The sequence below is a fragment of the Perna viridis genome, chromosome 7, assembly GCF_037379345.1.
Source record: "Perna viridis isolate PV_CMFRI_1.1 ecotype Kerala chromosome 7, ASM3737934v1, whole genome shotgun sequence".
In the NCBI taxonomy this organism is placed as follows: Eukaryota; Metazoa; Mollusca; class Bivalvia; order Mytilida; family Mytilidae; genus Perna; species Perna viridis.
In genome coordinates this window covers 13,093,566-13,237,744 of record NC_142451.1, presented here as the reverse complement: position 1 = coordinate 13,237,744, position 144,179 = coordinate 13,093,566, and the positions used below count along the sequence as shown (strand labels likewise).

The following is a 144,179-nucleotide window of genomic DNA, read 5'->3' as shown; positions in this document are numbered from 1 at the left end:
TTGTAAGACCTAATTCCAGATCATCTTCCAAATATACAGAGATGTTTTCAAAAATGCTGGAATTTTTAATCGACAACATATCATATTTGTCCAGCGTAGTGGACGTTTTTTTCAACAAACGGTCGGCATTCCAATGGGAACAAATAATGCTCCTTTACTTGCTGACCTATTCCTTCACTCTTGTGAGGCTGACTTTATAGCTGATCTGATCAGAAAGAAAGAATATCGTTTGGCTAGATCTTTCAATCTCAGTTTCCGCTATATAGATGACGTATTATCTTTAAACAATGCTAATTTCGGGGATTTGATACATCGCATCTACCCAAAAGAACTTGAGATAAAGGATACTACAGACACTGTGAAGTCAGCCTCATATCTTGACCTACACATAGAAATCGATAGTAAAGGAAAACTATTGACCAGACTTTACGACAAACGTGATGACCTTTCATTCAGAATTGTCAACTTTCCTTTCATCTGTTGCAACATCCCTTAAGCACCTGCGTATGGAGTGTTCATATCACAACTCATACGTTATGCCAGAGCTTGCCGAAACTACGCAGACTTTTTGTATCGCGCTAGAACTCTAACAAATAGGCTTCTGGAACAGGGTTATGTTGCTACGAGATAGAAGTCATCACTACAGAAGTTTTATTGTCGTCATCATGAACTCGTGGATCGTTATGGTGTATCCATCTGCACCATGAAAACTGATTTATTCAATGGGTCATAGTTTTCCTTTCCTTGTTTGTCTACTCCGGACTTGACTTTTTATGAGCAACTCGACGGGTGTTTCTAGAAAAGCAGAGGACGCTTACCATACCGGTGCACCTGGTCCATGCTACCATTTTTAGTGCAGTCCGAGATGCTCATTTGCTTTTGTTACTTTGTATGTATGATTTTAGTTATTTTATGTTCTTTGTTGTGTATGTCTGTTTTCCATGTCTGGTCTTTGTCCCTGGATTACATTCTTTTGATTACCGTTATAATCTTGGTTCCCTTGATTATTCTTAGAATAAAGATATAGTAGGTTCAAAAGAAGGTACTACACGTAGGAATGTATAGAAACGAGTTGGATATCTAGTAATCTCGTGAGTGCAAGGCAAATAAATTTCCTTCTTGGTTTTCATGAATTTGATATCTATGGCAATGTTTCATTCATCTTTTACTAATATAAAACAGAGATTAATATGAAGTTTTTTATTTGAAAAAGGTCAATACCTAGGATGAAATGCTTTCCTCGTCATAGTTAAAAGTGTTGGCTTCCGACAAATTACTCATTTATGAAAGTTTCGAATACGAAAGCATCTCTCTTTTATTGACAAGTAATACTCAAATACATTGTAGATATATGTTTTTATCTTAAGAAATTAATTTTTAATCTTAATTATTCAATTATCTTAATCGTATTAAATGACACACATATATATAAACTTGTCGGAACTTTTTTCTTTCGAACTGAGGCGAAAATATGAACATTTGAAGAAAAAAAAAACATTGAATTCATGCAAACCTCGGCATTAAAACGATGCAGACAAATGTGTTTTTTTTTCAAATTGAATTTTCCTATCATTCCAATATTAATAGGGTAATTAGCTGGAGAAATATGATCACGTGGCCAAAGAACTCGCAGATTTAACTATTGTGCGTACGATTACTTTTATTTTGGTTATCCTACTTATGATATAGATTTCCTCCATGAAATTAGGTGCTAGTTAAACATTATTTTAAAGTTTTGTCATCGGCGGATTGATATTCGTTTTGTGAGATTGTGGTGGGAGAAAGTCTGAGAGTGGATTATCGAATTTGTTTCTCACGTGAATTATCGAAATTTGTTACACAGGGAAAATTAAATAAGTCACTGATATATATATATATCTTCCGAAGTAAATCTTTTTCATTAAAAGTTATTTTCTTAACATGACAAGATTGTCGGAAAACTTTAACTTTTCAAAATGCAGTAAATAGCCTCCAGTATATAGGAGAAGATGTTTACAAAATGCTGGAATTTTTAATCGACAACATATTTGTCCATTGTAGTGGACGTGTTTTTCAACAAACGACCGGCATTCAAATTGGAACTAATTGTGCCCCTCTACTTGCTGACCTATTCCTTCACTCTTATGAGGCTGACTTTACAGCTGGTCTGATTCGACAGAAAGAATATCATTTAGCTAGATCCTTTAATCTCAGTTTCTGCTATATAGATGACGTATTATCTTTAAACAATGCTAATTACGGGGATTTGATACATCGCATCTACCCCAAAAGAACTTGAGATAAAGGATGCTACAGACACTGTGAAGTCAGCCTCATATTTTGCCCTACACTTAGAAATCGATGGTAAAGGAAAACTATTGACCAAACTTTACGACAACCGTGATGACTTTTCATTGAGAATTGAGACTTTCCTTTCATCTGTTGCAACATCCCTTAAGCACCTGCGTATGGAGTGTTCATATCACAATTCACACGTTATGCCAGAGCTTGCCGAGACTATGAATAGGCTTATGGAACAGGGTTATGTTGCAAGATTGAAGTCATCACTACAAAAGTTTTATGGTCGTCATCATGAACTCGTGGATCGTTACGGTGTATCCATCTGCACCATGAAAACTGATTTGTTCAACGGGTCATAGTTTTTCTTTCCTCTTTCGTCTACCCCGGACTTGACTTTTTATGAGCAGGTCGGAGGGTGTTTTTAGAAAAGCAGAGGACGCTTACCCTACCGGTGCAGCTGGTCTATGCTCCCATTTTTTAGTGCAGTCGAGTTGCTCATTTGCTTTTGTTACTTTGTATGTATGATTTCAGTTACTTTGTATGTCTGTTTTCTATGCCTGGTCTTTGTCCCTGGATTATATTCTTTTGATTACCGTTATAACCTTGGTTCCCTTGGTTACTCCAACACAGCAGACCTTTTCATAACATGTTGATAAAGATAATAGCTTCCATAATGTAAAATGAGGTAGGTGTGACTTATACGAGAACAAAGCTGAATGCTAGAGAGGCCTCCTCGATACATATATCATTGATCCTAGTAATCTTTTAGTGACTTGTCCAAGTTGTCGCATGTTTTAAATTTCCGTATTTTAAGCGCGCGATTTGCTGGACATCACAAATCAGTCGCTCAGTGTATTAAAACCGTATAGATAATGACGCCCTTAATCATCCTTGTTTGTGATACTAATTGATGTGAAAATTGACGATTTGTTTTATTTATAAGTGATTGCTGTTAAAGTATCGAATAGGTAGGATTTTGTTTCCCACGTAGTGTGATACTAGTTCTACACGTTTCTTAATTCAAATTCCATGTATGTAGTATTTTTGTTGGCGATTTACTCCGTTTGCTAAAATATCACATTTTTAAGTTATGAATTTCCTTTATCTTTTATGTGAGTCGAGCAACGTTTTGAAACATTTGTTTTTTTGTTTTGTTTTATTTTTTGAAGAAAAAAATTCCTCGATTGCTTAATTTCTTTTTCAAACATAATCCAATATTTACAGTTGCGATCACTTCTAACATCTCTTTAATTCTATCAGAATCTGTCAGGAAAACTGTTCTACGACAGCAGATAGAACAGAAATCCTGTCAGATCCTGTCCTGGGTCAGGACATATTTTGCCCTATTCCCTGACAGATCCTGACAAAAACTGTCCTGGGTGGCGACAAAGAAAACACGAAAAGTTGTTCTAAACTGTCATTCCCCTGGATAGTTCCTGATACTAAATCTATTTATTCTGCGTGACGTAATTTAGAACAGGAAGTCCGCGATTAATAATGGAAACTGTGTGACGTAATGTAAATTAGCAAATCCGATTAGAAAAAAATCTTGATTTCAAAATTTTGATTGAATTTCAAGTTATATAGAGCTCATCGTGATCACTCCGTGGTTTACTATCCAACATTCATCGCACACGGCCCAGTCACTCATCGTTCAAAAATTATCATTTTTTACTTTTTACATTCCGTCAAAAACCTGTACTTAAACTAAATTTATTTATATATATTCAAACATCTATGACTCTGTTCTAAGTGATACCTGTTAACTTTCGGATGTTTTGGAATTTTTACAAAGTTCAAGATTGACAAAGTAATTTTGAGTGAAAGTACATATACAAGTTTGTTATGATCACATTGCACAATCCAGAAATATCTTTTTGCGGGGCAGAAATTACTTTTACAACATGACTTTTGTACTTGCTTTTGGGTTTTAAATTCGATCATAGCACCCCTCTCCTACTTATTATTTGTGAGTGGCTTCTTCAACAATATATTCAATATATCAAAATAACATTGAAAGTATAGAGACATACATATAGTGAATCGCAAAAGTGATCCCAGATAAAATCATTACACTTATGTCAGTGTTTGTTTTTCTCTCGATTATTTGCTGTACAATTTTCATTATACATTCATTCTACTAACACACGAAACAATAAAGTCAATGGTAGCGATGTCTCATTGGTGTCCAAAAATTATTATCACTTATAAATATTGAAAGTATCACTATACGTTAAATGCAATGCTTATTGTTGTCGAGAAAAAAAAATCATTGAATTTAGAAAATTCCTGTGAGTAAAATAACAGCCAAAGCTTCAATTAATGTGGCCGCTTTCAATGAAATAACCCATTTTTCTATTTCATTTTAACTGTCCGGCTTCCACTGGTTGTCACTCACTCGTGTGCTGCAAGCTAATTTAAGTAATAATAAATTGGTCTCACAAGGACTTCCGATGGTTAATCTACCAACTCTGGTAGGCCCCCTCCCAATAAAACATTCATGTACTTTTATACTTTTATGGTAGCTTGAAAAGTCTGATCTCTTGAAAGACAACTATTTACACTGAAACATCGGAAGTTTTGGGCTTCTTTATAAAATGGCTATCTTCCTGCACATCTACATTTTACGTACATGTATTCTAAGGGGTTCTAACACATATCATTTCCAATGTATTTTGAGAAGATCTTTCTTATGGTTTGGTATATTTGCTTTTGATATCTTTTAAGAATTTTTTGTCAAAAAGATTTTTTAAAAATCCGTCGATATATTCGCCTAAAGTATACAATGGGAATGGAGAACGTAGATTTGACAATTAAACATTAGTTCAAGTTACTATGACTAGTCTTACAATATACTCTATGTCTAAACAGTGACAGATGTACGTACAAACAGTTTTTATACATATATTTATTTTTATGTTTTATTTTGAGAAGTACTACACGTATGTTTATAGTTTTAATGACCTTTGTACCGAGGAAGGCATCTAATCCATTAGCCTTTACATGTTCTTATTAATCGGAACATGCAAAAAACACGATGTTAAGGATTTACTAAATAGCAAGGTCCTCAGCAGGTAAAAAACAATTAGTATTTATTTATGACGAACAAACGGGATTGGTTAATTTACTTTATCTACTGATAATAACAGGAGACCTACGGCTATACTGGTATTAAGCTGTCAAAAATATATTTTATCCTCCGCTTGTCAAATACTTGAGTATGGATTCGACACGGCAACGGAGAAGGTAGGTTGCTTCTTAGCACATCTAGATTTAGTGTCTTTGAAATCAACTTAGAGCGAAGTTACTTATTAAGATACTTTTATTAATTAATTCTATTGTTAACATAATAAACTTATTCTTATTGTAAAAAATAAGGGCATAAATACATATAAACATTCTCTACCTGCTTCTAAACAAAGAAAAAACAAAACAACTAGAAAGAAAAAGAGACAAATTCTCATTTAAGTTATTTCTTCGTAGTTATGTAAGTTATTTTAATGATTTAAAATTTTGAAGTTATAATCTGCTACTCTCCAATCAAACTGCTTTCCATATGGATATCATATATACCTAGCTATATTCTACTGACTTTAATACATAGATTCATTAACGAAAGTGCGAACTGAAATACATGTTAAAAATACTCAATACGAAAAAAAACTTTACATTTGGGAATGAGCAACCTTATAACTTACTACATGTCCAAACAGAGAAGATATCCTACCAAGATGGCAAAACTCGATCCACAGATGTCACATCTGACACAAGTTAGGGATTGGAAAATGGTCATGTTGTCCCTTTAAATTTTATCTTAGTTTCTTTTGTTTTTTCTTAATCGTGCATTCATGAACTAAGATGTCTAGGTTTCACTTTTTGCCCTATGTACTTACTGTGAACCATGTAGTTTTATGGGTATTACTGTATGCAGTCTTAAGACTATATTTTATTTGAAAAAAAAAACATGTAAACTTTGTGTTTTAACCTTATGGTATATCTAGAAGCCGTTGTTTTAAAAAAAAATCGAAAATATCATTTCATAGGTAAACTAAGCTATTAAAAACGCGTTTTAGTTATATACTATAAAGATATTTCAGATTTAATAGAATTTAAGGTTCACAAATATTTAGCTGATCAGAAATGAATATACTTTTATAAACTTTTAATGCCCTCTTCATGACACACATAGAAGTACTAAATAGATGATAAAAGTAGAGAGCAATCTGTGTAAAGAAATCAGAATGATAACAACGCATATTTTTTCTCCTAAAGGAGAACATAAAGGAGTTGTTTTTCTATTTCACATCAATTTAGTTTTCATATAAGGGATTCATATTGTCTCAATGCTCGGCATGACAATGACGGATACCTCACCCATTCTCCCCTGCGTGACAATAACGGGTTCCGCCCGCACGACAATAACGGACACAGCACACATTTCACCCACGTGACAATAACGGATACCTTACACATTCCGAACAACAAATAGATTGTTTTTTATTTATGTATCGCCAGCATGACCTCCTTCATCAACGAGTACAAAATGTCATAAAAAGCACTATTTAGAGGTGACAAATTGACATTTATCTTACCATGACTGTTTAAAAGAAGAACAAAATATATATTCGCACATAAAAGTTTCACAAGAAAGTGTATACAACATATACAAAGATCATGAATCATTAATAAATAAATAAATAGATATTAAACACATTGGCAAATAGGCTTGTCCCTTTCAGTTGCACGCCATAAAGTGATACAATTGAGTTATCTCAATGATATTAGTTTACATTTGTGTAACCAAATACTATTTGCCATTTGTATATGCACGGTTCTAAAAACTAATTTTATTTTTTTGAGAAATATAATGTAGGCCGTTGTCTTGCTCTAAATTGGTTATTAATAGAAACTAAAATAATTGTAAACAAAACTACTCAAAATATCATTACAAGTAAATATTTAAAGTTTCCACTGATGAGGTAAGGGGGGTCAAGGGAACCAGAATTCGAACGGCAATCAAAAGGACTTAATCCAATGATTACAATTAGATAGGAAAAATAGACGGACATAAGTAAAGTAAAGGAGTAATGTCAATTGGTCGGTCTCATAGCTTTTGAGGCTCCAAGGTTTCTTTATTATCCCTTCGTATTTTTTCCTTTAATTTGGTGTAAGTTACCGATCAATTCGTGGTACGGTTTTACTTTATACGATATTGTAAGTGACTTAGAAACAAAATGATTCAACGATCGACCTATCCTTAGGAATGATTAAGAGCTAAATATTATATTCCTGCCAAATACCGATTGCTTTTATTATCATATACTATTCCACAAATTAAGGCAAGCAGATACGTCTACATTTACGTAAGGTACTATATCACCTGGTACAAAACCGAGAACCAATCAAGTACCACGATAGATGATTATACGTTTTTCATTGGATTATCGGTTATTGAGAATCACAAATCTAATTCTAGCATCGCTTAAGTTCGGATTCAGTGGCAACTTTTTGAAGGAACAGGTAGGCAGTGTTTTGCTGATTGTTCATTACGATATTTTACCTATACACTTTAATTTGCGAAATTGTTCAACTGAAAGTGATTAGAATATGACAATATTACAGAATTTCATTCAAATCAGAAGACAGATTAAATGCTATTGTGCTTTAAATAAAACAGTTCAATGCAAAACTTAAAAGTCTAAAACAAATGATTATGCACATTCGTATAATTTATATGTTGTGCTTGCAAGCTGTTTATATTTATTTTTTTTCTTTTAGGATGATTGGGTATTTAGCTGCATTTCAAGTTATCCTTATTACAGAATGTAATGCTTTTCTGGGCCAAGGGATTATAGGTGGAGGTAGGGGAACAGGAGAAAGAATGGGTAAGTTTTTCCTGAAATTCACCCACAGAAAACGGATTTTAAAGCTTGTCTTAATAATGTTTTGTCATTAGGCACAAATTCAAAGGTGAAAGTATGGCATTGGACATAATATCCTTGTCGGTAATAAACTGATAGTCAAATGTTGGAAGTGATTATAGTAGGGCGTGATATTTAACATGACTAATTCAATAGAAGTCAACTAATCTTCCTATGTAAGTGGTAAATAATTATCAAGATATTGCTTGTTTGAATTAAGTATGAATGTTCGGAAGTAACAAGTGTAAATTAGATCGTTTGGATTATACTTTTACACCTTTTTTTTATATAAGATAAAACCGAAGATTAGTATATTCTTCCGAATAATTTCAGGATTTAAGTCAGTTCCCAGACACAGATGATAATATCTAGTGTAATTAATATATTTGTTGAATTAAATTGGCGGATAGATCCAATTTGTTTGAATTCATGTAAGGAACCCAATATGGAACCAATTTTCGTTTATGTATATATATAACATATATATCTAACAATCAACATGTTAAAAAAATATGTTCATTTATCATAGGTGGGTTTTTTGATTCATTCCTGGGTGGTATTGAAGGACCAACAGCCGCATCGCTCGCTGACCCTTTTTCTGGAGGTTTTGGAATGGGAAACTCAATGATGGGCATTCTACCTTATATGGCTGCTGATATTGATTTTGCCGATCAAATGTCGGCTCGAGCTGATGCTAGAGCAGCAAAACAAGAGGCGATGCAAGCGGCGAACGAAGGCGCTGGTACTTCGGGACGAGAAGGACAAATTAGAGGAAACAAAGGACAATTAAGACAAAGACAAGGCTGGAGAAACAACCAGAACAATAAGCTTGGTCAAAGAAGCCAATTTTCGCGCCAATGGGAAGCACCACCAACTCAAGACCCGTTCGTTCAGGGCGAATATCCTGAAACAACCCCGATTCCATACACAGGCAATCAGGGGGCTGAAACCTTTCAAACTCAACGACATCAAGGACAAACAAAATGGATTTTTCGACAAACCCCAATAATGCCAAGACCAGCAATTCAGACTTCTAACGAAACTTTAAAACATCCTAATACAACACCAAAAACTAAACGGAGCTTAGGGCCTCATAATCAACAAGAAATGAATAAACAAAGATTAGCTCAAATATTTTCTTCTTCAGGGACCCAGGTTTTCAAAGACAGTGCTAATAATGCTGCTGTTAACCAGGATTTTCCAATATCTAAAAAGAGTAAACATTACAACAACAACTTAGAATCCAGGTCGCGACTGGATAGGAGACGACCAAGAAAGCCCACGAGAATGGATCCTGATCTCATGTCTGATATGATGGATATGGCGGGAGATATGGGTTTAGCTGGCATGATGATGAATCCCATATCCCGTCGTGCAGGGCGTTGTGACTTATCTTCAATAAGGACATTGATGGAATATATGATAACAGGAAAAATGTGTGGTGGTTCTACTTTTAATATGCGATTTGGTCTAGGACGGAGATAGATCTTTGCTGGTTTTATAATCTGACTGATTCTAATATTCTACAATCTGTCTACAACTGGTGATATGAACAAGATAAAAATCACAAGAACAGTTAAATCAGAATACTTTTTTTTTTCGGAACATTCTTTTCACTTGGTGAAAAAACAATAATGTAAAGAATTATATCGAATTTCATTTTTAAATTTGACGAAAAAATGGCTTGCAGTAATAACATTAATCTCTTCCTTTCCTTCCCAAAAATAAAGGTAAAATTATCAAACCAAACACATGTATGTTGAGTTTTTAGATTTTAAATTTACACTTGTTTAACCATGCAGTGATCACAACTGATATACGAACTGTAGAAAGAGAAAAAAAATATTTACTACATCTTAGATCAATGTCTTTTTAAATTAAAAATCTTGCTTATGCGGTATTGTTGTTACATGCCAATTAGTACTTCATTGTGCTGTTTACGGTGGGTGTAATGCTTACCATCCAAACTAGGAGATAATTTGTGTTATCTTTGTCACATATACGATATTTATATACTGTTTCTTTGTTGTAAAGTAATGAGATGACAACATTGTATCAGAATCCTGCTAAACGTTGTTCTGTTGTATTCATTTTGCAGAAAAAAAATGTCTATTTTGCTAGCATGCTTATTCTGCTGATATTTTGGAAGTTGCAATAAATCAACTCTTTTTTACTTTGTCTACTTTTTCATTAATGAATTTTGACATGCAGAAAAAATATTTATTTTTTCTGAAAATAGCTCAAATCACTCAACTTCCACACTTAAACATATTTTTGGAACACGACATTGCATGATATACACTGATGTAAGTTCCTTTTTTTTTCTCTCGTATTTCTTTCAATTGGCAGTACAAAGGCTTTTTTTCTTAACCTATTTCAAATGCGGTAAGACAAGACATTTAGGCCTAAAGTTAAAGACAATAGTCATAATTGTTGTGAATGATTTATATTACATAAAATACACATGTACGTCATCTGTTATTCTCTCACGGCTCATCATTTACTTGAAATAATATAACGAGAACGGATATTGTTAAATATATGTCAAAGCGAACCCAACCGGGATGAAAAATATCAGCTCAAGGTCCCCATGGGTCTCAATGGGCCCTCGCACCACAGGGCAGGTGGTAGCTGGACCCAAAACAACATTATACACCGCGAAATAGTTGCCCTTATATACTCCTTAAAAGAAAAACTGAAAGTGAAAACGAAACAAGACATACAGAGCCAAGATATTCCTGGCGGGTAGGGCGCAAAACGTGGCAGGGCTGTAGGTACATTGGCGTGATCACAACCCTTCTTTTTTTAAAATCTGACCACCACAAAAAAAATATTGCACGATTAAACACAACTAAAAATCAGTTGAAAAAGGTCTGAATCCAATGTTTATACAAAAATAAAGAAATTGATAGGTCTAATTTTAATTAGATTTGGCTTCAGTTCTACTCATAAATTACCATACATGGAATACATTTCAAAGATGGTAATTTGCGATACTCATTGGAAGGATGAGCAAAGATTGATATTGCATACGATCAGGACTTAATTGTGATATGCAACAATTACCATTGGATTGGTTTTCTTTTAGACTAATGAGTCAATCAACTTCAAAAGTCACGGAAAGTGAATGTTTCAACATTACAATTCAATTCAATAGTTTATTAAAGTCTCACCACATACATTCATATAAAACATGATAACAATAGGAGATAAAACATACAAATTAAAATGCACAAGCCATTTTAAAAAGAATTATGAGAGACTATTGAGAACATAGTAATATATACATCTTAAATACAGTTAAAAAAAGGTACGATTTATTAAAAGTATCATAGATTAATGATATAAAATACTATTTCTTCTCAGTAAAATACTATGGCAGGTTTTGGCAACTAAGCTACATTCATTTTCATTGTTAAATAAAAATTTTGCAATTGCACTACGAAAACGTAAAGATATATTTTGCAACAAATATTGTTCAGTAAAATATGAAAATTTATATGTTCTTAATTTATCACCTTGGCCATATTGACTCATTCTGTTACACCAGTCAGTTTTATATTTATCAAACATTTTTTTTCCTCTAATTGACATATGGTACTCTTATTAAGTATATTTACTTCTATATTACAAAATTGCCCCTTATTATAAAATTTTAACATTTCCATAACTTGGTAACTCTAGTTTTTAATTCTATAACTGCCTTTTCTAATAGACCACTTAAAAACTTTATAATTTATTCCATCTACATCCATTTTACTACACCTAGACCAGTGTCTGAAAACGTTAACCATTGTCGAACGTATGAGGGTTTCCAACCCATATCATCAGCTACTGCATCATTAAGGGTGTATTTTCAAACCCCCATATAAAATCTCATGGCTCGGTTCTGAACTGCTGAAATACAGGAGAGCTCTTTCGTGTTCAAAATTGCTGAGCCATAATTAATTATTACTGACCCAACTTAAGTGTCAAATAGTTTAGTGAAAATATTGTTTTGGAAACCACCCAGCGTCTTTCCAGGTACTTGTTACGTGCTGATTACGAAATGATTAAAAGCACTAGCATTTGCTTGGAGAGAACTGTGGAAAATCACCGCCATATGATGGAATTCGCTTCGATCGGCGGCAAAAGGTACGTCATTTGAATTCACTTAAATTTCGAAGTTAAAATATTTTCGCATTATGATTTGTGTGAATTGACAATCCTATTCTGGTGACAACGAACTTCCAATAGTCTTTCAAATTGTCACAAACCACATTTGGTACAGGCACACATAACATATAGACGTGCTGTACAAAACTATTTACAGACATGTAAGACGCATAACAGTCATCATGTACTAAAGAGTCAGTTGGTCGTTAGTGTTTTTCCTAACATATAAGTGCAATAATTGTAAAACCATAGTTATGAAAATATAGATTCTCCTTCAGCCTCGAGGGGCTCGAAAGGATTTCTCAACTGGAGTAGTTAAAATCAAAAATTTAACTGTCGGGAGTGGAGAAATCCTTTAATCTCCGAAAGAAATGAGGGAGAATCTGTTTCTCCCATGAATAAAACCATAAAAAATGAATTAAACATCACCCTAAATTTTCAGTCATTAAGTCATTACGTCATCGATATCGCTACCATTATGATTAGTTGATACACTACCAACTAATCTTTTAAAATAAGAACAACATCAAAAGATCATTATTATAAAAATGTAATTAAAATTTAAAATAAGTTTACTGTTTTTTTTTTAAAGGTAAAAATCTTAAGTAAAACTATCATAAAATAAAGAAAATGAGTTAGAAATGAATCAAATACAATCTGCTGATATCCGGAGAACCCACTAGGCGAAAATTTGCACACTCTTAGTTACAAATTTCAGCCGTTGATGAAGTTTAATATTAAAAGTGATTGTGATATAATAATCAGAAATACTAGTGTTCATAGATACATAGATTATCCTTTTATCTTCATTAATTTATTGGCGCAATTTAATTAAAAAAGTCGAAAAGTAAACTGGCGCAAAAGAGTTGTGGCGCAAAAGGAAAACGCCCCGAATAATACACTGTATATATAACCTAATGAAAATGCCTTATGAAATACATTATTTATTGTTAATTCATATTTAACACCCCCTACCAATTAGTTTGTATTTTCATAATGATGCAAACTTAAAATAATTTACCACTACCCCTCGGCCTCCAATTACATTTTCAGGTAAATTTTCGGCAGATCAAACCATGAAAGCATTTGTGCCCCGGGAATATCTGGTCGTTCGTGTCCGAGTCGGTGAAATAAGCCGTAATGCAAAAATCTAATTCACAAAATAATTTCGATATGCAGGTAAAAAAAAAACAACCTGTTAGCGGTAACCTGTTCTAAAAGTACACTCAATTGGTATTATTCGTTTCTTTAATATAAGATTTATTTCATATTAAAAGATGTGTTTTTTAATTTTAAATTTCAGGAATACAAAAATATCAATAAACATATGTAATAGCAATGTACAAATTGTTTAAAAAAAGAACAAAATTAGATGCAAAAAAGTGCAAAAATATTTTCACGATAACAACAGATTTCGGCAACTTCGGTCCAATGTTGTTCAACTAATTATTCAGTCTTCAGACGTATGGAGTATTGGCGGGAGTTTTACAGGAGTTATCTCCCCCTGTCCCAGTGCTTGTGGCTAAGATCAATAAAATTCCGAAGTATTTGTTACAATCTGTCACTTATTGAGGAATTCAAAATTTTTGTTCAAAACGCTTAAACCGGCAGGTCGAACTATAAGCGTTACACCGAAAGGGAGAAACGATTGAACAATGCTGTAAGTCTAATGTATCGTTTTTTCTTTAGAAAAACATAGTATTTCTATTATTTCGAAAAAGATGAGACCTTAAACAATCTGAAGCTCCTTGCCAAGCTTTTATGAGAATAATAAAATACCTCTGTGGTTTCAATTAATTTTGGATTTTAATATTTGCCCCAAAGGTATATTTTTATATTTTTTACGAAAAAATGTTATTGAAGTAATTTGCATTCACCAAAAAATGTAAACAAAGTAATTTGCATTGGACAATGACAACTGGGATTCCACGTGGTAATTGATTCCTATAATTAGCATCGGAAATTTGATAAAAACAGATGGGTAACTTTAGTATTAAAGTCACACAATTTATTTGGCTCAAAGAATCATTTCCTCTTCATTCTTTCGTCACTAACTTTTGTATTTTTACCCTTACATGGCAAATTCATATCAACTATGCATGTACAAAAGTTTTTTTTAATATAACTTCTTACAATCTTCTCCATCTCCATTTTCAGTTCGCCTATTAAAAAGATAATTTTATCCTTTTATTATTCAAACAGCAAATAAATATAGTCTATCTCCTCTTGTCGGTATTTTTTTAGTTTCTTGTCGCTAATTCAAGCTTTTTGTCGCTAATTCAAAGTTTCTTGACGCTAATTCAAGTTTCTTGTCGCTTCATGTCGCTAAATCAATTTCTTGTCGCTTCTTGTCGGACCCGCAATTTGCAATATTTCTTATGCAAAAAAAAAAGAAAGAATAACTTTGGATAAATGACAAACAGTTTTACTAATAGATGAAAACACTTTTTATTCAATTATTAGCTTCATTAACCTCATCGCAAATCAGACAGCTTTAAGGGTACAGTAGGACAACCGGAAGCCCAGCGTAGGAAAATATCTAATCACAGGTGGTTGTTGAGGAAGCTGTTTGTTTGTTTGTTTGTTGGAGTTTAACGTCCGAGCAGCAATATTTCAGCTATATTCAGACGATGAACATGAAATGGATGATAAAATGAACATGAAATGAAAAAAAAGGATGGGACACAAGGATAATAGGATCGACAAATTTTGATTGCCACTGGAAAAAGGGGGGATGGGTAAGGTCGAGCAATTTAGCCTCCTGTGGCGGAGCGCAAAGGTTCCTACTCCTATCGAATACCACAGCAGGGTTCTTTAACGTGCGAGGAACGTGGCATCTTTCCCAACACGGTGCACCACTATGGTTTGCGGTCAGGTTTTCCGTATTATAGCCTGACAACCCCAGCATGTAACACGCCAGGGGTACCCCATTCCACCACCTGGGGCACACATCCCAGTTGCTCTGTGGGCAGAGCGCCTAGCCCCCGGCTAGGTTTCTGAGCACTATTTAGTCGCCTTATACGACAAGATTAGCGCTGCTGCAGGCCTATTCTTTTAACACCCGGACCTGCACGGGGCTGTTGAGGAAGCCAATATGGCGGCGTATTTTACGAAAATATTGGGACCCATCTTTTTCAAAATTCCAAGACTGTTACTGCTTAGATAGTAAATCGAATCTGCCTGTTAGAAGATCATAACATGGGACATCAGAGAGCCACGCCTAGGTCGGTATGAACTCAGCAGCATAATATCTGACTAAAATTACGTGCGAAAAATTAGCAGTTTTTTTATTTTGCAAAAATTGAAGCGACGATGTTTCGTGACGCTCGTAAGAAGTATTCGCAATGAAATCTTTTGACTTCTAAGATTTTAGTTAGCCCATACTCGCTTAAATCCTTGAGGTAACATTTTTTGTACTTAATTCGTGTAAATTATTTTCTGATTATGTGGGGAAGTGTCAAAAAAATTATGTTTTTTTTCCAAATCTAGATAAGAAAAGTACAAGATACATAACATTCTAGATCTTTATTTACAAGATATCTCACTCACACACACGAGGTAGAAGTTATCTGACAGATGTGCAAATCACTATGTTGTCAAGGTTCTGTTCACACAATGTATGTTTTTTTTTGTGTCTTTTGATCGCACACAAATCAGACTCTGAGTGTTTTGATAAATGTAGCAAGCTTTTGTTCATACAATGTATGTATGTTTTTTGTGTCTTTTGATCGCACATAAATCAGACTCTGTCTGAGTGTTTTGATAAATGTAGCAAGTGTGAAAGACATTGACCCATTCGTGTACTAATTCAAAGGTATTTGGAAATAGAGTACGCGTTATTTTTCCTATTTATAAGAATTCAATTCCTACATATCATTATTTGCTATTATCATGTAACTTGTAAAGTCAGTATACAATTCAATTCCGAATTCGGATGTTTCATACAGAAGTATATGGAAGTAATCATGTATCACCAAATGATTAAGAGTTATAATCTCCCCTCTTTGCTCATCAGTAAAGTGCAAGACCGTGAAACATCTTTGTACAAAGCATGATTAATCTGCTTTACATCATTCCGTATTTGATATAATCTAGCTTGTAACCCGATTTTTCTCCATATAAAAATGAATTAGGATAAATTTATGGATTTTTTATATCGGCTTCTCTATTTACATTTTCTTATTACCTTTTCCGACATGCACTGTCGTTCACTTCTTCCGAAAAGAATGAACACAAAGTTGGCATTTTACAAGAGTTGTCGTTCTTAGTTGAAAGATGGATGTATGGTGCCCACAAAGAAAAATTACAGATTGTAAGCAGAAAAGACTATATTCGTGTTAAGTATTACGTATTTTGACCGAAAAGCATAATTTGCTTCACCTTGAATCACCTCTACCATTGTCAATGTTTGAATTTCATGTAGATTAGGACTTGCACCAATTGAATTTAAACAAAGGGGTTGGTTCACTTTTCAAGATATTCGGCCCAACTATTTCTTGAAAATTCAATATTCCCCCAACAGTAAGATTTGTTACTTATAATAAACTTTGAATGTCGTCTTTCAACAAAATGATATTGTAGAAAAAGTTCTCTGTCACTTCAGTGAAAACATAGCTATGTCTTATCGATGGTATGATCGTTTGGTGAGTTTTTTCCCCGATTTCCCTACTTCAAACGAAAAATGTAGTATCAGCGCAGCTGTCGAACATCTTTGTATTTTTATGATAAAATCATCGCTTATATGGCTACGTCCACCTTCAATATCTAAGAGTTCGAGAAATGCGCTCTATTAAAATTTTCATGTTGTTTAACTTTTAAGAAGCGTGTTTCGTTTACGCAAATCGGAACATTCCGTTCGGACCGCGTTTTCGTTGTTTATTTTGCCATGGAAACCGAAGCGACATCATCGTGCCAGATTAAACCGCTTACAGATCATGTACAGAAATATAATATGTAATCTTTATTAGAAATATAAATATGCCATCTATAAAGTAGTAAACCGAATAGATGAAATATGTTTGGAAGCGGCAGCAGACGACCACATCGATTGTAAAGTCAGACATCAATACTGGCCAAATTTACTATGTATTTAGTATGTTTTAATTCATATACAATGAAAAATAAATGTAGGTTAAGATATATGACTGCAAGTTGTTGGCAGTGGCAGCAAAATTCAAGAATGAGAAAAAACATATTTTACTGTCGGATCTCGAAATTATCTTCCCGGGTTGATTTTGATATTTTAACATTTCCGTACAAACTTCTCTTTATGCAAATGTATTGCAAGCTAGTTATAATTCATTTATTAATATTGTTAAATCATTTATAAATATTTATAATTGAATTGCAAATATTTATAATTACTTATAAATATTCATAATTCATTCATTAATATTTATAATTCATTTATAAATATTTGTAATTGCCATATTCAAAAATATTTATAATTGAATTATAAATATTAATAAATGATTTATTAATATTAATAAATGATTTATTAATATTAATAAATGATTTATAAATTTTTATAATTGAATTATAAATATTGATAATTGAATTATATATATTCATAAATGAATTATAAATATTTATAATTTATTTATAAATATTAATAAATAGGCATTTTGTCCACTTTGCCTTGCAATACAAATCAAAGGTAAGTGGTTGACTAATACTAACACCCTAAACAGTTTCTATTTCCAAGATTTGTATACCAACAAAATATAGTATTATAGTACAGGACTTTGAAACTGCCTTTTACTTGGACATCTAAAATTTTAATCCTTGGGCAAAGTAAAATGTACAGCAGTTTGGCTGCACATTCTTATTTTCATTATGGTAACAAGCCCTGTAAATTTGTCAAAAGTATCAATTGTGACAGCACTAAATTGAAAATAAAAAATTAAGCCATTTTTTTTTACTGCAGCATTATACTCTGGGGTGTTTGACATGTAAAAAAAGATTTTGAAGGTATTTTTCAATGGAGTAAGTGTATATCAGCAAATATAGATCAGCATTATTTTTTCTTTGAAATTTAACATGGCATGCCTTAGTTATATTTATGCAATCAGAGCGAACAAGAGCAACTTAATTCAATGCAATAATGCATATAGATATGTAAGGCGACCGAGGAAATCACAACATCATACTTATGCATTCGCACTATTATTTTAATATGAATAACTCGTATATTGTTTATTGACAAGTAACTATTGTCTTCTGTTGTAACATAGATATGGTTTGTTTGTTTATTTGTACGGGTTTAACGTCCGAGCAGCAATATTTCAGCTATATTCAGACGATGAACATGAAATTGATGATAAAATGAACATGAAATGAAAAAGGGGTGGGACACAAGGACAATGGGGTCGACAAATTTTGATTGCCACTGGAAATGGGGAGAGGTGGGTAGGGTCGGGCAATTTAGCCTCCTGTGGCGGAGCCCTATGGTTTCTACTCCGGGAGAAAACCACAGTAGGGTTCTTTAACGTGCGAGGAACATGACATCTTTCCCTACACCCACTATGGGTTGCGGTCAGGTTTTCCGTATTATAGCCTGACAACCCCAGCATGTAACAAGCCAGGGGTACCCCATTCAACCACCTGGGGCACACATCCCAGTTGCTCTGAGGGCAGAGCGCTCTAGCCCCCGGCTAGGGTTCTGAGCACTATATAGTCGCCTTTTACGACAAGCTTAGCGCTGCTGCAGGCCTATTCTTTTAACACCCGGACCTGCACGGGGCAACATAGATATGGGATTTCCCTATGATTAAATAATTATATAACCAAGTTAATATTGAGATTAATATGATTTGATGTTATACCATAATTTTGACGTCACAGAAAATGAATCTTTCATTTTCTAATGAATAGGTCATGATTTAATATAAGGATTTTAACTTTATTCAATAGTTTAAACTCCGCCCACCACAAGACGTAATCTGAGGGAGTCAGAACCCCTTGATTTTTTAAATATGGATAATTTGTAAGTACAAAGTATTAGGCTGTTTTGTGAATGAAACTTTCACAAAAATCAATATTGGGTGCTTTCGTTGAGGTACGCGTTAGTGCTGCAACACGATGATAAAATAAAATAATTTCAAATAGTCAGAGGAACTACTTACGTACTTTTGAATTTATCTTCTGTGAGTCCATTACAGATTTAGTAGTCATGATAATTAATACTATAATGACGCTAAAATTGCACACCTACAACCTATTTCATGTTAAAAAAACCATATATACCACGGGTACAATCAACCTATGCCAACATTTCGAAAATAAGGTATGAAAGGGAACTTCAGATAATTGAGTTGGCATTCCTTGAATGTTGGATAAGCAATTCGTAATTAAATGGATTACTTATAAAACAAAATCGAATTAAATTTCACTTTTACCTATAATTTCAAAGTGACAGTAAAACTATCCTCCCAAAGCAGGACTCAAAACCCTGACTTGTGAGGATGCAGTAAAAGTTATCAAGGAAACCAAGGTTATAGCGGTAATCCAAATAATGTAATCCAGGGACAAAGACTAGACATGGAAAACAGACATACACAACGAAGAACATAAAGTAACTAAAATCATACATACAAAGTAACAAAAGCAAATGAGCAACTTGGACTCCACTGAAAGCTGGGAGCATGGAACAGGTGCATCGGTAGGGTAAGCGTCCTCTGCTTTTCTAGAACATGTATTTTAAATTCAATTAATTAAAATAATTTCACTAAGATAGTTTCTCATTTTATGGATATGATTATTTCTAAACAATTAATAATAATTCTTAGTTTACTGTATGAGATTCAGGACAAGTGCAGCAAAAATGTAAATTAGTATTAATTTACATTGTTTCTGCTGGGCTCAGAGTAAATTTAATGCTGAAAGTATTGTCGGTAAAAGGACATGATATCACATTAAAACATGTATAGTTTCACTTTGGCCCCTAATCTATGTGATGAAATTAATTGTCGAAGAAAAACTAAAAAAACAAGAGGTTGCAGCTGGAGTCATGCTAAAAATACCCCACTCAACTTGGGAAAGAAAGACAAGGAGTCGATCGGTAAACAGGAAGCAGATAAACGAGGAACCTGAAAAGGGGAGACACTGTACAAGTCATCATGCAAAAGCAATATTCCAAATATCTTAACATTGCAATCTCTTACGAAAATTTCATTATATATCACCTGAAAAATGACTAAGTGATCGGTAAACAGGAAGTAGATGAGAGTTGAACCAGAAAAGGGAAGATAAAAAATCTGTTACGAAAATTGTAACGAATGGACGAAAAAGATAGTTGCATAGAGTGGATGTACAATAAGTGTATTAATATATTTAAGAATTAGGTGATAAAATACCGAAGTAATAATGTAAATTTCGGTATGCACATAGGAAGATTAATAAAGAAGCCAAATCCGTCACTGTGAAATTCTGCCATGGGATATCACCACAAATATCTAAGAAGAACGGTGAATTTTGTCTATGTTTGTGTTACTTTAAATTTAGACATCAAATGTAGATACAACAATATTGCAATTTCCGATGTAAGATTTTACTGTGAATCTTTGATATCTACCTGTAATCAAGGAAATCATTAGTATCAAGAAGAACGGTGAATTTTGTCTATGTTTGTGTGACTTTAAATTTAGACATCAAATGTAGATGCAACAATATTGCAATTTCCAATGTAAGATTTTACTGTGAATCTTTGATATCTACCTGTAATCAAGGAAATCATTAGTATCAAACCATCTATTGTATTTTGTATGCTGGCATTCCTTGAACATGTATTTTCAAAACGTTGGCATTCCACGAAGACACCATACCACACAGTACATGTTTTGTTTGTTGTTTGTTGGGGTTTAACGTCCGAGCAGCAATATTTCAGCTATATTCAGACAATGAACATGAAATGGATGATAAAATGAACATGAAATGAAAAAAAAAAGGATGGGTCACAAGGATAGTAGGGTCGGCAAATTTTGATTGCCACTGGAAAAAGGGGGGATGGGTAAGGTCGGGCAATTTAGCCTCCTGTGGCGGAGCGCAAAGGTTCCTACTCCTATCGAATACCACAGCAAGGTTCTTTAACGTGCGAGGAACATGGCATCTTTCCCAACACGATGCACCACTATGGTTTGCGGTCAGGTTTTCCGTATCATAGCTTGACAACCCCAGCATGTAACACGCCAGGGGTACCCCATTCCACCACCTGGGGCACACATCCCAGTTGCTCTGTGGGCAGAGCGCCTAGCCCCCGGCTAGGTTTCTGAGCACTATTTAGTCGCCTTATACGACAAGCTTAGCGCTGCTGCAGGCCTATTCTTTTAACACCCGGACCTGCACGGGGTACCACACAGTACAAATTTATATATTTAAACAAATTCTGCGGATTCGTTGTTTAAAGATGTTAACTCGTAAAAAGCGTGGTTAATGTAATACTTATCAATGGCATTAATATAATAATTGTTGAAGACTAAATTCGTTAAGAACCATTTTCGTACATTTTAGCGACATTTCGTGGATTTGTGGAGTCTTAGATATTGATTGACAGTCGACCCTTTCATTACAGGAATTTAAAATGTAAAAAAAAGTACACTGAAAGAAGTATGGTGTATATTAATTTGGGGCAATCATAGCATATGCAAAGACAGGTCAAGACCCTGAGCACTTGGTGTGCACACTCCCGTTTTTTTTTCTCGGAAAAAAATCCCTGGAGTGTGCCAGTGCACCCCTCTTTGGTCAGTCAGCGCGTGTCCTGTATCCATTCCTGAATTAAGATTAATTTGCAAGTTAGATTGCTGCTAAACTCATCTAAGTTCGAATCAGTTCAGGAATAATAACCTGTTTATACACGAAGTGCAGGTTTTATATCATTCATAAAAGTCTACAATGCTTGAACAACAAATTGGTTGTCAACAAACTGTAGACTTTCCAATTAGAATAAACAACATTCTCGACATCTTTATAACTAATCTACCAATACTCACAAACAGAGGCTGCCCTGTCCCTGGATTAAGCAACCATGACATCGTATTAATAGACTCAAACATCATACCAACGAAAAGAAAACCTGCAAAGAGACTCATCTACCTCTGGAAACGTGCCAACATAACAGAGATAAAAAAGACCAATCGGAATATACTGACTTATTCTTAAAGGAACATACCTCTTCCACACCTATCAATACCCTCTGGCTAGCTTTCAAACACTAGTGTATTGAAACATCATCAAAACATGTTCCATCGAAGATGACAACAACACGATTCAACCAGCCATGGATCAACAGAGACATAAAACGTTTATCATGCAGGAAAAAATATGAAAAGTAAAAAAAAAAAATAATTGACAGCTTTATCTCTCAGTTGAAATGCATTTGTTCACTTTTCAATAATTCTTTAAGTTGATATAACGTATATATAATGCATTTTTTCAGATTGCACTCATCTTTGTTCACATTTCGATTCATTCTTTGAAAAAAGTATTTTTTTGGTAAATTAATAATATCGCCCAGATGTGAATAACACATACTCCATTGTTATTAGTGTGTCGGGAAACTTTATTTTTGTAGCTCTTTCGAATGAATCATTGGATTGTGAGAATATAAGACAACGGTAAGTAATGTAGGTTTTCACTGTGTAAATGAAATGATAAAAAAGAAAAGGTATGGTGAAGCGCAACAACCTAAAATAGTTGACAAACATCCAAAATTGATAAAATTAGTAACAAGCTACAAACAATACATACATCTATTGATAGTTACGGATTTCCTGACTAATTTTTTGAGCTGAATCTAAAAATCCTTTTACAGTAAATCTGCAATACTTGACAACCATTATCGATCTCTCGCTTGACAGTGTGACGGGATCGACTTTCGGAAGTACACTTTTTACGTTAAGTATAAAACGCAGAAATGATGTGTCCGTGTATTTACTTTGCAAGATCTTTTTTTCCTATGATTTTGTAATGAAGATCGTCGACCGCAATTTTCATGGAGAATTTACTTTATTTCACTTCCAGTCAGCTTTTAACACATATCTGTCACCTAATATATATCCAGATTTTGTAAAATATAAAAAAAAAAAAAAACAGGTTTAATATTTTTTTTCGTTAAGGTAAACAAAAAAGACCATAACTTATCTGGCATGCCTTCAAAGTTACTACTAAAAGATTCGCGGAATCATATATGTGCCTTGCTATCTGCAAAAAGAAATAATATTCTTTTCCATTCATTGTCCATTTCTTGCCAATTCAAGTTATTTCACAAGGAAGTGGTCTTTTTGGAACAATACATAATTTTGAAAATTTTGATATTTAAGCATTGATGTCGAAAGAGTAATCAAGGTTATAGCATCGTTTAAAAAAGTTAAAGGTTGGAGTCAATACAATTACTCGTTGTATAAAAAATTGTAATATACCTGACAAAAATTCATCGTAAGAAAAGGCTAAACATGCAGAATCTCCTAGAAGGTTATTAAATTATTAATAAATGAGTTTTACAACATCAATGACAAGCATTAATCAAATAAGATAAATGGGCCACAGTCCAGATACGTCAAGTGCTAAAGTATTTATAGGGCTGAATGTTTTCATTCGTAAGCATTATATAACCAACATAAACATGAGTCAGTTATATCGACTACTGATATTTAAGGCTTTTTAAACGCATGCATGATGTCAACAGTAGCTGGCATCTATATACAAATCAACCTCTTATAATCAAAGTATTAGTATGTGGCATGACTACAATTTATTGTGTTTCGTCGTGAAATATTGAAATTGTTACACGACTAAATGCTATACCATTATCTGTAATGAATACGTTAGAATTGTGTACCTTGATATAAAACAACGGACAAAAAAACATTATTAACTATTCTGTAAACATGTGTACAAATGAAATGATATATATTCATAATACTAAGAGGATTAACGAACTCGTATAGCCATACCATTATTAATCCAAAGGATTGCCTAAATATGGAAATCAATGGTCACAAAAACAGTGCTTTACAGTAATATCACAGAGGTACGTACTTGGGGTCGAGTTTTTTTTTTGTTAAGCCAGACAAATCGCGAAATAAGTGTTATTACAACAAATATTGCATTTTTTCTATCCATATTGGGTTTTCTGATATACGGGGTCGACTCGGTATATAGGACGAAAAGGTTCGCAACTCAGTCATTGATCTGTTTATTGATGGGAATACCCATCATTTATATAATATTAAAGCATTTTCGCTTGCAAATCCTTAGAAAATCCTTGTGATTAGAATACACTCTAATTATCCGAAACAATATTTATGTTATGTTCTTGTCCACCGTCGTTTCAGAAAATGTCAGATTAGATGTTTTTAGAAACAGAAAAAAACCGAGAAGACTTCCAAGTGTTAATTTTAAATGAAAATTTTGGACGAGGACCAAAATAGTGCTCTGAATTTAACTTTACTTCGCCCTAACTTAATCATTTTATACCAAACCGGCTCTTGTAAAAAAAATATTTGTTAAAAATGTTCATTAATTGATATCAATATGTGATTACAATAGTTTAACTTACAACTTACGCATGCATCTTTTGTTTGAATGGAGACAAGTAGGATAAATTGATAATAAATAAGTAACTGGAATAATAATTTAAATCTTTGTTGTTATATATATGCAAATTTGTGATTATGCAGATAAAGGAAAAGTAAAGAAATTAGCAAAGAAAAAAAGAAAAAAAGTTGGAAATGTCAAAGTAGTACCTTTCAGCTATTACAACGTATGTTTTTATTCTATTATTTATTTCTAAGACAAATTTTTTTTTGCTGGATAGTTGATTATTCATTTACCTCTTGGTACAAATGTAACTTTTTGGTTGAATAATAAACAAAAAAGAATAGTTAGCCATATGCAGCTTATTATGATATTTTGCTATGTAATATCCATTGTTCAGATGACTAGACGACCAAACGTAGTTTTCATTGTATGTTCAAAGACTACGGTACGTTTTGGTTAATAAAATACTATTATCATATTATTCCTAAGTTTCAATAACTGGTTTGTATTACTTTCCAAAGAACTATTTGTATTTCATTTTCAGTGTGATATCTTTTCTTCAAAAATCAGTTGGTCACATATTTACGGCTAATTGAAAAAAATACCAGCTCCAATTTCAATACTAAATTATGTAAGCTAATAAGTAAGTTAAATAGCTCTCTAAGTAGAAATCTTGGAAAATTGACCTTGATTCTTCTCCTGTGTATTTCATGATGTATAAAGTGATTTAATGTTAAGTTTTTGACGTGTACATTTTTCGCGCAAGTGTACAAAGTTATGGAGATATTGACTCGTTCTTCTAATAAAATCAACCAAAAAATAAAGTAAAGGAATGGCGTGACGAACAAGTGAAAGAGTAATTAAGGGAACCAAAATTAGAGCAGAATATATATTCAAAAGACAAAGACTGTGTTGGAAAAATAGACACGCAAAAAATATAGGCACTAAGTACAGAAGCGTCAGCAGTGGGATGATTCAAATACGTCAAAATAAAAAAGACATGGCCTAAACGTTAAAACATTAGACTGAAACGATCTACATGCACAATGTTGCGAACAATATAAAAAAAAGATTACGCATAAGAACTGAAGATAAGAAACTGCATAACTAAAATAATACATACAAAGAAACAAAAGTGTAAATAAGCTAAACCCAGGGATTTTTTTCATTTTCCATTAAAGAAATTCTATCATGTTGTTTTTTGTAACATGATATTTTGTAGTAATAAACCGTGTATCTTAAATACTCCCAGATGAGAAGCGTCAATGAAACCAAATTTTGAAAGCTGAATCTATTGCCATCGTATTTTAACAAAAACTAATACCGGTTTGAATTCTATATTTTGTTGACGTTATTTTACAGATCAGTTATGAAAGACATGGCATAGTGTTTAATATTTGAGGCAGTCAACATTGAATGGTGTTGTAAATACAAACAGGAAGTAATCGATCTGTTGTTATGATCTAGACCTGCTTGTTTTGTCAACAAAATTGTCGTAGACCTGAACTTGAACTAAATCTAAATTCATTGAAAAAGAAACCAGAATTGTTTGTAAAATTGAAATAACTAGTATTAATATTAACATATTTTTTTACTCTTAAGGTCATAACATAATTTTACACTCTCATGAAGAGGAAGCAGGGACCTTTTATACATTTGTTCTCTGCTAGAAAGTGTAAATCTTAACTTATATAGTCATCATCACAATTCTCTAATATGACCAAGTTTAAAAAAAAAAAAATTCCTAGCAACAAACATTTTAATTTCAATAGACTGCATACTTTTACCATTTGCTTATTTAGACATCAAACACCAAAAAAAAAAAAAAAAAGAATCCGCGTTTTTTAATTGTTAAAGTAAAGAGCGCCATTGAAAAAATGCAGATTTTGATTATTAGTACCTACAAAAGGGCACAATCAAACATTAAAATAAAGTAAAAATAATCTTCAAACTGTAAAATGAGGAAAGGTATAAAATTACAAAGTTGACAATTTTGTATTTGGGAAAGATGCAATACATTTTGTTTGTATCGAATGTCATTGTGTCAAAATCCTTAGTTTGAAGAAGGTTCATTAGTACGCTTGCTGATATACCTCGTGAAACCCTCCAACTAATCAACCCAAAATGAATTATACATGTTATACCTCCAATTTATGTATCAATTTTTCGCCAAACACTTGAACATGTGTTTATAGCATGGACTATGTGTAGTATGACTTTCACCACTTGTTTTTATCACATAAAATGCATTTGTATCATTCCTAGAAAAGGTGTGACATGGAACATCATGAAATATATATTATCGTAAGTCAAGATAAAAATATTTTCTTGTAATACACTGTACTAGAATAGGATTTCAAGAAATTATGAAAAAAATCACCTTAACAAGCATACAAGGAATAAACAGAAACAAAAGAAGACAAACAAACCTGTCTATCTCAGATTTATTAGATAACCAGAAAGGAATGTTTGCTGAAATGCAAGTCACAAATAAATTAATAAAACAACACACAAAACTAGACCGCTAAGTACTAAACGACACATGTCTTTAATTTACGGCAAGAAGATTTTCATGTTTGATGACACTATGCTCGTAGAAAGAAATTCTTAGTCTTTCAGAAGAAACAGAGTACGTTTATCTTCCAGGTCAACCAGATCTATGTCTTAATTCTAGGAGTGTCACCAGGTACCATCACTAGACCAATAAATTTTCAACTAGAAAATTGACTCTGTTCTAAGTAGGTTTCGGATCATTAAAGACACCACTTACTTTTTTCCAGGTTTCTCATATGATAAAGAAACCCAAGGGAGATGACCATTAATAAATTAGTTGTCTCTGTTTTCATTCTGACATCGTAGAATATCCTTGTTGACAATATTGACGACTATTTACTTAACTTTACTTGATTTTACTACACACTCAACAATACTTAGAGCTTGAAGTAAAACAATAGAAAGAGATCACCAACGAAGAGGTTATCGACATTTGAATGGTGTGTATATTTGATTAGGTCACTCGCATTGTCAGATTTTAATCCTTTATTTCCAAGTAAAGGAGGATAATATATACTACAAACAAGAAATAAAACTATGAAAGAATTGCTAAAAAAAATGAATTAATAATCAAATAACATTTAAAATTAAATAACACGTATGTTCCAAATGAATCGCGTTTTTACCGGGTGTGTTTGAAGTGAACACATGAAATATTCAAAACAACATTAAACAAGATATACCCCGATCGTTATCCCTGTAACTCTTTTTTGTAATGATGCATATATCAAGATGTCTTAGCCACGTGGATTGTTAGGGATATTAAATTAAATAGACGTTGTTCTGTAGATTAAAACAGAAAGTTTGGTTTATATTTTCTTAATAAATTAAAAAAAAGTTTTATCACGCTTTATCATGTATTTCACTGCACCAAGTTGACAGCTTATTTACTAATTTTGACTCTTGTTTGTAGAACACGAATACCGGAATTATTACAGCCACTATGGAAGCCGGAGCTTCAGATAGCCATAAAACCATTTTATCCATTATTTCACTTTGAAACGCATGTACTGATTCAGTTAATTTCACTGTCCTACTTTATCTTTGATTTTCTCACTTTGTATCATTTCATATATCCCTTGTCGGTTTGTGATTACAAGTTTGGTTATTTTGTGAAAACCTATTTTTGAATATACAAATGTACCTTATCTGCCAGTCAGAATGTATCAACATGCAATAATTGCCCAGTAGCAACTATACTTAACTTTTTCGATCTGTGATTCCTTGGAATCAACAACTAATGAATACTGAATTTATCTTGTCGATTATTCCTTCATTTTTTACATTTCTAATGCTGCTATTTGTGAAAACACTTCTTCACTTGACTATCCAGTCAAAATGACATCATTCCCACAATTTTAAGCTGAGTCGTGAAAGGTACACGACAATGTTTTGTGAATGACATATAGTACAAACACGTCACCATTACATAAATACGACAATAAGGAATAAACGTTTGATTTACGTGCTTTTATTATTATAGTTTTAATCATTTATGTTTTTACCACTTTAGTCATGTAACATAATATAATATTCAAAACACCTGTATTTTCAAAATAGACGGTTTATTGCAATTCAAGGAATATTTTTTTCTCTTATGGGAAAACAACTTTTAACAAATGTGTATCACGTTTTTTTATATTGTCTATAACATTATTTTAGTCTTTCAAAGAACAATCAAGGGTATCAAGATTCTAGCTGAAATCGAAAGCATGCAATCAAAGAACAAAGACCAGACATGAACAACAAACACAACAGAAAGCATAAAATAACCTTTTAAGTTAACAGAAGTAAACTCGGACTCCACTAAAATTTGGGAGCATGAACCAGGTGTATCGGTAGGGTAAGCGTCCTCTGCTTTAATAGAAACACCCGCCGTGATGCTCATAAAAAATTGACAAGACCTTTTGAAAAATCCGAAAATTCAAGATTTGGTGTTTCCTGCTTCACTTGATACTTGAATGTAAGTACTGATCATGTAATTCATACTAACAAAGTGATATACTACTATCTGATACAATTAAAGTTAAGAGGCGCGTAAATTTATGCCTCTGGCGATCACGGCGAAACATATACGTATATTGTTATGCGAATTATCTCCTTTACCCGTGTTTTTCTAGAAGTTAGTCGTAAACGTAGTATGTTTTGGAAATCTCCGTTTATCATTATTACCAAAGCCTCCCAAGTGACCAGTAAATTTTAATGTTATATTTACAGAAAGAGGTTTTAAGTTAAAAAAAATAGATTTTTGGAATATTTTTGTGGTATTTTTTACATTTTTTTTATATATTTATAACCCTTAGTATAAGTTTACTTTCAATTAAACTTTGTATTAGTAATTGTGAATTTATTTTTCAAACGTCTAAACATTTGATTAAGGTTCCGCTGAAGTAAAACAAACCAAAAACTGAAAGTTAAATATTTTATTATTGTATGTCATAATAACATCATATCATATACCAAAATGTTCCTCTCATTTAGCACAAGCTTTCTAAGCCATTTAAAAACATTTTTCCATTGGGAACAAATTGTGCTCCTTTACTTGCTGACCTATTCCTTCACTCTTATGAGGCTGACTTTATAGCTGATCTGATCAGAAAGAAAGAATATCGTTAGGCTAGATCCTTCAATCTCAGTTCCGCTATATATATGACGTATTATCTTTAAGCAATCTTAATTTCGGGGATTTGATACATCACCCCATACAACTACGCAAAAGAATTTGAGATAAAGGATACTACAGACACTGTGAAGTCAGCCTCATATCTTGACCTACACTTAGAAATCGATGGTAAAGGAAAACTATTGACCAAATTTACGACAAACCTGATGACTTTTCATTCAGAATTGTCAACTTTTCTTTCATCGGTGGCAACATCCCTTCGGCACCTGCGTATGGAGTGTTCATATCACAACTCATACGTTATGGCAGAGTTTGCGGAAACTACGCAGACTTTTTGTATCGCGCTAGAACTCTAACAAATAGGCTTCTGGAACAGGGTTATGTTGCTACAAGATTGAAGTCATCATTACAGAAGTTTTATGGTCGTCATCATGAACTCGTGGATCGTTATGGTGTATCCATCGGCACCATGAAAACTGATTTATTCAACGGGTCATAGTTTTCCTTTCCTCGTTTGTCTACTCCGGACTTGACTTTTTTATGAGCAACTCGGCGGGTGTTTCTAGAAAAGCAGATAACGCTTACCCTACCGGTGCACCTGGTCCATGCTCCCAGTTTTTAGTGGAGTCCGAGTTGCTCATTTGCTTTTGTTACTTTGTATGTATGATTTTAGTTACTTTATGTTCTTTGTTGTGTATGTCTGTTTTCCATGTCTGGTCTTTTTCCCTGGATTACATTCTTTTGATTACCGCTATAACCTTGGTTCCATTGATTACTCTTCCAGAAATAATAAAACAAAATAGCTCATTAGTGACCCTTTATTCTTACTTGGCTCAAGTCACAACCACAACGCACCTTCTAATAAAATTTATATGAGATCCGTTCACTTTTATTCAAGAAACTACTAAGACATAAGGAAAATGCTTGTTTCAGACTACTAATTTTTAGTCTAAACCCCAAAAATCAACCCCACTCTTCCTTTGGTGGTACACTGTACATGTATATGACCTTGAAATACAATTTCAAAGAGATTCATTCCCTAATAGTCAAGATATTGTTTGGACATCAAGAAAATACATGTTTCTAGCCCTTAATTTCTGATAAGTTCAAATCTTTACCCCAAAATCAATCCAAGTCTGACCATTTTATAGAATATTAAGGAACAATATCATAGACATTCCTACGCTTTTACTGGCGTTATGAAGTTGAATTCTAACAAATGCTTTTATGCCCTTTTTAGGTCCCTTATACTGAAACGGTTGGGCTATAAACCCAAAATCAATACCAACCTTCCTTTTGGAGTTTGTAACCTTGTAACGTTACAAAATTTTATAAATATCAACTAGTACTCCAATTATGGCATCAAAACCAAGCCCAATACCAATATATGACCTTAAATAAAAAGTAGCCCCTCCTGCCTTTACTGGTTTCTTTGAAAAAAATTAAATTAATCTTATTCAAGCTTTTTTGCTACTTGTCATTTACTAAAGAAATCGATCCAAAATACAGAGACCCATCCAGGCGACAAGCCTAAATTGTTAATTTTTTAACACTGAAGTCCCCCTCTCAAAACAGTTAACCCCTTAGACCATTTTCTAAGAAAATCCATCATATCTAAGATTAATTGGTACTTACAAATCATTAAAGTTTTAAAACAATGAGTCAGAAATGGAGGTGCTATCACAGTGACTTTGACACAATCAGATTTTCTGTAATGATGCAACACTGTAGAGGTTTTGAAAAGAGAGGGTTACAGTGGCGTTAAAAAGGTGGTTTCTAGGCTGTTATTTACTAATATTACAGTACATTAAGCACAAATGTAACAATTTTTTCCAATGAAAAGGAGTTTCCACCACCAGAACCCTCCCCTGGACAGGGGGTCCAACTAATTCATCTATTTTCTTGTTTGCCATTTTGCAGGTTGGGAACAAGACCTGAAATAAGGGTTAATCTCCCATTTGGGGTACTATCCGTCATATGGTGCTTTTTTAATCCATTATATAAATTTAAAAAAAATGGGAAATTATGATTTTCTATTTAAAAGTGGGAATATTTATTAGTCTTATTTATTATTTATTAATAACATTAATTATATTATTTAAGTTTTCCACATTTTGTCTAAACACTTTCAGATATTGAGCTGAGTTTAGTATCTGAGTCAACCTTTTTGAGTTACAGATCTAATTAACATTTCGTTTTGCTTGGCTGATTATTGTCCGAGTTATGGCCCTTGAACATTGAAAATTTACTGAAATTTAAGTTTTCTGCGCTCTTTTGCTATTAAATGCTTGCAGATATTGAGCTGATTTTTGGTATGTGAGTCTACCCTGATGAGTTACAGATCAAGTATGGATTTCGTTCTGCTTCACTTATTTCTGTCACAGTTATGGCCCTTGAATTTACAGAAATTGAAGTTTTCTACACTTTTTTTCTAAACGCTTTCAGATATTGAGCTGATTCTTGGTAAGTGAGTCTACCTTGATGAGTTTAAGATCGAGTTGTGTTTACATTTCGTTCCGCTTTGCTGATTTTTCCAAAGTTACCAACTATCAGTTTTACTCACTACCAAAATTTCAGTTTTACATGTTCTTTTCTAAAGAGAACCTGTTAATATTATCCTATTGTGACAAAATTTAATATAATAAAAGATTGGACAATTATTCATTGGTATGGAATTTGAAACCTAATCTGTCCAATTATCCGTGCATTAAATTTTGCAAATCTGCATCTCTTAAATGGATTTTAACATCTTTCTTGTCTTTGTCCATATCCCTTCATCTTTTCAAAATCAATGTCATTTCTTCAGTTTGTCATTTATACTTGATGGTTCAAGGTAGTATTTGGATCAGTAATATTAACAGCCAATCATAATTTAGTTTTAAATATTATTTATTTATTCATAACATTTACTCCATTATAATGGGTTTGAGTCGCTGTTACATTTATTTTTATGAATGGGCCCAGTTGGTCTTTGAAAATTCTTGAAGTATCAAGCATAATTCTTTTACATGTATATCTTCTTTATCATTATCATAGTACGAGTTGTCTCAACAACAGTTTGTTTGTCCATGGGACAAGATTTCCCATATTCTAAAATTAAGGAAAATAAAAATATACTTCCTTTACTGTTCCACTGTTTCTGTTGTAAAGAACCTAACCCGCCTTGGAAAAAAATGTAACTCCGATTTTTCCTCTTTGGAATTTACAGCTGTCATCTGAATTTTGTTTACGTCACATGATATGTGTAAGATATTCTCACCGTTCGTAGAGAATTGTAATATTTCCGATATCTGTGTAGATTGATCTGACAGGCCAAAACTTAAATGGATGTTGCTAGAGATGCCATTAAGGGATAAAACATGTAAATTATTGCGAAGTGCTATAACGTTATTGACCATTTTGAGAGCGAGGGGAAAGGGGTATGCTCATGGAGTTGGAATTTTGGGAAAAAATTGTTCCAAGTTATTCATTTATTGAAAGAAAAACTCCCCCCATTAATTAACAAGACAGATTTCCAAATAGAAATATTGCTTTTGCTTGCTGCTTAAAGATAAAATATCGCATTTGCGAAGCAAACAATTTCATCTGGGTTGACACCCCCTCTTAGTAATGTCATTATTTTTATGAGACTCGCACAGACAGTACATGTATGGTAAAGCTCAGGGCGCTCATTGATTTAGGCAATGCCTACCCGATATTATTCTATAATGGATAAAAAATACACTATTTAAGGGATCCCCTTAATAGGAGTTTTAGCCTAATTTGTGGTGTTTTGTATTAAAGACAGGACAACATGTGAGAAAATGCCCTCCATACAGTCATTATGTGTCCATACAGATAATCATAAAAATAGTTTTTTATCGTTTAATAGTAAAATTATATAAATATTTACGACTGAAACCTTGATAGTTCAAAATGTTTAAATAAAGGTTTAAAATCGGTGTACGGCAAACTCACGTCCTTTATTATTTCATTTAATGCCTTCTTGGCAACCCTATCTACAACTGAATTCCCCTGCATACCAACATGACTGGGTACCCAGAGAAAAACAATCTCTATATCAAATTCCCGAAGTCGATGAATAAAATATAAAATTTGTAAGATAAGAGGATTGGTATCGGACTTTTTATATTCACGCAGATCAAAAATGAAAGAAGGGTGTGGAAGCTCCCATGGAGGGCATTTCGAAGTATAACAGATTGGTTGATTGATTGTTATCTTTTAATGCCGTTTCGGCGACTAGGGCCATATCACGGCAAGAACATTGAATAAAATGGAAATATTAAAAGCAAGATCAAAGTCTCTTCATAAAATAATGAAATTAAAACAAGCAGCTATTTACATATAAAAAGGTACATAAAAGGTGAACCTAAGACATAAAATACATATAGAAACATAACTTCGATAAAACATTTCAAATACTGAAAAATCAAGGAAGGTATCTAATTTAGGTTTTATTAAATAAACCGATGTCCCGCAAGAAATCGAAAATGTTTTTAGATGAAACAGTCTTGAACAAATCAAATACATTGGCGCAGTCAAAATAATTTTGCCTGATGTTGGCAAAATCCACACAATCTAGAAGAACATGTTTGATAGAGAAAGGGCAATCACATGGGGTACACTCAGGTGGAGGATCACCAACAAGCAAATGGCCATGTGTAAATCTAGAATGTCCAATGCGGCATCTAGTCATGACCACTTGCTCTTTGCGATTGCCCGACCCGGATTGATGAACGCCTAGATCGGGTTTTATGGAATTGAGTTTGTTGTGTTCAAGACCGTCCCATCGGTCCTGCCACATCTTTAAAATATATTTCCTTATTAAAGGTTTAAAATCGGTGTATGGCAAACTAACGTCTTTTATTATTTCATTTAATGCCTTCTTGGCAACCCTATCTACAACTGAATTCCTCTGCATACCAACATGACTGGGTACCCAGAGAAAAACAATCTCTATATCAAATTCCCGAAGTCGATGAATAAAATATAAAATTTGTAAGATAAGAGTGTTTTTCAGTTTGTGATTCTTAGTTTCCAAAAGACAGCTCAAAGAGTCAGAACAAATAAAAAACTGTGACAGATTAGATTGAGTAATCAATTTAAGTGCTAACAAGATGGCTCGAGCTTCAGCTGTGAATATGGAAGCGCTATGGCAACCGTTCAGTTACAGTTCTGTCACCATGGACAGCAGCACATGCAACGCTATTGCCATCTTTTGAGCCATCTGTATACACCGTCGAAAAATCTGGATAATTTGCTTTAATTTCTGAAAATGTTTGTTGTAAAAATAAAGGATTGGTATCGGACTTTTTATATTCACGCAGATCAAAAATGAAAGAAGGGTGTGGAAGCTCCCATGGAGGGCATTTCGAAGTAACAACAGGTGTCACTGCATTGGTTTCCAGATGAATTGCTTCCAAATGAGGTTTTATTCGAATTCCAAAAGGAGGGGTTTTTCTTTCATGTTTTTGATAAATGTCGACATAAATAGGATTAATGACACAGTCGTAGGCAGGGCTATCTGGGTAGGCCATAAGTTTACTTACATATTGAAGACCTAATTTCAAACGTCTGTCTCGAAGGGATGGTTCATTTGCCTCGGCATAAAGGCTCTCAATAGGAGAGGTCTGAAGGCACCAAGGCAAAGTCGCAACCCCTGGTGGTGAACAGCGTCTAAAATTTTAAGGTAAGATTTTTTGGCGGAACCATAAACAATAGATCCATAATCAAGTTTAGACCTAACCAAAGATCTATATAAATTTAATAAAATTGAGGTATCAGCACCCCAATCGGTACTAGACACCATTTTTAAAATATCTAGTGCCTTAAGACACCTAGATTTAAGTAATTTGATATGGGGAAGAAAAGAAAGTTTATTATCAAAAAGTAATCCAAGGAATTTTGTTTCTTCTACTATTTTGATTTTATTACCATAAAGAAAGAGATCTGGGTCCGGATGCAGCTTTCGCTTTCGACAAAAGTGCATACCAACAGTTTTAGATGTAGAAAACTTAAACCCATTCTCCAAAGCCCATTTCTCAATTCTTTTGAGGCAAATTTGTAACTACCTTTCAATATTACTCATATTTTGTCCCCTGTAGCAGATCAAAAAGTCGTCTACATACAAGGAACCGTCAATATTGTCCTTCAAAACTTGGGCTAAACTATTAATTTTAATACTGAAGAGAGTGACAGAAAGAATACTTCCCTGAGGAACTCTCATTTCCTGTTCCTTCTCCTAAAAAAAAGTCGAATTTACCCTTACATTAAAATGACGATCTGACAAAAAATTAGACAAGAACAGAGGAAGTCTTCCTTTCAACCCCATATCAAATATATCTTTTAAAATACCATATTTCCACGTCGTGTCATAGGATTTTTCTAAATCGAAAAAGACCGACACAACATGTTCATTTTTAGAAAATGCATTTCTGATGAGCGTTTCAAACCGGACTAAATGGTCAAGAGTACTTCTACCTTGCCTAAAACCACACTGAATATTAGTGAGTAAGTTGTGCTTCTCAAGGAACCACACAAGGCGATCATCGACCATTCGTTCCATTGTCTTGCAGACGCAGCTTGTCAATGCGATTTTAATTTGAAGGATCCGTATGATCCTTTCCTGGGTTTGGGATAGGGACAACTGAAGCCGTTTTCCAGATGGACGGAACGTTACCAGAAGTCCATATCTCGTTCATTAACGCAAGAAGTGTATGTAGAGATGGATCAGAAAGATGTTTCAAAAGTTGATAGTGAATATTATCTAGCCCACTAGCTGTATCGTGGGCTTTAGCCAGTGACGATTTTAGTTCCTCTATAGAAAATTGAGAGTTGTAGGATTCAGCATTATTGGACTTGAAGTTTAATTTTGTCTTTTCTGCAGATGATTTAATTTTTTGAAAATCCGGTTTTTAGTTAGTTGAGGATGAATGTTTAGCGAAAGTTTCGGCTAGCTTATTGGCGATATCTTTTTCGGTGGTTAGAGTGGTATTACCAACTTTAAGGTGTTTCACTGAAGAATTCGAATTTTTTCCTTTTACTTTTCTAATAAAATTCCATACTTTATTGAGGGGAGTGTGAGATTTAATACTAGAAACAAAATTTTTCCAAGAGGTTCGTCTGGCTTGTTTACATGTACGTCGAGCTTTTGCTCGAAATATTCGGAAGTTTGACAGATTTGCTGGTACAGGAGTTTTGTCAAACCGGCGATGGGCCTTGTTGCGTTCTTCGATCGCTTTATCGCACTCATCAGTAAACCATGGTTTACTAGGCCTTTTTGGATTTGTCGAGGTTTTAGGTATTGTTTTATTAGCACTTGATGTCAGTCTTTCATTAAATAATAAAATGGGATCTTCAACATCCTTCATCGTTTCTAATCGCAATTCTTCAAGACAGTGGGTTTCAAATGAAGCCCAGTCTGCTTTCTCAAGTTTAAAACGAGGTTGACGTTCCTCTGTATTGGAGAATAAATGCTCCAAAATAATTGGAAAATGATCACTCCCGCACAAGTCATTATGAACTCGCCATGTAAACTCTGAAAGTACGAGAGGATCACAAATGCTCAAATCAATAGAAGAATACGATCCATTGCCTGAATGAAGGAACGTTGAAGATCCGTCATTAAATATGCACAAATCTTCTTGCTGAAGGAGCTCCTCAACTTTTTTACCTTTATCATTTTTATGATTACTTCCCCATAAAGGATTATGAGCATTAAAATCACCCAAAATAATAAATGGTTTGGGCAACTGTTTAACCAAATCAACTAATTTATTTCTGAACAAAATTGAATTTGGGGGAATGTAAATGGAACAAACGGTTATGGTTTTATCAAGGGATAACCGAACGGCCACTGCTTGTAGATCGGTAGTTAAAGGAACTGAACTATGTATTACTCTGTCCCTAATAAAATGGTAGATCCACCTGCAGCTCGTTCATTTGCCTCAGCAAATGTACTATACATTGTATATCCCTTTACGGAAGTTTGATCCGTTTCTTTTAAATGAGTCTCCTGGAGACATAATGCGACAGGTAAAATAGACTGAACAAGAGGAGTTGATTCCAAAATATTAGCCTTTAAACCTCGACAAGTCCATTGAAGTAATTTGGCCATTTTTTATGGGTGACGAAGGGGGGATATTTTCTCTGACTTGGATCCGCGACCACAACTCGATGACCTTCTAGTACGAGTGCCACCATTAAGGTCAATTCGAATTGACTGAGCACGCTGCTCCTTGTATTTTTTCATGGCAACATGATCTGTTTGGTCAATCTGATCAAGGTCCGGACCCAGCTAGTTTTCACCTGGACAAAGTCCATGATCTGTTGTTTCCATGTCAGACTCGGAATCCGAGTCCGACACCACAGGCGACACAATCTGGCGCCTAGACTTAGATTTCTCCAAGTCCTCCACATGGAAATTCCCCAACTTTTTGGGGGGTTGGACATTCTTCTGTTGAGATTTGGAAGACGATGACTGTTGTGATGATGGAGATGATTTTGAAGATGATCCAGAATTTTGGGTTGACTGAGTCTGGGAACATTGGTGAGATTTTTTAGCTCTGGCCTTTTTAATTTCCTCTAAACATTTTTTGGATGGTTTCATTATTTTGGTGGATACCTCAGTGGGCAGTTTGGCAAGACCATTGATATCCTCTTTCCAACTCATGATCGTGTGCACCTCAACAGTCGAGGACAGACAAGCACGCTTTGCAACACTAGCAAAAGATGTTTTGCCAGATGCAAGAAAATTGTTGGAAAGGGACCACTTCTGGCGAGCTTCACTATATGAAATTTTGTTTTCAGTTTTTATCTTTAAAATATCTTTTTCTTTCTTATAAAGAGGGCAATGTTTAGATGATGACATGTGAGCTTCCTCACAGTTTCTGCATTTCAGATCTTTTTTGCAGTCGATTCCCTCGTGTCCTTCAGAGCATCGGAAACAAAACAGTTTTCCTCTACACTGGCCCTTTCCATGCCCAAACTTCTTGCATTTAAAACACCGAAGTGGATTATGAATATACAGACTGACAGCTATCCTGTATGGACCAATGTAGACATGAGATGGCACTGAAGTGGAACTAAATGTTAACAGGATTGTTCTCATTGGTGTGGTTCTCATCTGCACGTCGAGAAGTAAACCTTTTCACTGACTTAACGCCTTGTGATTTCAGTTCCTCACAGATCTCTTCATCAGTCAAGGCGTCGAGGTCTCGACCTCGGTATTTAAGGACACCCTGTGACTGATTTAGTAACTTGTGTGCAGACGAAACCACATCAAGGTCACCAATCCTGGTTAATTTTAACAAATTTGATGATTGGCCAGGTCTGAGGCATTCAATTAAAATTCCTGATCTTATTTTCTTTTTATCTTTAACATCACTAGCTACATCCTTGTTTTAAAAAAGGAGAAAGGTCATTAACATTTTTGTCTTTATCTTTTGCAGAAATTACAATAAATCTTGGCCAGTTATTATCACTTTCGTCAGAAGAATTGCAGACATCACTTTTTCGTTTTTTTTTAATAAGAAACATTGGACTCCCCGTCCAACACGGGCGATGCTAGGACTCTACGGATTTCCAGCAGATAGCATCAGGGATTCCAGAGACGACATACTCGAACAGAGCGTATCTATTAATGGCGCATAGACAGCGTACTACTCGATTGACCCATGAGCCACCGCCTTCTTCATTTGCCATTTGTAAGCTTTTGAAAATCTTAGAAACATTGGATTAAACAAAATGCCATCAGTAAAGCTGGTGGACAAATGAAGGGCATGGCATGACCAGCCGATTGATCGAACCGGGTCCATCCGATCTCCCGTTAAGATGACCTAAGAGCCGAGTGGCATGTACAGCCGTATCCTCGATCATCCAGCCATCGATGACACGGGGGTTACGTCACGACTGGAGTCTAGATACGACCTTCATCCACTAGGACCTCCTCGCCCACCGATAACTCACGGGTTGCAACTCACGGCAAACAAGGAGGTGAACGCACTTTTTATTTTAAACACCGGGCCCACGGTCGATTTTCGGATCGCTTTAGTCTGGCCTCTAACCTTTGACCTTTCCAGCATGGGTAACCCTACCAGGAGAAAGAACTCCAGCTGGCATAGCTCTTAGGATCACTGAGGCACGCAAGCCCCCCTACCACGACAAGGATAGCGATCCACAGAGGGGTGCGGTAACGATAGATAAAATATCTGAATTTTTTTAATGCCTGTCAAAAATATTCATCATATTCCTAAAGCTTATACTTTTTTCTGCATTTTGATGTATAGATATTTGAAATTGAATTAGAGATAAATTAAAAATGTTGACAGTACGAACTTATTTTCAGAAAAATCTTCATTTAACGTCATAAATAGACCTAGAAAATTCTGAAATTCTATAATTTCCCATTATTCCGACTTTATATTAATTGTAACCCTAAAAGGAAAAACTACGCGCCTGAATTAATCAGATGTTTTATACATCTTTATCTTATTATAGAATGCTTAAAATATTAGTTCTACACTCTTGGTATGATGTGAATGAGAATTTTGTTTGATATTGTGACCAGTTTTCTAGGGGTAGGGCAATATTTTTACCATTTTTTGAAAAACCTTTCTTGAAAATTAGTTTTTTTGTGGTTTATTTATGTAGAAAATAAAATTATCTATCGAATGAAATTTGGGATGTTTCAGTCGAGCAATAACTTGTAGAGTAGAATTTATCTATCTTTTACGGAAAATTCGAAAATTCAATTTTATGCATATTTGGATAAATTCTGACAACGAAAATCGGCAAAATTTATCAAAAGAACCCCAGAAGTATAAATTGTGATAATAGTAAACAGAAAATACAAAATAAACCGTTTTTTTACAGACGTATAAATACCCTAGGAATATATCAATATATGTCAATTTAAGCAATTTTTCGGCGGGGTACGGGTACATTTTATTCATTTTACCCCTAAACGCTACGTGTTACTGCAACGGTATTGGTACCATTGTAAAGCTGAGACATTGGGCTACATGATGATATATACCTATGCAAGTTTACTTCGTTTTAAAGAAAGATGAAGTTCGTAGAATCAAAATACTCAAAAAATTGATTTTTGCCTCAATGAGGTGTAAAAAGTAGTCGAAAAATACAAAAATGCTTCAGTGAATTTTTGGCGACAAAAATATTCTGAAATGGGAGGTATAAGGGTACCTGAAAATTATAGTTTGGTTGATAAGTTGATAAAAGATTTACTGAGTAAACAGCGTCTGTTAATTGTGTGGTGTAATTGTTTAATGTATATTTAAGTAGGCTGTGTTTAGTACATAACATGCTTTCTCAGGTTCAGCATCTGCACAAGATTTGTGTTTCCAAACACTAAATTATAATATATCTCTTAATCCCCTTTTTATAGTCACAACCTAACATGTCCTCAATACCATCGACCTCACCACAATCTCAATTCATTTCTACAGTTGAAGGTTTTTTTAATTTTTATTTTACCTACTTGACCCATTAGTTAACTAGAAAACATCCTGGACTCTCCCTTTTCCAAATATGAAATCAAATGTTCTCTCATATATCATTTTCAGTACTGATTATGAAGATCCCCAGTAAAACCACTTGTACAGAATCGAACCGTGTTTGCAATCGCGTGTAAACCATAATCAATTGAATAAGAATGTTAATGAGTTTCTGGGATTTTGACGAGAAGTCGTTATTGCCATCACTTGGCGTCCGTCGTTGTCGTTGTCCGTCGTCGTTAACACTTTTTTTTCAAAATTCTTCTAGCTCCTCTGACACTACATGACCAATTGGAATCAAACTTGGTATAAATGTTCCCTTACGTATCCTGCATAAAAATGATTTGGGGATTTTTGATCCGTTGAAAAACATGGCCGCCGTTACTAAAGATAGGATGTAGGGAGCAGACAGTACTTTTTCGCAGATATATCCAAAACCGTGAGATTTGGCCAAATTATTTTAATTGCTGAACTGATGCTTATTATAAGGCCTGGAAACCGGGATAAAAGTTGTCAGACGACCCCTTGTAAGAGTTATTGCCCTTGAAAGTGGAAATGATGACATTTTGTATACAGTTTTCAGCCAATATCTTGAAAATTATGATAAATTGAAAGAAACTTTCAATTAGTGAAATAATCCTGATGATAAATCCTACCAAAGTCTTCTTGAGTTGAAATTTTTGGGCAACTTCTTGTTAAATTTATTGCCCTTGAAAGGCAAAATTCAACCAAGTGAGCCTGATTTGCCTGTCACTTTTTCAAATATTTTCTGTGCGATGACCACTGTTAGTTTTAATTGTTAAACACCGATGCCAGGAAAGTGTCTTGAAAACCCGATATATGTGGAAACTGCTTAGTTGAAATGAAATGTGTGTGTAATCATCTCTAAATTAGATTAACAAGGTGTGAAAGTTTTACAAACCAGTTAATGGTGATTAGAGATAATTCATCCAATTAAGATCTATGTATTATATTTCTACGGCTAGTTATGTTGATAACTGATTTATTCAACCGAAAAAAAGTTTTATCTTTATTTTATCATTTTATCTTTAAGTTTTATTTTTGGATTTATCTCTACATCTACATTAATTTCAAATATCTATACACCAAAATGTAGCACAAATGTATAACCTTTAAGAATATGATAAATATTTTTGATGAACATTAAATAAATTTCAGATATTTTATGTTTTGTTACCATATCCGAAATCACGTAACAGAAAGAGTCCGTCCTGTCAAGATTTTCTCCTTTTAACGTTCTCAAAATTAAATATTTAAATATACTGTTGAATATAGACATTAAGAATATGTAAATATGTTTTGACGGACATTTATAATTTAGAAAAAAAATACCTTTGTTTGTTCTCACATCCGATACCCAATTGTACATTTCATGTTGTATAAAGTTCGTCCTGTCAAAATTTTGAATTTATTTCTGGACATATTTCAAAAACATATATATCAAAATGTAGCAGTAATTTTCAAGTTTTTGGTGTTTTGGTACCGCACCCCCGTCAAAAACGACACAAATCACGTAACAGAATCAGTCCGTCCTGTCAAGATTTTCCCACCAAACTGACTCCAAATGAAATAATTTTCAATCAAAATGTGCCTATTACTATAAACTTTAAACATACTAAAAACATTTTATGACAAACGCGACACAATTCATCAATAATGAACTTTATTCATCGATATGTCCCCCTTTTTATCGCCATTTTCTTGTCAGATAAAGTTCGTATTGTTTTGCTATTAAAAAGTATATTAATCGTGTACAAACGAATTTTTTTTTCTCTCACAACTAGTTTTTGCAAATGCAGAAATTAAGTCATCTTTGTTCGTCATAATCACCAAGGAAACAAAGTCTTTTGCTATCGTTTTGAATAAGAGCTTCGCCAATTAAGACTAGAAATATTAAATATTTCCTTGCATTTATTAATTAGTATCATTCATCCCTTTACGTAGGTCCACTTACTCGCCATTCCTTTTAAAATTACGAAACTAATTTTTTTCATGAATTATTTATCAAATCATACTCATATTAAAATCGAATTATTTTAGTGTGACCATTTAACCAAAGACAAAAGGTGATAATAAAAGGTTATTAATGAAAAGGGATAGTTTCAAATAAACACGCACTTAACCTTCAGAAATATGAACAAATAGATGACACGTAGTATAACCACAGTAAATTGAAATCTATAAATCAGTATAAAAACTAGGTCTTATAGCTGTAAAGAGCTCTCACAGTGGAAGAACCATTGTTCTTGATTAAGTCAAAAGCAAATTCAAATTCCCATCAAAATATTTAACTTTAACTTTGAAATGAATGTTGTATTAAAATTGACGAAATTAAAAATCCACAAAAAATAATGAAAAAAAAACTTTGAGAAAACACAATGGAGTTCTAAGAATATTTATTTTACAGTATTAAAGTTCTTGATATGTACTCGGTTGATAGCAATGATTATAACTACATATGAACCATTACTGTCTGCCTTAATCAACAATCTATTTACCTACTTTCAGGCACTCTGGCTATATGGAAATTTGTAAGTCAGGGCCACTTGCTCTTCCCGGATTAACTTAATAGAAAATATGCTAATTATCTACATGTGAACATTATATTCCATGAGAACCGATATAACGATTATGCGTTATTATTGTGTTTTACATGCACAGGTCTTTGGGTTTTACTGCATTTGGTATGACCGTTTTATATTATATTCTGTTTTCATATAACATCTCATGTACTTAGAGGCCGAATCAATTTCTTGCTTGACGAATATGTAAATATATTTTTATCATATGGTAACTGGAAATTAATAAAGCATTTAATACAGCAACCTAATTGTTTCGAAAGACATTTAAACTTATATTTTAACTCTTCGTACACCAAATAATTTACAATGCTAGGTATTATAGCATCTTCTTGCATTCAATCGCACAATTGTGCTTTCGGTGATCTTTAACTCTTGCTTTCTTATTATGCTATTTAAGTACAATAATTGTAGCCGAACGAATCTACAGTGTTGCAGCTAGATTTTTTTCCGATCACGCCTTTCAATGCATAAGTCAACTCTCCTTAGCTTGTCAAACATTTTGATTTCAGCACAATGCAAGAATTATTAGGTCATTCGATGACATTCAGTGACGTGCTTTTTCCGTGTTGAAGCAAGGTATACACTAATGATTCCATGTCAAACGACGTCAGAACATCAGATAATAATTAATGTTAGTTTTTGAGTGTTGAACTTGGACCATTTGTATTTAGTTCTAATGCTGGTAATGAAAGGTTACTCCTTGAATCACGTGAGCAGCATACTAAATTTGTAATATCTTTCTTGGTAGTTATGAATTCGGAATATAGTTCTCCGATGTTTCAGATAATGAAAAGATATTAACTTATTGATGTGTTCTGATGAAAGTATGTTTTTATTCTAGTCTTTTTATGCAGTTTGCTATTTTTCTTTGCTGTCCTTTTCTTTTTATTTTGTTTCAACTTGGTCATCAGAAGTTTGAGTATTGTTACACTCTGTCTGTATTTGGACCTCTAGTAACATTTTTATCAGGTTTGGACAGCAAATCGCCGTCATCTTGACGTTCCATGACTAATAAAAATAAAATACCACGACTTTAAGAGTTTGAAAAGAGGTAGCGCAACGATTATGAAGTATAATTCGGAAGTATGCATAGAATGTTTCATTTAAATTATGACATGTTTGGGGTTTAACCGTTACTCTAATAACTGCATGGCTTATTCCCAACTTTATCTGACTACTTTCTTTCGGTATTTTCTGCATTTTTCTATATGTATGAAGATTTTTTAATTAGTTTTGACAGCTTTTAATAATTCGGATTCCAGACTGTGACTTCATATTATTTCTAATTAGTTCAATTTAATTCCTTTTGTAAGAAAATAATTTTGTTGAAAGCAATATTTTTACCATCTTATGTTGTCGTTACTTTTGAAAGTACGAGATTACTTTTATTCATGAAAAAATTTTAGACTACAATTATACAATAATAATAACTTTGATCAATTTTTGCTCCCACCACACATAAAAGGCCCAAAGGGAATAATAAAATATGTAAATAGATGAAAATGGATAGTTTGAGACAAAACCTTGACCTTCAGGCATGCATAAAGTGAATTTTACTGAATCACATATATGTTAATTGGATGACTACCCCATGTAGCTATAAAGAGCTTTCACTGTCGAGAAACGTTTTGACACGAGGAACCAATGTCCGTCCTAACATCCATTTGCTGTGGTTGTACATTTTAAAGGCACGTGACCTGAAGCTGTATATCATATTCAGAAAAGTCGGCATCTGTTTTACTAAACTTATGATTATCAGATACAGCAGTAGGTCATTCTTATATGTTATAATTCAAGTTTAATTCACATATCCCATCTGCATATTTAGCAAATGTAAACAACTAACCTAATATTTTATAAGAGGAACGATTATTGCTTGTACGTCAATACTTTCTGGGGAGGACTATTAAAGTTTTATTTTTGATACAGGATCAAATGATACCATTTAAAATGACATCTTGAGTTATTTACCGCCAAGTTCATTCCGTTCATTAACATGGGTCCACAACTAGCAAGGGAAAAACTTACAAGACAAAATAAAGTAAAACTAGATATCATCAGATTCCTATTGTTTTCTTCTCTTTTCTTTTCACTTTCAATTTCAAACCACTAAAATGTGGAAAGAAAGCAAATCATATACAATAACAAACTTCAAAAAGCTGTCTAGACTCTAAATTATCACGCAAAAGTTATTAAATTATCATGACGTAAAGACACAGAATTTTATGAGTTTCGTGCTAAAGTCACTGTTAGCGTGATCCGTTAAAATAAAATTTTATTGAGAATCTCGTTATCAGTACTCTGTGAGTCAATAATGAGTGTAATTAAAGGGAATCATTAGCTGCGATAGTGAAATATCCATTAACGTACTTTAACGAAACGGCAGAGCATTAACATACAGTGCAATGGGTCCAAGGTTCCATTCCCAATTGGTGTTTTTAAAAACTTTGACCTTTTTATACCGTGTTAGATTTACCATTAAGCTTCTAGTACAGTGTTATGTTGCTACAAAATTAATAAAAAATCTAGCGGAAATTAAAAGAATGTAATCCAGGGACAAAGACCAGACACAAAACACAGAGTAATCAAGGGAACCAAGTTTATAGCGGTAATCAAAAGAATGTAATCCAGGGACAAAGACCAGACATGGAAAACAGACATACAGAACGAAGACCATATAGTAAATAAAATTATACATACAAATTAACAAAAGCAAATGAGCGACTCGGACTCCAATAAACACACACAACAACGAACATACAATAACAAAATTAATACATACAAAGTAACAAAAGTAAATGGATAACTCGGACTCCACTAAAACAGGGAGCATGGACAAGGTGCATCGGTAGGGTAAGCGTCTTCGATTTTTCTAGAAACATCCGCCGAGTTGCCCATAAAAGGTCAAGTCCAGGGTGGACGAAAGAGGAAAACTGTCACACGTTGAACAAATCAGTTTTTATGGTACAGATGGATACACCGTTACGAGTTAAAGATGACGACCATAAAACTTCTGCAGTGATGACATCAATCTTGCAACATCTTGTAACATCAAAACCCTATTTCAGAAGCATGTTACTCCTAACTTTGGAAAATATATAGTGCTTTGGTAGCATTTAAAAGGCTCTCCATTTATTTTTGTATTTGTTACTTAAGTGGCCGTGACAAAGTAATAAATAGCAATAAAGGGATTGATTGATTGATTGATTGATTGTGGTTTAACGTCCTACGGCAGATGTTTTATTCAATCAGGACGAAAATGATAAATACATTGGAACAGACGACGCTTATTCTAGACCGACACACTGAGCGGGATCTTTATTGTGCTAACTCAATGAATCAACAGCACACAGATTGCATACCAACCCGCTCGGACATTATTCTGAATCCAGGCCAATTAGTTGTCACTCTTCCCCTTGTAACACAGCGAAGCAGTGACTTCCAGTTTTAAAGTCTTTGGTGTGGTTCGACCGATGTTCGAACCCACGACCTCCCGCATTCAAGATGACCACGCTGATACATGATATCAATTGCCGAAATTGAAGGTGGCGAAAATGGTTCCCCTAATTTATTGTAATCTTTACAAAAACAAATATTAGATACCGGTCAGATCAGCGGTAAGGCTTCTATAACATTTCATATTACCAAGGAGTGGTATTGACTTTTAGTAATTAATTTATTATTCACGATAATCTTTATCACAACTACTTAGATAACGAAATTTTGATAAATATATAATACTTCAAACAAATATTTCTAATTACCGAGTTATGACTATCCAATTTTAATATACGTTACTATAATGATCTCCTTTAGTTCGAGCCTATTTAGTGCGTGAACTAAACTAGTTTACAATATGGTCCTGCATATATATATAATTCCTCCTCGTAGGATTAATCTAGGGCTGCAACTTAGTACATGATGTATGGTAGTACGGGACAGTTCATCTAGGTGTTATTATGTATTATTAACTGATTACTTAAAATACAGTGGAAATTGCCCATTTAATATAAAAGGAAGTTGCATGGATTTATTACACCCGAATTTATAGAGGGCAATGCCCTGTATTAAAAATTTTAATACAGGGCAATGTCCTGTATTAAAGTCGGTCAAATTCGGCTATTTCCGGAAACGTACAAATACGAAATGAACTATAGTCAAGTGTAATTTTCTGTAACAGACTATAGTTTTGCAGACGATAAACAAACAATGAACATGGCCGCACCAGAAAGAATGTCAGATCGAAAAGAAAAGAGCGGCGAGGATATGCTGGAGGTATTAAACTTTACTGTACAATTGTTTTCATTTAGATAGTATTGCAGTACGACAAAGGTAACGGAAGCTGTATCCGTCATTCGTAACTCAAAATCCAAGGACACATACGACATCAGGAAAACAGACAAACAACAAACATCAAACACGAAGAACTGAAACCAAAAACACACAAGAAACTAAAAAATTAAATGAACGAATCGGACACCACTAAAAACTGGGAGTATGGAGCAGGTGCACCGGTAGGGTTTGCCATACAAATAAAAAGACGGGATATGGAATAAGTGCTACACGAATCAAAACCTGTACGAATGAATAAGAACTAATGGCAGTCATTTTAAGTTATCAGTTAATATAGGTGTCATGAAATGGGTATTTTCATACAAAACCTGTATTATGTCCTCTGTACGAATAAATACGAACTAATGGCAGTCATTTTAAGTAATCAGTTAATAAAGGTGTCATGAAATGGGTATTTTCATACGAAGCCTGTATTATGTCCTCGTACAGTCGTATTGGGTCTCGATCATCTATATAGACCCTCGGCGTTGCCTCGGGCCTATACAGCTGACCTCGACCCAATACAACTGCCTCGGACATAATACAGGCTTCGTATGAAAATACCCATTTAATAACACTATAGGATGGAGGATCAAATTAATGATGCATGTCACAACAAATCAATATTATACAACGTCTCGTGTACTAAGTTACAGCCCTAGATTAATCCTACGAGGAGGAATCACCCGGCCAGCGAAAGCTATATTTTTATATAGCCTAGCTGGCCGAATGGTCTAGGGCGCTGGACTTGGTGCAGGCGGTGTTGCCATAGATGTCACAGCGGTACGAGTTCGAGTCCCGCGGAGGGAACGAGAAAAATTAGCTTCGCAAACTTGACAGTTCTAACATCGTTGGGAATTTTTCAGACCCTTCTATAAGTTTACCTTATCTTCCCTGTATCAATTTGATCCGATGGAGCAGTGTAGAGAATAGAGTCGTCACATTCTGAGACGTTGTATAATATTGATTTGTTGTGACATGCATCATTAATTTGATCCTCTATCCTACCTAATAACACCTAGATGAACTGTCCCGTACTACCATACATCGTGTACTAAGTTACAGCCCTAGATTAATCCTACGAGGAGGAGTCACCCGGCCAGCGAAATCTATATTTTTATATAGCCTAGCTGGCCGAGTGGTCTAGGGCGCTGGACTTAGTGCAGGCGGTGTTGCCATAGATGTCACAGCGGTGCGAGTTCGAGTCCCGCGGAGGGAACGAGAAAAATTAGCTTCGCAAACTTGACAGTTCTAACATCGTTGGGAATTTTTCAGACCCTTCTATAAGTTTACGTTATCTTCCCTGTATCAATTTGATCCGATGGAGCAGTGTAGAGAATAGAGTCGTCACATTCTGAGACGTTGTATAATATTGATTTGTTGTGACATGCATCATTAATTTGATCCTCTATCCTACCTAATAACACCTAGATGAACTGTCCCGTACTACCATACATCGTGTACTAAGTTACAGCCCTAGATTAATCCTACGAGGAGGAGTCACCCGGCCAGCGAAATCTATATTTTTATATAGCCTAGCTGGCCGAGTGGTCTAGGGCGCTGGACTTAGTGCAGGCGGTGTTGCCATAGATGTCACAGCGGTACGAGTTCGAGTCCCGCGGAGGGAACAAGAAAAATTAGCTTCGCAAACTTGACAGTTCTAACATCGTTGGGAATTTTTCAGACCCTTCTATATATATATATATATATATATATATATATATATATATATGAGTCTAAAGGATTGTACAACGATACCGATAAAGATGTTAACACACTATAATAAATTATATAATGGGCAAAATTTTCAGTCAACAAATGACCTTCTTCAGTGCCTTAAATAAACTGAGTGCGTATGAAAGTAAATGGTCTGTGAACACAACTCACTACCTAATCAGGTGAATATTGTTTGTTTGTTTGTTGGGGTTTAACGTCCGAGCAGCATTATTTCAGCTATATTCAGACAATGAACATGAAATGGATGATATAATGAACATGAAATGAAAAAAAAGGATGGGTCACAAGGATAATAGGGTCGACAAATTTTGATTGCCACTGGAAAAAGGGGGATGGGTAAGGTCGGGCAATTTAGCCTCCTGTGGCGGAGCGCAAAGGTTCCTGCTCCTATCGAATACCACAGCAGGGTTCTTTAACGTGCGAGGAACGTGGCATCTTTCCCAACACGGTGCACCACTATGATTTGCGGTCAGGTTTTCCGTATTATAGCCTGACAACCCTAGCATGTAACACGCCAGGGGTACCCCATTCCACCACCTGGGGCACACATCCCAGTTGCTCTGTGGGCAGAGCGCCTACCCCCCGGCTAGGTTTCTGAGCACTATTTAGTCGCCTTTTACGACAAGCTTAGCGCAGCTGCAGGCCTATTCTTTTAACACCCGGACCTGCACGGGGCATCAGGTGAATGCCTGTGACGTATAAAATTTTACCGACAGTAACAAAGATCTTGAACATTGTGCTATAGACACACGTTGTGTGTTGATCTTGAATACTGAACTATAAAACTAAAAATATTTACAAGCACTGTTAAAAGAAACTATACAAAATAGGAAGAACTTAATGTTTTTTGTTAATTCCATGTGGGTGTAAAACACGGAGTTCTTTTATCCAAAATCCCTCCCGCTTCACTCTCTGTTGATCGCTCCAGATCGTGTTTTGTTCCACGATGAAGATTTTCATTTTGTTGAAATCATCGAGGCAGTGGTTAGGTAATCTGAAGTGTTGACTCACTGGGAGTAAAGGTTTTTTTGTTAGGTTGCTCCTGTGTCTGTTCAAGCGCTTGTGAAAAGGCTGTTTAGATTCACCAACATATTGAAGGCAACAGATGGGACAGTGGAGCAAATATATTACATTAGCACTCTTGCAGTGCATGTTGCAAAATATTTTGTAGCGTTTCCCCGTGACTGTGCTGGTGAATGATGACGAGTGGTGCATATGGTTGCAACATTTACACCTTTTGTCACCATAGGAGCGACTCTCGCCTAGAGTCAAGTTGGGCTTAGATATTTCTTTGGATATTGTGAATTTTTTGGAACCCTTCATTGATGGTCTTGTATCTATATCCCCTTCTTCTTAAATTGTTCTTCAGTTGACCTAGACGTTTCTTTAAGGATTCGTCATTTGAACAAATGCGTCTTAGCCTAAGAGCTTGACTGAATGGTATACTCTTAGTCAGGTGAGATGGATGACAGCTCTTAGGCATAAGATATTGATGTGTGTCAGTTGGTTTTGAGTATAGGTCCGTGGAAAGCTCTCCCCCCAATAAGGTGCTGGAGGTATCGAGGAACGAGATCTAGTAGCAGATGTTTCGTGAGTGAACTTAATTGGAAGATGTTGACTGTTGGCACGAGCGGTAAAATTGTTTAGTTCTTCTTCGTCATGTGTCCACTTCATATCCACGTCGTCAATAAACCTAAACCAGGACAGAGGCTTTTCTATAGAGGATTCAAGTAGTTCTTTTTTCAAATTTTCCCATGAAAATGTTGGCATAAGACGGAGCCATTTTGGTACCCATAGCTGTGCCATTTATTTGTAAGTAATGGTCTCCATTAAAAGTAAAATTGTTCTTTTTTCAAACCATTGTGAGTAAAGTGACTAGGCAGTCAGTAGGTGGAACTTTGACCTCCCGAGAGTCCCATACTTCTCTGCAAGCCTCGATACCATCAGAATGAGGAATGTTGGTATAGAGAGATGTAACATCCATAGTGACCAGAGTGGTGTTTGGTGGAAGGGGATTCAGAGCCTGCATCTTCCGTAAGTAATCAGTCGTATCTTTTATAAATGATGGAAGTTTTTCAACATGTGGACGTAGATGAAAGTCCACGAATTCCGAAATTTTCTCTATTGGATGGCCGTTAGCAGAGACTATAGGTCTACCTGGGTTGTTAACTTTGTGAATTTTATATACATATAAAGGTCTGTATATATACAACATAAAGAAATGCAATTAAAAGTAACACAATACAATGACAAAAAAAATCATTACACTTACAGTGACTTTCCTTCAACCATGACACTCTTTTGTTGCCAATCTGTTGAACAATACAATGAACTGACGTAGCTATTGGGACATTTAAACTGACCAGTTGCTATTGAAAGAGATGATGAATACTATGAATCTTTTCACAGCTAGCTCCTAGTTATTTAAATCTTGAGGCCCCGTGCAGGTCAGGGTGTTAAAAGAATAGGCCTGCAGCAGCGCTAAGCTTGTCGTAAAAGGCGACTAAATAGTGCTCAGAACCCTAGCCTGGGGGCTAGGCGCTCTACCCACAGAGCAACTGGGATATGTGCCCCAGGTGGTGGAATGGGGTACCCCTGGCGTGTTACATGCTGGGGTTGTCAGGCTATAATACGGAAAACCTGACCGCAAACCATAATGGTGCACCGTGTTGGGAAAGATGCCACGTTCCTCGCACGTTAAAGAACCCTACTGTGGTATTCTCCCGGAGTAGGAACCATAGGGCTCCGCCACAGGAGGCTAAATTTCCCGACCCTACCCACCTCTCCCTATTTCTAGTGGCAATCAAAATTTGTCGACCCCATTGTCCTTGTGTCCCATCCCTTTTTCAATTCATCATCATTTCATGTTCATTTTATCATCAATGTCATGTTCATCGTCTGAATATAGCTGAAATATTGCTGCTCGGACGTTAAACCCCAACAAACAAACAAATTAAATCTTGAGCAGCTACCTGGGCTATTCTATTTTTCATTGGTGAGGGGTGTTCAAATTTAATTAATTATAATTGTTTTGTATTTTGTTGACATGGTTGAAAACCATGATTTAGAATAGTATATAAACGTATTTATTTTATCTTAACTACATTGCACAGAAGTCTTATATATTATTATTAAAATAAGACCTCAATTACTATTTATTCTCTCCTTCATAAAACTGGAATAGGCTTACCAATATGCTCTTTTAGTGGAAAGTATGTGATTCATACTATAGTTAAGGAGCAGGTGTTATACAAAATGCACAGTTTGAGGTTCACGTGAATTACAACTTTTGAAATAGTGCTACGAGTTTATTTTGTTAAATTTTGAGTATGAGTAGGCTTAAAAGTGAATTAAGTGCTTTATTAACTGTGAAGGGTTTCCATTGGAATTATGATGTTCCGGATTAACTGCACTGGTTTTCATAGTTTGGGATTAAGTATCATGTTAATAATAATTTTCATTTGTGTTATAGTTTGGGATTGAGTTTGATAGAGATTATAATTTGGGATTATAAGTGCAATGATATTTAATGAAATCTAAGATTTGGAATAAGTGTTATTTACATTGAAACTTCTTTGGATTAAGTGCAGTTCATTGAATTTATAGCCTTGGATTTAAATGCTGTTTTCCTTGAAACCTTTGTGGATTATTAAAGGGCAATGAATTTAATTCAAATGTAATAGTTTGGGATTTAGTGCATTTTTTTTTTTAAAGTGCAATGATTTTCGTTACCATAAAATGTAGTTTGGGATCTTGTGAAATGGTTATTTTTTAATTAAAGATTTGTATTAATTGTTTTTTTTTCATTGGAAGTACAGCTTGGGATTACGTGCACTGATACATATATTTAATTGGAATTGAATGGAGAATATTTCTTAGTTTTATTTTCATTGTAATTGTTGTTCTGGATTTAGTGCTATGATTTACATCTCTGATTTGAGTTTTTTTTATGTGAAAAATGATTTTATTGAATTATATTTATGGCTGAAGTGCATTAAATTTAATCAGAACTATATATATTTTTGTACATGTATATTTTAAATAAAATTAAAACATGTGCAAGAAATTTATCAGAATCCGAACTATTGTTAAAGTAGATATTTTGAAGAAGTATATTTCAATGCATGAATTTAAAAAAAAACAGTATTCAATGGATTCAGCTATGAGATGGGACAATTCAAATAAATAGTAGCATAACATTGTAACTTATAGTTATTGTCCATTCCGTGAAAGGTCAAAGGTTAGAGGCCAGACTAAAGCGATCCGAACATCGACCGTGGGCCCGGTGTTTAAAATAAAAAGTGGGTTCACCTACTTGTTTGCCGTGAGTTGCAACCCGTGAGTTATTGGTGGGCGAGGAGGTCCTAGTGGATGAAGGTCGTATCTAGACTCCAGTCATCGATGGCTGGATGATCGAGGATACGGCTGTATATGCCACTCGGCTCTTAGGTCATCTAAACGGGAGATCGGATGGACCCGGTTCGATCAATCGGTTGGTCACGCCATGCCCTTCATTTGTCCACCTGCTTTACTGATGGCATTTTGTTTAATCCAATGTTTCCAAGATATTCAAAAGCTTACAAATGGCAAATGAAGAAGGCGGTGGCTCATGGGTCAATCGAGTAGTACGCTGTCTATGCGCCATTGATAGATACGCTCTGTTCGAGTATGTCGTCTCTGGAATCCCTGATGCTATCTGCTGGAAATCCGTAGAGTCCTAGCATCGCCCGTGTTGGCACTCGGTGGCGGGTGGGGAACAGAGACGATGAAACTTATAAAAACTTAACATGGCGACAAAAAACAACGGGGAGTCCAATGTTTCTTATTCAAAAAAACGAAAAAGTGATGTCTGCAATTCTTCTGACGAAAGTGATAAAAACTGGCCAAGATTTATTGTAATTTCTGCAAAAGATAAAGACAAAAATGTTAATGACCTTTCTCTTGTTTTAATACAGAAAACTATCAAGGGTGTAGCTGGTGATGTTAAAGATACAAAGAAAATAAGATCAGGAATTTTAATTGAATGCCTCAGACCTGGACAATCATCAAATTTGTTAAAATTAACCAGGATTGGTGACCTTGATGTGGTTTCATCTGCACACAAGTCATTAAATCAGTCACAGGGTGTCCTTAAATACCGAGGTCGAGACCTCGACGCCTTGACTGATGAAGAGATCTGTGAGGAACTGAAATCACAAGGCGTTAAGTCAGTAAAAAGGTTTACTTCTCGACGTGCAGATGCAACCACACCAATGAGAACAATCCTGTTAACATTTAGTTCCACTTCAGTGCCATCTCATGCCTACATTGGTCAGAAGTTTGGGCATGGAAAGGGCCAGTGTAGAGGAAACTGTTTTGTTTCCGATGCTCTGAAGAAGGACACGAGGGAATCGACTGCAAAAAAGATCTGAAATGCAGAAACTGTGAGGAAGCTCACATGTCATCATCTAAACATTGCCCTCTTTATAAGAAAGAAAAAGATATTTTAAAGATAAAAACTGAAAACAAAATTTCATATAGTGAAGCTCGCCAGAAGTGGTCTCTTTCCAACAATTTTCTTGCATCTGGCAAAACATCTTATGCTAGTTTGCAAAGCGTGCTTGTCTGTCCTCGACTGTTGAGGTGCACACGATCATGAGTTGGAAAGAGGATATCAATGGTCTTGCCAAACTGCCCACTGAGGTATCCACCAAAATAATGAAACCATCCAAAAAATGTTTAGAGGAAATTAAAAAGGCCAGAGCTAAGAAATCTCACCAATGTTCCCAGACTCAGTCATCCCAAAATTCCGGATCATCTTCAAAATCATCTCCATCATCACAACAGTCATCGTCTTCCAAATCTCAACAGAAGAATGTCCAACCCCCCAAAAAGTTGGGGAATTTCCGTGTGGAGGACTTGGAGAAATCCAAGTCTAGGCGACAGATTGTGTCGCCTGTGGTGTTGGACTCGGATTCCGAGTCTGACATGGAAACAACAGATCATGGACTTTGTCCAGGTGAAAACTGGCTGGGTCCCGACCTTGATCAAATTGACCAAACAGATCCTGTTGCCATGCAAAAATACAAGGAGCAGCGCGCTCAGTCAATTCGAATTGACCTTAATAGTGGCACTCGTATTAGAAGGTCATCGAGTTGTGGTCGCGGATCCAAGTCGGAGAAAATATCCCCCATTCGTCACCCATAAAAATGGCCAAATTACTTCAATGGAATTGTCGAGGTTTAAAGGCTAATATTTTGGAATTAACTCTTCTTGTTCAGTCTATTTTACCAGTTGCATTATGTCTCCAGGAGACTCATTTAAAAGAAACGGATATACAATGTATAGTACATTTGCCGAGGGAAATGAACGAGCTGCTGGTGGATCTACCATTTTTATTAAGGACAGAGTAATACGTAGTTCAGTTCCTTTAACTACCGATCTACAAGCAGTGGCTGTTCGGTTATCCCTTGATAAAACCATAACCGTTTGTTCCATTTACATTCCCCCAAATTCAATTTTGTGCAGAAATAAATTAGTTGATTTGGTTAAACAGTTGCCCAAACCATTTATTATTTTGGGAGACTTTAATGCTCATAATCCTTTATGGGGAAGTAATCATACGAATGATAAAGGTAAAAAAAGTTGAGGAGCTCCTTCAGCAAGAAGATTTGTGCATATTTAATGACGGATCTTCAACGTTCCTTCATTCAAGCAATGGATCATATTCTTCTATTGATTTAAGCATTTGTGATCCTCTCGTACTTTCAGAGTTTACATGGCGAGTTCATGATGACTTGTGCGGGAGTGATCATTTTCCAATTATTTTGGAGCATTTATCCTCCAAAACGGAGGAACGTCAACCTCGTTTTAAACTTGAGAAAGCAGATTGGGCTTCATTTGAAGCCCACTGTCTTGAAGAATTACGATTAGGAACGATGAAGGGTGTTGAAGATCCCATTTTATTATTTAATGAAACGTTCGCTAAACATTCATCCTCAACTAACTACAAACCGGATTTTCAAAAAATTAAATCATCTGCAGAAAAGACAAACTTAAACTTCAAGTCCAATAATGCTGAATCCTACAACTCTCAATTTTCTATAGAGGAACTAAAATCGTAACTGGCTAAAGCCCACGATACAGATAGTGGGCTAGATAATATTCACTATCAACTTTTGAAACATCTTCCTGATCCATCTCTACATACACTTCTTGCGTTAATGAACGAGATATGGACTTCTGGTAACGTTCCGTCCATTTGGAAAACGGCTTCAGTTGTCCCTATTCCAAAACCAGGAAAGGATCATACGGATCCTTCAAATTATCGCCCGATCGCATTGACAAGCTGCGTCTGCAAGACAATGGAACGAATGGTCAATGATCGCCTTGTGTGGTTCCTTGAGAAGCACAACTTACTCACTAATATTCAGTGTAGTTTTAGGCAAGGCAGAAGTACTCTTGACCATTTAGTCCGGTTTGAAACGCTCATCAGAAATGCATTTGCTAAAAATGAACATGTTGTGTCGGTCTTTTTCGATTTAGAAAAAGCCTATCACACGACGTGGAAATATGGTATTTTAAAAGATATATTTGATATGGGGTTGCAAGGAAGACTTCCTCTGTTCTTGTCTATTTTTTGTCAGATCGTCATTTTAATGTGAGGGTAAATTCGACTTTTTCTGAGGAGAAGGAACAGGAAATGGGTGTTCCTCAGGGAAGTATTCTTTCTGTCACTCTCTTCAGTATTAAAATTAATAGTTTAACCCAAGTTTTGAAGGACAATATTGACGGTTCCTTGTATGTAGACGTTTGTTGTTTGTTGGGGTTTAAAGTCCGAGCAGCAATATTTCAGCTATATTCAGACAATGAATATGAAATGGATGATAAAATGAACATGAAATGAAAAAAAAGGATGGGTCACAAGGATAATAGGGTCGACAAATTTTGATTGCCACTGGAAAAAGGGGGGATGGGTAAGGTCGGGCAATTTAGCCTCCTGTGGCGGAGCGCAAAGGTTCCTACTCCTATCGAATACCACAGCAGGGTTCTTTAACGTGCGAGGAACGTAGCATCTTTCCCAACACGGTGCATCACTATGGTTTGCGGTCAGGTTTTCCGTATTATAGCCTGACTACCCCAGCATGCAACACGCCAGGGGTACCCCATTCCACCATCTGGGGCACACATCTCAGTTGCTCTGTGAGCAGAGCGCCTAGCCCCCGGCTAGGTTTCTGAGCACTATTTAGTCGCCTTATACGACAAGCTTAGCGCTGCTGCAGGCCTATTCTTTTAACACCCGGACCTGCACGGGGCTGTATGTAGACGACTTTTTGATCTGCTACAGGGGACAAAATATGAGTAATATTGAAAGGCAGTTACAACTTTGCCTCAAAAGAATTGAGAAATGGGCTTTGGAGAATGGGTTTAAGTTTTCTACATCTAAAACTGTTGGTATGCACTTTTGTCGAAAGCGAAAGCTGCATCCGGACCCAGATCTCTTTCTTTATGGTAATAAAATCAAAATAGTAGAAGAAACAAAATTCCTTGGATTACTTTTTGATAGTAAACTAGGGGGTTGCGACTTTGCGTTGGTGCCTTCAGAACCTCTCCTATTGAGAGCCTTTATGCCGAGGCAAATGAACCATCCCTTGGAGACAGACGTTTGAAATTAGGTCTTCAATATGTAAGTAAACTTATGGCCTACCCAGATAGCCCTGCCTACGACTGTGTCATTAATCCTATTTATGTCGACATTTATCGAAAACATGAAAGCAAAACCCCTCCTTTTGGAATTCGAATAAAACCTCATTTGGAAGCAATTCATCTGGAGACCAATGCAGTGACGCCTGTTGTTACTTCGAAATACCCTCCATGGGAGCTTCCACATCCTTCTTTCATTTTTGATCTGCGTGAATATAAAAAGTCCGATACCAATCCTTTATTTTTACAACAAAAATTTTCTGAAATTAAAGCAAATTATCCGGATTTTTCGACGGTGTATACAGATGGCTCAAAAGATGGCGATAGCGTTGCATGTGCTGCTGTCCATGGTGACAGAACTGTAACTGAACGGTTGCCATCGAGCGCTTCCATATTCACAGCTGAAGCTCGAGCCATATTGTTAGCACTTAAATTGATTACTCAATCTAATCTGTCACAGTTTATTATTTGTTCTGACTCTTTGAGCTGTCTTTTGGCAATTAAGAATCACAAACTGAAAAACACTCTTATTTTACAAATTTTGTATTTTATTCATCGACTTCGGGAATTTGATAAAGAGATTGTTTTTCTCTGGGTGCCCAGTCATGTTGGTATTCAGGGGAATTCAGTTGTAGACAGGGTTGCCAAAAAGGCATTAAATGAAATAATAAAGGACGTTAATTTGCCATTCACCGATTTTAAACCTTTAATAAGGAAATATATTTTAAAGATGGGACGGTGTTGAACACAACAAACTCAATTCCATAAAACCCGATCTAGGCGTTCATCAATCCGAGTCGGGCAATTGCAAAGAGCAAGTGGTCATGACTAGATCCCGCATTGGACATTCTAGATTCACACATGGCCATTTGCTTGTTGGTGATCCTCCACCTGAGTGTATCCCATGTGATTGCCCTTTCTCTATCAAACATGTTCTTCTAGATTGTGTGGATTTTGCCAACATCAGGCAAAATTATTTTGACTGCGCCAATATGTTTGATTTGTTCAAGACCGTTTCATCTAAAAACATCATCGATTTCTTGCGGGACATCGGTTTATTTAATAAATTGGATACCTTACTTAGTTTTTCAATATTTTAAATGTTTTATCGAATTTATGTTTCTATATGTATTTTATGTCTTAGGTTCACCTTTTATGTACCTTTTTATATGTAAATAGCTGCTTGTTTTAATTTCATTATTTTATGAAGAGACTTTGATCTTGCTTTTAATATTTCCATTTCATTCAATGTTCTTGCCGTGATATGGCCCTAGTCGCCGAAACGGCATTAAAAGATAACAATCAATCAATCATCTTCAACATTCTTTTCCAGTTTTAAGACGAGTTCTTGCAGAATGACATTGTTTAGGTTTTTCTCCATTCCAGTTGAACGTCCCAATATTCACTGTCTTTTTCACCTTCCTAGTTGTATTACAAATGACATGGCTTCTTGGGGCTGGATTTTGCTTCCTATTTCGATATGTTTTGGTTTTGTTCGTTGCTAATAAACATATTTTAATTTTTTCAGTCCTTATTTTCTGGGATCTCATTAAACTACCTTTTTCGAGATTGTTCTAATTTCTCTTCAACAAGCTAAAGCTCTACTATATAAAGAAATTATATTCTTGTAAACGTAAATCTGATAACCCAGAATAAATTACCAACCAAGTCACATACAACGAATAAGTCATTATTGCACATTTCCTACAAGCCATTTACACGTGTTTGGATATAATTTCTGGGTACATTTTCAAGCGACCTCTCCTAGTGAAAACTTTCATTATTGTCTTCGTTCTGACTTACGATATTCATTGTCTTGTGTAAAATGGTAGTATTTAAAGAACTGATTGGCCGTCAGTATATTTGTTAGTTAATAACATGTCTCAGAAGTGTGTTCCTCAATATCGTGTATGACTAGAAAATAGAATTTTTACCATGAGATCAAATTCCAATATTTTTCTAAGTGTGCATGGAATCGATAAAATATGACATAAACCAAATGAATTTTTGAAAATATTTTGAATTGTTGGAATTGAAACATAACCGAAAAAGTTGAAGACTTAAATCTCATTTTACACGTTGCCAACTGCCAGGTAGTGTTGTAGTAGTGAACAGTAATACAGTGAACAGAAAATAATGAGTATGGTGAAACGCAACAAATATACCAGCGTATAATCTAAATACAAAATTGTAAATACTTTCGGTTATCACAAAAATGTCTCCGGCATCGTTTCTCAAAGCTTAGGCAAGATTAATGTCCCATTGGTTTATAAGGATTTACGTGTATGTTAGTCTTACGAGTGCTTTGTAAAACCATGCCCAGGTAATAGGTCATTTTTGACATTTGACTGGACGTGAACGACTTATTTTGTATTACCCTCATTTGGTCTCAGAGGCATGACATTCTTTTGTACATCAGTATTTTTGTTTGTTTCGACCTGTTTTTATTCATGTTTTCTGTAATTTTTACCTTATACTATGTTCATACATACGAATTCAAAGGTAAAGCACTTACTGGGTTTCAAGATTTCAGACACATATATCCATCAATGAATCGTCAATACAGAAATAAACATTTTACGTATTTTATTATTATTTAGATACATAAATGATATATCAATATAAATTACCATTTATAATTAACTGAAATGGTAAAAATAACAATCACATATAAGTAAATTACCTGCTGTATATCTAAAACAATGGTTGAACAAAGTATCACTTTCCGTGGACGAATACAATATAATTTAGTTCACGCGATCATCTTTTTCATAAGTTCGGACATTCAAAGAACATAGAAACATGTTATTCCATACGCGGTATAGTTTCGATTGGAAGGGTTTTTAAGTAACGATTTATTTGACTTTAAACCAAAACTCCAGATGTTATGATAAAATGTCTATATGCACGCAGAAGGCAATATGCATCGTTGTCCCCCTCCCTTGTCCTTTAGAACCAAAAAATAATAATTTCTAGTTTGAGTCGGTGAACTTTCTCTATCTAAGACAACATTTGAAAATGGTAAATTCTTTGATAGACAAATGAAGCATTAGAAGAAAAATAAAAGTCTTATATTAATGCCCAACAACGATATTTATATTTATATAATACATTAACAAAAAACACCCTCCCTTATTATTTAGCCGTCATACACAATGGCAAGCTCTCGCAAGCTGATGATTATTCAGTTCTAATAACTAGTGAGTTTCAAAATAAATTACATATGGCAAATGATAGAATTTTTTTTACAAATAATAATTAAAACATAATAGTTGCGGCATCAGGAATAAAAGAACATACTCTACAATTCTTTACAATAAGTTCAACACACTTGTGCCGATGTGTTCCCCGACTATCTAACCTTTTGCTCATAAATAAGTGTGAAACTTCGTTGACGTTTTGACATAATAATATGTACTTGTCCAAATCGTTGTGTTGTAAAGCTAAATCTCGAAGGCGTCTGACCTCCTCTTGTAGTTCATTGTATGCGTTATCCCACTGATCACCTTCGTTCAATAGAAGTCCATGGAACAAGATGTCCATAGTCTGTCCCCCCCTTTCAGTGTTCTTCATATATCGTTCTTTATCTGACAACATTTTAACATATTCATCATTCGCCGCATCAAAATTTTTAGATGAGTAATGACAATGAAACCTAAGGAAGCGAATATCATTTAGGAAGTAGTGCTTTGGTGTGCATTCTTGACAGATTTTAAAAGCTTCGTCACAAAGTTCGATGGCTTCGTTTATGTTACCCCTGAAAGTAAAACCGACAAAATGATTATGCCTAATTTATTTAGCCCATTCTATCATGAATAACTAAGAATGTATGTTTGATTACACATATTATACTTTACCACTAATAAAGTTTAGAAAGTATTACTTCATGTTGGTTAAATGTAGAATATTCAATAAATAGAATAACGCATTAAGATTAAATTATTTTAGTAAAAGTGAATGCATTTGTCGTTCAACGAATATATTCGCGAACTTGGTTTTTATTTATGTCAAATACGCTTTGTTTTTATTTTATATCAAAAACGTTGGACGTCATGAATGTGTCACATTTTAAAGCAAGCTACCGGCATTCTTGTTTCAAAACGATTTCTTTGAATCATTCATCACTATCCGCTAGCAATTCGAAACGGGTAAAAATGCATCGGAGACATACGCGAAAGTTTAAAACGCCCCAACAAAATAACACTTCACGCTATAAATTTACTGAAATGACGTAAAATAAATGATACAAAAGGTGAGACAGCATCTGTCATACCAGTCTTACAACAGACACACAACTCTAGATAGGGTCGGGATAAGGTTCCTACTCCTATCGAATACCACAGCAGGGTTCTTTAAACGTTCGAGGCATCTTTCCCAACACGGTGCACCACTATGGTTTGCGGTCAGGTTTTCCGTATTATAGCCTGACAATCCCAGCATGTAACATGCCAGGGGTACCCCATCCCACCACCTGGGGCACACATAATGGATAATGATGATTACCTAAATAACATTCAAGGAGCTCTTAAAAAGTGTATGTTTGAACACAAGGGGTCGCTCGTATTCCCGTCTATAGATGTAATATCTGAATATGAATTTCGCGGTAGAAAGACGTCATAATTTTTCAATCATGAAAGTGATGCAGCAAGATGACAATTGTGACATGTCGGAATCTTCAAATTGTACGTAAGCTTATATATTTTGGGTTTGTTTTCAGTGTTACCACTGAACACTGATATTTTCTTTCATGTAAAATGGTGGTCTTCCATGTTACCAGAGAGGACGTTTCAAGAATAGATACCAGATCCGAACTTAAGGATATTCGATAGGAGTAGGAACCTTTGCGCTCCGCCACAGGAGGCTAAATTGCCCTACCTTACCCATCCCCCCTTTTTCCAGTGGCAATCAAAATTTGTCGACCCTATTATCCTTGTGACCCATCCTCTTTTTTTCATTTCATGTTCATTATATCATCCATTTCATGTTCATTGTCTGAATATAGCTGAAATATTGCCGCTCGGACGTTAAACCCAAACAAACAAACGAACTTAAGGACGTTTAAATATACCAAGGAGTTTGTGTAAATCTTTGCTGACATATCGGGGTTTGTGTTCTGTTAGTCTATCTTTGCCATGTGATATCATGGGACGTGAAGAATTGTTACCAGTGAAGCAGAGCTAGTCTTGCCATACTTATAAATCGCTTGTCTGACTTTCCTTATCTTGAAGTATTCTGTTCACACAATTATTTGAACTGTGTTCATACCTTCCATTAAAATTCCCTTCTCATTTAAGCGGCGTAAATCTTTTGTTTAATGATACTTCACAATCCCTAAGCATTGTATGATTTCTATCATAAAGCAATTTTTGAAAATAAACCCTCTTTGTATCGGGACTTTCGAACAAGGTATTTGTTTCGCTTGTGATTTTCACAGTTTTGTTTCAACTATTCCGGTAATTGTTCAAACATAAAAGAGGAAACTGAATTTGTATTTTGTTAAAAATATATTTATGAAATAACACTCATGTAATCTACTAGTAAAAATTGTTACGAGTGTTTATTGTCGTTATCAAAAGCAGAAAATATAGGAACATAAAAACAAATAACTCACTGAACCAGATAGATGTTCGCCTTCTGTTTTAAGGTTAAACTTGTAAAGTAATCATGCCATCCACATTTCCTCCTTATGTTCAATGCCTCTTCAATAAGTTTCATTGCATAACCTCGAAATATAGAAACTAGATGTTCATGAACTTCTGTAGTATTACGATATATTACGAATTTTCAAATCATCCACAGTTTTTTGCATATAACTCCGATCTCCAATGAAAGGTAAATGAATTGTATGCAATAATATAATACAAGGCAGGGTGACAACCGTCAGCAATTGAGCTTTTGTTTTAACATCCAATTAAAGTACAATTGAACCGGAACGTTTCATTTTTAGTACAAAACAGTTATTGCTATATCATCAATGACAGATTCGTTCGTTTATCACATATAATTAAATATAAATAGCTAGCGGGTAGTACAAATCATCATACTTCCTTAAACTTGAGATTTCAACATTTACTATTACAATTAACGAGTTTTTGCTTTGATGAATGTACTCAACACCATCACCTTGATAACTCGACATAATTTTTATCATCTAGTTATTCCATTACGTTTTTCATTGTTTTCTAGATTTCCACTTCATTCTTACATAACTAACTCAACCATGTTTTAGAAATTAGCCAACAAATGATAATAGTGAAATGTTGTTTTACGGGTAACTTGACCTTGTTATTGTTTTCTCTCAAATATCAATAAATAAGAGTATGCATAAACAAAAGAGGTAATTCTATACCGTAGTTTCCTCTTTTTAAGGACTGCCATGCAATATTGTTGAGTGGCACAACCAACATTTCTGGGGATAAATCAGCGAACTTTCTTCGTTCTTCCAGAGACGATCTGTACCACTGAAGGGCTCTATCACCGTCTCTACCAGCTTAATTGAAAGGAAAAAAAGACAAAATAAACAAAATAAGACTATAAAGACCTTAAATTACAAGAAAATCATCCTATTTCACAAAGTTAAAAAAATTTAAGATTTTGTCTTTTGATGCATTTTTACATAATATAAATGGGTCTATGTATGTTTCCGTTATTGTTCAATTGCTGTGATTTGGTTCTGCTGACTGCTCATTGATTTCGCTCAATCCCTTTATTCCATGTAAGTTGACTTTTTCGTTCACAGCATATATATTATATGGATGGATGGGAACCGTTAGGCAAAGATTATGGTAAGAAATTATGCGTCGGTCCTCCGACCATCAAAATTAAGAATTTTTTATGCGTGAAACAACTTACGAATTCCTATAAAATATTTGCTAAAGCTTTGATATTCATGATACAGAAGACTAAATCATACGCAAAAAAGCGCATTTTACTTTCAAAATTGCAACATTAAGTATTGAATGATTAACTACGCTTTGGTGTATGCATGGTCATTCATTGGCGCGATGCTACACGCGTATATCTTCAACATTTCCGCGTATAGTGTCAAAATATACCACTATACATACGCATTAATAATATATGTCCCTTTATATTAAATTATATACGCGTATATCTCCAGAATATACGCGTATTTTATTTGATCATTTGGTGTTTCGTGTTAACATAAAACATACAACGATCATTGATGAGTCCAAAAGTGTTGAAAATAACTGACACAGCTGAGTGATAAGGAGCTTCTTTCTGTGCCACATCTAAGGCCTCATTCAATGTTTTCTCGGCTTGCTCATAGTTCTCTATATAACAAAAATAGAAGCTTATATTACATTTGTGATAACTAAGTTTAATTAATTGTGTGCTTTAGTTTAGATTAGTTAAGTAGCTGTCTATGTAAGAATCATGCAAAATCTGAAAAAATGTGATACACCCCCAAAAAAAGGCTACATATTTTTATTTTTGTAATTAAGTTGTTTTATGGGTCTATACTATGAAATGTGTAATTATTCATTCAAATCTGCCTGCTCTTAGGAGATAATCCACATTGAAAATCCAGTAGATATTATTGTATTTGAGCGCCATTTACAGAGTTATCTCTCTTAATTTTGAAATCTACTGTGCATTCTATATAATTTTTATCTCCTAAGAGCACGGGTTATATGAAAAACCACATGTTAAGTTCTGTTAACTATGACATTTCAAACAAATTATCAAAAATAAAAATATGTAGGCTTTTTACCCATGAATCACATTTTGCATGATCCTTAGCTGGAGTACTACTTAATACGAATTGCAACAGTTTTGTTTTCAAGAAGAATGATGCTTTAGTACCAATTATATGAACATTTGCTTTTTGTAAAGACCCATTGTCCTGATTATAATTCTGAGGGAAAAATAGGAAATTTACTTCTGGATGACTTATCCAAAATACAAAAACTTATAAACTGTTTTATTCTTCCACAAGAAATAAGAAACTAGTTTGTTTTTCATTGCTTTACTTGGTAAGAAACCTTTTGGATTGGAAGGTTGAACTTAATGCTTTCTTTCCTTCAGCAATTAAAGTTTCGCCCTTCCTTCATTTTAAAATAACACGAATCTTTATAGAAATGAAAATGGGAGTTATGTGACCGTTGTTTTTTACCTCTAAATACTTCAGCTAAAGCTTTCTGTACCAAAAATTCTAAAATCCGGCGGTGGAACCTGGTACTATTATTATTACCAACCTTCATATTCAGGGCTGACTGAATCAACCTGTTTAGAGGGAAACTAATGATCACACATTGTACAGAAGTTGAAGAAAATATACATAAAAAATATATACATGTATTTTTTTTACATCCTTTCTGTTCATAGTGGTTTTGAAATAATTTAACGTAATCCAAATGTTGTCATCACTTTTTAAGTCTCTTTTATTGCAAGCGATTTATTGCACTCGTAATGACTGTGCAAACGACCTTATGTTGCAGATAGGTGCCATTGGACCGTCATTTCTAGTTTCATACATTATAAAAATGTACTTCAGGTCCTCACAGTTACGAAGTCACCCGAGGCCAATTGTATAGATCATCATATCTTCGCTTGATATCGTACCATTTCGGACTCACTCGAAGTTTGCCGATCTTAGCCGATTAACGAACTGTTGCGTTATACAAAAAAAGTTGGTACATATAAAACATTGTAGCACAAACTCTAATGAAATTTTGAATCGACACAATAACATTCTAGAATATCTATTTGAATTTGCCTGGATATTGCAAGCAAGCGAAGAATATTTGACGATTAGCGACTTTGAAGACTTCATTCTTCGATTTTGAGAAAAAGTGTGATTTGATAAGTAGTAAAACTCATATTTTGCGTTGGAGTCCCATCGTTTACATTTTTTTGTCAAATTAATGTTGTCGCGTGTATTTACAAATATTTAAACACTTATTGAAAAACTATAAGAAGTTATATTTCAACTTGTAGTAATCAAATCGAATTTCTACTACAAATTGTACAGCCTTTAATTGAAAATTGTAGTTAATAGTGACTTTTCGTGTTATTCATTTACTAAAACATGTATCACTTAATGTTTTGAATACTGTAATGTACTAACCGAATGTCTCCGGGGTCTATACGAGGTTTGATATCTATTATTATTTTAGTTTCAATTTATTCAGTTTACGTTGTGACGTTTATTGAAATAAGGGGTTTTTTTTCTTTGAGCGAAGATTATCCGCGTTCTAATTAGTACATTAAAATATTTCCCTTGGAAATGATCATTATTGTCACCTATCTGTATAGCCTATTGCCAGTTGTATAATTTCCTGAGTAATTCGGTGTTGAAATGTTTATGATAGGATTAAGTGTCATAAGATCAAACGGAAATGTGTTAGAAATCACGCGCTAATTATTATAAGGAAAATATAAAAACACAGTGCATATATGAATGTTCGATTTTATGCGTCATTTTTGTCATAATCTACAGTTGTCAGTACAAAATTTCATCCCATTAATTGTACCATAATATTGCTCTTCTAACGATTATTTTTTTCTACTATCCATGACTTTATACTTTTACAAATCCTGCACTCTTTGTCAGTTTTAGCTTGAAAATTGTTGACAGAAATGATGGATACTTGGTGTACCGTATAAGCAATATTCGTTAAGGTGTGGATCCATTTTCGGTTTTGTAATATATTAGTAGTAGAAGAAAAGAAGAAAAAACCACACATTTTGGTAATGTTCATGGATTAATTACTCGTTGAAAATGTTAAGAAATGCTCTTACGTATGTAATCATGGTTATTTGTTCCCCACTTAACTAGATTTCATTTGAATCCCAGTTGTAGTAATTTTGCAGTATAAAAAAACTTAGATCTATACCACAAGCCTTTCTGGAACCTCCCTTGTCGCACATGAAATCTTCCCAAAAATCCTAGTAAGGTCATATGATGGTATCCAGGATTTTTCCATGACAACAGTTTGAATGCTTCAAGAAATAGCTGAGTAACTTCCCCTCTGTGGTCATCAACTTAAATCAGAGATGTATTATTTATAATTGAAACTACCGTCACACATTCAGATCAAACTGAATCAGATTTAACTACCCCTACATCAACATAAAAGGAATTTCCTAACAAGCGTATGAAACTGACTATTGCATCATATATACTAAAGTTGGATTTTCATTACTATATTACAATGTATGTACTCGAGTATTATTGTATTTAATTTCTTGGAAATATGATTTAAGGACTTAAAAATAAGTAAAAGATAGACTGAAAAAGAACCATTGAAACAGAACTTATACCTTTTTACCTTCAGAAAACTATAAAAAAAAATGTCAGAGCGAAACAGGAACCGCTAAAGATATACATAAACTTTACCATGATGACTGAAGAACTTTACAAATAATTACCACAAGTGACACCTAATTACATCTAAAGCGCCAAAGGCATGTTCCTATATTGTGTATTTCCTTTATTTCTTTTTATGAGCAACTCGGCGGGTGTTTCTAGAAAAGCAGAGGACGTTTACCCTACCGGTGCACCTGGTCCATGCTCCCAGTTTTTAGTGGAGTCCAAGTTGCTCATTTACTTTTGTTATTTTGTATGTATTATTTTAGTTACTTTATGTTCTTTGTTGTGTATGTCTGTTTTCCATGTCTGGTCTTTGTCCCTGGATTACATTCTTTTGATTACCGCTATAACATTGGTTCCCTTGATTACTCTTTCATACTCGATTCTATACATTGAAATGAAGGCAAAACTGTCCGTGTGCATTCAAAGAAGTAGCTTAACAATGCAAACAAGCTGCATTCAGATCAAGACATTCCGATTATTATCCTCATTTTCTGATTGTTACACGTATCAACTTTGTGGTTCCTGGTTGACTTGCCATCGCATATTTACATTTTTAAATTTTAATATCTGTATGCAAAAGCTTTCTATCAAAGAGGTCATTGGATATACTAGTAGACTATAGTTCAAATACTAATAATTGCTATTTTTCTCGGGGTAATAAAACACATTACTCTGAACTTTCACACATACAAATTAAAAATACGATAAAAAAAAAAACAAAAGTGTTTTGTTGACTGAAATAGAATTTTGTCGTGATATTTTGATATGCTGTTTTAGCTGTTTTGGCTTTACGTAATTCACATAAAATTATTGAATTTTGCTCAAACAGCTGATTCTTTAAATAATAGCAACAAATAACTTCGTAGACGCTACAACCTGCTCTTTTTATCCAAAATATCTATAAAACTATTTATTTGTATTATTATTCTTCATTTCGTTTAAACACCTTTACATACCTTTCATCTGTGTCATAGCCTGAGCGAGAAACATCTTGAGTATAGCTATTTCTTCTGGTTTTCCATGATGTTCCGCCGCTTTCAAAAGGTGATAATAAAAATCCTTTACCTTTTCCATTGGAAAACATTTTATAAATATTTCCTCGGCCTCACAGACTGCCTATTTTAGAAAATGACGACATAAAGATAACTATCTTCATCAGGAGTTATTAAAGTATTTATCGAAATGAAAGATAGTTAACATCATATTATTCTCTTAACTATGCATTGGAGATTCTAATTAAAACAAATCAAGATACAAACCTGCATAGAATATTCCTCTTATTTCGACCTTGATTTCTAACCACACGTTTGAATTTGAACTTGGAAATAAAATAATGTTGAGTACTATACGGGCTAAAATGTAATTTCTTCAATCAGTAAAATACTTTCGTAATTATGCGAAGGCCATGTATTAAAAATTTTGTCTCAGAGAAAGAGTTAAATGCATTTAAATAAGCTCTCAACTATTTGTTTTTAGTGATTATTATTATTTATTGTATAGTCAGAAATTTATTGTATCAGCCAATGTACAAGATGACTTGTAATTTTCATTGAAAATATGATACGCTTTTCTTATTTACCGAGCAAGACACAATCACGTAATGTAACGCTCTGATGATATTGAAAGTGGATGTACACTGACCAAAACTAGCGTTAACATTGTGAAAGTTAGTGACAGATTTAGATGGTTTATTTATTTTTTTTTCATTTCAGATAGATTCCTTAAAACACATTAACTTGGAAATAAGTTACCTACTAATTTGATTGTGACGTCAACGATTACAAAGATTTAGCTTGAAGTTACCATAGAATATTCTCAAACTTAAATATGTCCAGTTATGTGGCATTCAGACTAGATTTCCACATGTTTAATTGTTTAGTGGATTAATATGTATTTTTTAATTAAATATTAAACAAGCAGGAACTGTATTAAAAACGATGTTACAAAAATGAGGACATCAAAACGTTCGTTTTAAAAATGTGAAGATTTTCAGAAAAGTTTTTATTTCTTTCAATGGATGCTTTGCGAATTCAAAAAATGTGAGAGCATTTATTTGTAATAATATATGATTGGCAGATTTGCTGTCGTAGTGTTTTTGAGAAAGAGGTCCGTAAGATGTTGACTTATAATAACAGTCATGCCCTTTATAAAGGCTGTGTTTGTATACGGTCATTAAAATTAAAAAGCTGATGTCTTTTTGTGTCTTATTGTTGATGTAAGAGCTGGATAGATGTTTCATCTGGACTCTGTTACCAGGTTATCATGGTTACAAACCATTTCCATAAGACACGTATGTGCTAAAGTATTCAAGTTAATTTAATAAAAAAAAACATTGGTCTTAACATGAATACAGTGATTGCATTCTGAGACAGCTAGTCTAACAAATCAATTAAAGAAAATAGGAAGGGTAATCAAGGGAACCAAGGTTATAGGGTAATCAAAAGAATGTAATCCAGGGACAAAGACCAGACATGGAAAACAGACATACACAACAAAGAACATAAAGTAATTAAAATCATACATATAAAGTAACAAAAGCAAATGAGCAACTCGGACTCCACTAAAAACTGGGAGCATGGACCAGGTGCACCGGTAGGGTGAGCGTCTTCTGCTTTTCTAGAAATACCCGCCGAGTTGCTCATACCTTCATTAGTTCTACGCCATGAATATCTTCTTGTCGTAATCGATACGTTTCCCGTACGTTAGTGTCACTTTCGATCACGGTATAGATTCGTTCTAGTTTTGCTATATTTATGACATATTCTTTTAAAGCAAGTACACAGGTAATAAACAATTTTCCCCTATTTATTCGATTTATTCGATTCGTTGGCTATCTTGTTGAATTTATTGCAACGTAAGAATGCTTTTACATCTATAGCATTATTTTGGAAATTAATTATCGGTAGGGTGAGGTAACGAAAACTTTTTTTTTCATTTTTAGAAACGTTTGGTGCGAGTATATATGAAGAAGTTTGAAGTACACATGAACCTTGACCATTTTCGAAATGTTCATGTCTATATAATGTCCAGTTGATATTTTAGGCGAACAACCGATCCATATATTGAAATTTTACACGAAGTATCAAAAACTGTTTGTGATATCATGCTTTTCGAAGTCGTAAACTTTAGAGTATTTGTGTAGAAGAAAAGAGAAAACCATAAATTACTTTTTAAATCATTAGTTACATTCTTAATTTCACAGCAAGGTGGTCCATATAAGTTTTATCAACGGGTAATACAGTCTAAGAAAGTAAACGTCCCCCACATGTATGGTTAACTATATCGATTAGACGTGGTAACCTACATTGAAAGTACATGTACATGAACCTACCTGCATCAAAGCTTGAAAAATGTTTTCTGAGCAATGTATTGCGTGCTGCATAACCTGGCAAACATTTTCGTAATCAGAATGGAAGTAGTCCTTAATGTTTTTATGAGAATTTTTGTAAAGCTTCTGATCAACCGTTATCATTGTATCGACAAAAAATTTCACAAACCGCAGTTTTGCTAAATCAGAGCAAGGCATTGCAGCAGAATTAAGTGCCATATACGCCTTTAGTAGAGGGTTGAATGAAAATAAATGAGTTTCTTTGTCAAATTCTATCACAGATGCATCACGGAGTAAAATAACTTGAATGTTGGTGTCACACTCATGCTTATGACCTAGTACAGCTTGTATCGCTTTCGTACAGAATGATCCCTGCAGAAGGGAAAGATCATTTACTGTATTCACTAGTTCTGATGGGAGCCTTTTTAAGAGTTTTTCTATTTTGACTTTTAACTGTCCATCGGAAGGTCCCAATGTAGAAGAAAAAAATGTCAGTGCACTTTTTGGATCACTCAGTAATTCCGCCAAGGAATCACCATTGAGAATGCTTTCATGATGTGCTAGAATGTTTGCCACTTCGATAATTAATCCTGGAATGCGATGACAACCGTTAACTATTCTTTTTTCAGAGCCTGAAAAGTCTACATCTGTAGCTGCAAGTTGTAAAAGTGAAATGGCATCGTGTGTGTCTAGCTTCTCCAGTGAAACATGGCGCGTTTTGAACTGCTGACTTACATTAACATTAATCTGACTACTGAGTATTATAAAGACGTTCTTTTTGTTATTTATAATGTCAAGACATAATTTTGTAAACTGGTTCGCAAAATCAGATGACAGAAGTTCGTCAATTTTTGTTAATGCTAGTATTAAATAGCGGTTATTTCCACTGCATTGCCAAATTTGTTCTAATACAGCGGTTTTCAAATCCAGCCTAGTTGTTTCTGTTCCCGGAAATGAACTGCCAAGAAGTTCTATAAGTTGATTCCATGACTGGATATATTTACATGATATTTTCACAATTAAAAGGTTGGTGTTAGTTGTTTGACTTTCTGCTTCCAGTTCGTCGCATACCTTAATGAATATTATAAGCAATATAAAATGTAACGGGAGAGCGTGATCCGCCACTGAGGATTGAATCGTAGCCTACTCGGTGACAAGCCAGCGACAAACCGATTCGGTTTAAGAATTAATCCTTTGCCAAGTCAGTTAACTGGCTGTATAAATCTCACTACCTACTACAAGGCAGATATGCTGTTCTGCCACAATAGCAAATATAACAAAGAGGTAACTATCTTCTTGAGATATTTCTGGTGGGGTGTTTTGTCAATACAAGCTCGAAGGCTGTTGATATCCATTCAAAGGTAGCTTGAAAAAAGTCGATCTTATCTTCTAATTTAGAATGGACATTAAACTGTCATTCAAATTAAAATGTTAACTGTTTATGAATACAATTTCATTAAAATTATACCAGTACGAAAGTAACTTGAAACGATTTAAATGTAATTGAAAATCTAAACTGTTTTATGTAAAACGATCACAATTCTTACCACATGACTCATAAAAAGTATCTAAGTAGATAAAAGCAGCTTTGTGTTCAGTTTTTTTATTTATTAACAAAATTAAGTTGTTCCAATACGTACCTGATATACCAATCGCTCTTTCCCAATATTTGGTGCACCTGTTACGTGAAACAGGCGATATTTTTTTTTCTTCAGGAAAGTCTTAATTTCTTCTCTCTCCCTGTATCGACCGACGAACGGAATGACTGTGTCATCTCGCAACACAGGCTCGCCTATGTCGTCTGATGTGAACATTATTTGTATTCATGATTCTGAAAAAGTCATGTAATCATATGGAGGTTTCTTGAATTTTTTAGTCCAAAAGCAATGGGAATATATAATTTGAAGGGCCATCTTAAAGACCAAGACATCTCATAGAAGTTTTACATAATTGCGTTTGTATCACGAAGTATTTCAGTTATATATATCATTCGCATAGTTTATTAAAATCAGCTACTCTATATAGTGTGTGTGAGTGATATGGTGTTGCCAACCGTTGATATATTAAAGTATATATAGTGTCGGCAGCTCTATATATAAGTACAGTTTATACCCGTAACATTTATGACACGAAATAACTTACTAATAAGATTAATGAGATATCTAAATACCTCATTATTTATTGTTTACTATAAGTTTTTCACTCTTGTTTTAACGGATTTTTAGGTACATTTTAAGATGATTTGTCCGGGTGCAAACTTTCATTATTATCTTCATTCTGACAGAATATTGCATAAAGGGATATTTCTATTAATCGATAGGTAAGCGGGTGCTCCATCAGGAATGACTTGAAAGTAAAATTCTTACTCTGGAATTACATTTCAGTATTGTTCTAATGTGTGCATAGACTCAATAGAATTTGATATAAACCAAATATATTATTGAAAAAAATGAAATTTTACATACATCACTTAAATATTATACACGTTGGCAAGTCGTATTGAAGAGAATTGAAGTGATTGGTCATTTGAAAGCACTTGAACAGAGTGTATTGATGTGCTTCTTAGTAGTCATGGAGGAGTGTATTGATGTGCTCCTTAGTAGTCATGGAGGAGTGTATTGATGTGCTTCTTAGTAGTCATGGAGGAGTGTATTGATGTGCTCCTTAGTAGTCATGGAGGAGTGTATTGATGTGCTCCTTAGTAGTCATGGAGGAGTGACATTCTATTGTACGGCAGAAATTTAGTAGCTCGAATTGTACTACAGAGTTATGTTCTTCTTTCGGTTAGATAATTTAATTAAGTTAATACATCTGTCAAGAACTTTGATTCAAAACCGGGCATTTTTGCAAAGCAAATCACGTAACACTCTAAGTGAATGTGGTTTAGATGCTTTTCATTCCTTCTCATCTGTTTTAGTCAAAATTGGTCCAGTTGTATTGCAATTGGTGCCGTGATGCCCGTCATATCAATTTGGAATTAGAATTTGAGGATTACATCGATGTTGATAAAGTTGCCAATATATTGAAATAATGCAAAATCTACTGATACTTTATAGTGATCGAGGGTTAATAGTTGTTTTTTTTTTCATAAACGGTCATAACATTTCAATGTGTTTGATTCATTTGTGAAGTACTATTTTCAATATGTATGTTTGTTTATTTGAATGTGTTATTGTAAAAAAAGCAAAACATTACTTATTAACCGAATTTTTCAATGTGGAGCAGCGGAATCATTTCTTGTTATTTTTTGACGAGGAAGACTTCATATTCGTTTTGTAAGTACTTTTTTATTTAATGATCTCGTGTTAATGGCATACATGTCCTTTTATTACACACTTAGCAGTAAAATATTATCCCTTAAAAACTAAAGGTCGTACGTTATCCTGATTAAAAGTTTTCATATAGACGTTCTAATTGGTAGTTGTGTATCGTGTATCAGTGTACAATTGATATATCTTCTCAGTGACATATTTCAGAAACTCTATGTATGAGAAAACTTATTCGATGCTTTTCTTTTTTTAAATGACGTCTACTTGTTTCAGCTGTGGATATTTGGCTTGTTATTTAAAAAAAAATACCATCGGGCACGTAAAATTGCTTAGAAATTGAGCAGCAAAAGTGTTTTGACTGTTCGCACAAAGTTAATACGAGGACACGTTCTTCTCTTTTTTTTACCGTTAGAACGGTTTGATACATTTCAGTATAAAAGTCCTATTATCATCTTTTATTCTTTTTTTTTCAAAAGTTGATTTATACATATATCAGGAGCAGTTTTCCTATTTTTACATAATTTTTTTGATCAAGTCAAATCAAATCAAAACATATGAATTCATTCAATAAAGAGTTAAAACACAATTACCGAAAGATGGACAAACTTTAGACACCAGTCATTAGGAATAATCATAAGAGGGACTGTACATGTAACAAATTGCAACCTCAAAGCAAAAATCAGAACAACGACATGGTACAGGCATTTCCTGCCAACGGCCAAAGGTGGTAAAATCAATAGCCAAACAAAGAGTACATAATATATATTGATGATTTATAAATGTGTTATTTATATATATATATATATTAACCAACTACCCAAAAAATACCCAAAAAATACGTTACAATTACAATATGTCAAAAAGTGACAAACTGATAAACTGATATGAATTTAAACCGGGAATCTATACGGGACCAATGTAGATCGAACTATGGATTTCATGAACTTTGATAATCAGATCTAAAAGCAGCAGAAACACAAACAAACCATATTGGCCTCGACAGCCGTATTGGCCCACGGCGAGAACTCTCAACAAAAGTACTAAACCGAACACTATATATAAAGTATCGAACTTCTAATCATATACCTAACTGTCATGGGTATATGCTCGATTTGCTTATTAGCCCACTGAAATGAACGGAAAGAATAACAGCTATTATTTATGTATTACACGATTAATCTAACGCACCAGTAAGAGACATACTTAAGTGTGCTTCCTGTGTCCATACCACGAGTACATGTTAAATAGGTACACCTAGATATTGATCTTTTATGAGTGAACGTATATAGAAGAAAGTAAACATGATAGTTTACACATAGCTCAATTTTCGTTTTGGGGAGTTAGAATTGTTGTTTAACATGTTAAAACAAGTAATTATAATCAAGCAGCATGATAGAGTATCATCCGTCTCCGATTTGTTTGAATGCTGGTGAAATAACAAAAAATACTCTACCTTGACTAGTTTCCGTCATTTTGTGTATAAGCTATAAATAATTCAGAGTCAGTGAGGTGCGAACTAAAACTTCCTCATACACTTCACTATAGAGATACTCGTATTACATTATGTAACGACAACATATAGTGAGGGACAGATTTTATTACATTTTGTCTTCAAAAGAAGTGATATGTATTTGTCTAGATTAGAATACCTGATAGCAAATTATAAAACAAAGAGGACAATTAGTTTAAAAAGATGTTTGTAAAAATAAATTCAATGGACCAGAACTAATCTAAGAAAGAATTGTATTAAAGAAATACAATGAATTACTTCAATGGTAAAACAGTAGGAATGGAAACGCAATGTGCACAAAAAGGGTTGGCATCATTTCAAAAGAAATATTTGACGATGTTTAGTTGATGTCTTATGTGCAATTTCTTTTAACCTCAATATCATACAAACGTACTATCTTTAAGAAAAGACAGCCGACTCAGTAAAATTTGTTCTTTTTACTTATAATATTCAACATTTTATTCAAGAAATAACACATGACACGAAATTTAAGTCTTCGATACAGTTTTTTGCACGCCGCTAGGTTATCAGTATTTGGTCAATCGGGAAACAGAATTACGATCAGGTGACTTGCGTTTCCATGGAAGAGCGTCTTCCAGGTCAAAAAGCGAAACTATACCGACTGTGTCAACTACAAAGCTTTTATGTGCCAACTCATACAAAGTAGAAATATGGTATGCTATATCAGTGTAATGTACTGATGATAGTCCACATTTAAATTATATGATGTGCGTCTGAGAAGCAAATCGTTTATTCTTTTAAAACTCTCCTTCTTTCATTACATTAAAACTATACCTTTTATGGTCATTTAAAGAAAAAGAAATGTTTAACTGCAGAAGCACACTCATATTAGTACTGAAAATAAAGGTTTATCTTTCTCATTGAAAGTAATTTTTTTTTCTTCAAAAAAGAGTTATTTTATAGATTTCACGTTACTTGGGGATTTTTTTTTTCAAATAAATCTCAATTACCACATTTTTAAAAGGGAAAACACAACGCGTATATTTGTTTTTTTTTTATAAAATAGTGAATAGAAACGCACAAAAATATTCTGGTTGACAAAATATTGCATTCCGAAGATTTATATTACTATAAAGAACATTCAGTACCTGGCATATGCAAAGAAACTAAAGCGTTTAAAGACAAGCCAATGCGGCAAAATATATGAGCACTGGTGAGATGATGTCGTAATCATTTTTCCTCTTTAAACTAGTTCATGTGTAAAGTCAAAATGAAGAAAAACGACCATTTCTTCCACTACCGTTTGTCAACAATGGTATAGATGCAATTAATTTAGCTAACATCCTTCATCACAAAAACGTTAACAACAAATTTCCCCCATATTGCAAAGTCAAATCCATATCAATTATTTCACATTCCTATACTTCACCCATTGCATCCAAAATTTTCAATTATAAAAGGCTATTGCAGAACCTCGAGATTGAGGACTTCAAGGCTGAACCACTTGACTGTTCTTGCAAAAACTCTCCATTCAAATGTGGTCCTTCCGGTCACGTCGTTATGGAAAATCATCGAAAACGAATCTCTACGTAATACCCTTTATAAAGGTCCAAGTACCGTGAACCACGCTCCATAAATTGGAATTAGAACTGTAAAGTTCTTATGGATGCCCTGGAGGTTTGTTTGTTTGTTTGTTGGGGTTTAACGTCCGAGCAGCAATATTTCAGCTATATTCAGACAATGAACATGAAATGGATGATAAAATGAACATGAAATGAAAAAAAAGGATGGGTCACAAGGATAATAGGGTCAACCAATTTTGACTGCTACTGTAAAAAGGGGGGATGGGTAAGGTCGGGCAATTTAGCCTCCTGTGGCGGAGCGCTAAGGTTCCTACTCCTATCGAATACCACAGCAGGGTGAAACTTGCGAGGAACGTGGCATCTTTCCCAACACGGTGCACCACTATGGTTTGCGGTCAGGTTTTCCGTATTATAGCCTGACAACCCCAGCATGTAACACGTCAGGGGTACCCCATTCCACCACTTGGGGCACACATCCCAGTTGCTCTGTGGGCAGAGCGCCTAGCCCCCGGCTAGGGTTCTGAGCACTATTTAGTCGCCTTATACGACAAGCTTAACGCTGCTGCAGGCCTATTCTTTCAACACCCGGACCTGCACGGGGCTGCCCTGGAGGGGCACACAAACAATGGATAAAACGAGAACAAGAAGAATCCATACAAACAATGTTACATAGCTGGATCTGCAAAATGTACCACCAAACCTCTTTCAAAACTTTTAACTTCGATACTCACAGCTGTCAAAGAGGGTCTGCAGTCCTACCCTAACACTTATTACTCCCGTAGTGGTATTAAGTCAATGTAGATCCTAAAAAATTCAAAAGATCTTCTGGAGACAATCAGTTCAAGACTATTATCAGAATATAATAGCATTAAAACCTATAATTTTTCAACACTGTATACTTCTATTCCTCATACTCAGTTTAAATCTCATACATCATCTTAAATACATTATACATCATTGTTTTTCCAAAAAAGATACACCTAGATACAAATATTTAGTTCCTGGTAGAGATTCCTCATACTTTGTAAGAAATAATTCAAAATCATCTTCCAAATATCCAGAAGATGTTTACAAAAGCTACCTGTGCACCTGGTCCATGCTCCCAGTTTTTAATGGAGTCCGAGTTGCTCATTTGCTTTTGTTACTTTGTATGTAAAATTTTAGTTACTTAATGTTCTTTGTTGTGTATTCTGTTTTCCATGTCTGGTCTTTGTCCCTGGTTTACATTCTTTTGATTACTGCTATAATCTTGGTTCATTTGATTACTGTTCCAGAACTTTTTTCAAACGTGATTCCAGTCCTCTCTGTACGTGCTCGTTGAGGATTCTGTTTTCAATAAAAATGCAAACTTTTGTCTTCCTGTTATTTATTTTTTTCAATTTTAAAATACCTACTTTCTGTCCAAAAAACGCATCTGATTTTTTTTATAACGCACATGTAAATAAGTTGGAACTCAAGGTAACTTAAGAGCCATTATTTTTTAGCATCAAACTATCTGGTATGAATGAAAGATTTTTATTGAATAAAATATTTGAATTTTATAATTCAATAAAACAAATCTATATTTCAAATCAATTGTTGTTTTAATTTTAAAGTTGGCGATGTTTTGTACATATTATTGTGCTTATTTCATGTTCTTTGTTGTGTGTGTCTGTTTTCCCTCTCTTGTTTTTATCCTTGGATTACATTCTTTTTTTTATATTCTTTCTATTTCTATTCGAATCCTGGTTCCCTTGATTACATTTAAGTAATGTTCTTACAAACTGGTTTTTGGAGAAAGTAGCTTGATGCGCGTGGGCACCTTAGGTTGAGACCGAAGATGAAATACACGAAGGTCTTTTGTTAGATATAACTTATTCTCATGTATTTGGTGTTCGTTTATAGTTTGACCTTGTCCATGTTGATTTGACCACATGAAATGCCGAGTAAGGTCAATGTACATCTTCTCACCATCGACAGCTTGCATGACAACTATAGAATGTTAGTATCAAGGTATCGAGGAAGTTCGATATTGAATTAACAAAGAAAAGTAAGTACAAATGAGGAAAAAAAGAGGCGTTACTCAACTTTGAGCAAATCATTTGCACGACAAAACAAACAATAAAACTCTCTTTATTTCGTACATATACACCCATTACTGACGCAGGCTCATAAAACAAAAAAAATCCAAATGTCATTTGAGTACCATCCCATTGTTTCAACATTTTATAATTTAAACATATTTTCATGCAATGTAGGGACCTCAAAGAGTATTAAATTCATATTAGGTGAACATGCTTAGACCGAAGTCGCTGTATAAAGATGATGAAAAGGTCCTGGTGCTTGATTTAAGGATGTGGTGGTTTGCTCTTCTGGGTGTATTTTTAGCAGCCAAAGAGGTACGTTCTGTTAGAATGGTATGTGGGAGGGTGAAAGAAATTTGTCCCACAAATTGATAAATTAAATACCCATATAACAAAGAAATTGAAAATGATAGTACTTTCCATTCCGTTGTTTTAAAAAAAACCTTCATTCATGTATATTTTTTCGTTTATACAAGTGGTGTATTTTTTATTCAAATTTCACATTCTATCTGCACAGTTAATGTATTAATGTAAAAATTATTCCCGGATTTTTACCACAAAGTATATATATATATATATATATATATATATATATATATATATATATATCTTGTGTATTTGTGTATAAGGATTGTATGTCTAGTCCGCTATCATGAAAACTTAAATCTGTGCTGTCTGAGTCCGCAATATAAAAAAAACCTACTTTTACGGGTCAAAGATAAGGATAAATAACCACTTTAGTCAACCTATTCTGACAATTTATAAAGATAGTGAATGGTTAGAAAAATATACTATTGTATATTGGCCTTTTTGTCATGAGCAACGCCGCGGGTGCTTCTAGGAAAGCAGATGACGCTTACCTTACCGATGCAATTAGTCCATGGTCCCAGTGTTTTGTTTAGTGATTTTTTTGTGAAGTCCGTGACCCTCATTTAGGTTTCTTTCAATAAAGGTGTTAATTCAGTTATGTCATATTCTTTGTTGCGTGTGTCTATTTTCGTTGTCCAGTCGTTCGAATATGGTTCCCTTGGTTTCCCTTTATTGCCTGACACTGACGCTCACGGGTCAAAGAAAAGGATAATGAACAACTTTCGCCCACATTTAGAGTAAAATATAAAAAGACAGTGAATACTTAGTATATAATAAGTATAATATGCGCTTTATTACATATATGTACCTATGTTTTGTTTTAATTTTAAGGTCGAGGCTTATTTTACTACAAGAGGAAGCAGTAAGTTTTGTTTCATATCAGGTTAAGTACCATAATGCAGACCCAGTGCAGGTCCGGGTATTGAAAGAATAGGACTGCAGCAGCTCTAAGCTTGTCGTAAAATGCGACTAAATAGTGCTCAGAACCTTAGCCGGGGGCTAGGGAGCTCTGCCCACAGAGCAACTGGGTTGGGTGCCCCAGGTGGTGGAATGGGGTACCCCTGGTATGTTACATGCTAGGGTTGTCCGGCTATAATAGGGAAAATCTGACCGCAAACTATAATGGTGCACCGTGTTGGGGAAGATGCCACATTCCTCGCGCGTTAAAAAAACCTACTGTGGTATTCTCCCGGAATAGGAACCATAGGGCTCCGCCACAGGAGGCTAAATTGCCCGACCCTACCCACCACTCCCTATTTCCAGTGGCAATCAAAATTTGTTGACCCCATTATCCTTGTGTCCCATCCCATTTTTCATTTCATCATTTCATGTTCATTTTATCATCCACTTCATGTTCATCGCCTGATTATAGCTGAAATATTGCTGCTCGGGCGTTAAACCCCAACAAACAAACAAACCATAATGCAGTAAATAGAAAAATATCTTGTTGTAGCTATTATAATCTGTAATATGCTGGTTTGATTATCATACTATTAATTAAAACGGCAGATACCTAGTTATCAGTCATTCACAGGTTATTCCAAAATCCTTGTTCTTAGATTTTTAAAAAGAAACGTCTTCCTACCCAAGACATCATTTTTTTACACTTAAATATTCTAAGATGGCAAAAATAGGTTATTATGTACATTTCATGAATTTTCTCGCTTATGTTCATGTCTATGTGTAAGCGTTAATCCTATCACATATGTAGATGTTATTCTTTTGTCTGAGAATATAAATCTTGAAATGATCGATCTTCAATACAAATCGATGCGGTCATCTACCAATATTCCGAATAGGAGTATATTGTAAAGGGAGCTTCACGATCCACATTATTCAATTTTAGAATAATATCGTTTGCAAAAGAAGAAAAATGTCACAAATTACCTAGTTCTTCCAAAAAGTGACAAAACCCATACAAAATATTTTCATATACATAAAATAAAATAAAGAAACTATCCTTATAATGTGCCCTCGTACCTTCACTAATTTCATATCAAAATTTTTGTAACTAAAACTCCGCCAAAATATACAGGCTCCAGTGCAACGAAACCTGAGAATCGGCTGAACAAATTGTGATTTCATTAAATCTGTAAATTCTTATTAGCGTTACCATGGAAGATAAGAATATTCCAAGAGTTAAGCATGACAAGTTTTATAGTCCTAGGCCATGTATACTGGGTTAACCATCCGATGGTCAAAATGTTAAGCCTGTGATAAGAATTCCACAATAACAATTATTAAAATGTTTTGTTTCAAAATACGTAGACTGTATATTCATCTTTTAAATGTCGAACAAAATTAGCATGATTGTTAATGCTGATATACATAGAGATATTGAATGAAAACGGTTTTATCGGTGGCCATTATTGTTTTTGATTAACCTTGGTCCGGTGCGAATGTGAAATTCTAACTCAAGAGTGCATTTAATAATAATGTTACTTTAGTGAGGAATGCCTCCTACCTATCAAATCATCAATCAGCTCTGTTTTATTTTATTATAGGTTGAAAATCAATACTAAAATATAAGTTCAATTTTGAATGCATACAGTATTTCAGCATGTATGTATGCCTCGTTATTTTAAAAATGCTAGCGCCAATTGAACGAATTGCTCGGATTTTTCTGTTATAGAAAGAAATTGTTACCATGATATATAAATTGACTGATATTATGAAAATAATAGTTTATCGACAATATTGCAACCAAACTAATTGTCACATCAGCGGCTGTTTTAAGGATTCATTTTCCCTCATAATCATCCTTGCAAAAAAAAAATGACCATTTAGTTATTTTCTATGTAGTTTGCGTAGGCGAAAAATAGACATATGCTATACATCTGACGGAAAGGCACTTCCTAGCCATTATTCTATTTACTAGTATTGGTTTTCTCAAATTCTCGATAATTGTAACATAATTGTTGACCGCGTTGTGCTATTGCAAAGAATAATCAAGGGAACCAATGTTATAGCGGTAATCAAAAGACTGTAATCCAGGGACAAAGACCAGACATGGAAAACAGACATACACAACAAAGAACATAAAGTAACTAAAATCATACATACAAAGTAACAAAAGCAAATCAGCAACTCGGATTCCACTTAAAACTGGGAGCATGGACCAGGTGCACCGGTAGGGTAAGCGTCCTCTGCTTTTCTAGAAACACCCGCCGAGTTGCTCATAAAAAGTCAAGTCCGGGGTAAACAAACGAGGAAAGGAAAACTATGACCCGTTGAATAAATCAGTTTTCATGGTGCAGATGGATACACCATAACAATCCACGAGTTCATGATGGTTTGTTTGTTTGTTTGTTGGGGTTTAACGTCCGAGCAGCAATATTTCAGCTATATTCAGACAATGAACATGAAATGGATGATAAAATGAACATGAAATGAAAAGAAGAAAGGATGGGTCACAAGGACAATAGGGTCGACAAATTTTGATTGCCACTGGAAAAAGGGGGTGGGTGGGTAAGGTAGGGCAATTTAGCCTCCTGTGGCGGAGCGCAAAGGCTCCTACTCCTATCGAATACTACAGCAGGGTTCTTTAACGTGCGAGGAACGTGGCATCTTTCCCAACACGGTGCACCACTATGGTTTGCGGTCAGGTTTTCCGTATTATAGACTGACAACCCCAGCATGTAACACGCCAGGGGTACCCCATTCCACCACCTGGGGCACACATCCCAGTTGCTCTATGGGCAGAGCGCCTAGCCCCCGGCTAGGTTTCTGAGCACTATTTAGTCGTCTTATACGACAAGCTTAGCGCTGCTGCAGGCCTGTTCTTTCAACACCCGGACCTGCACGGGGTAGTTCATGATGGCGACCATACAACTTCTGTAATGATGACTTCAATCTTGTAGCAATATAACCCTGTTCCAGAAGCCTATTTGTTAGAGTGTTATTTGTTAAATATTCGTGGACGGCTTTCCGCCATGTTTAACTTAAATTTCTGTAATTATTAGAAAAATATCCTTCAGTCTGATCTTGAAATCAACGAAGAAATCTACCAATACCTAATTACAACTCTCACCAGGTGTCAGCATTTTGTGTAAACAATCTCCTAATTCGCCAATTACACTAATCGGGCACCGCACGTTGAGTAAATGTCGTTCTCTGACCACTCAAGCGTGAAAGTTCAAATGCCGGTAACAATTGGAGCTTTGAAAATTCCTTTACTTCTCATTAACTTTGTCTCAAAATGACATAAAAAGTAATTTATCATTTATTTTCGTACATCGGACTTGAGTGTTAACCAAATGTGGGTAATTTTGTCACTACCCCGGTCTCACCACATTTTGTAGTTGCATGTCAGCAATATTTACGATCTTGAAGATATTATTTATGCTATCAATGAATTCCTCAGGGACCAATACTAAATATAACCGAAAAATAATGACAAAAATTTGTCATTAACTTGGTCTGGTTCCCAAAGCACAGTTGAAAATTGTGCTAAAAATAGAATCTCATGAGGCAACAATAGGGAAATACCTATTTGAAAATATTTATATCTGTCCAATGTAGCACTGGTGCGTGTTAAGGCAGTTCTATATTTAAACTGTGCTAGATGTATTTTTGTGTTTCTACAATGGATGGTAATGCAGAAAACAGCATTTTATATGAAATACATGTACATTTAAAACTATGCCAGGGATGTACACTTGTATGTCACTTATTAATGTATAAGAGTGTGAAGGGATTTCTATTTTTGATGTTTCTTAAAAGCTAGGGAGTTTCTTTTTTAATTAAATCTCAGGCATGCTATTTGGATTCTCTGGAAAACAAGCTTGCATGACAATGGAAAAAAAATATGTGCTTTATTCATATGCAGTGTACATGTACATTTAATGTCTTTCCAAAGTGCTGTAAATAACATATGATTCTGAAATATCTTATGTCAGTTGCAAATACTATCGTACTTTAAAAAATATACCTTTAAAATGGTCCTCATTTTCTCACGCGAAAGTGACTTAAGCTTTCAAAATCCTGCAAAAAACCCTGATAAGGACAAGGATATGAAACCCATTAATTAAAGTCGACATGTCAACAGTTCTACGATCGTCATCGTGGTATGGATTATGTGGTAAGTGTCATTTTGAGTATGACCTTCAATTGTCATAGATATCCTTCTTCTTCACCAGACTTGACCTTCAACGAGCAGTAAGACGGGTGTCTTGTTAAAAGAAGAACTGATCGTCCTTCCTTCGCCTGGATTGTCTGTTTGCTAGGTCTTTTCTTTGTTCCTCGGTTACCTTATTTTGATTTCTGCTAGAATCTTGGTTTCCTTGATCACTCGTTTATATTCAGTTTTTAATGGGGTTCATTCTGCTTGGCTTTCTGTGTGTTCTTTTTGAGTCATTGTGTCTTACACTTTGTTTTTTGTGTGTCTGATTTTATCTTGTCCAAAGGATTCCTTTCGTTTGTACCCTCAGTATACCAACTGTGCTACTTCTTTTCTGAACGTAACAAGAGAACAACGATCTGACGCAATAGTTATGTAATGTGCATATCTACTGTAATTTTATCCCATAATTTTCTATTTTCTTAAGACATTTTGTTAACCAAAACATTACCCCAAGACATTTGTCCAAACTACCTTTAATTTTATCAACTATAATAGTCCGCACCTTTGTCGTTAAATGCTCCCGAGATTTAATTCGTAGACTCCAGCAAAAATGCAAATGAATTGTTGCAGTTGATCAAAGTACGGTATGAGATGAAATATTCAATTTAACATTCATCCACTTCCTCAACAATTAACCTTAATGAAAGGTGAATGATCGGTGGGCTATAAAACCTGTTTATTCTCCGTTTCCATCCAAAATACCAGTAACAAGTAAGGACTATTGTGGTTGTTTACAACCTTTTATACCTTGACATTGCCATTTTTATATGCACCTTCTCTTTTTCTGACAAATTTGTTTTATTATTCCTTTTGAATATTGACTTAAGTTTGCCTATCAGTACGCTTATTTTGTAATAACCGTTTATCAAGTAAAAGTCTAGTGGCTTTCATAATTTTCCGTTTCATTCAGCTGTCGATGGAAACTGGTCTGAATGGACAGAATGGTCAGATTGTTTCTCTAATTGCGGGGAATGCATACGGATTAGAGGTAGGGAATGCAATAATCCTGCACCAACGTTTGGTGGAGCTAATTGCACCGGCGACGCTGAAGAGATTGATTATTGTAAAGAAAGCAAATGCTTAGGTAGTATATTTAGGCATATTTGAGTTACCATCATATTAAATTCATTGCAATTTTTAATAGATAATAGAACCATTTTATAAATCCTTTGTTATAACAACATCAGGAGTTCATAAGATAAATACAATCTTGTTTCTATTTTTTGTATTTGTTCGTTATAGCTGACTTTTGGGGTTTTTATATTAATTTTTATCATTGTTTTGGTGTGTCAATTGTCTGTTCAGGGGCGTAGCTGCCTATACGCAAATACGCAGTTGCGTACTTTCGGAAAAAGTAACAAAAATAAAAACACACATTTTAAAGATGAAATAAAGGTTTTATGCAATGACTCACTGGGGGCCTTGAGTGACTCTCCCCCAAGACCCTTCGCCGTAATTTTGCGTACAAATAAAACAGGCCTAGCTAAGCCCCTGCTGTTATATGCTGAATAGATATTTTCTCGGTCATGTCTACTATTGTTTTTGTGTTTGTATTAAAATTTATACTGTTGTGTTGTCAGAACCCCTTTTACAACTTATAAAAACAATCAGTTAATAAAAACAGAAAAATTCCACACAAATACTAATATGATAATTAATTGAACAGAATAAATAACCAAAATATTATCACGAGTGCTAAAGAACGCATAGATTTAACAGGTTTGTGCGGAACTTGTTAAATCCTCAAGCATTCTTGGCACGAGTGGTCATATTTTGGTTATTCACGATAACCAATTAATTATCCTATTTATTATATAGATTTCCTTCATAATTTATCGATATCATCATAAATTTTAAATTCAGTGATTGGCGGATTGATATAAAAATTGTGACGCTTGGCGGGAGATAGTCTGAGAATGAAATTACCAAATTTATTTCACAGTATGAATTATCGAAATTTATTACACTGGGAACATTCCATAAAACACTGCTATCTGTATTATAAACGATCGTATTCAATCAATTCTTAGGTAAAAAAAAAACTCATTTCCTTATCAAACTATCAAACTTGTGCAATTACATTTCCTTAAGTAATTTTTTTAAAGTTTTTTGTACGGGGCATTCCTCCTACTTAAGCATTAAATTTGTATCAAGTTGTCAATGGAAGTTGGTCTGATTGGTCAAATTGGACTGAATGTTTTGAAAACTGCGGTGAATGTATACGTATCAGAGGGAGAGAATGTGATAATCCTGCACCCGCTTTTGGAGGAGCCAATTGCTCTGGTGGCAGTGAAGAGATTACTCATTGCGACAAAGGAGACTGCTTAGGTAGTATATTTAGGTATACTTGAGTTACCCTCATAGTTGATCTACAAAAGAAAAAAAACATGAATAATGAAACTATTCAATTTGTGCCTCATGATTAAAATATTACAGTTGAGGATATTATGTAGTCTAAAGGATTGTACAATGAGATACCGATAGAGATGTTAATACACTATAATAAAATATATAATAAGCAAAATTTTCAGTCAACAAATGATCTTCTTCAGTCAGTGTCTTAAACAAACTGAGTGTGTATGAAAGTAAATGGTCTGTGAACCCAACTCAATACCTAAGCAGGTGAATACCTGTGACGTAAACAATTTTATTGACATTTAAAGAAGATCTTGAACATTGTGTTTTAACATCTTTATCGGTACCGCTGTACAATCCTTTAGACTTACATGATTTTTTTGTTTATGTCGCATCGTCATGGTTTTCTGTTCATATCTACTATTAATTGGTGTCTTATATGTCTGAGTTTATAAGTAGTTTATCTTATAGAGATACCGTTTCCATTTTTATTATTAATTTTTTTTTTCGTTTTGGTATTCAGCGGTCAATGGAAGTTGGTCGGAATGGTCTAATTGGACGGAATGTTTTGAAAACTGCGGTGAATGTATTCGACTAAGGGGAAGAGAATGTGATAACCCTGCACCCGTTTTTGGCGGAGCTAATTGCTCTGGTGACACTGAAGAAGTCGATTATTGTGAGGAAGGAAAATGCTTAGGTAAATTCCCAAAGTCAATCTGCTTGACTCGCCTGTCCTAATCTAAACCTTTTTTTATCCACCACCAAAACCAAATGTGAAATAGAACCTCTTTTTTCGTTTTACCGATGAACTGATTATGAATCGATAATTGTATAGTATCTCTGTGGTATAGATATTACCATTCAGTACACAATGTTCTCTCTGACAGATTTGCGATACATTTTCAGTTAATGGCAACCAAATATGAGTGTTTTGTTTTAAATCAGAAACTAAACCAAAAATACACATTTCGTTTTCTTTTCTCCAAATAGTAATTAATTTTACCCTGCTTATTTACCTACGCTTCGAATCACAATAATAATTATAATAATAGGATAATTAATTTAAAAGAGTGAATAACCACAATATAATCACGAGTGCCGAAGAACGCCTAGATTTAATGAGTATGCGGATTTTGTTCCGCCGTCGAGTTAAGTGTTATTGCGTTTTTGCGTTCTTGGTACGAGTGATCATATTTTTGATATATACCATAACCAATGGATTATCCTATCTGTTATATAGATTTCCTTCTTTATTCGTTGCTATTTTCAAAATTGAACTGATTTTTTTGTTTGGCGGAAAGATATTCGTCTTGCAACACTTTGTGACGTTTTGGCGGGAAAAAGTACGAGATTGAAATTACAAAATTTATTTCAGTGTGAATTATCGAAATTTTTTTAACAGGGAATATTCGGTAAACTACTGCTATCAATATAATAAGTCCCTATATATATATTGCTTAACTCGAAGCTTTGTTCCTACTATACTTTTACTTTCATAATTTTTTTTTATTTAGTGGTCAATGGAAGTTGGTCGGAATGGTCAAATTGGACGGAATGTTTTGAAAACTGCGGTGAATGTATTCGACTAAGGGGAAGAAAATGTGATAACCCTGCACCCGTTTTTGGCGGAGCTAATTGCTCTGGTGACACTGAAGAAATCGAATATTGTGAGGAAGGAAAATGCTTAGGTAAATTCCCAAAGTTAATCTGCCTGACTCGCCTGTCCTAACCTAGACTTTCATCTTTATCCGCCACAAAAACAATTAACTCATGTGAAATAGAACCTATTGATTCTTTTCACCGATGAGCTAATTATGAATCGATAATTGCACACTCTTGCCTCTCTTGTATTTTTGTAGATATTACAATACATAATGTCCTCTCTGTCAGATTCGCAATGCATTTTCGGTTAATGGCAACCAACTACGACTATTTGTTTTTTTTAAATCAAACATCAAAACAAAAATACAAATTTCATTTTCTCAACATAGTAAGGTCAAATTAATATTACCCCGCTTATATACCAAAGTTTCGGAACAAAATAGTGCTTAAAAATGATAGGATAATTAATTTGAAAGAGCGAATAGCCAAAATGTGATCACGAATGCTAAAGAACGCCTAGATTTAACGAGTGTGCGGTACTTGTTCCGCGCACGAGTTAAGTCTTTGTTTTCGTTCTTTCGTTCTTCGCATGAGTGAAAATATTGGTTGCTCACGAGCCCCGTGCAGGTCCGGGTGTTAAAAGAATAGGCCTGCAGCTGCGCTAAGCTTGTCGTAAAAGGCGATTAATAGTGCTCATAATCCTAGCCGGGGGCTAGGGCGCTCTGCCCACAGAGCAACTGGGATGTGTGCCCCAGGTGGTGGAATGGGGTACCCTGGCGTGTTACATGCTGGGGTTGTCAGGCTATAATACGGAAAACCTGACCGCAAACCATAGTGGTACACCGTGTTGGGAAAGATGCCACGTTCCTCGCATGCTAAAGAACTCTACTGTGGTATTCTCCTGGAGTAGGAACCATAGGGCTCCGCCACAGGAGGCTAAATTGCCCGACCCTACCCATCTCTCCCTATTTCCAGTGGCAATCAAAATTTGTCGACCCTATTGTCCTTGTGTCCCATTCCTTTTTCATTTCATCATTATTTCATGTTCATTTTATCATCAATTTTGTTCATCGTCTGAATATAGCTGAAATATTGCTGCTCGGACGTTAAACCCCAACAAACAAACAAACAAACAAAAAGGTTACTCACGATAACCGATTGATCATTCTAGTTATTATACAAATTTCCTCCATTATTCATTGCTGTTTTCAACATAAATTTAATTTTGTATTCGGCGGATAGATATTTGTGTTAGGACGCCTTGTGACGTTTTTGTGCGAGAGAAACGAGAGTTAAATTACAAAATTTATTTCAGTGTGAATTGTCGAAATTTTTTGAAGAGGGAATATTCAGTAAATCAATGCTTTCAATGTCACTTTATACATTGCCTTGCTCAAAGCTTTGTTCCTACTTTACTTTCATATTTTTTTTCTTGCTTTAAGTGTTTTCTTAGATTTGTTGGATTCATTTGCCAGAAATAAGAGTAATCAAGGAAGCCAAGATTCTAGGGGTAATCAACATGTCATCCAGGGACAAAGAACAGACAAGGAAAACACACAACAAATAACAAAAAATACTAAGATACCAAAATGATGTGTACATAGTAGCAAAAGTAAATGAGAAACACAGACTCCATTAAAAGCTGGAAGCATGGGCCAGGTGCACCGGTAGGGTAAGCGTCCTCTGCTCTACAAGAAACATCCGCCGAAGTGCTCATTAAAAGTCATGTCCGCTGTAGACCAAAGAGAAAGGAAAACTATGACACATTGAACAAAGCAGTTCTCATGGTGAAGATGGATATACCGTAACGATCAATGACTTTATGATGACGACCATAAAACTTTTGTAGTAATGACTTCAATCTTGTCGCACCATTCGCTGTTCCAGAAGCCTACTTGTTAGAAGTCTAGTGCGGTACAAAAAGTCTGTTTTGTTACGGCAAGCTCTGGTATAGCGTATGAGTTGTGATATGAACACTCCATACGCAGGTGCTGAAGGAATGTTGTCACACAGGAAGCAAAAGTTGACAATACGGAATGAAAATTCATCGCGTTTGTTGTATAGTCTTGTCAATAGTTTTCCTTTACCATTAGTCTCTAGGCGTATGTCAAGATATGAGGCTGACTTCATGGTGTCTGTAGTATCCTTTATCTCAAGTTTTTTTTAGGGTAGATGCAATTTATTAAATCCCCAAAACTAGGATTGTTAAACGATAATACGTCATCTATATAACCGAAACTAAGATCAAATAATTTGGATAAACGATGTTCCTTCCTTTGGATTAGGTCAGCTATAAAGTCAGCCTCATAAGGGTGAAAAAATAGGTCAGCGAGTAAGTAGAGAAGCACAATTTGTTCCCTTGGAATGCCGGTCGTCTGTTGAAAAACACGCCCACCACACATGATAAGTATGTTGTCGATAAAAATATATTTGAAAGATGATTTAGAAGAGTTTTTAATGACGTATAAAGAATCTCTACCACGTACTATATATGTGTATCTACGTGTACCGTTTTTTTTTTAGTAACAACGACGTATAATGGTTTTGAGTCGGGGTTGTAACTGAGTATAGGAAATTTGTTGAACAATCATAGGTTTTAATGCTATTGTCGTCTCGTTAATAATCTTGAATCGAGGGTTTCCAGGTGATCTTTCGGCCACGTGCGGGTCCGGTTGTCAAAAGAATAGACTCGCAGCTGCGCTAAGCTTGTCGTAAAAGGCGATTTAAAAGTCCTCAGAACCCTGACCGGGGCTAGGGCGCTCTGCCCACAGAGCAACTGGGTTGTGTGCCCCAGGTGGTGGAATGGGCATGTTACATGCTGGGGTCATCAGGCTATTATGCGGAAAATCTGACCGGCAAACCATAGTGGTTCAACGTGTTGGAAAAAATGTCACGCTTCTCGCATGTTAAAGAGTAATCAAGGGAACCAAGGTAAAGAATCCTGTTCTATTCCCTCGGAGTAGGAGTCGTTGGGCTCCGCCACAGGAGGCTGAATTGCCCGACCCTACCCACCTCTCCCTATTTCTAAATTTGTCGACCCCATTATCCTTATGTCCCAATCTAATTTTTATTTCATCATTACTTCATGCTCAATTTTTCATCCATTTCATGTTCATCGCCTGAATATAGCTGAAATATTGCTGCTCGGGCGTTCAACCCGAACAATAAACAATGAAATATAATAAACAGAAGATCTGAATTTTTCATTGAATTAATACTACTGCTACTAGTGTCAAAGAAGGACTTGTGACTCTCTTTTACAACTGTATGTACAGAAGTTAAAAGTTTTAAAAGCGTAATGCAGTATAAGTCTTATTACTGCTATTATTTTATATGCCTACCTCTGATAATAAACATCAGATGTAATGTATTTTGAAGACAAAAACAATGTTCCTTTTGGCTTTGTCTGCTGGTACGACAACATATTTGTCGTGTATAGTAGACAGTGTTTTTGCTACATCAGGTCTCTGAAAACTGATGTAGCATTGACACTCATTGACTTTCTTAAAACTTTCATACGTTATAGAATTAAAACTCCACAGCCTGTGTTTCCTTGTATAATAACCTTTTTTTTTAGTTCAACTCACGAATCAATATGAATTAACTTTTTTGTAGTGGATGGATGGTGGAACTATTTTAAAGTTTAAAGTGCCTTTGAGGGTCAATGATAAATGACCAATTCATTTTGATATGTTTGTCCAAAAGATCTTTATTTGTGAAGACTGCTTAAAAATACATCGATACAGAAATGTACCTGTTTACAGCAAACCCTTCTTTTGGAACAAACTTGTCTCTAATTCAAATAAAGCATTATCAGATGAGTAAACAATGTTTTTTTGTAATCCGTATATTTTTAAATATCATTACATTCTTTTGAACACAGTAAAGGTATTGACTTAAAATTTGGGCAACTTGCTTTCACACCGGTCACCTTCAAGAAATGAAAAAAATATTTTTTTTTAAGAAAAAAGTTCTATATTGTAACAATAAAATTATTGAACATGTCCAAAACTTCCCTATATTTCTGTAATTAAAGACATGATGACATTTAATAAATGCTTGTTATACAAAGTATTTCTGTTGGTACTGAAAAAAAACTCGGGAAATCATCATTTTAAAAGACAAAAAAATGCCTTTAGATAAGAAAACGTAAATATCTTCAGCTCTTGCTGCTGCAGACAGGTCTTTCGAAATTATTGAACAGAATGAATCGATTAATCAGATCGGTCGCCATGTTCTATGTCCTGTGGTGTTTGGCCATGTAGTAGTAGTACAAGTGACAACCAAACGGATTATGTGTTGGAAGGGTATTCCATTTGTATTGAATTTGTCCATGGTACCTACATACACTATATAAAGACTTCTTGAATGTATTGATATCGTACTGTACCTTTCTAGAAACTGTATATACTATTCAGTTTTCTCTTATTAGAATAGAATTATCTTTGCAGTAAACAGTGTCTCCTTGTAATATTTAAAGTCATGGACCGTATTAAATTAGGCGAAAAGATTCTTGCAATTTCCGAGTAGGCTGTCTGCATGACATTTAAATTCGGGCGCTATTTAAAGCATGATTTATATGTCTCAGTAAATGGAGGATGGTCATATTGTCACCATAGGCTACATGAACTAAGTCTTGTGGCGGTAGAAGAACTAGAAGTACAGGAACTTGTACAAATCCATCACCTCAGTTTGGTGGAGCAACTTACAGCGGACCTTATGCACAGTCTACTGATTGTAATAGACATCCCTGTCCAGGTAAAACAAAAATATAATCTAGTGTGTGGAGTATTCTTAATATGTTGTTATAATTTGCTGTAAATATAAACGGTTTAAACAAATTGTTTGAATTAATAATTTCAGTGGACGGACACTGGACAGATTGGTCAGATTGGTCGTCATGTTCTGCGTCCTGTGGTGGTGGATCACGGAGTAGGAATAGAACTTGTGACAACCCACCACCTGAATTTGGTGGAGCGGACTGCAGTGGAGATGATAAACAAGATGACAACTGTAACCAACAAACATGTCCAGGTTAAATCAGACTTAGTATTCTTTCTATCTGACGGCATAATTTAGGACAAGTTAAAATAGCACAACGCTTAAACTTTGTAACTTCTTGATTTACTAAAGGACTATCGGAGTTCATTGTATGCGGTCAACAATTATGTTACAGAAGACAGATTTGATCAATGTCAAAATAACTGCATCTTTTTAAGTGCTTGTCATTCAGTGTTTGGTGGCAATATATTCAAATTCATTTCATATTTGAATAAAATATCATAAGACTATATTGAAATAAACATCCGTCTTTATTTACATGGAAAATTTTGGGGTAAATCTTGAAAATATCAATCATTTAAAACTTGCAAGTTACGGTGTGTTATACACGAGTTTAATTGAGTATTCTGATCAACATCGTTAGATAATATTGATATCTGCGCCATGACAACTGATTCATTCAACGTGTCATAGTTTTCCTTTACTCGTTTGTCTACCCCGGATTTGACTTTTTATGAGCAACTCGGCGGGTGTTTCTAGAAAAGAAGAGGACGCCTACCATACCGGTGCACCTGGTCCATGCTCCCAGTTTTTAGTGGAGTCCGAGTTGCTGATTTGCCTTTGTTACTTTGTATGATTTTATTTACTTTATGTTCATTGTTGTGTATGTCTGTTCCATGTCGGGTCTTTGTTTCTGGATAACATTCTTTTGATTACCGATATAACCTTGGTTCCTTTGATTACTCTCTCAATTTGATGGAACTAATTGTGACGGCCCTAATGCGCTGTCTACGGATTGTAATAGACATCCCTGTCCAGGTAAAACAAAAATATAATCTAATGTGTGGAGTATTCTTAATATTTTGTTATAATTGGCTGTTAAAACAAACGCTTTAAACAAATTGGTTGGAATTTACAATTTCAGTGGACGGACACTGGACAGATTGGTCAGATTGGTCGTCATGTTCTGCGTCCTGTGGTGGTGGATCACGGAGTAGGAATAGAACTTGTGACAACCCACCCCCTGAATTTGGTGGAGCGGACTGCAGTGGAGATGATAAACAAGATGACAACTGTAACCAACAAACATGTCCAGGTTAAATCAGACTTAGTATTCTTTCCATTTAACGGGATAATTTAGGACAAGTGTAAGCAGAGGACGCTTACTCTACCGGTGCACCTGGTCCATGCTCCCAGTTTTTAGTGGAGTCTGAGTTGCTCATTTACTTTTGTTACTTTGTATGTATTATTTTAGTTACTTTATGTTCTTTGTTGAATATGTCTGTTTTCCATGTCTGGTCTTTGTCCCTGGATTACATTCTTTTGATTACCGCTATAACCTTGGTTCCCTTGATTACTCTCTGCAATAGCACAACGCTTAAACTTTGGAACTTCTTGATTAACTAAAGGACTATCGGTGTTCATTGTATGCGGTCAACAATTATGTTACAGAAGACAGATTTGATCAATGTCAAAATAACTGCATCTTTTTAAGTGCTTGCCATTCAGTGTTTGGTGGCAATATATTCAAATTCATTTCATATTTCAATAAAATTTCATAAGACTATATTGAAATAAACATCCGTCTTTATTTACATGGAAAATTTTGGGGTAAATCTTGAAAATATCAATGATTTAAAACTTGCAAGTTACGGTGTGTTATACACGAGTTTAATTGAGTATTCTGATCAACATCGTTAGATAATATTGATATCTGCGCCATGACAACTGATTCATTCAACGTGTCATAGTTTTCCTTTACTCGTTTGTCTACCCCGGATTTGACTTTTTATGAGCAACTCGGCGGGTGTTTCTAGAAAAGAAGAGGACGCCTACCATACCGGTGCACCTGGTCCATGCTCCCAGTTTTTAGTGGAGTCCGAGTTGCTGATTTGCCTTTGTTACTTTGTATGTATGATTTTATTTACTTTATGTTCATTGTTGTGTATGTCTGTTCCATGTCGGGTCTTTGTTTCTGGATAACATTCTTTTGATTACCGATATAACCTTGGTTCCTTTGATTACTCTCTCAATTTGATGGAACTAATTGTGACGGCCCTAATGCGCTGTCTACGGATTGTAATAGACATCCCTGTCCAGGTAAAACAAAAATATAATCTAATGTGTGGAGTATTCTTAATATTTTGTTATAATTGGCTGTTAAAACAAACGCTTTAAACAAATTGGTTGGAATTTACAATTTCAGTGGACGGACACTGGACAGATTGGTCAGATTGGTCGTCATGTTCTGCGTCCTGTGGTGGTGGATCACGGAGTAGGAATAGAACTTGTGACAACCCACCCCCTGAATTTGGTGGAGCGGACTGCAGTGGAGATGATAAACAAGATGACAACTGTAACCAACAAACATGTCCAGGTTAAATCAGACTTAGTATTCTTTCCATTTAACGGGATAATTTAGGACAAGTGTAAGCAGAGGACGCTTACTCTACCGGTGCACCTGGTCCATGCTCCCAGTTTTTAGTGGAGTCTGAGTTGCTCATTTACTTTTGTTACTTTGTATGTATTATTTTAGTTACTTTATGTTCTTTGTTGAATATGTCTGTTTTCCATGTCTGGTCTTTGTCCCTGGATTACATTCTTTTGATTACCGCTATAACCTTGGTTCCCTTGATTACTCTCTGCAATAGCACAACGCTTAAACTTTGGAACTTCTTGATTAACTAAAGGACTATCGGTGTTCATTGTATGCGGTCAACAATTATGTTACAGAAGACAGATTTGATCAATGTCAAAATAACTGCATCTTTTTAAGTGCTTGCCATTCAGTGTTTGGTGGCAATATATTCAAATTCATTTCATATTTCAATAAAATTTCATAAGACTATATTGAAATAAACATCCGTCTTTATTTACATGGAAAATTTTGGGGTAAATCTTGAAAATATCAATCATTTAAAACTTGCAAGTTACGGTGTGTTATACACGAGTTTAATTGAGTATTCTGATCAACATCGTTAGATAATATTGATATCTGCGCCATGACAACTGATTCATTCAACGTGTCATAGTTTTCCTTTACTCGTTTGTCTACCCCGGATTTGACTTTTTATGAGCAAATCGGCGGGTGTTTCTAGAAAAGAAGAGGACGCCTACCATACCGGTGCACCTGGTCCATGCTCCCAGTTTTTAGTGGAGTCCGAGTTGCTGATTTGCCTTTGTTACTTTGTATGTATGATTTTATTTACTTTATGTTCATTGTTGTGTATGTCTGTTCCATGTCGGGTCTTTGTTTCTGGATAACATTCTTTTGATTACCGATATAACCTTGGTTCCTTTGATTACTCTCTCAATTTGATGGAACTAATTGTGACGGCCCTAATGCGCTGTCTACTGATTGTAATAGACATCCCTGTCCAGGTAAAACAAAATTATAATCTAGTGTGTGGAGTATTCTTAATATTTTGTTATAATTGGCTGTTAAAACAAACGCTTTAAACAAATTGGTTGGAATTCACAATTTCAGTGGACGGACACTGGACAGATTGGTCAGATTGGTCGTCATGTTCTGCGTCCTGTGGTGGTGGATCACGGAGTAGGAATAGAACTTGTGACAACCCACCACCTGAATTTGGTGGAGCGGACTGCAGTGGAGATGATTTTGTTTGTTTGTTTGTTGGGGTTTAACGTCCGAGCAGCAATATTTCAGCTATATTCAGACAATGAACATGAAATGGATGATAAAATGAACATGAAATGAAAAAAAAAGAGAATGGGTCACAAGGATAATAGGGTCGACACATTTTGATTGCCACTGGAAAAAGGGGGGATGGGTAACGTCGGGCAATTTATCCTCCTGTGGCGGAGCGCAAAGGTTCCTACTCCTATCGAATACCACAGCAGGGTTCTTTAACGTGCGAGGACCGCGGCATCTTTCCCAACACGGTGCACCACTATGGTTTGCGGTCAGGTTTTCCGTATTATAGCCTGACAACCCCAGCATGTAACACGCCAGGGGTACCCCATTCCACCACTTGGGGCACACATCCCAGTTGCTCTGTGGGCAGAGCGCCTAGCCCCCGGCTAGGATTCTGAGCACTATTTAGTCGCCTTATACGACAAGCTTAGCGCTGCTGCAGGCCTATTCTTTCATCACCCGGACCTGCACGGGGCAGTGGAGATGATAAACAAGATGACAACTGTAACCAACAAACATGTCCAGGTTAAATCAGACTTAGTATTCTTTCTATCTAACGGGATAATTTAGGACAAGTGTAAGCAGAGCACGCTTACCCTACCGGTGCACCTGGTACATGCTCCCAGTTTTTAGTTTGTTGTTTGTTTGTTGGGGTTTAACGTCCGAGCAGCAATATTTCAGCTATATTCAGACAATGAACATGAAATTGATGATAAAATGAACATGAAATGAAAAAAAAGGATGGGTCACAAGGATAATAGGGTCGACAAATGTTGATTGCCACTGGAAAAAGGGGGGATGGGTAAGGTCCGGCAATTTAGCCTCCTGTGGCGGAGCGCAAAGGTTCCTACTCCTATCGAATACCACAGCAGGGTTCTTTAACGTGCGAGGAACGTGGCATCTTTCCCAACACGGTGCACCACTATGGTTTGCGGTCAGGTTTTCTGTATTATAGCCTGACAACCCCAGCATGTAACACGCCAGGTGTACCCCATTCCACCACCTGGGGCACACATCCCAGTTGCTCTGTGGGCAGAGCGCCTAGCCCCCGGCTAGGTTTCTGTTCACTATTTAGTCGCCTTATACGACACGCTTAGCGCTGCTGCAGGCCTATTCTTTTAACACCCGGACCTGCACGGGGCCCCAGTTTTTAGTGGAGTCCGAGTTGCTCATTTACTTTTGTTACTTTGTATGTATTATTTTAGTTACTTTATGTTCTTTGTTGAATATGTCTGTTTTCCATGTCTGGTCTTTGTCCCTGGATTACATTCTTTTGATTACCGCTATAACCTTGGTTCCCTGCAATAGCACAACGCTTAAACTTTGGAACTTCTTGATTATCTAAAGGACTATCGGTGTTCATTGTATGCGGTCAACAATTATGTTACAGAAGACAGATTTGATCAATGTCAAAATAACTGCATCTTTTTAAGTGCTTGTCATTCAGTGTTTGATTGCAATATATTCAAATTCATTTCATATTTGAATAAAATATCATAGGACTAAATTGAAATAAAATCCGTCTTCATTTACGTGGAAAATATTGGGGTCTGTATTCATAATTTCAGTGGACGGACACTGGACAGATTGGTCAGATTGGTCGTCATGTTCTGCGTCCTGTGGTGGTGGATCACGGAGTAGGAATAGAACTTGTGACAACCCACCCCCTGAATTTGGTGGAGCGGACTGCAGTGGAGATGATAAACAAGATGACAACTGTAACCAACAAACATGTCCAGGTTAAATCAGACTTAGTATTCTTTCCATTTAACGGGATAATTTAGGACAAGTGTAAGCAGAGGACGCTTACTCTACCGGTGCACCTGGTCCATGCTCCCAGTTTTTAGTGGAGTCTGAGTTGCTCATTTACTTTTGTTACTTTGTATGTATTATTTTAGTTACTTTATGTTCTTTGTTGAATATGTCTGTTTTCCATGTCTGGTCTTTGTCCCTGGATTACATTCTTTTGATTACCGCTATAACCTTGGTTCCCTTGATTACTCTCTGCAATAGCACAACGCTTAAACTTTGGAACTTCTTGATTAACTAAAGGACTATCGGTGTTCATTGTATGCGGTCAACAATTATGTTACAGAAGACAGATTTGATCAATGTCAAAATAACTGCATCTTTTTAAGTGCTTGCCATTCAGTGTTTGGTGGCAATATATTCAAATTCATTTCATATTTCAATAAAATTTCATAAGACTATATTGAAATAAACATCCGTCTTTATTTACATGGAAAATTTTGGGGTAAATCTTGAAAATATCAATCATTTAAAACTTGCAAGTTACGGTGTGTTATACACGAGTTTAATTGAGTATTCTGATCAACATCGTTAGATAATATTGATATCTGCGCCATGACAACTGATTCATTCAACGTGTCATAGTTTTCCTTTACTCGTTTGTCTACCCCGGATTTGACTTTTTATGAGCAAATCGGCGGGTGTTTCTAGAAAAGAAGAGGACGCCTACCATACCGGTGCACCTGGTCCATGCTCCCAGTTTTTAGTGGAGTCCGAGTTGCTGATTTGCCTTTGTTACTTTGTATGTATGATTTTATTTACTTTATGTTCATTGTTGTGTATGTCTGTTCCATGTCGGGTCTTTGTTTCTGGATAACATTCTTTTGATTACCGATATAACCTTGGTTCCTTTGATTACTCTCTCAATTTGATGGAACTAATTGTGACGGCCCTAATGCGCTGTCTACTGATTGTAATAGACATCCCTGTCCAGGTAAAACAAAATTATAATCTAGTGTGTGGAGTATTCTTAATATTTTGTTATAATTGGCTGTTAAAACAAACGCTTTAAACAAATTGGTTGGAATTCACAATTTCAGTGGACGGACACTGGACAGATTGGTCAGATTGGTCGTCATGTTCTGCGTCCTGTGGTGGTGGATCACGGAGTAGGAATAGAACTTGTGACAACCCACCACCTGAATTTGGTGGAGCGGACTGCAGTGGAGATGATTTTGTTTGTTTGTTTGTTGGGGTTTAACGTCCGAGCAGCAATATTTCAGCTATATTCAGACAATGAACATGAAATGGATGATAAAATGAACATGAAATGAAAAAAAAAGAGAATGGGTCACAAGGATAATAGGGTCGACACATTTTGATTGCCACTGGAAAAAGGGGGGATGGGTAACGTCGGGCAATTTATCCTCCTGTGGCGGAGCGCAAAGGTTCCTACTCCTATCGAATACCACAGCAGGGTTCTTTAACGTGCGAGGACCGCGGCATCTTTCCCAACACGGTGCACCACTATGGTTTGCGGTCAGGTTTTCCGTATTATAGCCTGACAACCCCAGCATGTAACACGCCAGGGGTACCCCATTCCACCACTTGGGGCACACATCCCAGTTGCTCTGTGGGCAGAGCGCCTAGCCCCCGGCTAGGATTCTGAGCACTATTTAGTCGCCTTATACGACAAGCTTAGCGCTGCTGCAGGCCTATTCTTTCATCACCCGGACCTGCACGGGGCAGTGGAGATGATAAACAAGATGACAACTGTAACCAACAAACATGTCCAGGTTAAATCAGACTTAGTATTCTTTCTATCTAACGGGATAATTTAGGACAAGTGTAAGCAGAGCACGCTTACCCTACCGGTGCACCTGGTACATGCTCCCAGTTTTTAGTTTGTTGTTTGTTTGTTGGGGTTTAACGTCCGAGCAGCAATATTTCAGCTATATTCAGACAATGAACATGAAATTGATGATAAAATGAACATGAAATGAAAAAAAAGGATGGGTCACAAGGATAATAGGGTCGACAAATGTTGATTGCCACTGGAAAAAGGGGGGATGGGTAAGGTCCGGCAATTTAGCCTCCTGTGGCGGAGCGCAAAGGTTCCTACTCCTATCGAATACCACAGCAGGGTTCTTTAACGTGCGAGGAACGTGGCATCTTTCCCAACACGGTGCACCACTATGGTTTGCGGTCAGGTTTTCTGTATTATAGCCTGACAACCCCAGCATGTAACACGCCAGGTGTACCCCATTCCACCACCTGGGGCACACATCCCAGTTGCTCTGTGGGCAGAGCGCCTAGCCCCCGGCTAGGTTTCTGTTCACTATTTAGTCGCCTTATACGACACGCTTAGCGCTGCTGCAGGCCTATTCTTTTAACACCCGGACCTGCACGGGGCCCCAGTTTTTAGTGGAGTCCGAGTTGCTCATTTACTTTTGTTACTTTGTATGTATTATTTTAGTTACTTTATGTTCTTTGTTGAATATGTCTGTTTTCCATGTCTGGTCTTTGTCCCTGGATTACATTCTTTTGATTACCGCTATAACCTTGGTTCCCTGCAATAGCACAACGCTTAAACTTTGGAACTTCTTGATTATCTAAAGGACTATCGGTGTTCATTGTATGCGGTCAACAATTATGTTACAGAAGACAGATTTGATCAATGTCAAAATAACTGCATCTTTTTAAGTGCTTGTCATTCAGTGTTTGATTGCAATATATTCAAATTCATTTCATATTTGAATAAAATATCATAGGACTAAATTGAAATAAAATCCGTCTTCATTTACGTGGAAAATATTGGGGTCTGTATTCATAATTTCAGTGGACGGACACTGGACAGATTGGTCAGATTGGTCGTCATGTTCTGCGTCCTGTGGTGGTGGATCACGGAGTAGGAATAGAACTTGTGACAACCCACCACCTGAATTTGGTGGAGCGGACTGCAGTGGAGATGATAAACAAGATGACAACTGTAACCAACAAACATGTCCAGGTTAAATCAGACTTAGTATTCTTTCTATCTAACGGGATAATTTAGGACAAGTGTAAGCAGAGCACGCTTACCCTACCGGTGCACCTGGTCCATGCTCCCAGTTTTTAGTGGAGTCCGAGTTGCTCATTTACTTTTGTTACTTTGTATGTATTATTTTAGTTACTTTATGTTCTTTGTTGAATATGTCTGTTTTCCATGTCTGGTCTTTTTCCCTGGATTACATTCTTTTGATTACCGCTATAACCTTGGTTCCCCTGATTACTCTCTGCAATAGTACAACGCTTAAACTTTGGAACTTCTTGATTTACCAAAGGACTATCGGAGTTCATTGTATGCGGTCAACAATTATGTTACAGAAGACAGATTTGATCAATGTCAAAATAACTGCATCTTTTTAAGTGCTTGCCATTCAGTGTTTGATGGCAATAAATTCAATTCATTTCATATTTGAATAAAATATCATCAAGACTCTATATTGAAATAAACACCCGTCTTTATTTACATGGAAAATTTTGGGGTAAATCTTGAAAATATCAATCATGTAAAACTTGCAAGTTACGATATGCTATACACTAACAAAAATATAATCTAGTGAGTGGAGTATTCTTTATATGTTGTTATAATTTGCTGTTAAAATAAACGCTTTAATTAAATTGGCTGGAATAGAATATCATAAGACTATATTGAAATAAACATCCGTCTTTATTTACATGGAAAATTTTGGGGTAAATCTTGAAAATATTAATCATGTAAAACTTGCAAGTTACGGTATGTTATACACGAGTTTCATTGAGTATTCTGATCAACAGCGTTAGATAATATTGATATTTGCGCCATGACAACTGATTTATTCAACGTGTCATAGTTTTCCTTTACTCGTTTGTCTACCCCGGATTTGACTTTTTATGAGCAACTCGGCGGGTGTTTCTAGAAAAGAAGAGGACGCCTACCATACCGGTGCACCTGGTCCATGCTCCCAGTTTTTAGTGGAGTCCGAGTTGCTGATTTGCCTTTGTTACTTTGTATGTATGATTTTATTTACTTTATGTTCATTGTTGTGTATGTCTGTTCCATGTCGGGTCTTTGTTTCTGGATAACATTCTTTTGATTACCGATATAACCTTGGTTCCTTTGATTACTCTCAATTTGATAGAACTAATTGTGGTGGCCCTAATGCGCTGTCTACTGATTGTAATAGACATTCCTGTCCAGGTAAAACAAAAATATAATCTAGTGTGTGGAGTATTCTTTATATGTTGTTATAATTTGCTGTTAAAATAAACGCTTTAAACAAATTGGCTGGAATTTACAATTTCAGTGGACGGACACTGGACAGATTGGTCAGATTGGTCGTCATGTTCTGCGTCCTGTGGTGGTGGATCACGGAGTAGGAATAGAACTTGTGACAACCCACCCCCTGAATTTGGTGGAGCGGACTGCAGTGGAGATGATAAACAAGATGACAACTGTAACCAACAAACATGTCCAGGTTAAATCAGACTTAGTATTCTTTCTATCTACCGGGATAATTTAGGACAAGTTGCAGTAGCATAACGCTTAAACTTTGTAACTTCTTGATTAACTAAAGGACTATCGGAGTTCATTGTATGCGGTCAACAATTATGTTACAGAAGACAGATTTGATCAATGTCAAAATAACTGCATCTTTATAAGTGCTTGCCATTCAGTGTTTGATTGCAATATATTCAAATTCATTTCATATTTGAATAAAATATCATAGGACTAAATTGAAATAAAATCCGTCTTCATTTACATGGAAAATTTTGGGGTTTGAATTAATAATTTCAGTGGACGGACACTGGACAGATTGGTCCGATTGGTCGTCATGTTCTGCGTCCTGTGACGGTGGATCGCGGATTAGGAATAGAACTTGTGACAACCCACCACCTGAATTTGGTGGAGCAGACTGCTTTGGGGATTTTGTGGAAAAACAACACTGCAATAAACAAAAATGTCCAGGTAGTATAATAGATGCTTACTGTAAATAAGGATTAGTTATCAGACGCGGATTCATAAGGGCTGATCTGGCGTACGCCCCCTAATATTATGAAGAAAAATGTTTTGCATTTAATTTTGATATCAATATGTATATAAAGTATATGAAAAAAAAGCTACCAATTAATAAAATTAAGAGGTATCGGATAGTCGAGTCATGACGATACAGCACAAACAACAAAAAATATATAAATCAAAAAGATAGTACTCCGACACCGATTAAGATGTTACCAGGGAATATAAACGAGTAAAATTTTCAGTCAACTTATGACCTTCTTCAGTGCTAGGCATAAAATGAGTGTATAGGGTGGTAAATAACGTGAACACAACTCACTGTATCATCAAGTGCATTCCCATGACGTTTAAAATTTATTGTCGAAAGTATAACATTGATATCAAAATTTGAGATGATCTTGAACTTTGTGAACAATCAGCTAGAAACAAGAACAAACACGGTAAAGAAATTAAACTATACAAGCATGGAAGAATTTTATAATTTTTTTTATTCATTCCGTGTGGATGTAAAGCATGAAGTTCTTTTAATCCACAACCCTCCCCGCTTCAACCTCTGTGGATCGCTTCAGATCGTATTCTGTTCTACGATTAGGGTTTGCATTTTGTTGAAATCTTCGAGGTCAATAGAAACAAGGATTTAGTCTAAAAGACAAAACAAATATGCGAAATTATTCTTGAATAGGGACTTACATCTATATCAATGATATAGATGTAAGTCCCTATTCAAAAATAATTTCGCAGATTTCAACTGTTTTCTCTTGTAGACTATATTGATATATATATAGATGTAAGTCCCTAGTCAAAAATAGTTTCGCAGATTTGTTTTCTTTCAGACTTTCAGCTTACTATGCGACTAAACACAATTTTGGCTGTATTTTTATACACCATTTACATGAACATAAATTGCGTTTAATTGATTGTTTGTTCAGTATAATTTTTATCGGCATTCTTGTTACAGTTGATGGTGGTTGGAGTGATTGGTGTGAATGGTCAATGTGTTCTGTGTCATGTGGTCATGGATTGCGAATGAGGACAAGACAATGTGATAATCCTGCGCCAGCTTGTGGTGGAGCTCACTGTCACGGGGATCACACAGAGGAAGATGCTTGTTACGCAGGGGAATGTTATGGTAATAGATTTGGTTCAAAACAAAATACCCGAATATAATGGGAGCCTTTTTAAAAAAGTATGCTTGTGTTGCGTTTTTTTTTTTCTGTAATTATTTACTAGTTCGATTGACCTGATTAAAATACCTTTGAAATGGTTTTATATTCAATCGAATCATTAACTAACAAGCGAGCGAAGTTTGCTCTTTAAAGTATAGAAATTCCTCTAAAAATTCATCATACTGACAGATGAGAAACTTTCGTCCAGCAGAACACTACATCTGGGTATATTAAAGTTTCAGCAATACATGTCGTAAAAATATAAGCTTGACAAAACGTTTAATAGACGTCTATGTTATTGAAAAAAAAATACTTCCGAAGCAAAGTATCAGCTTCCCTTTTCAACAAATTCGACTCCATGTGTTTATTCTTTATTTTGTCAAGTTTTTTTTCTAGGAATTTTTCATCAGCAATAAGTGGGGGACGGCAGTGGACATTCCAAATATTCGTAAAATTATCGGAAAATCTGTTCCGGGTTCGGCGTATACTGCAAGATTTTATCAAATTAAAAAGATCCTTCCAACCGGAAGTAGCTTTTTGAAGAAGAAAAAAAATCCATGGACGTCTTTTAAACGTTTTGTTTAATAGCCTGCATTTTTAGCTATTGCTTTCACTTGGGGTGCGTCGTCGTCGTTAACAATTCTTTTAAAAAATCTGATCAGAAACTACAACAAAGAATGGAATGAAAGTTGGTATTACTGTTTTTAGAGTATTCTAAACAAAATTACTGTTTGGATTTTTGATCAGTGAAAAAGTACATTGCCGCCGTTACTAAAAAATCGAACATTGAAGTCAGACAGCAATTTTTTGCATATATCTCCAAAACCATTCGGATTAACCAATTCTGACTAGGTAAAAGTGTTCACCATGATGAGATCTATCTGTGATATAATTTTGGTGAAGATCTGTTAAGCCTTGTTGGAGTTATTGCTTTTTTGGACGTTTTCTTCTGCTGTTTTTGATGTTATTACTTTCAAAAATCTTCTCCTCGGAAACTACTATACAAAATTCAATGAAAGTTTGAATTTTGTATGTGTGTTAAATTGACAGTTTGGATTGTTGATTGATGAAAAAACATGGCCGCTGTTACTAAAAATAGAAGAAAGGGTCGAAATACAGTTTTTTCGGAAATAACTCAAAGACTGTTGAATTTATCTAATACCTGATGGAGAGTAATATTGTTCACCGTCAGTAGACGGACCTTTGCCAAAATTTTCAAAATCATTTGCTGCCTGTTGTAGGATTTATGTCTCCTGAAACAGATTTTTTATCTTTTTAATGTGTACAACTCCCTGAAACCAATTGCAACAAAATTAAATTAAATAATATTTTTAGGGTTTTCTCCTCAAACTGAACATTTAAAAATTTTTCATCAGTAAAAAAATGGCCGTCGTAACTAAAAATAGAACATGGCGATCAAAATGTTTTTTCTTGTTTTTTTTTCCCTCAACTACAGAATAATGAAAGTGAAAACTACCCATTAGATATACATGGTATTCTAAGTTGACAGGCAGTATTGAAATTATTTTTGTCGGCGATTTTCAAAATGGCTGCGATTTTACGACCATCAACACCAGTTGCTGAGATTCCATCTTCAGGAAACTATGTGTTTTCAGTTGAATGGTGATGACAAAAGATTGCACTGGGGGGGGGGGGGGGGCATTTTTCCGCATATTTTCATATTTGCTTTGATTTCAACGATAATTGGGTTATATAGTATGCCTAGTCTCCTGATATGAATGGTAATGATGGAAATTTTGGATAGCTGTGATTCAACTTCATTTTTTGTTCTTTTTCAGCAAATCTATACTGGGCTAATACCCCTTAGATCTGTGGAATAACAGGGCATAGGGGACCCATGTCCATTTTTTTCCAAAGGTTTTAAAAACACATTTTACAGTGTCTTAGGTACTCTTTTGAACTTAAAGCATTTATCAATATATGGTCCTTGTCAGAAAATTACCGTCAAACATTGTAAGTAAGCACGATACTTTTACTTACTTAGTTAATAGGGCATGGTTTGTCAGGTGAGCGATTCAGGCTCTTCCATACTTCTTGTTCTGAAGCTTAACTGTATCCTGATGTACTGTTTTTATTGGACGAAAGTATGATGGATTTTTAGACGAATTTTATACATTTAAGAGAGCTTTCTCGCTTGATACTGGTATATGATTTACTCTGGGTCGTTCATTTGGAGGAAAAAAACCAGACACAACTTCTTACATTAGGACGTCACTTTCCTAATTTGAGGGCTAGGCGGTCCAGACCGCAGGTTTGCCTAAGAAAGTAAACAAATAAAAATATTTAAAGAAATATTTTGTAATAGTGGTTGGGGCTTTGGTCCGCGTGGCCAGAGATCAGTGTTTCATGCGGTGTAGGGATTTCTTGCTTTAGCTGTGTTGTTTTGGTTTCTTGTAATTCGCAACCAGGTTGAGCAGAGATAAAATGTACTTACGAACATCATGCTTACATATATTAACCGTAATTGATTGGTCAATCTGTGATGTCCCTTGTTGATTATTATCAATGTGTTTCGTCTTTCGGTGTTTTTTTTTAAATTCAACACTTGAAACTATATAGTGAAATAATAATTAATATCATAAATTCTTTTTTGACAGTTTAATTTTCTTTATATAGTTGAGCTATCCTGTCAAGGCGGTGGGCACCCCCTGACCCGCTATAACGAGGTTGTAATGTGTGGAGTGGGTTCCTTTTACCCCGTTTGTCCAGATGGGTACCAATGTCAATCAACAAGATCTATGTACCGATATCACCATTATTCTATATGCTGTCCAGTTGATGGTACGTTGCTCTTACAAGAAATGTATTTTAAGTAAAATGTTAGTCATATATACTCCCGGTAAATATTACAATGTACATACGTCGGTATGATGCACACAACCTCTCAACGGGTGCATAAGAACCTCGAATACTACGGATGTTCAAGGTCCTAAAATAAATTGTATAGAAGTGCTCAAGAAAAGCAAATACATAATATTGTTATTGGTGTAAACTTTAATTACATACTTAGTTTTAACTTTTCATGAGCCAAAAAAAGTAAATTTTAGTCTCGAAATACGTACCAAAATTGATGCCTAAAATTTGCATTGTTTTTGATAGGTTTATTCAAATAAGACAAATATATATTAAAATTGATTGTATTACAAATTACAAATATATTGCGTTATTGCATACACATGTATCATATGATAAAACAATGCAAAATTAACAAAACATGAAGTATTCAGAGATACATTGAAAGCATAGCATAAAGTCAATTTCAAACAATTTACTACTACCGAAGTTCCATACGTATACATATACAAAAAGATGTCTGGGCTGCATAATCTTGATCTGTCATCTGTTGGTTGAGGAATCCGTCTTTAAGGATGCCAAGTCTATTCTCGATGTTTCGGTATTTCTTCTGCTGCTACCTGTATCTGGTTTGCTCATGTGTTTGCTTGTGTTTTTTGGAGCAGTTCTATCAATTTGTAAATGTTCAGATGGACGTGTCCAATGAGTTTCTTCAGCCTGCCATCATTCACAGTGGTTTATGGTGCGTGGTCCTTCGGTTGAGAATAGGTTCTATTGGTTCCTGTCTTGTCCCTCTATCCAGTATTCGGTTACATATCGGCGAAAGCTGTTGTATCGATGTCGATGCCTTCTGCTTCTTTTAATACGCTGAACCAGACATCCTTTACCAGGTCTGTTGAGATAAGTGGGAGTACGGCTGCTCGTCTCACCAAAAGTCATAGGTCGTCGTTCTCTTTATAGGCTTATGCGAGTCAAAGTTCCTGTGTTGGCCACCAAATATACCGAGTATAGTGGGAGAAACAGAGTGACACGTTGGGAAAAATGTTACAGAAAGTTGTTGTCCTTGTTGCTGGCCTGTAGGTTGAAGAGTCGGTCGTACGTTTGTTCGCTCTTTCCAGGAAGGAAGGAGAATACTAGTGGGTACATCACGTGGTCAATATCTTCTCTCCCCTCTAGTTATCTTAACCATGTTCTGATAACCATCAAACTCAAGTCTGACTCTGCCGAACTTATTTGGTACAAAGTTTACTTCAAGCATTGCATTTGCCGTCGTTGTCACTTTCTTAATGAACCTAAACGGACAGACATATGCATTGTCATACTACAAGGCATCAATGAGTTCTGCTCAATATTTCATGTGAGCTATGAACAAAGCTAAAATCCATGAATCATGAAAAGTGAAACAAGTTTATTAATAACTTGTAATTAATAATAATCAGGTATATGTATGTATATTTGACGAGTATTGTAATAAATTTTAATAATATTATATTGCCTAAACAAATTTTAAATTATTTCATTTTCAAGAAGAATTCAAGTAATTACCTTAAAAAGATAGGAATATAGTTTTAAAGTATGTATTGTCTTAATATGCTAATTATTTTTGCAAAAACAGAAGAAATACAAATTTAAATGAAAAAATATTACATTATTATTATATTTTTGCGTCATCCGACTTTTTTTTATTGGAAAAGGTAAAATACAGGTAAATTCAAACTATCAATCCCATTTGAGGACCCTATAATCCCTTAATTGATGTTATTTTAGTCTAACAATTAAATGTTGGAGAAACCTGAACTCACCTTTTGATATGGTACAAGCTCTGACGTCACACGGCCCCAGCTTCTCTGGCAAGTTAGCCGTTAGACGATAGAGCAATCCCGGACTATCAACGAAGATAAAGTGGCTGGAGTCCAACTAATATCATCAAAACATAAAGCAGTTTGTTACCCCCAGATAATCAAAGTCGCCACGAGGCATAGCCGAAGATAACATCGAATTATACTGCTTTATCACCCTCATAGCTATATGTGATATACTTAATTATACTGAATGTTCCATTTTCAGGAGAGGGTAATAGATAAATATAGATCATAAAAAGAATTTTCATGTCAAAGTTGTTGGTTTGGTTGTGTTCTACCGACTGCTTAGAATTGAATTTCCATGCGATAACTGAGATTTTTCATACCTATATATATCAGCCCTGCGTTATAATTTTAACTCGAAAGCCGCCAGTCCCGTTGGGTGATAATCATTATCTTAGAATGATAATGAGTGTGATTTCAGAAAGGACTTTTGATATTTAACCGTATACTTCAAATAGTAGAGCTTGTACAAATGCTTGTAGTTTTTTTTAGCTCACTTGGCGTCCGTCGTCGTCGTTAACAATTTTTCAAAACTTTTCTCCTCTGATACTACTAGACTAATTGGAACCAAATTTGGTATGAATGTTTCTTGGGGTATCTTGCATAGAATTGTGGGGATTTTTGATCGGTCGAAAAACATGGCCACCGATACTAAAAATAGAACATAGGGGTCATACAGTAGTTTTTCGCATATATCTCCAAAACCGTTAGGTTTAGCCAAATTCTGACATGAGGTAAAAGTGTACAGCATGATGTCATTGAGATCTATCTGTGGTCAGATTTTCATTTTAATCTGTTAAGCCATGTTGGAGTTATTGCCCTTTTTCGACGTTTTTGTTTGCTATTTTTAATGTTATTTCTTTCAAAAGTCTTCTCCTCTTACACTGCTTGACCAATTGGAACCAAACTTGGTATGAATGTTCCTTGGGGTATCTGGCACAGAACTGTTGTGGGGATTTTGGATCCGTTGAAAACATGGCCGCCGTTACTAAAATAGAACTTAGGGGTCAAACAGTAGCTTTCCGTATATATCTCTAAAACCGTTAGATCTAGCCATTTTTGAGTGAACAAAAGTGTTTAGCATGATGAGATCTATCTGTTGTCAGATTTTCATTTTAATCTGTTAAGTCATGTGGGAATTATTGCCCTTTTTGACGCTTTTTTTTGTTGGTTGCTATTTTTAATGTTATTTCTTTAAAAAATCTTCTCCTCTGACATTACTTGACCATTGGAACCAAACTTGATACGCATGTTTCTTGGAATATCCTGCATAGAACTGTTGTGGGGATTTTTGATCCGTGGAAAAATATGGCCGCCGTTACTAAAAATAAAACAATGGGGTCAGACGGTACTTTTTTCGCATATATCTCCAAAACCGTTAGGTTTAGCAAAATTATTTCAGTTCTGATATGACCCTTATTATATGACCTTCAAAAGTCTTCAGAGATCAAAGTTGTCAGGCGACTCCTTGTAAGAATTACTGCACTTGAAAGATGAAAAATGACGGCTTTTTTATTAAGTTTTCAGGCAATATCTTGAAAACTATAATAGATAGAAAGAAATTTTCAATCGCTGAAATGATTCTTATGATAGTCCTAACAAAGTCTTCTTGAATTAAAATAATTGTTGGACAACTCCTTGTCAAATTTATTGCCCTTGATCGGCAAACTTTAACCAAGAGAGCGATCCAAGCTCCTGAAAGCCTCTTGTTTTAAAATCGAGTATGAAAAGAAAAAGAAATAGGACAGCACACGAACTGTCTCCTCTTTACTTAAAAAAATGTATATATGCAAATAGAAAATTTTCGTATTTCCCTTTTTGCTTTATTGGAAATCGATAAGACATTTTAGAAGATAATATTTCAAACGCACATTATAAAAGATATTTTTGTTCTCAAACGAAAAAAACTGAAATTAAAATAGATGCGGTCTGTGGTCCGCAAAAAAGCACCTTTAAAGCTACGGTTCAACAGCTATTACATGTATATCACGTACACAAATATTGTGTTCCTCAGGAGTATGAGTTTTATTTAGCATAATAATACAGAATGCTGTATTGGAAACTTGTTTTTATTACAGCGTGTAGTCTGGAAATGGACATGGGAGCCGGGACAGATTATACATGGGCCTATTACTACGACTCCTCCTTGGGTACTTGTTTGCAGTTTGTGTACTTCGGACACGGTGGAAACGCAAATAGATTCCAGAGTATACAAAGTTGTGAACAGAAATGTAAAAAGTTAGTGAATAACAATTTATGAATTCACATGGAATACTAACGAAAAGCTGTTTTAATGTACACCTTGCTTCTGCCTTTAAAAATAAGCGTGATACATAGTTCATTTCAAGTGTGTTTAGGGCCTGTGCAATATTTATCTGAGGGAGGGGCCGGTGTACAACAATCAATAGCTTTTAAAAATATCTTTTGGCCCGCTGTCATAAATATAAAAAAAACCTTCATGCTCCCTTTCATATTATTAAAAAAAAACTTGCAGCCCCGCTAATTGTCAATCACAGAGACAATATAAAAATAGATCTTAAATTATAATGCATCTTTACTTCCTATAAATAAAGAATTGTAAGAGTCAACATTTAAGTAGCAGTCTGTTTAAAATCATGCAAAAAGCCATTTATGCATATCAAAAACCAGCCAATTTCTGTTCTATTTCCTGCATAGAAACCTTAAAATTTGCGGATCACAAAACCACTATTTTTTCAGTCGGAGGTTGGATATTTGAGAAAAAAAGATACATGGATTGTGTTCAAACATTTTAACATTTTACAAGAGTTATCATTCTCTACAGAAAGGACTATTGTTTCATGAAATTATAGCATGTATAGACCCTAAACAAATTGTCATACCCATGGGTTTCTTTTCACCATGAATCACTTTATCTGAATTTTGCATGATTTTTACATGGACTAGTATTTAACTTTTTATTATCAATAGAAGTCTTGAAATCTGGATTCATTAAACCTTTAAGTTTTTTTTATATGTTGGATTGCCGCTTAAGAATTGGCAATAATAAAAAAAATTGTCTATTGAAAAATAACATAAATTTTCCATGTGCGTATTGTTTATTGCGCGAAGTGCAATAAACTAAATATGCACATGGAAGTTTTATGTTATTTTTCAATAGACAAAATTTTTGTCATAGCCAATTCTTATAAATTAATTTAAACCATAATTTTATTTGTAAACATGAGAAAAGTAGCTCTGAATTGAACTGAATAGGGGGCGTGTCAATATCTTTTTGTCCATTGAGATATAACAAAATTATTACAACCAATCAGATTACAGTATTTATATCAAATTAATTTATGTAAGTTTATTGATTTGTCCCTCAATTTTTACATGGGGCCTTTCAGAGCTCACTACTTGATGAGGTTATCCTCGTGTTGAAGGTCTTGTTGTGACCGCTGAAGGTTTTAAATTTACCACTGGTTGTAATGGTGGTTTGCATCTATTGCATTACACCATATCCGTTCTTTTTCAAATGACTGTTAAAATGTTACTCTGCTGACGATATATAATTTTAGAATTCGTGAACAAGTGATATTTGGATTCTTGTTATTTGTATTATTCATAAAATAAAATGAAAACTTTAATTTTATAAATGTGCATTTGACATAATTTCTCATAAATAAACATGTACTCTAGTCAGAATGCTACCTGTGATTGTATTATGTGTTATTACAACTGAAAAATATTGATTTTTATAATTTACTGTTATTTTATTTACTTTTGGTTACTAAACTTGATTATTTTATTATGTCTTTAATATTAGTTTTTAAAAAGTTTATGCCCTGCAAAAAGATTTAAAAAAAAACTTATCACCCTGCTAATTATTTTTACGAAAAAAGTATTTGCCCCGTCTGCGTTTGCACCGGCCCCTCCCTCAGATAAATATTGCACAGTCCCTTATAAAGGTTAGAGAGAGAGATTAAGTTTTTTTTCTATTTCTGGGCTATATCCTCAAATCATCAGTTGGTTTCTGGTAGAATAGTTGACTACTTGAATAAAAAGATTGCACGCGTTAAGCAAGGGTGTGCTAGTTAATGTTGCGTGCAAGTGAAGCTGAAAAGGAAAATAATAATTGCTTGTGAGTATCATTGTTTGTTTGTTTTTAGCTTACCTGGCCCAAGGCCATATGAGCTATTGCCATCACTTGGCGGCCGTCGTTTGAAAATTCTTCTCTGAAACTACTGAGCGGAATTATATGAAACTTTGCACAGATGTGCCTTAGGGAATCTTGCACAAAAAATTGCGTTTAGATTTTTGATCTGTCCAAAAAATGACCGCCGTTACTAAAAATAGAACATAGGGGTAAAACAATAGTTTTTCGCATATATCTCCAAACGGTTAGATTTAGCCAAATTCTGACAAACATGTAGAGTAAAAGTGTTCAGTATGATTAGGTCTATCTGTGGTCAAATTTACGTTTCAATCTTTTAGGCCATATTGGAGTTATTGCCCTTTTTCGACGTTTTTTTTTTTTGCTACTTTTAATGCTATTTCTTTTTCAAAATCTTCTCCTCTAGCTGGCACCAAGTGACCAATTAGAGCCAAACCTGGTATGAATGTTTCTTTGGGTATCCTGCATAGAACAGATGTGGGGATTATTAATCCGTCCAAAAACATGGCTGCCATTACTAAAAATAGATCATAGGTGTCAGACAGTAGTTTTCCGCATATCTCCAAAACTTTTAGGTTTAGTCAATTGCTGAAATGATCCTTATTATGAGGCCTAGACAAGTCTCCAGGGATCAATGTTGTTAGACGACTCATTGTAAGATTTACTGCCCTTAAAAGGTAAAAATGACGGTTTTGTTTAGTTTTCAGCCACTATTTTGAAAACTATGATAGGTAGAAAGAAACTTTCAATTGAAGAAATGATACTCATGATAGTCCTACTAAAGTCTTATTGAGTCAAAATTGTTAGACAACTTGTTAAATGTATTGCCCTTGAAAGGCAAAATTTAACCAAGAGAGCGATTCAGGCTCCTGAGAGCCTCTTGTTTTGCAGGTACAATGTTGGAAGATAATGGAAAAAATGGCAATGGGGATTTCTGTGAAATGTTACCTGAAGGAATATTATGCTTTGTTTAGTAAATTTGTTCCCATACTGGTCTTTTTTCTTTTCTTTACATCTGATTTCTCTAATGTACAGAGTAATGTTTGTGTGAATATGATTGCAGTAGTAAGGGTTGGCTGAAACACCATTTCCTAATGCAGAGAACATAATCTAGTAAAACAATCAAGCTATCATGGAAAATGTAAAACTATTTACACATCACTCGTTTTTAGTCCGAATTTCCTCTGACCCTGCAACCCTCCTCTTTTTATTTGGATATTGATATGTCGGGTTGGGGTCAGAACGATGTGCCATACAAAAAGTTGGAGATTTAGCGGTACCGCTAAACTTTTTGTATGGCACATCGTTCTGACCCCAACCCGACATATCAATATCCAAATAAAAAGAGGAGGGTTGCAGGGTCAGAGGAAATTCGGACTACATTCGTTTTGTGATATTTTGATTGATTGATGTCTATAGAAAAAAGAACGGATATGGTGAAACGCAACAAATTTACCTAAATACAAAATAGTAAGTACTTTCAGAGATCATCAAATGGTCTTTAACAAGTATAAACACTTACTTTAAGTAAGCTCGGAAAGGCCAGACAGTAAAAGTACTAAATTCCACGGTAACAGAACGGTGACACTACTACGCTTACCCTACCGCTGCACCTGGTCTATGCTCCCAGTTTTTAGTGGAGTCCGAGTTGCTTATTTGCTTTTGTTACTTTGTATGTATGATTTTAGTTACTTTATGTTCTTTGTTGTGTATGTCTGTTTTCCATGTCTGGTCTTTGTCCCTGGATTACATTCTTTTGATTGTCCTTTAATCTTAGTTCCCTTGGTTGTTCTTTGATTACTGCTACAACCTTGGTTCCCTTGGTTGCTCTTTGATTACCGCTATACCTTGGTTCCCTTGGTTGTTCTTTGATTACCGCTATAACCTTGGTTCCCTTTGTTGCTCTTTGATTACCGCTATAACCTTAGTTCCCTTGGTTGCTCTTTCAAAATAAAACTAATCTTTTTCCATACCCGAATAAAGCAGTGAGAGAAGTATCAACTGGAAACGCAAAACTGTCCGTGTTTCTTCCAACCATTTTGCAACGTCAGATTCAAGCAGTGATATGATTATTTTCCTAGCAGGGAAATTGTCATGGACAACTGGGATGGGGATACGCTCAGAAGCATCGTGCACCGACCGTGGGTCAATGATTTAAACGTGATATAGATTAAGACGAAAGCTATATATCGTAAACCAAGAAACAAAAACTAAGCAAAGTATCACTGAAACCGATAACTTTAACAGCATGCAACGTACGGAAACCAAATGAAAAATAAATTTAACACACAAACCTATATAAACTGGGAGCGTGCATGCATGTGGACAAGATTAATGGGAATTATAAGCTTCAGTACTCCGTTGATGCATAACCGATAAATAATGAAAGATGAAAACTACGACGAATAGAAAAAAATGTATTTGCTCTGACATCACTTTGGGTAGTAGATTGTGAGAAGGTATTATAGGGTCTACGAGTTGCGGAACAAAAAAAATGTGAATAATTTATCAACATGCAACTTTCGGAAATTGTATTTTTTTTTTAATTTTGGAAAGATCTCCGGAATAAAATATCGAAGCACTAAAAACATGTTCTCAAAAAAAAAACAACAAAAAAACAAAACAAAAAAAAACATCAGTTTCAGGGATTGGCTATAGATTTACCTATTTGGGATTGGTGAAGACTGATTCTGAAGAAATATGTCCCTGTTCTCACACAAAAAAAACAGATAATTTTCAGTGAAAAGCTATATCCACCACTTTGTGTGTTTCATATTTTCTCGGGAATCAACGTGTTATATAAAATATTTTCATTTTTCATAAAATTCAAATCTCTTGTAATGGAATGCCAATTTCATGCAAGGGACCTTTTATAGCTAGATTGAAAACTGTACTGTGGCAAGAGCAGTATATAAGAAAATTTTTTTGCCCCCCACTCCCTTTACCTAAAACTCTGGATACGCCACTGCACTGTAATTATGCAACCTACATTACATACATAACATGACAAAAACTGCCATAATAGGACAGGGACAGAAAGTCAAACAGTCGACCTATCAAATCCTATGTTTCTTTCATAATTCTCAGAAGTGGTCCATGCAAATATAACTTACTTGCAATCGCTCTGATGTTGGTAAGCTGGTATCTTCATACAACCCGCCAGTAATTATATACTTCATCGACGCGCACATATAAAAGCTTGTGTTACTTCTAATGCATGATCTTTTGATTTCTTTGTCATTTTCTTTTAATTAAGTTTATATGCAACTGCTGTACGCAAGTACTTGGTTTATCTGTAGTGTTGAGTTTTAGGCACTCCAATCTAGCCTTATAAATTGATAAATCTTTGTTCTAAAATTCGATCCTGGATATCGGCAAAAAATACAGGAACGTGAATAATGAGACAATTCATAAACATCAAAATCCAAATGTATGCAAACACGTGAAAACAGAAAACAAAGACGATCTACATATACTATGTAACGAAATAAATGAAATGTATTACATTTAAAACGAAAGATAAGGAAAACAAGACGTAGCACAAAAAAACTAAATATGAACTGACAAATATACTGGAATGACATCAGGTATGAAATGAAGCTTTACAGTCGTTTGACTTTTACTTCTGATCTTGTTGAACTGAGCCCAATGTAAATACCAGTTTTACTAAGTGATAACTTGTAACAGTGGAGCTTGTAACATAAACATGGATTTTTCCTTTGATCTTATTAACAAATTATAAACAAATAACTAATTTAAAACTGTGTACTTCTAAAAACCATGGTCTAACAATGAGGAAATTATATCATAATTTTTGACGTCACAGAAAATCAGAAAATAAATCGTTCATTTTCCAGGCGCGTAGCTGAGGCCAAATTGAAGTGTAGGCTAAATTACGGCAGGGGGTCGGTTGGCCGCTTAAGGCCCCCAGCAGGTCCCGGGCGGACGAAGCCCCCCCCCCCCCCCCCGATGCTCCGCGGAGATAGCGTTTTAGAGCATCATTCATGCCTCTCCTGGAATTATTTAACTATAAAAAAAATGGCAAAATTAAGTGCAGGCAAAAGCTTTTTGCCTAACGGCAGCTACGCGCCTGTTTTCTTCAGAAGTCTGTCATGGTTTAACATAAGGATTTAAAATTATTCCATAGTTCAAACTCCGCCCACCACAAAAGGTAAAAGGGAGATCTCCCCTTGATTTCTTCATATAAACAAGCTGCAAATGCACATTATTAGGCTACTTTATGTGTGAATGCTTTGGAAAGGACCAGATAAGGCGATGTTTTTTAATATCTTTTATTCTTACCTGTTTTCATCAACTATATTATTCATCAATTTTGAGAAGGTCTGGGTTATTGAACTGTTAAATTTAACGGTGGTTTCGTAAAGGTATGCGTTAGTGCGATTGTTTTCTACACTATAATACAATAAAATCTTTTCAAATAATCTGAGAAATACTTACGTACATTTGAATTTATCTTCAGCTTATGTCTTCCGTAAATCCAGTTTTAAGATGATAATAATGAAATAATAATAATAATAATAATAACAATAGAGCTCTAGAATTGCACGCCTACGACGAATTTCATTGGCTGAATGTTATGATACAAAACATATTTTCCACGCCTTACTTAAATATGTTAACTCATAAAAAGCGTGGTATTTATATTACTTATATTACAGGAAAAAGACTTAATGGTTGTCAACTTCAAAGGAAAAAGCTTGAGATCTTCATAACTTTGGAATGATTGATTGATTATTGGGGTTAAACGCCCGAGCAGCAGTATTTCATCTAAAATCAGGCGACAATGAAATATAACATTAACTTAATGGTGAATGATTAAAGCTGTATCATTTCTGTAAAAAAAAATCATTACTGGTGGACATGTTTATACTCAAGCTATACAAAGACGGACCAAATTCTCATAAAATTAACTGAAATTATAATGATAAAATACAAATTTTGGGAAAATGTGCATAAGCTAATGTGAAAAGAAAAAAAAAACACTACATAAGCACTTCTTATTTTGCTTAAAAATAAAAATTCCAAAATTTGCAATAGGATGGTGATATTATCCAGAGTGTGTCATGCATGACTTATTTTTCTCTAAAAACATGATTTCATATAACATAAACTTCTAGGGAACCATAACAAATGGGAAAATTGAACACTGATTTCTCCAGGACAGGAGGTTTTATTTTATTCCAGTGGTCGTCTACAAACTCATCACAGGTAATCTTTTCCATGTGAAGGAAAAATTATCCTACAGCACCTGCATCAGAGAGTGAAAGTGTATATTTAAATGACTACAGAGTTTAAGCTCCATTGCTGCTAAGTCAATACATGAATTCATTTAGCAAAACTGGTATTTATCTTGTGCTATTCCAGTTCAACAAGGTCAACCGTAAAAGTCAACCGACTGCAATACAAATATGTCCTCTAGCATCCGTAGTCGAGCTATTGAGACGCCAAGCTAGCATGTAATAATCAGGGTTCGACTTAATAGTACACAAAACGGGCCTGAATGGATTTCAGGGGATTGAGGTAGAATTAAAAATATTAAGTGTAAGTATTTGTAAGAATCGGGAAAATGGGAAAAATCAGAAACATGCATATAAAAAACCCCACCGATCTGACAATGTAATATCACTCAAGGATACTCTCTCTATTTGAAAAGAACATTAGTTGATCTCTGCATAACTGGCTTTGCGCAGAAATTTTTCAACACATTCTTTGAAAAATTAGGTTTTTGACATAGTTATCAGCCCTTGAAATGTTCATTTTCAGTGCATTTCAATGAAATTATAACTCAATGGTCCAGCATGATATGGCAAATCTTGTCTGTTTTCTTTGATTCTGATGGTGCAAATAGTCAAATTACACTATCAAAATGATGGGTTTTTCATACCATATTCTATCTACTGCCTGATTCTTACAGGGGCTGACACTTAATGAAAAAATAACACAATCCAGGGACAACTACCAGAGAAAAGAAAGTACACACACACAATAAAGAACATCAAAAAACTAAAATGACACGCACATAGAAAAAGAAGCGAATGAGTAACAACGACTCCGCTAAAAACTGAGCTACAGCAGTACGGTATTAAAACGCACTACATCTGCTTTCCTATAAACACCTCTCGAGTTTCTCACTAATTGGGCACATCCGTGGTAGACGGAAGGGGAAAGAAAAACTATGGGCACGGTGAACAAATTAAAATGGTTCGCATGGTGTAGATGGGTACACTATAACGATCTAGCTACGAGTTTGGTAACTTAATCTTGTAGCAACATATAGCCCTGTACCAGAGTCCTAATTGCAAGAAGTCTAGCATGTACGGTACAAAATGTCTGCATTGTTTAGTTGAGTGCACCTGGCCCATGCTCCCAGTTTTTAGTGGAGTCCGAGTTGCTCATTTACTTTTGTTACTTTGTATGTATGATTTTAGTTACTTTATGTTCTTTGTTGTGTATGTCTGTTTTCCATGTATGGTCTTTGTCCCTGGATTACATTCTTTTGAATACCGCTATAACTTTGGTTCCCTTGATTACTCTTCGAGAAGCTAGCTCAAGCATAACGAATGAATTCCATAGTTATGTTACCACAGACGAATTAAAGGAAAGTTGACAATACGAAACGAGAAGTCTTCAAGTTCGTCGTACTGATGATTGTCCCTTTCCATCGATTTCTTGGACAATTCAAGATATGAGGCTGACTCCATAGTGTCTGGTGTATCCTTTATCTCAAGTTCTTTGTGGGAAGATGCGATGTATGAAATCCTCGAATCTAGGATTGTTTAAAAACATAGTGAAATAAAGATCAAAGGACCTAGCTATGAATACCATTGATTCTTAGCTTCTTCGAAATAATACACTCCCGAAGGGAGCGTTTCTGGTTGTATTATCAACTTGGTTCTGTATACTTGTGGCAAGAAAAAGCATCAATATCCGGTTTGTTTGTACCTCCACTTTCAGGAGCCAAACCAGTTTCGGGAAATATTCGCTAGTTTCGATAATTAAAAACAAATCGAATCATAGCTTTTCCAAGATAGAGTTGGTTATAATAGTCTGCATAGTAGCTCAGATGTTTACGAAAATTACGTAATCAATATTACCCATAGACTGGTTCCCGATCACAATATTCAGTATGTTACACATATACAAATATAACGACCGGTACGGACTTGACGTTACCTTTAATCTGGTTCCCTGGTCAATATCATAAGCGACACTAGGATCGCTAAAATATAGACTCAGGTCACCAGCGACGGATATGCATGTTACGGTCGAAATCGGAATTTTCCCATTCCGGAATGGAACGCGTCCTGAATTGGAATAACGCGAGATTCCACGTTATTCCGTTTCAGGCCGTCCGATTCTGGAATGGAACGATCTCGTTTATTAGATAAATAACGTTATTTCAAGTTTTTTGGCGGTATTTATTTGAATATGACAGACGTAGCAAAAGGTTTGAAACTGTGGTTATCAGGTCTCAGTCTTGTATTCTTTGCCTCATAGACTTCTATAGTTTACCTTAAATTTTCATGATTTTTTTTTAAATAGACAAGGAGTTTCAACTTTTGACCATGTTTTTCAATTAAGGAAATGTCAAAAATAATTTTAAGGTCCATTTTAGAAAAAAAAGGCACAAACTTTGGTACACCAGGACAGGTCAAACTAAAAATAGACCTTTTCTACTTTCACTTTTATTTTGAGCTCATAAAATAGACACGTTTTCTGAAGCATTATATTTCATGAAAATACTGTTTTTCCTCAAAAACAAGTTTTTGTATCATAGCTTGATATTTAACCTGCACTTTTGATGAAAAATGATAATCATTTGCGTACACCCGCTCAGAAATATGTATACAAGACTGATACCAAAAATAGACGCCGAAGTCGAATTCAAGAAATTTTGAAAATTTTGTTAACAACTTATCAAGGGAATTGAACGAATTACTTAGTGGTCAAAATACTGAGGACGAAATAGTTAAAAATAAAAATATTAGAAATCTAAAAATGGCAAAGCCTGTGGAGTTGATGAATATCTTAAAAACACTGTTCTTGAGCTAATACCTGTATACTTAAAGATTCTTAATTTAGTACTCGATACAGGTATTGTACCAGAACTTTGGTCAGAAGAAATTATTGTACCTATTTATAAGAACAAAGGTTTGGTATCGGATCCAAATAACAGTAGAGGAATTACACTAAATTCATGCTTACGGAAAACCTTCTCATCCATTTTGAATGAAAGACTTACTAAGTCTTCTGATGAAGCTCTTATCTGAATCACAGACTGGATTTCGAAAGGGTTATTCTACTGTTGACAACATTTTTGTGTTACACTCCCTTTTAGCTATATATTTTTCAAAAGGTATAATTATTTTGCACATTTGTTGTCTTTAAAAAAGCATATGACACAGTTTGGAGAAATGGTCTGTGGCTAAAAGTTCAAAAATCCAATGTAACAGGAAAAATATTTTCAGTTATTTTCAATATGGATCAGAATATTAAGTCTTGTATTAGGCATCAAGGTAAACTCTCTGCATTTTTTAACTGTGGAGTTGGTGTAAGACAAGGAGAAAACTTGTCGCCCTTTTTGGTCTAAATTTTATTGAATGATCTAGAAATCTTTTTGCAACACACAATGAAGTACAAAATCTAGATTTGATAGAAAGTTCATGCTCAGAAATGTTTGATGTATATGTCAAAATATTTGTGATGCATTATGCAGATGATACAATTATAATATCAGAAACAAAGCAAGCTATGCAAAAAGCATTGGATGTGTTTGCTAATTCCTGTAAAGAATGGAAGTTACAAGTTAATACTGAAAAGAAAAAAGTTATTGTCTTCAGTAAAATAAAGTGTAAACAACATTTTCAATTCCAAATATATAACAAAAATATAGAAATGGTAGAGTCGTATACATATCTAGGCACGGTTTTCAATTACGACTGCAGTTTCACTAATGCAAGAAAGCGTCTAATAGATAAAGCCCAAAAGGCTCTTTTTGCTCTCTATAGGAAACTAAGAAACATTCCACTGCCAATAAATTTACAGTTGAAGTTATTTGATACTTTTGATATCACCGATACTTTTATATACCTCTGAGGTCTGGGATTTTCAAAATAAGCAAAACATGGAAAAGGTGCATCTTAAATTTTGTAAAAATATCCTTAAGGTGAGAAGCAGCACTCCAGATTTTACGGTTTATGGAGAGTTGGGTAGAATTCGACTTGAAATATTTGTTAAAGTAAGAATGGTTAGCTTTTTGGCAAGAACTATACAAGAAGAACAAAAACTGTCAAATAAAATGCTTCGGCTTATGTTAAAATTGCATGACAATAATCCAACCAAATTTAGGTGGAATAACTATCATGTTAAATCTATCTTGGATGATATGGGTCTTAGTTACTTATGAAACGAAAACGTTAAAGTAAATATTAACTGGCTTAAGGTCGCAGTTAAACAGACATTATGTGATCAATTCTATTAATCTTGGTTTTTACAAATGGACAACATATTTCGTGGTGAATTCTATTCCACTTTTAAACATGAATTCAGAATTGAACCATATCTTCTCAGATTGTCCCCAGCTGAACGTATTCATTTGACAAAATTAAGATGTCCTAACTTAAAACTGCCAATAGAAACTGGAAGGTGGTCTGGAATCCCACGGAGTAAAAGAATATGTAATCTTTGCAAAAAAAGGGGTGGGAGATGAATTTCACATATTCTTCCAGTGAAATAATCCAACGGTTAAGTATTTAAGATCTCGTTACATCCCAGATGACTACTCAAAGCAACCGAATATGAGTAAATTTGGTGGGTTATTGTCTATCTGTAATGTTCGATTATACAAAAGAGTGTGTGCTTTTTTACGAAAATTGCTAATATCATATGGAAGTGAATGTGTTAAAATAAATGTGAATCTATATGTATTCAAATATTTAATGATATTGACTGTTCTATGTATTGTGTCTGTGGATTTGTCTTATTTACATGTATGTACATGTTTGTATTTGTTTTTGTTGCCCTCTTGTACACCTACTGTGTCTGTGGCTATCAATAAAATCTTGTCTTGTTAAATCTTGTCTTAAATGGTCATGATGACGGGTGATATAGCTACACACAGAGAGAGAATCGGACTGTTTTACTCATTATCGCGTATAAGGAAATCTAAGAAATGTCTCTCATCGTTCAATATCAAATTCATTTGTTTATTTATCACTTATGGATTAGCCTCTGTCCCGCTGATACTTCTATTAAGCAAAGTCCTTTTTGATCATGAGCTAAATCGGGAACTAAATACAAAAGCAAGTACCGAGATAAAGAGGAAAAATATATCAAGTTATACTCTGTCTGTTCCAGACTTCCCAATAAAAACTGAAATTTTCTACTACATAATTGCTCGCATTTTATTGATAATTTCTGGTTTTGAACCTAATCTTGTGCCCTCATCTACATTCATTTGTAGCACAGAACCATCAAATACAAGCTCCAAAAGCTTAAACCTAAGTTATTCGCAAATCCTGAAGAATTCTGTATTTTTTCTTCACTTGAACGTACAAAGCATAAAACCAAAACTTAGCAAATATCAATTGAACATCACGACTTCAATATCCTCTAATTTACGAAAAGCTGATTAAATCAGACTGTACCTGATAATGAAATATCGAAAACAGGATACCAACTATTCCGCAAAGATAGACTAGTTCGTTTGGGTGGGGGTGTTGTTGTGTATGTAAGATCCAACATCGACTGTATCTGGCGTCCCGACCTTTGCGTTGGTCAATTAGAATGTTTATGGTTAGAAATAAAAATCTAACCCACAAAAACCCTTTAAAAGAAAAATCTATCTATATGAACAAGCAGATTATAACCTAATGATTAATGAAAAAAATCCCATGTAATTTTAACCTATTTTCTACCAATCAGAGACAAAACTTCAGCAAATAAGTTTCCAGTAAAAATATGAAAAAATGTGGAAGGTACCTACTACCAAAGTTGGAACGATATACAGCGAAACCCTAGGGGAATTAATTGTGTTCTCGTACCTGAACACTCATCACTCCTTATTGACCTTATCATGCTAAACAATCCAACCAACCTGTTGATCACTGATGTAGGTCCGCATCTCTTAGATCAAGTTCGCTTCCATTCACTCATTCTTGGAATATTAAATCTCCCAAAATCTAACCCACAAAAACCCTTTAAAAGAAAAATCTATCTATATGAACAAGCAGATTATAACCTACTGAGAGATCGTTTCGCTAGAGTAGACTGGGACTCCCTATTTGTAAATGAACAAATAGATTCGTCTACTTCAAATATTACGGATAAAATTATTTCTGTCTGTGACGAGGTTATACAAAACCGTATCATTATTATAAACAAGAAAGACCCACTTTGGATTAACTCTCGCTTAAAAAAATAATTAGGAAGAAAAACCGCTGTCATAACAAGGCAAAAAGCATGATAGTCCGGATAGTTGGGAAAAATAAGAAACAATTGTAATCTAGCCGTTAAAAATGCGAAATTTGACTATTATACCAACTTATCGAACAAAATAATAACGGAGACACGGACAACGGTAAAAGTGTATACCTACCCTTCCGAAAGGGGGTCTAAAAATTACTTTCCCTATTTTAATATTATACAATCTTTTTTTATATTTTGAAAAGTGAACAGAGCAAATTATGAAGGCCTTCATTGACTCAGTACTTCGGTACTTTGATTACACTATTGTTTTAGGTGTTTTTTACCGTTCACATACTTATAGAACTTTTAAAAGTCATTCATTTATGTTGATTCTCAAATGTATTTGCTTCTAACCTTCCTTTATTTCAGTGGAAGAGAAATCGCGTTTTACATTCTTTCCTCCTACCTAGAGTTATCAGTCCCAAATATTTTACATGCCTTATTTGGTCCTTTAATTTGGTAATAAAACATTATTTTTTATTCCATTTACTTCCTCTGTGTAAATTCGCACAACTTTATTAAAAGCAAAGCATGCTTACGCTGCGAGTGCATCTAGTCCATGCTCCCAATTTTGAGGATTCACGCGATTTGCTCATCTTTGTACCTTTTTGATTAGTATAAGCTTTTTGTGTGTGTTTGTTTTCCATGTATAGTCTTTATACCTGGATTTATGAATTTCCTTCTAATCTTAAAATTGAATTTATTACATCATATTCAGTACAAATGTCTTACATTTATATACTATACTATAGAACATTTTTAAACAAATATTAATATTTTTTGATTTAGTACACATCTTCAATTTAAAAATACAATGTAAATATTTTAGTGCAGTTTGATCCCTATAACGAGGTCGAACTATCCATAAGTTTTGAAAAGTATTAACACCCAATTAAAAATACATACAAATACAGCTAAATAGTAAAAATTAAAAACTTTTGTAGGAATAAAAGTAGAAAAAGAACTTTATCATTAAACCTTGCCATATAGATTTCATAGTGATTGTAACAATAAATTACACCCTAAGAAAAAGGGAAAAAATAATCTTTAGGGCTTTTCATGGTTCTTTATTCTTGTTCAGTTCAATCAACCCACGAACAAATAATAACTCATTACCTCTAATTCTGATGAAAATGGTGGAACTAATAGAATATATAAATTGTCTGTAATACAATATTGCTAAAATAGTTAAATATATCAAACATAACTAAGTGTTTTGCATATCATTAGCATCATGATATGTGATAGAGTCAATTAGGAATAAAATGTTCCATCATGCTAAATATGTAGCCGAAAAAAAGAACAGAAATGTTGACTACAATTTTTTTTTTCAGCTCCCCTGTCCAATGTAAATTAGAAATGCTGAACTTATTATTTTTTCGGTTATATACATAAAAATTAAATTATTAAAGAAATAAATTCAAATAGAAATATTTCTATAGCAACAAAATTGTTCAATATAAAATAAAATATATGGTAATAATGTACTGTATAATAAGAAAAGTAATTATGGGAACCGAAATTCTTTCGGAAATCAAAAGAATGTAATCAAGGGACAAAGACCAGACATGGAAAAAAGATAAACACAAAAAGGAACATAAAGTAACTAAAATAATACATAAAAAGTGACATAAGTAAATAAATGAATATATAGCAGGTGGTATACCCGCTTATGGTTAAAAGTTCAGTTGATTATTGAGTGTAAAAAAATCACTTAAATGCACCGTTTTGGGGGGATTTATGGATAAATAATGTGTTGTTCTATAGCAATTTTTAATTAAAAATGAAAAAAACTAAGAGCTAATTTAGCAAGTTCCCTTTACAAATCTTGAAATTCCCTGCTTGCGGAGCTCGGGATGCAGCCATATTTTATTCTGTTTTTGCAGAGTTACCTACCGTAAGAGCTGGTGTAATTTCGAAGGTACCAATATCAGTGCATATCCCTGAGCGGGTGTACGTAGTGCATTTTCTTTTTGCCTCTCTACAAACTAATGTTTTGTCAAAAGATATGGACAATGACTTATAAAATAGAGCAAACATCAGACTGTAAGATGAAGAACTTTTTTAAAAGAAAATCTAACATAATAACATAAAAATGTTCCACTGAAAAGGTTGGTTTGATGATCGCAAAACGAAAGCGAAAGTAGGGAAAATGGCTATTTATAGTTCAAGACTACTTTTCTTTGCGGGAAATTATTTTTTCACATGTCCTTAGAAATAATACGTAAGTGAAAGTTTTATTGAAACAATTTACATATTTTAAAAAAAATCCTAAAAATATGCACTTCACAATAGAAGTCTATGGGAAAATTAATACGATACTGAGATACGAAGTCTCTCTAATCGATGTTCGGATTCGGGTGCAGAAAAAAGAGTAACTCGAAAAAAATGGAATCCCCAGCAGACATACATGTAGACTACGGTGTTTCTAAAATTTACAGGGTGTTTCATTTGTTGGTAGGTTACATAAGGATGATTTTCATTTGTATCCCGAGTAAAGAAAATTTATGGCAGGGTCAGTAGAACGAGAAATTCCCTTTTGACTTTCGAGATTTTCTAAAGTATCGTCGATATCGGATGGAAAACCTTATGTGTTCCGAATAGATACCTGCCCCAAAGGTATCCGCAAGTCGGGAATATGCATTGAAATATCTATAAACGAGATCGTCCCATTCCGGAATCGGACGACCTGAATCGGAATAACGTTGAATCTCACGTTGTTCCGATTCAGGACGCGACCCATTCCGGAATGGGCCAATATTCCGATTTCGGCCGTAACATGCACAATATATGAGTAAATTGCCGCTTATGAAATAAAATAAAAACAAAGATGAGATCATCTTTTATCTTAATTAACTATATAATTGTGCATTTATATCGAAATATTTTAATTTGATGAGAATCATACCATTTGATTGGTTTGTTGACAAAAATCAACATTGTTTCAATTGTATAAACTAACTTGCTATTTAGGCCACGCCCACCTTTAACGGAACTACTTTTTGTTTGTCAACATCCGAAACAACGTTTTCAGTCACATTGTAACGTTGAAACGTTTTTGTGACAATATATTATTAACTAACCTTATGTCCACCGGGTATATGTCAAATTCCTGCTTTAATAACTGTGTCTTCAATTTTGGAAAACAACTGAACATTTCCCAGTGATGAAATGACAGCGTCAAGCCGCTGATTTTTAAAATGGCGGCCAATTTGTTTACTAGAACTAATACACGGCGGGAAAATTAAAGTTGCTGTTTACTCAGTTTTAATAAAAGTGATGGATATATCATTTTTTAAAAATTAAAATATAATGAATGTATTCAATTTCTGATTAGTTTATACGCTATAACCTACTTTGGGTCCGTTTGCGCTGAAACATTGCTTCGCAGATCATTCAGCGTAAACGGACCAAAATTAGGTTATAGCGTATAAACTAATCAGAAATTGAATACATTCATTAAAGATGATATAAGTAATTTGGAAAAATATTTTAACTTATTTTTCTTCAAATTCGAATATTGGAACGTATAAAAGTAAATAAAATAACGTCATATTCGCTCATCCAATCAAAAGACAGGAGACGTCAAAGGTGACCTGGGGTTATATTTGAGAGAAACTTATGGAACGAAAATATTACCCGGGCTTCCAGGTTAACGTTACCTTGAACTTGTTTACAACGCTCTTCGAAATCGGAGGTATTTCTATACCGAACGTCAGTTGGCGGACTTACACGAAAAGACGCTCCTTCACCCGATATTTCACCAATTAAACCACATCCCATTGACAAAAAAAAATGTCATTAAACTTAAACTCAAACTAATTTTTTTCCTAAAGCCACCGACAAGACATGACAATTAGAAGGCACGATAATGAATGAGTGATTAAGCTATGCAAATCTCGATATGGTATATTCAGGGGAGTTCATAGATAGGGGAACCTAAGTCGCCTCGGATGTTAATGAAATATGGCGTCATCATCGGAACCTCTCTAATTATTGCCATCTATTTCTGAGAAAAATAAAGTGAACAAGAACAGTTCCGGATTTTTTTGATTGGTTCAGATAACTTACTACGACAGATACTTTGCATACTGACTGATTGAATATTCAAAGGTAAAGTTCACTTCTTTGTTATTCAAATAGGCATATAATGTACACACATGCTTTAAATAAGTGCAAACGCATGGACTACGTGTATTTGTGGGTGGACTTGAAAGCAATGTGGACGGAGTTACCTGCCTTTCTCGTTGGGCATTGTTTATATCAATAATATTTGTGTTAATTATGGACATTTCAATTGAGATGCTTACTTATATGGAAATTATTTTAATATTCTTTATGTTTGGATTTGTTTTGATTCTGATATCATAATGTATTATTATCATTTGTGAGATTTAATGAAAGAAATGACACCGTTTAAAATGCTCACATTAAATTTAATGCCATGGTAAATTTCCATTTAACTTTACACTCAATATTACGTTCTACCTATTCGCTACGATCAATCATATAAGTGATGACTGATGATATTGAGTCTAGATATTGCATGCTTCCTCCTGGAAGGTGTGCTATTTTTGAAAATTTCAAGATACAGATAATGTACCAATTTTATACATTAAAATGATCAAAATGTGGCAACTTACTTACATCGTAATCTTAATTAGGTCTGTTACACAATGAGGGTACAGAGACTCATCTGAAAATTCATGTTAACAAAGGATCGCAAGGTTTTAAGTAGACTTTGCAGAGGTTGCAACTATAAAAAAAATTTTGCATACATTTTTTGTACATTTAGCAGTTCACTTTCATGATGTTAAAAACCATCCATATTAATTTTTCATACTGTACAACTTTCAGTACAGTAATATAATGTAAGTCCAGATACACATATCCTTGATATTGGCAGTGGTATAATGCTACATTATTATTTTTAATGTAACATTTGGCAATAATGAAAAATAGTGTACTTTAATTAGAGAAGCCTGTGTGTCACTCCTGTAACACTAAAGTCACAAGCGCAGGCGATAATGATACCAAAATTAGCCTCTGTTGACTGCATGGCTTCCTAGACTTTTGTTATTAACTTAAAATGTCAAACTTTTTCATCTTCTATTTTTTAAACTGCTGACCACATATATTATTCCTAGGTCAAACCAATATGTACAAATGTACATGTACTAAGTCCAGTGTTCTAGGATTTTTCAAAAATTGAGGTTTCCTCAAGGGAAAAATCCATATAAAATCAACATTCCCAGTCAATGACTGCTTTCCTAACAAAACAAATCCTTACAGCATATGAAGTTTTCAACTTGCCACGGGAAAGTGTAACCAAGTACCTAACTTTCCCTGACCCAAATTTCACTTGCCCTGGGTAACGGGAATAGGAATCCTAGAAGACTGCTTTAAGTAATAAACTGGTTGGTTATGCAAAATTTGTGTTCACAGCACAGAGTTATATATAAAGATAAATACATGTAATATTTAATCTGCGCCTTCCTCATGCTCGAAATATAATGTGTTGATTCTCCCATACTAAACATTTACTGAATTTAAGTCAGTTGAATAATATACATGCAAGTCATGTTTCCTTCTGCTTCATATACATGTGCATTGTCTATTAATTCAATTCACACAGCTTAAGATGCTGAAAATTAAAACAAACCAATATCAATATACATGTAATACATATAAAAATTGAAAGCTTTTCATAATTGTAAGCTTATAATATCTATATAAGATTATAAATTGCATGTAGAATGTACTTGTACTATTTTGTTAAGACCTGATTGAAAAGGATGGTAACAGCTGTGATACTGCACTTGATTGTGTTTTATAATGCAGTTCAGTATGTATTCAATACATTGTTAAGTAGACAATACATGTTTAATGACAGTTCCCTGGTGGACTCATGTCATATTTAGCAATGAGTAGAAGGTTCAATTCCTCTTGTTCTGCAAATCATTGTAAAATTGAATGGTTAAATGAAATAAATTAAAATAAAAAAGGAACAACCATTTGATCTCTATGGGAAGAGCTACATTTGTAAACTCTATCTTGCCTTACTATTTTGTGAAAAAAAAAGGTCCTGCCTTTATTATTTTAACAATTTTATTAGGACAATCATTGATCCTGTTTTTTTTTTTTTTTTTTTTTGGTTTCATAAAGTGAATATTTCAATGTTTCTTTTTTATTTCATTTTTAAGCATACCTCCCCCACACAAAAAAACCACACACATACACATACATTACTGTAGTTTCTAAGCATCTTTTTAATACTGTAATTAAGACAACTTGACTGGTAATGTGTTTGAAATAAATGTACATTTTGTAAACGAAGGTTAGTTTCATAATACTGCCTCTCATGATTAAATTTCTATCTTTGTAACTGCATCAATATTAAGCAAATTATGTATTTCAATGGGCGGTTCTTAAAAACACACACAAGAAATCACAGACTAGAAAAATATGAACAACAAACTAGCCATGTGTAGAATGAGCTGTAAATGTGAGCAAGATCAATAAAATTTCTCTAAAATGCAAATAAATATCATAAATGATGATAAATCATTGTAAAACCTTATCATAAATATGAAAACATTAGGTACAAATGGGCAAAATCAAGTTTTTTCATAAAACCAAGGCTCGGTTTTAACAGGACAATAATAAACATGGCTTTCCCACTTACCAGGTTAATTTCTTTTTATATCTACCAAATTTGTGTATATCCTTGCGATAAATCCAAAACTTACAACTTTCTGAATCGATATATTACAATTTCACGTAAATCTGTCCATTCGATCGCTAGAAATGACATTTTGAAAAAGTTGTGTTTAAAATCTTAGTCATATAGAAATTTTTAACATGGCAGCAACCGGAAAATTGATCCCCCTGATTTTAGCATTTCTGCCATCTATAGGTACGAGAACACTATTAATTCCCCTTGGTTTTCGTTGTATATAGTGAATATAGTTCCAACTTTGGTAGTAGGTACCTTCCACATTTTTTCATATTTTTACTGGAAACTTATTTGCTGAAGTTTTGCCTCTAATTGGTAGAAAATAGGTTAAAATTACATGGGATTTTTTTTTCATTAATCAATTCCCGACTAAAAGTTGTGATTTGGTTCAGTGGAAGAAGGTTAAAATTTAGGACTTTTAACTCAGTTCATTTGTCATGTTTACCCCATCTCCGAATAATATGTATTAATTTCAGAAAATGATGGTAAAATTTTCTACAATTTATATATCAAATCCTGTTTGTACATATCTTTAGGCCAGAGAAGTTTTATTCAGTTTGCGCCGGTGGAATTTTTTTAATCTGCTCAAATGTGTATATTGAAATGTACTTGAAAATTAATTTGCGATCTCGTGCCTAATAAGGGAGTTGATTGGGTAACAGAAATTGTATTTGCTAGTATTTGCTGGGGGTAATTTGGTGTTTATTTTCAAGAATTCAGTAAATCTACATGAAATAATAAGATTTTGGCCCTTTATTCTCTATTTTCTGAAATAAAAATAAAAAATATGGTTTCTATGGGATTTTCCATTGAAATTGCACTTTTGCTATTGTGCTAGGTATGAAATATAGACCAGTGGGGAAAATATTGTACAGCTTTGAGTTTTTCTCCTCTAACTATACACAAGGAACATCAAATCAACATTCATTGCAAAACTAGATAGGGATCTTGCAGATCTCCCTAAAGATGCATACATAATAAAACTTATTGAACTAACAAATAATTCGGAAGATTGTCTTACATGGCATCGAAGTTCGCTTGCTAGTCGAGCAAAATCATTACAAGGGTGTCCCACGGGGAAATTATTTACAAGAAAAACGACTACAAAAAGCTCTTCATTAACAAAGTATGCTAGAGATTGTCATATATTATATATGTTTCTACAAGGCGATAAAACTCAAATTGAAGAAGTTTTCAGAAAAGACGATGGTCACAGTAAATCCATTGTTACCGAAACTTTTAGCGAGTCCCTTAATACTGAAATTATCGAGATGCGTGTTAGTTTACATGCTGTTTTGGAAAGGGTGTCAGAACTAGAAAAATCCGAGCAATTGAAAGAAAAAACAATTAAGAATCTACAGTTGTTAAACAGTAAGCTACGTTCAGAATTGTGCGATCTAAAAGATCGATTCAATACACATTTCAGTGAATGTGAAAGAAAGTCAATACAAAATGACACTAAATTTAAATTAATCTCACAACAAATCAAACCACTGGATGATTTTGACTTAAACAAATTTAAAACGGACATAGATCTTATAAACTCAGATCTGGATAGACATGTCAAGCTACAAGCTATGATGCAAAAAACATTAAACGAGTTAAAAGTGTTGAACAAGCCGTCTTATGCTTCGAAGTTGTCCCCGGAGCGAGCCCCTACGGATTTAAATGTCAAAAACACGTCGGCAAATATACACGAAAAAGTGAGTACAGTTTCGCCGCAGATCAATAAACAGTTAGACACAAGAATATCTTCCGGCGAAAGTAACGGTGCGAATCGAGTTTTAAGTTATAGCGATGACATGCTACCATCAGAATCAAGTGGTGTTAAACAAACTTTGTTAAACTCCGAATCGAACAATATAAATATAATTGATACGAATGAAGACCAAGTAAATTTTAGAATTCCTGTTCGTGTGCATGGAAATACCGAGGAAACAAAACCGACCAACTCTGATGTATTCGTTGGTGTGTCTCCCAGAAAACGTTCGGCAAGGTTCTATTTATCTGGAATCGACAATAAGTCCACGAGGTCTGGTATTCTACGATTTCTCGAATTAAAAGGAGTAAAACCTACATTTTTACAACTCTTCCATGGCAAATATGGATCGTCTCGTATTTCCGCAAAATTGAACGTATCAGAAGATTGCGCTGACCTTATTGGAAACAATACTCATTGGCCGTCCGGTGTACGATGTAGAAGATGGTTAAGCAACCGCGACTGGCAACAGAAATAGAGTGAAAGTCCAGAAAATTAGTCTGGTATATACAATAAACTAGTCCCCATGTTGTTCATAATGTTTATTTGTAATATTTGTTGTGTTGCTTTTGCTATAATGAGCCTTAACATATTAACATGGAATGTGAGAGGTATAATGTCATCCACAATGTGCTTGGCAAATTTACTTAATCATACAAATTGTGATATTGCAATTATATGTGAGCATAAACTTAAACCAAACTTTCTTTCGTATATGGAAAGTATTGATAAAAGGTATCGTAGTATATCAAAAACTGACAAGCTACATGAACCATACTACTATACACATGGAAAAGGTGGTATATCTTTAATGTATAAATCTACTTTACAATTCTCGGTTAAAGAAATTGTAGATACGAACTCTGATAGAATTGTAGGTATTGAAGTGAAATGCAAAAATTCTAGATCAATTTTTATTTTTGGCGTGTACTTACCTGCAGATAGTTCAGTTGATAATTATAGACAAGAGCTAAATGCCCTTGATGACCTGTGTTCGTTTTACACTAATTATGGTAAAATTATTGTTGCAGGAGACTTAAACGCTAGTTGCATCAGTAAACACATGAATCTTACAAACACAGTAAAATCAAAAGAACTACAAAATTTCGTAAAAAGACATTTTCTATATCACCCATTTACTGATTCATTTAAAGCTTTGCGGAAAGGTCCAGACTTTACATTTCCCTTAAAGAACACCATGTTAGACTATATTTTACTTGAAGAGACGCTAGTCAGACAATTAAGACAATACGAACTTCTCGAAGAAGGAACATTCAGTTCGACATCGGATCATCTGCCCGTTATTGCATCCGTTGTGCTAGAAGAAAATATTCATATTGAGTCAAACAAATTTTCGAAGTTGCCATCGTGGCACGAAGTCACCGATCAGCATGTGCGTAAATACCAAGACAGTCTTCGTGAACCGTTAAATAGACTTATACACGATCTTCAACACAACGACAAAGACAAAGATTCCTTTTATTCGGATTTGGTGACTACGATACTTGATGCGGCAAAAGAATCAATACCATGTAACAGATTCAATCCATATACGAAACCGTATTGGAATGCAGACGTTAAAACAGCGCATCGTAAAGAACGTGAAATGCGTGAAATATATGGTTGCAGGATGGTAGACCAAGGGGTATGCAATATCCGTCTTACTTTAATTATAAACGAGCGAAACGTAATTTTAGGAATTTGCAGCAACTTGCTCATGATCAATATATGGAAGAGACATACGATGATATAAACAATGCAGCTGAATGTGATATAAGGTTGTTTTGGAAACTTATAAAGCGACAGAAACCAAAACAGTCAAAGGTGTGCCATGAGATAAACTTTAATGACACTGTTCATAATACCCCCGAATCGGTTTGTAATGCGTTTGCCAGTTACTTCAAAGACTTATATACACCGTCCGATACTTCTATGTTTGACGAATCAACATTCCGTGAAGTGAATAAAATGTATGACGACATTGAAACTGTGTGTGACGTTGTTAAAGAACAATACTTACCATGTGGTATCATAACTGACGAAGATGTTGCGGCGGTTATCAAACAATTAAAACTTAGAAAAGCAAGTGGAAATGACTTGGTTCAAAATGAACATTTAATTTTTGGCGGACCGAAACTAATTGAATGCCTCACCGTTTTTCTTATTACCATGATATCTAAATGTGAAGTACCCAGTGATTGGCGAAAGGGTCTCTTGGTTCCGTTATTTAAAGGTGGTGGCAAGCCTAAGTCACACCCTGACAGTTACCGACCCGTTTGTCTCTTGTCCAGTGTGTTGAAAACATTTGAAAAACTCCTACTCCAACGTATACAAACATTCGAGATAATACCAGGAACGTTTCCAAATCCACTGCAACACGGGTTTCAGAAAGGTCTGGGTTGTCTGACTGCGTCCTTTTGTCTTCTTGAAACAATTTATAATAACATTGAACAACACAGTAAAGTATTTGCCGCATTCCTAGACAGTAGAAAAGCCTTTGATACGGTATGGCGCAAAGCACTTATGGTCAAACTTAGTAACTTACACTCAGGTGCCAAAAGTTTGTCAACTTTCACATGTACGCTAGTCCGGCCACGCCCCCTTTTAATTTTTCCGATACCGATAGTGACAATGTCAATGCATGTCAACTTTGTAATTGTTGGTTTCAAAATAGTAAAATAAGTAACTTTTACGGTGACTGGGTCAAAAATGACGTCATTTTCTTTGTTACATCATTATTCGCGTGTTTGTAAACGTGGGGAAGAGAGGTAAAGATCTTGATGTTCAAACCAAAGAAACCATTCTATCTATGGTTAGGAGTGGACTTAAGTCGTCTAAAGTGGCAGAAATCTTGGAGATACATAAGTCTACAGTTTCCAAAGTTTTGAAGAGGTATAGAGAACGTGGAAACAACGAAAACGCACCAAGGAAAGGACATCCCAAACTTTTGACAGTTCGCGGAGAAAACGCATTGACAAGGATTGTAAAGAAAGGCCGCCAAAAAACTTTGAACGACATAACAGCGGAACTTAATAGTGATACACCTGTGAAACTGTCTCGTAGAACAGTTCAACGTGAATTGAAGAGGCTTGGGTATAATAGGAGGACAGTAGCGAAAAAACTTGGAGTACGCGAGGTTAACAGGAAGAAACGCCTACAATTCTGTCGTGGAAAACTACATTGGACAGCTAACCGTAAGTGGAAGAGAGTTATTTTCAGTGATGAGATGACTATTGTTATAAAACCGGATGGTAAAGTGAAGGTATGGAGAAAACAAAACGAAAAATGGCGTGGTTATTGTCTTGGATATCTGAATCAGGGCCCGACTCGTAGTCTGAAGCTTATGGTTTGGGGTACTACACTCAGGTGCCAAAAGTATGTCAACTTTTTTTCAAGATGGCGTTATTGTAAACAACAAACGTCACAATAAAAATTAAAAATCATACCTTTATTTATGACATAAAACTTCAATATTTTGTAATAAATCCTTTAGACATTAACACTTGTCGGCAACGTCTCGGCAATGTTCCGTATAGGCTCTGCAGGTATGTTACACTCATCTTATTCCAGGCCTTCCGAAGTTCGCGTTTTAGGTCCTCCGTGTCTTTAATGTGAAAAATGTTTCTTTTTATGTGATTTTTCAAGACCAGCCAAACATTCTCAATCGGATTTAAGTCCGGGCTCTGTGGTGGCCAGAAAAACGGTTGAATTCCATTTCGCTGCTTCCAAGCTTCGGTTTCTCGGGACCTGTGCACGGGACAGTTGACATGCATTGACATTGTCACTATCGGTATCGGAAAAATTAAAAGGGGGCGTGGCCGGACTAGCGTACATGTGAAAGTTGACAAACTTTTGGCACCTGAGTGTATTACTTACTTCGGACGAGGACTGCTTGCATTCGTTGACGGAAATATGAATTCGGAGAAATATATCAAGACTTTAGATGACTTTTTATGGCCTGTTATCATTAAACACTTTCCGAATAATGACTTTCAGTTTATGGATGATAACTGTACCGTGCACAGGTCCCGAGAAACCGAAGCTTGGAAGCAGCGAAATGGAATTCAACCGTTTTTTTGGCCACCACAGAGCCCGGACTTAAATCCGATTGAGAATGTTTGGCTGGTCTTGAAAAATCACATAAAAAGAAACATTTTTCACATTAAAGAAACGGAGGACCTAAAACGCGAACTTCGGAAGGCCTGGAATAAGATCAGTGTAACATACCTGCAGAGCCTATACGGAACATTGCCGAAACGTTGCCGACAAGTGTTAATGTCTAAAGGATTTATTACAAAATATTGAAGTTTTATGTCATAAATAAAGGTATGATTTTTAATTTTTATTGTGACGTTTGTTGTTTACAATAACGCCATCTTGAAAAAAAGTTGACAAATTTTTGGCACCTGAGTGTAGGTGTTAAAGGTAAAGCTTGGTCCTGTATAAATATGTTATATAAAAATACACAAAGTTCGGTTATTGTAAATCAATGCAAATCGAAGTATTTTGAAGTAAATGAAGGTGTAAGGCAAGGTGGTGTGTTATCTGGTTTTTTATACCTTGTGTTTATTAATGATTTAATCAATGAGCTGTGTAATTCTAATCAGGTAACAGGTGTAAATAGTATAAAATGTTGTGCCCCTTCGCTTGCTGACGATATTACATGCATTGCTACAACACCTAAAGCATTACAACGAATGCTTGATGTGTGCACCGAATATGCGAATAAGTGGCGGTTTCAGTTCAATGGCAAGAAATCGTGTGTGATACAATTTTCTAAATCGTTCGTAAAATCAGACTTAAAATGGACAGTTAGCCAGGAAATAATTCCAATTTTAGAAAGCCATGTGCATTTAGGGATTGAACTCAATGGTAAATTTAAGTCTCTCTCAAGGACAACGAACGTTTGTAGGAAAGGTAGAAACATTTATTTTGCAATTGCCAATATCAGATGTGGAAATACAAATCCGTCAGTGCTTATAAAATTATATAGATCTGTTGTTATACCCACCGTTCTATACGGTTGTGAAGTATGGAACAATTTAACGAATACCGAGCTAGCACTTCTAAATAGATTTCAACATTTTGTTGTCAAACATGCACAAAAGTTCAGCACACTCACACGATCGGACATTTGCGAAAGTATGGTTGGGTTACGCAGCATAACAAGTGAAATCGAAAAACGCAAACTTTATTTCTTCGGCAAACTTTGCAAGTTGGATAATAGCTGCTTGGCGAAAACTATCTTCCTACACAGACTTTTTACATGCCTAACAGACAATCGAAATCGCATAGGCTTTATCCCGGATATTTTGGATATCTTAATCAAATATAACCTGTACGAATGCCTTGCGATCATTATCAGAGACGGTGACTTTCCTGGCAAATTAGAATGGAAACACATGGTGGTAAATGCGGTTCATACGAAACATGACAATGACTGGAAAACACGTATAGACTCACATAGTGGCTTTAGTCGATTCAGAGAAATCCACAATTCCATTGCTGTTGCTGACATCTGGAAGTACCCTACAAACTGCTTTGATCTGCGTACCGCTCACATTATTGCTAAATACATTTCCTCTGTACCAAACCTAATCGAACAATCATGTAAATTATGTGATCAAATATTCACCGACATGCTTGTCCATGCTACCCAAAACTGTACAAGTACTTCAGAGTTGTTTAATGTTTGGATGGACCTTATAATTGAACATTTTCCTCTAGAGTTGTACGTAGAACTGAGCGAGTATGATGATTAATCGCTTGTCCGAATTCTCCTCGGTAAAAAAACTTCCACTGAACTCTGTGATTCCGATATCGATGAATTCAGACGACTCTGCTACATCCATATTGTTAAGTCAACAGGCGAATATTTAAGATGCTTACGTTGTTCCAATACATTTTTGTAGCTAATGCATGTAATGTCACCAGTACACGAACATATCTTGCTCACTTTACTTGTATATAGATATGAACTAATAATACAATTCATTATTATTATTATTTAATACTTCCTGTTTGTGTGTTAATTAATTTGTAATTATGTAATTGCAATTCATGTAATCTCTATTTTGAGGAATTAAAGAATGAATGAATGAATGAATGAATGGTAAAAGGAATCAAATCGTAATAAAAACGTAATATAATTGAACGACATAAATCAAAATAGATTGATGCGGAACTAAATTGAATAAAAGAAATCTTTTAAGACTAGTGCCGGACAATTCGACCCAAAAACATTTTGGACTATGACAACCAATAATTATGAATGCCGGACATTTCGGCCAGTTGACACATCAGACCACGACAATTAGTATAATGCTTTTGGACATATATCACCATTACAAAATTTACCATATTTGAATGTTACAAGTATAATATATCAAATCAGAGGACAGAGCTGACAAAAATTATCAAAGAGAGTAATCAAGGGAACCAAGGTTATAGCAGTTCTCAAAAGAATGTAATTCAGGGACAAAGACCAGACATGGAAAACAGTCATACACAACAAAGAACATAAAGTAACTAAAATAATACATACAAAGTAACAAAAGCAAATAAGCAACTCGGACTCCACTAAAAACTGGGAGCATGGACCATGTGCACCGGTAGGGTAAGCGTCCTCTGCTTTTCTAGAAACACCCGCCGAGTTGCTCATAAAAAGTCAAGTCCGGGGTAGACAAACGGGGAAAGGAAAACTATGACCCGTTTAATAAATCAGTTTTCATGGTGCAGATGGATTCACCATAACGATCCACGAGTTCATGATGACAACCATAAAACTTCTGTAGTGATGATTTCGATCTTGTAGCAACATAACCCTGTTCCAGAAGCCTATTTGTTAGAGTTCTAGCGCGATACAAAAAGTCTGCGTAGTTTCGGCAAGCTCTGGCATAACGTATGAGCTGTGATATGAACACTCCATACGCAGGTGCTGAAAGGATATTCCCACATATGAAAGGAAAGTTGACAATTCTGAATGAAAAGTCATCACGTTTGTCGTAAAATTTTGTCAATAGTTTCCCTTTACCATCGATTTCAAGGTGTAGGTCAAGATATGAGACTGACTTCATAGTTTCTGTAGTATCCTTTATCTCAAGTTCTTTGGGGTAGATGCGATGTGTCAAATCCCCGAAATTAGGATTGTTTAAAGATAATAGGTCATCTATATAGCGGAAACTGAGATTAAAGGATCTAGTCAAACGATATTCTTTCTTTCGGATCCGATCAGCTATAAAGTCAGCCTCATAAGAGTGAAGGAATAGGTCAGCAAGTAAAGGAGCACAATTTATTCTCATTGGAATGCCGACTGTTTGTTGAAAAACACGTCCACCACACTGGACAAATATGTTTTCGATTAATAATTCCAGCATTTTGTAAACATCTTCCTCTGTATATTTGGAAATGATTTGGAATTATTTCTTACAAAGTATGAGGAATCTCTAACTATATATTTGTATCTAAGTATACCATCTTTTTTGGAAAAACAACGATGTATAATGTTTTTAAGTGGGAATTTTCACTAAGTATAGGGAATATAAGTATACAGTGTTGAAAAATCATAGGTTTTAATGCTATTATATTCAGATAATAGTCTTGAACTGATTGTCTCCAAAAGATCTTTCGAATTTTTCAGGATCAACATTGAATTAATACCACTACGGGAGTAACAAGTGTTGTGGTAGGACTGCAAACACTCTTTGACAGTTGTGAGTATAGAAGTTAAAAGTTTTGAAATAGCTTTGGTGGTACATTTTGCAGATCCGGCTATGAAACATTGTTTTTATGGATTCTTGTGGAGTTTAGGAATCCAGTACATAGACGGTAAATCACAATCATTGGTAGAGAGACCTAAAAGGGTAGCACAGATTTATGGTTTTCCACAATCTCTTCTTTGGAGAGTGTGGTAGCAATATAGGTCTTATCACTGCTATTATTTCCTATGTCTACCTCTGATAATAAACATTGTATGTAAAGCGCTTTGCAGACAAAAACAATGTTGTTTTGGGCTTTGTCTATTGGTACGACAACATATTTGTCATGTATAGTAGACAATGTTTTTGCTACATCGGGGTCTTTGAAAACTGATGTAGCCTTGGCACTCATTGATCTACTTAAAACTTTCATTCGTTTCAAAATAAAATACCTCACGGCCTTTAACCACTCTGACATAGAATCAATGTCTCCTTGTTTTCGTTTAAATATCCGCTTTCTCGCATAGTCCCCCTCGGCATCCATAAGAACTTTAAAGTTATAATTCCAATTTATGGAGCGTGGTTTACGGTACTTAGGATCTTTAGAAAGTATATTACGCAGAGATTCCTTTTCGAT

General features: G+C 34.9%; 3 protein-coding genes and 2 long non-coding RNA genes across 10 annotated transcripts in view; 4 read left to right on the top strand and 1 right to left on the bottom strand.

Annotated features, from left to right (window-relative positions):
* LOC148611390 (uncharacterized) overlaps positions 1-10,357 on the top strand; it is a 15,549-nt gene extending 5,192 nt beyond the window's left edge. For 3 of the 4 annotated variants that reach the window (XM_088591890.1, XM_088591889.1, XM_088591892.1), the window contains 2 exons: positions 8,059-8,165; positions 8,731-10,357. In XM_088591890.1, coding sequence (XP_088448016.1) covers positions 8,060-8,165; positions 8,731-9,686 — 1,062 coding nt within the window. In that variant the 5' untranslated portion in view covers position 8,059 and the 3' untranslated portion in view covers positions 9,687-10,357. Of the gene's footprint in view, positions 1-5,686; positions 7,801-8,058; positions 8,166-8,730 lie in introns of those variants that run through there. The other variant, XM_088591891.1, reaches the window with a different exon arrangement.
* A 13,671-nt stretch (positions 10,358-24,028) lies between these two features.
* LOC148611389 (uncharacterized) lies at positions 24,029-26,331 on the top strand. The gene is made up of 3 exons (XR_015923937.1): positions 24,029-24,381; positions 25,031-25,113; positions 26,253-26,331. It is a non-coding gene; the product is annotated as an uncharacterized LOC148611389 (long non-coding RNA).
* Positions 26,332-48,309: 21,978 nt separating this feature from the next.
* LOC148611388 (uncharacterized) lies at positions 48,310-71,468 on the top strand. The gene is made up of 2 exons (XR_015924119.1): positions 48,310-48,457; positions 70,985-71,468. It is a non-coding gene; the product is annotated as an uncharacterized LOC148611388 (long non-coding RNA).
* Positions 61,503-77,443, bottom strand: LOC148611387 (uncharacterized). Of its 3 annotated transcripts, none has more exons than XM_088591883.1 (10): positions 77,323-77,443; positions 74,241-74,431; positions 72,604-73,671; positions 70,229-70,388; positions 68,794-68,941; positions 67,071-67,180; positions 66,109-66,228; positions 65,283-65,423; positions 64,545-64,656; positions 61,503-62,690 (listed from the first exon to the last, which is right to left on the bottom strand). In XM_088591883.1, exons 2-10 carry the CDS (start codon positions 74,412-74,414, stop codon positions 62,192-62,194), a joined length of 2,532 nt encoding a protein of 843 aa, XP_088448009.1. In that variant the 5' UTR covers positions 74,415-74,431; positions 77,323-77,443; the 3' UTR covers positions 61,503-62,191. The 3 variants fall into 3 exon arrangements, with proteins under 3 accessions (XP_088448009.1, XP_088448010.1, XP_088448012.1); XM_088591884.1 differs by having other exon boundaries at positions 72,604-74,011; positions 77,323-77,345; XM_088591886.1 differs by lacking the exon at positions 72,604-73,671.
* Positions 77,444-81,060: 3,617 nt separating this feature from the next.
* LOC148611386 (SCO-spondin-like) lies at positions 81,061-116,853 on the top strand. The gene is made up of 20 exons (XM_088595186.1): positions 81,061-81,301; positions 82,187-82,217; positions 87,388-87,561; positions 89,356-89,529; positions 90,347-90,520; positions 95,298-95,468; positions 96,361-96,531; positions 97,642-97,812; positions 98,923-99,067; positions 99,572-99,618; positions 100,662-100,832; positions 101,943-102,087; positions 102,556-102,638; positions 103,682-103,852; positions 105,171-105,341; positions 105,662-105,832; positions 106,842-107,012; positions 109,687-109,851; positions 113,807-113,966; positions 116,755-116,853. The coding sequence occupies exons 1-20, from the start codon at positions 81,197-81,199 to the stop codon at positions 116,771-116,773; spliced, it is 2,790 nt and encodes a 929-aa protein (XP_088451312.1). The 5' UTR covers positions 81,061-81,196; the 3' UTR covers positions 116,774-116,853.
* Positions 116,854-144,179: the final 27,326 nt, after the last annotated feature.

Excerpts from the sequence above, each read along its gene's own strand:
- LOC148611387 (XM_088591883.1), bottom strand. The coding sequence starts at position 74,414 with ATGTTCACATCAGACGACATAGGCGAGCCTGTGTTGCGAGATGACACA. Across the intron at positions 67,181-68,793 it reads AGGTTCCAGAAAGGCTTGTG|GTTGATTCAGTCAGCCCTGA; the intron begins GTATAGATCTAA and ends CCCTCTAAACAG. Across the intron at positions 62,691-64,544 it reads GCGAACATCTATCTGGTTCA|GGGTAACATAAACGAAGCCA; the intron begins GTGAGTTATTTG and ends TTTTACTTTCAG.
- LOC148611386 (XM_088595186.1), top strand. The coding sequence starts at position 81,197 with ATGCTTAGACCGAAGTCGCTGTATAAAGATGATGAAAAGGTCCTGGTG. Across the intron at positions 89,530-90,346 it reads TGAGGAAGGAAAATGCTTAG|TGGTCAATGGAAGTTGGTCG; the intron begins GTAAATTCCCAA and ends TTTTTTATTTAG. Across the intron at positions 107,013-109,686 it reads TTACGCAGGGGAATGTTATG|TTGAGCTATCCTGTCAAGGC; the intron begins GTAATAGATTTG and ends TTCTTTATATAG.